General features: G+C 32.4%; 16 protein-coding genes across 20 annotated transcripts; 8 read left to right on the top strand and 8 right to left on the bottom strand.

The window, feature by feature from the left end:
• The first annotated feature begins 8,830 nt into the window (after window positions 1-8,830).
• LOC130805797 (glutaredoxin-C9-like) lies at window positions 8,831-9,301 on the top strand. Its single transcript, XM_057670582.1, has one exon. It carries the CDS (start codon window positions 8,831-8,833, stop codon window positions 9,299-9,301), a length of 471 nt encoding a protein of 156 aa, XP_057526565.1.
• A 4,385-nt stretch (window positions 9,302-13,686) lies between these two features.
• On the bottom strand, window positions 13,687-19,821 carry LOC130805918 (transcription initiation factor IIA subunit 2-like). The gene is made up of 4 exons (XM_057670757.1): window positions 19,615-19,821; window positions 19,267-19,405; window positions 19,140-19,190; window positions 13,687-14,143 (listed from the first exon to the last, which is right to left on the bottom strand). Exons 2-4 carry the CDS (start codon window positions 19,393-19,395, stop codon window positions 14,003-14,005), a joined length of 321 nt encoding a protein of 106 aa, XP_057526740.1. The 5' UTR covers window positions 19,396-19,405; window positions 19,615-19,821; the 3' UTR covers window positions 13,687-14,002.
• Window positions 19,822-20,858: 1,037 nt separating this feature from the next.
• LOC130805822 (uncharacterized) lies at window positions 20,859-26,587 on the top strand. 3 transcript variants are annotated; one of them, XM_057670607.1, is made up of 5 exons: window positions 20,859-21,164; window positions 22,278-22,412; window positions 24,732-24,818; window positions 26,017-26,209; window positions 26,383-26,587. In XM_057670607.1, exons 1-4 carry the CDS (start codon window positions 21,036-21,038, stop codon window positions 26,176-26,178), a joined length of 513 nt encoding a protein of 170 aa, XP_057526590.1. In that variant the 5' UTR covers window positions 20,859-21,035; the 3' UTR covers window positions 26,179-26,209; window positions 26,383-26,587. The 3 variants fall into 3 exon arrangements, with proteins under 3 accessions (XP_057526590.1, XP_057526592.1, XP_057526591.1); XM_057670609.1 differs by having other exon boundaries at window positions 26,386-26,587; XM_057670608.1 differs by having other exon boundaries at window positions 26,401-26,587.
• A 1,016-nt stretch (window positions 26,588-27,603) lies between these two features.
• On the bottom strand, window positions 27,604-32,204 carry LOC130805821 (uncharacterized). Its single transcript, XM_057670606.1, has 8 exons — window positions 31,794-32,204; window positions 31,259-31,326; window positions 29,992-30,058; window positions 29,739-29,887; window positions 29,567-29,637; window positions 28,916-28,984; window positions 28,713-28,813; window positions 27,604-28,079 (listed from the first exon to the last, which is right to left on the bottom strand). Exons 1-8 carry the CDS (start codon window positions 32,064-32,066, stop codon window positions 27,780-27,782), a joined length of 1,098 nt encoding a protein of 365 aa, XP_057526589.1. The 5' UTR covers window positions 32,067-32,204; the 3' UTR covers window positions 27,604-27,779.
• A 1,173-nt stretch (window positions 32,205-33,377) lies between these two features.
• On the bottom strand, window positions 33,378-40,619 carry LOC130805798 (uncharacterized). The gene is made up of 6 exons (XM_057670583.1): window positions 40,603-40,619; window positions 40,371-40,422; window positions 39,253-39,306; window positions 36,375-37,655; window positions 35,156-35,233; window positions 33,378-34,673 (listed from the first exon to the last, which is right to left on the bottom strand). Exons 1-6 carry the CDS (start codon window positions 40,617-40,619, stop codon window positions 33,612-33,614), a joined length of 2,544 nt encoding a protein of 847 aa, XP_057526566.1. The 3' UTR covers window positions 33,378-33,611.
• Window positions 40,620-41,248: 629 nt separating this feature from the next.
• LOC130805484 (polyubiquitin-like) lies at window positions 41,249-43,976 on the top strand. 2 transcript variants are annotated; one of them, XM_057670259.1, is made up of 2 exons: window positions 41,249-41,400; window positions 42,114-43,976. In XM_057670259.1, exon 2 carries the CDS (start codon window positions 42,123-42,125, stop codon window positions 43,722-43,724), a length of 1,602 nt encoding a protein of 533 aa, XP_057526242.1. In that variant the 5' UTR covers window positions 41,249-41,400; window positions 42,114-42,122; the 3' UTR covers window positions 43,725-43,976. The 2 variants fall into 2 exon arrangements, with proteins under 2 accessions (XP_057526242.1, XP_057526243.1); XM_057670260.1 differs by having other exon boundaries at window positions 41,311-41,400; window positions 42,079-43,976.
• A 721-nt stretch (window positions 43,977-44,697) lies between these two features.
• LOC130805485 (glucosidase 2 subunit beta) lies at window positions 44,698-48,065 on the bottom strand. Of its 2 annotated transcripts, none has more exons than XM_057670262.1 (5): window positions 47,900-48,065; window positions 47,673-47,786; window positions 46,117-46,212; window positions 45,773-45,824; window positions 44,698-45,204 (listed from the first exon to the last, which is right to left on the bottom strand). In XM_057670262.1, exons 1-5 carry the CDS (start codon window positions 47,994-47,996, stop codon window positions 45,129-45,131), a joined length of 435 nt encoding a protein of 144 aa, XP_057526245.1. In that variant the 5' UTR covers window positions 47,997-48,065; the 3' UTR covers window positions 44,698-45,128. The 2 variants fall into 2 exon arrangements, with proteins under 2 accessions (XP_057526245.1, XP_057526244.1); XM_057670261.1 differs by having other exon boundaries at window positions 44,700-45,204; window positions 45,773-45,940.
• A 1,596-nt stretch (window positions 48,066-49,661) lies between these two features.
• On the top strand, window positions 49,662-77,315 carry LOC130807041 (uncharacterized). The gene is made up of 19 exons (XM_057672320.1): window positions 49,662-50,116; window positions 51,223-51,297; window positions 53,532-53,682; window positions 57,223-57,291; window positions 57,398-57,570; window positions 58,484-58,621; window positions 59,146-59,271; window positions 61,212-61,310; window positions 62,730-62,850; window positions 66,682-66,745; window positions 68,326-68,380; window positions 68,458-68,582; window positions 70,519-70,592; window positions 70,984-71,033; window positions 71,956-72,042; window positions 75,468-75,518; window positions 75,598-75,681; window positions 76,419-76,469; window positions 76,768-77,315. Exons 1-19 carry the CDS (start codon window positions 49,778-49,780, stop codon window positions 76,849-76,851), a joined length of 2,016 nt encoding a protein of 671 aa, XP_057528303.1. The 5' UTR covers window positions 49,662-49,777; the 3' UTR covers window positions 76,852-77,315.
• An 878-nt stretch (window positions 77,316-78,193) lies between these two features.
• LOC130806767 (ras-related protein Rab11B-like) lies at window positions 78,194-81,144 on the top strand. The gene is made up of 2 exons (XM_057671969.1): window positions 78,194-78,680; window positions 80,360-81,144. Exons 1-2 carry the CDS (start codon window positions 78,463-78,465, stop codon window positions 80,784-80,786), a joined length of 645 nt encoding a protein of 214 aa, XP_057527952.1. The 5' UTR covers window positions 78,194-78,462; the 3' UTR covers window positions 80,787-81,144.
• Window positions 81,145-84,021: 2,877 nt separating this feature from the next.
• LOC130806765 (acyl-coenzyme A oxidase 3, peroxisomal-like) lies at window positions 84,022-94,353 on the top strand. Its single transcript, XM_057671967.1, has 13 exons — window positions 84,022-84,569; window positions 87,859-87,976; window positions 88,062-88,169; window positions 88,283-88,455; window positions 88,551-88,650; window positions 88,790-88,864; window positions 88,961-89,091; window positions 90,159-90,294; window positions 90,381-90,500; window positions 92,295-92,441; window positions 92,521-92,625; window positions 92,909-93,010; window positions 93,702-94,353. Exons 1-13 carry the CDS (start codon window positions 84,079-84,081, stop codon window positions 93,945-93,947), a joined length of 2,052 nt encoding a protein of 683 aa, XP_057527950.1. The 5' UTR covers window positions 84,022-84,078; the 3' UTR covers window positions 93,948-94,353.
• Window positions 94,354-94,977: 624 nt separating this feature from the next.
• Window positions 94,978-100,955, bottom strand: LOC130806766 (transcription factor VOZ1-like). The gene is made up of 5 exons (XM_057671968.1): window positions 100,770-100,955; window positions 99,160-99,441; window positions 98,916-99,074; window positions 97,629-98,349; window positions 94,978-95,810 (listed from the first exon to the last, which is right to left on the bottom strand). Exons 2-5 carry the CDS (start codon window positions 99,379-99,381, stop codon window positions 95,368-95,370), a joined length of 1,545 nt encoding a protein of 514 aa, XP_057527951.1. The 5' UTR covers window positions 99,382-99,441; window positions 100,770-100,955; the 3' UTR covers window positions 94,978-95,367.
• A 1,831-nt stretch (window positions 100,956-102,786) lies between these two features.
• Window positions 102,787-104,786, top strand: LOC130805910 (basic leucine zipper 34-like). The gene is made up of 4 exons (XM_057670747.1): window positions 102,787-103,383; window positions 103,931-104,021; window positions 104,198-104,324; window positions 104,426-104,786. The coding sequence occupies exons 1-4, from the start codon at window positions 102,830-102,832 to the stop codon at window positions 104,599-104,601; spliced, it is 948 nt and encodes a 315-aa protein (XP_057526730.1). The 5' UTR covers window positions 102,787-102,829; the 3' UTR covers window positions 104,602-104,786.
• Window positions 104,787-105,090: 304 nt separating this feature from the next.
• On the bottom strand, window positions 105,091-108,417 carry LOC130805909 (uncharacterized). The gene has a single exon (XM_057670746.1). The coding sequence runs from the start codon at window positions 108,204-108,206 to the stop codon at window positions 105,285-105,287; it is 2,922 nt and encodes a 973-aa protein (XP_057526729.1). The 5' UTR covers window positions 108,207-108,417; the 3' UTR covers window positions 105,091-105,284.
• A 2,689-nt stretch (window positions 108,418-111,106) lies between these two features.
• Window positions 111,107-116,349, top strand: LOC130806783 (PLASMODESMATA CALLOSE-BINDING PROTEIN 5). The gene is made up of 3 exons (XM_057671984.1): window positions 111,107-111,721; window positions 111,934-111,961; window positions 115,913-116,349. Exons 1-3 carry the CDS (start codon window positions 111,388-111,390, stop codon window positions 116,064-116,066), a joined length of 516 nt encoding a protein of 171 aa, XP_057527967.1. The 5' UTR covers window positions 111,107-111,387; the 3' UTR covers window positions 116,067-116,349.
• A 1,137-nt stretch (window positions 116,350-117,486) lies between these two features.
• LOC130806198 (E3 ubiquitin-protein ligase ATL41-like) lies at window positions 117,487-118,757 on the bottom strand. Its single transcript, XM_057671191.1, has one exon. It carries the CDS (start codon window positions 118,676-118,678, stop codon window positions 117,995-117,997), a length of 684 nt encoding a protein of 227 aa, XP_057527174.1. The 5' UTR covers window positions 118,679-118,757; the 3' UTR covers window positions 117,487-117,994.
• Window positions 118,758-125,612: 6,855 nt separating this feature from the next.
• Window positions 125,613-130,257, bottom strand: LOC130806266 (transcription factor TCP4-like). The gene is made up of 3 exons (XM_057671278.1): window positions 129,066-130,257; window positions 127,623-128,288; window positions 125,613-126,242 (listed from the first exon to the last, which is right to left on the bottom strand). Exons 1-2 carry the CDS (start codon window positions 129,376-129,378, stop codon window positions 127,627-127,629), a joined length of 975 nt encoding a protein of 324 aa, XP_057527261.1. The 5' UTR covers window positions 129,379-130,257; the 3' UTR covers window positions 125,613-126,242; window positions 127,623-127,626.
• Between the last annotated feature and the right edge of the window lie 12,584 nt (window positions 130,258-142,841).

A 142,841-nucleotide genomic window follows, 5' to 3' on the forward strand; every position in this document is an offset into this window, starting at 1 on the left:
TGATTACTCAACCATCTAATTATGTAAAAATTAGTTTAAATTGTCCAATTAATTATTGTCAGACACTCTTAAAAATTGCCAAAATAAGTTTATATCTACTTTTATTTTCCTTAAAATTTACCAATAAAAATAATATATTATAATTAAAAAATATCGCTTTAATTAGCAAACTCATTTATAATGAAAAATACTCCTAACGTGTTAGGCGATGGGTATAAGATGACAACAAAAGGACATGGGGTTGGATTTGCTTATACTCCTTATGTTCCTTTACTTATAATAATAATCCACTTTGACCCTCTAATTACATATTGGAGTATTCCCTCCGTTTTCTAATGTTCTTTTCATTTACTTTTTGCATAGTTTTTAAATTAATTTTTGAGCTTTAATATTTTTAAATACGCATTATAAAATATTATAAAAAATACTCCATATAATAATAAAGTATACATTAAAATGAATTTACTGAGATCTCTCATTGATATATTTTATCATCTATATATGTTTTAAAAATTTCAATCAAAGTTCTCTCCAAATTAAAATATTCTAAATGAGAATAACATTAGAAAACGTAGAGAGTATATATAAGAAAAAAGTAACCGTACCTGTGTTAATTTTGATGCCTATTTGTTTTTTAAAGACTGATTACTCTTTTACTCACATGAGGTAATATAAGTGGTCCAAAAAGTTTTAAACTTAAACCCTAATTAGGTTAAACAAAATGAAGTGGCCCCATTTTGTTATGATGTTTATGTGTACCGACTTGTTTGTTTTATTTTGCTATAATTGTTAATATAGCAAATTAAATGAGACGCGGTAATATTATATAATTATTTAGCTATCCTATCAATGATAGTTTTTGTTCATCAAATTTAAAACTTTAGGTCTTAAAAAACATGTATTTCAATGGTGACTAGATGTATGATCCAATCTTGGGATGGTCGAGTGATTTTTACAATGTTTTTTTGATGAACAAACCACAAGAAAAAAAAATTCTAATCCAATCATGAATTATAGAATTATAATAATAACAATAATAATAATTAGAATAATATAGTAAAATATAGCAAATTTTTTTAAATAAAAATTCTATTAGTACATATTCTTATTGAAATATTTAATCACAACTTTATAATAAATGGGAAAAAAGATTTTTTTTTTTTTTTTTTTTTTGTTATATAGGTTTAAAAAAACATAAATTTTTTTTTGAAATTTAGTGATTTCTTCCTGAAAAGAAAATTTTAATTTAGTGAATTTTTAATCAGATTGCTGGTGATTAGAGTACATCATTATCCCATAGGTAAAAGAAATGGCTGGCTAGTCCAATTTAACAGTGCTGGCTACTTTGGGCCTGTTAAGGAATGCTAACACAAGCTCAATGACATTTATTTTGGGCTGGAATTTGTTATAAGAATATCGAAAATTTGAAATGCTTAATCCAATTTATCAAAAAAATGAACAAAATAATATAACTTTCAACTTTATTCCAAAACTAAGTGTGAAATTTCAAACCTGAGGTTTGGGGCTGTTCGCAGTTAGTAACTGCGAACAGAATGCTCCACAAATACCAGCTATTTTGTCTTTTTTGACCTGTTCGCAATTAGTAACTGCGAACAGCTATTTTGTCTTTTGTGACCTGTTCGCAGTTAGTATTTCACGCTTAGTTTTGGAATAAAGTTGAAAGTTGTATTATATTGTTCATTTTTTTGAAAATTTGTTTTATCCTTTTCAAATTTTCTAAGAATATCTATATGTTTTTGTTAACTCAAATTGTTGCATGAGACGGTGTTAGCGAGAGACAATTTTCACAAAAATATCACTTTTTATAGGCATTTGGGCTGAGTTTTGTTATAAGGTTTTTTACATATTTAGCAACTTTTGTATGAGATTGTTTCATAATGAAATAAGTCTATTAAAGGAGCTCAAATTAAAAATTTGAGTAGTTTTTAATATCAAAAGTGTCAATTTTAACATCCAAAATGACATTAAATTTTAAAAATTAAAAGGTAGTACTCCCTCCGTTTTCATATGTTCTTCTCAAATAAAATTTACAAATTTTAGCATCAAACTTTGACTATGATTTCTTATCGATCTATATGAAAAAACATATTTTTGTGAGATCTTAATAGATTCGTCTCAATATATATTTTCTGAATACCAACTTTTTAGAATTATTAGAAACTCACAATTTAAATTGTTTGACTTTTAAATTTGCATTGGAATATGCGAAAAAAAAACTCCCTATTAGATTGCACCATTTATCTCAAATATGTGAGAGTCTCTTGAGTTAAATGGTGCTATCTCATAAGAACAAAGGGAGTAAATGAGAATAACAAATGAAAACAGAGAAAGTATTATGTAACAGACTCAAAATTCTTAATCTTAATCTTCTGATTAATTATTCTGAATTTTCAATTCAAATTTCTAATCCTTTTGGTTATTTATTTCAAACCATCTTAAATTCCTAGACTTTTTTCCATTTTGTAATTTCTTTCAAATATTAAACTTTAAAATATTATTTTGTTTAAAATCTTTTTGTAAGTACTAAAATATTATTTTATTATTTTATAGTACGAAAAGTAATATTTTATTATTATATTGTAAAACATTATGTTTTAACTATCTTCCTTAAACTAACATTACTACTTATTATTTTAACCTTATAATTTTGATTTAATTATTTTATACATAAAAATGAGTCGTATTTTTATTATTAACATTAAGTATAGTTTAAGAAAAATTTTCTAAATAAACTACATATTTTCATGATCAAATTTACCCATTATTTTAAAGTATATTCACTTGTACCTAGAACAAAAATTTGATGAACCAAAATCCTTTCTCTATAGTAACCCATGATGTTCATCACTTACACAAGCTATCAGCATTTTCTTATACAAGCTAACCTTCTTCTACACTCCAAACTCTTACACATTCACTTACACACTCTAAATCACTTACACAAGTTAACCTTCTTCTATACTCCTAACACTCTTTTTCATACAATCTAATGAACTACAAAGTTTCCCAAACCCATTATAAATACCCCATAGCCATGAGATCACTTACATCACCTTCATCAAATCTTTCTAACATACTTTCTTATATTTTCACTTCATTAAAATCTTACTATATTAATACCTTTATTATTAGTTGAAGAAATTCAAGAACATGGAGCTTAGAACACTCTTTATTTAACTTAAATCATCATCATTATTTTGGGAGTTTGGATTAATTATCTTTGGAGCATTATTATCTATCTTGGAGGGTCTTATTTCTTATTATTTTCCTAATTAGTACTTAGTACTAATTCTTGGTGTTAGTATGGTATAACTTCTTACCCTACTCTTTTTGTGGAATTTTACATTATATTTACTTTATGATATGCAAAGTATAAAATATGTTCATATGTTTTAGTGCAAGTTAGTTTAATGAAATTATGATCAAGATTATATTAAGTATGTGTATGCTAAAAGTATTTTTAGTATATTAGTTTAATAATCTTTGAACAAGTTTAGGAAGTTGGGTGCAAAATTATATTCTAGTGATATTAAGTATGATTTATGTTATAAACTAGTGCTAGTATGTTTATGAGTTATGTGTTATATTAGAAATGTTATTATATTTAAGAATTTGTTTTATGTTAGAATTTTTATTAATATGTTTATGTTAGCCTTCAAACTAGTTCATAAGGTAGTAAGTTATTTTATGAACGTAATTTACTAAGTATGATTATATTAAGAATATTGTTATTATACTTTTTTTTGAGATTTAAGTTTATCCTTAAAGTTATAGTAAATTTCTAAATTATTGCATAAAGTTTTTATTTTTTTTAGTGATTATGTTAATTATTTAAATCTAGGATTTACTATAATAAATTAAATGAAGTTGTTTTTTAGTGAAAAAAGCCCCAAAATACTCGTAGGCCATTGGACCATTATCATATTAAAAAGAAAAAGAGCTTGATTTACTTTTTTATATTATTATAAGCTATTTTGTGATAATATTAAAATACAATCTTAAAAGTTATTTTTGAGAAAGCTTTATAAGTTATTAAATATTGAAGTGATTTTCTTGAATATATGAGATTTCATAATTAAAAAATAACTTTTGTGACATTTAATTACTATTTAGTACAAAATATTTTATTTGCTAACTATTTGACCAAAATCTATATAAAAAGATGTAAAAGTATTTTTAGTAAACTTGCTCTTAAACTATGTGTAAAATATTGATTTTTGTAAAATTATAAGTTTTATTTGTTTTATAACTAGAATGTTGACTTATGCGAATCTAATAAGTTTACTTGTTTTTCCAAACTTGAAATAATTATTTTTGGTGAACTTGTTGAATTTTGGAAATTTATCCAAATGTTGCAGTTTAACTTGAATTTTAATTGGCATGTTTGATTTTGTGAAGAGAATAAAGTTTTATTTATTTTAAAGTTGGAAATTTTGATTTTGGGAACTTATTTCAAGAGAAATAGATTTTAGTAGCTATTTGTGGAAAATACTAATTTGGAGACTATTAATAGAATATTAAGTTATTAGTGTGAATTTAGTGAGCTATTAAAATAAAGTTATAAATAAAATTTAATGTGTAAAAATTAAGTAATGAACATATAAAGAAGTAAAGGTAAATTAAACGTTATGATTAAGAATTATATCAAATAGATGAAGTTACCACCTAGGTTGGTCAAAGTCAAATTCAAAGTCAACTTGTAGTAATAAAAATGTGATGTACTTATGTGAATGAGTATTGATTGAATGACCCTGATAGTAAGGTAATGTCGAACCATGAACCGGCATGTAAAATCCCGGCGTCCATGTTGGCCGGCACATAAAATGCAGTGTAAGATAGGGGGTTCGCTACCTATCTTATAGAGCTCGAGCATAAATATTGTATTGGAGGGGTGACGACTCCCACCACAATTAGGGTTTAGGAATACGGTCCTCACCTAACCAGACTCTTACATATATCAGGTGTCATATTGATGTGCTTGTTGATTAGTGATAAACTTGATTAGTGTTGATGCTATGATGCATGGTACGGTTATGAGTATTAACCAAATGAACTTACTTAAGTGTTAAGATTACCGAATTGTATAAGTGGCAGTAACGTACTTCTGTCATGATTGAAAATGGTATCTTAATGACTTAAAAGTATATAACAGAAAAAGAATATGGTAAAAGTATACGGTGGTGTCAATTAACTATAAGTTCGTACTTAAATTATTATTTTGTAAATGTAGCGTTTAATTTTCGTATTTTGAGCTGGATAGGAAGTTATGCTCGGCGTTAAGCGCTGACCGATTCAATCGGCTGTCATCCGTATCATGGATGGCAGCATTTTGCAGGATTTAGTTCAGGTTCCGATCCAGGCCACAACAATTACTATTTATCGAGAACTTAGTTGCTTTTTGTATCTTTATTGATGACTTAATGATGATGTATTTTTTTTTGAGTTATCAGATGTAATATTTTACTTTTGTTTTAAACAGTTTTAGTTTTTATGATTTATAGTTTTTAATAGTTCGGCATTTTAAGACTTCAGCAATATTTTTTGTATTAAACATTATTATTAAATGTTAATTATTATGTATCGAGATTGCTGCTCCAATTACATATTAAAGTACGAAAGTTGATGTTTTAGCTAACTTTAGGGGCCAGGCCCTATTTAGAACAATTTCTCAATGAAACAATCTTAAATGATATTTTTTTGTTGCATCATGTCATATACAAAAAAATCTGCTTTGTAAATCACCACAAAAAGACAACAAATACTAATAAAGTAAACAAAAAAGGTAAATTAAAATCTTAAAAGTCTTACCATATCAAATTCTTCCACATAAGAGTGATTTGCCAATATTACAAATCACTGTTATTTACTTAGACTACCTCAAGTTATTTACTTAATTTAGTTCAATAAGTGTCGCCACTCAATTTGTATCATTTGTCACTTTGGGTTGTCTCACTCATTTTACACCATTCTCATATTTGAAAATGCACTCTTATTTTTTTCTTTTACTATCATCCATATATTATAACTATCTTTTCATTTTATTAACGCCATTTAATCTCTATCTTTATTTACTATTAAATACTAATATTTTTGTTGACAATAACTCATTTTCTCTTTTATGCTAATTCATGGAAGCAAATTAGTGGGACAAGAAGAACACTTTTATTGCAGAGTGAAGATGGTATCCAATTCGAAGCAATACGTCAGGATGTACGCATTTATGTAAACCATACAATGGTTCTATACTACTAGATTGGTGACCCATCAATTCTTGCAAGTGATAGTGTCCTCCTCAATCTTCATTCAATTGCTATAATATACTCCCATTTTAAGGTGTTCATTCGGGTAATCGGGTGTATTTCGGATTATATGTTTTGGGTTGGTTAAAAATTGATTTTTGTGCCCACATTGATTTTAAATTAATTTTAAATCATTTTGAAGTCCGTCAAGTCAGGTTCGGTTACAGAGTCTAGTAAGTATTAGATCGTCGGGTCTGTTTTAAACACCTTTATTCCCTTCCTATCTTGCAAATTACATCATCTGCTTTTTGGGTAAAAATTAATAATACAGAAAATTGTATTTGAAAATAAGATAAAAAAATAGATGATAAAAATAATTAATTAAGATGAAGAGAAAGAATAAATTTATGAGTAAGATTAAAAAAGATTATGAGATGAAGAAAAGAGTGCAAAATTAATTGTGATGAATTAAAATGAAAAATAGCGGTAATAATTCTAATTATTATAGAATGGAAAAAGCTAACAAACATTTTTTGGGTGTTTGTTAATAAGAATTTTGAAAGAGTAAAATTAAGAAACAAAATAAAAGATAAAAATAATACTATAAAATCAAATAAGATCCCACATGACTATGTTTTAACTTGTAGATTAATAATAAATACAAATTAAGAGTAAGAGATGAATATTGTCTGAAAAGCAAATGAGACGTTAGTGTTAAATTGGAGGTAGTATAATTCAAGGTTTAAATATATTCTAACTTACTATTTAAAATTGATTTATATCTTTATTTACATGTCTCGGAGACGTTTATTAGCAAAATTTTTGTAGTTTCCCTTAACTCTCTTATACTCTTTACCTAGTTTTTATTAATTTATTTTCTTATTTATAAGTAATTTATTTATTTCTCTTTATTTGTGAAGGGTCAAGTTTGTATTGTATAATGCGGACTTATGGTTTTTCAGTCTCAGTCTTTTTTATTGTAAAAAATATCGTTTCTCGAGGAACTTTCTTGAGTTGAGGAATCTTTAGGCGCATTTTTTTTTATGAGTATGGATTGCTACTTTCGTTCCCTTTTCATATCCTAATCTTAATTTCTATAAATGACATACACTAAAAAAAATTCAAATATAAATATCTTTTAACTCTTGTAGTATCTTTTCGGAATTTATCCTTTTAAGTAATTCTTTCTCATCTTATACCTCATATAAGTTAAAAAAGAGCAAACCGATGGTGAAGTCATCATGTACGATGTAGTTGTGGTAATGCGTCACCATAGTCGTCATTTATGGCGGTTCTAAATAAACCTTGCTCACTTTGAGTCTTGAGATATATTTGGCAAACAACAAATAACTCGTTGGAATAATATGATTTGTTCATTAATTTTGATGGTGTTAGATAAATAATTAATAATTGATTATAGTGATTGATTTGAACAGTTAATTTAATTAATTGGTTTGACTAACTGAATTTAAACCCGTTACAAGGTAAATATGTTCAAAACAGTTTATTGATAGCAATATAAGCTGCTTCACTCAAACAATTTACCACACACTAGAATTAGATGATTTGACCAGCACGCAACCAAAATAAGCTAAAATTGTCAAATATATTTGCCTTATTTTTATTTTTGATCTTGACTCACATTTTTATATTATTTCTCATCCATACATTTAATTTATCATTACATTTAATTTTAACTTTTCATCTCATACAAATATTTTCCAATTTTTCATAAAATATACCCTATTTGTTCCATCAAAATTGCCCTATTTTCTTTTAAAATTTGTTCCACTAAATTTACCTTATTTTTATTTTTGGACACGACTCACATTTTTTCACTATTTCTCATCCACGTATTTAAGTTATATTTCATTTCATCCACATACTTCTCTGACTTTCCATAAAACACCACCTCACTCATTTTCTTAATCACTTTAGAGAAACTGACTAGTCGCACTATTCCGTTTATTTAGCATCATTTGCTATTTTAATTATATTTTGCACATTTAGTTTATTTATAATGACCCACCATCTGTACATTTAGTTGAAAACGTAACAATATCCGTATGCCAAAAAGATGTCATAATACGAGAACATGGTTTGTATATTACTAATAAAGGACGTCTCATAAACGTAATCCAATGGGTCACCCAATAAAATACTCCTCCAACTTGTTCATACTTTCAAGTTTCAACGCAACAACACATGACACATAAAAATGACGCAAAAAACACATCACCTTCTATAAAGTGACATAATCTAGTGCGTAATTACGCTTCATTTCAGTTGACACTTGACAATGACATTCCTTTTCTGCTATAAACCCGTCGACTTACCATGACACGAGTCCATGTAATTAGTCAATTTCTCTAATTAATCATTTTAAAATCGTATGTGATTACTTTAAAATTATAAGTTATAAATGTTCATTTTAACACGATAAGTATACATTGAGTCAGCTTAATAAAAATGATCTTACTAATTATCGCTAGACTGTATGAAAATTTTTAAAAGTATTATATATACTCTTTGCCTTCATTCTCAAACTTAAAACAACCCAATAGCAAAAAATGTACCAAGCACTTCCTTACAAGGCATGGGAAACAAAAAGTATTCAAAAATCATCACCATTGATTGTAAACCAAAATCTTACAATGTCATCTTCATCAAATCCGACGGTGGAGAAAAATCAAAACGACAACAACGATATCAAAAACTTGATTGATGAAAATGTTGTTATTATTTTTGGAAAATGTGGGTGTTGTATGAATCACGTGGTAAGGCGATTGCTAATTAGTTTAGGTGTTAACCCGGCTTTACATGAAGTGGACGAGCTCGATCAAGAGTTTGTTGTTGATCAACTCGAACGAGTCGGGCCCTTCAGAAACGATGCTGAAGGGCCCCACCCCGAACGTCGTATAAATTTTCCGACCTTGTTTATTGGTGGACGATGGTATGGTGATTTAGATTGGGTAATTGCTACTCATATTACCGGCGAATTGACTCCTATTCTTAAAGATGCAGGGGCCTTGTGGCTATAAATATAGGTCCATAACAGATATTTTTAATGTTTTTCTTTATTGTTTTTTTTTAATTATAAATTAAATAATAATTCAATGCTTGCATCATTAGAATGAATAAATGATTTTTACTTCGTTGTGCAGAAATATATTTACAAATTAAAGGTGTGCAACGGGTCGGGCTCATTGGACTTTAGGCCAGATTTTTTAATAGACGGATTTTTAATGGATTAGACTTAAATGGCTGGATTTTTGAAGGGTTAAGGATTTCAAATTATTTAATTTGATATTCGAAATCCAATTTTAAAAATAATAATATATTTATACAATTTTCAAAATAGGATATTTCATAACTAAATATCTGAATCTGAATATTTGCAAAACCAAATATCTAAATATTCGAAAATAATGTATAAAAATTGCAATTTGCATGTCTTGGTGAATGGTAATATGATTAAGAAATGGAAACGGACAACTAATTAAAGAGGAACTTAACTTTTTTTTTTTAGGGGAACATAACTTATCCACTTGCAACAAATATAAAGAAATTAAGTTTACTGCTAAAATTAATTGGTAGTATTATGACATACTCCTTAAACTTTGTAGTGAAGAGGATTTAGTGTATGTACTATAGATCAAACGATTAGCAAACTAACACTTATTTTTTCTCATTTCAAACGTTACGATATTGTCTTCTTTTTATTCACTTTTAATAACAACGAATAAAGTATTTTGACTTTTTTCGTCCAATTTTCTTATTCGCTGTTAGCAAAGTGAACAAATATCTAACTTTAATTTTGACATGAAAACGCTTGTTTTGGAAAAATTTTAAAATTTAAATTTCTCAAAAACTTATTTTGAGAACTCTTTTAAAATGTTATTTTTTTTTCAAATTTTCTAACAAATCCCACCGAAAACAATGTTTATAAAAAGTGTTAGCCCCCTTAAAAAAAAATTGAAACTAATAAGTATTTAAGAAAAAAAAAATGATCTTCGGGAGAACTTAATTTCAAAAATAAGGGTATTTATATCCGAGCCTAAGGTCAGATATATTTATAGTTACTAACAGTGAACAAAAAAATTAAATTGGTCAAAATTGTTTGTTCGCAGTTATTAATTGCGAATAAAAGAGAGACAATGTTATAACTGGGACAAACAATTTTGACTTTTTTTGACTAATTTTTTTGTTCGCTGTTAGTAACTGCGAACATACTTAACCTTAGGCTCAAACATGAAGACGCTTATTTTTGAAATTAAGTTTAACCGAAGCTTATTATTTTGTTTTTTTTTTTTTGTTAAAATTACCTATTTGTTTCGAATTTTCTTAAAAAAACATCTAGCCTTATAACAAAGGCCAGCCCAAAACAAATGTCATTGAGCTTATACTTGCAATCCTTAATAAGCCCAAAAAACATAAATTTTGAGGAAAATGTGAAACAAATAAGCAAAGTCAACAAAAAAAAAAATTTGAGATTGGGGTAAATTTAATTTTAAAAATAAGCGTTTTTATGTCCGAGTTTAAGGTTAGGTTAGTTCTCGGTTACTAACAGCAAACAAAAAAATTGGTAAAAAAAGTCAAAATTGTTTGTTCGCAGTTATTAACTGCGAACAGAAGGGAGACAATGTCATACCGTTAGAAAAAATGGAAGTTATGTTAGTAACTGCGGAATTAAGTTTACCTGAATCTCTTTTTTTTTTTTATTTTTATTTTGCTTATTTGTTTCACATTTTCAATTTTTTCAGCAAGTTGTGTATGAGACCGTCTTATTATGAGACAAGGTTATATAATTAGTTAATTTATCTAATTGTTTACTTTAAAATTGTAAGTGATGACTTTAAAGGTTATAAGTGATCTATCTTAAATTATAACAAGTAATCATTTTAAAATTGTAAGTTATCACTTTAAATAATACCCCCTCCGTTCTTTTTTGATCTTCCACTTTGGGTTTTTCACACATATTAAGGAAGATAGAATCTTTGGGTTGTAGTGGGTATTATTTTAATTAAATAGTAGTGTGAAGTAATGATTGTATTGGAAGTTTGAGGTTGTAGTGGGTATTATTTTAATTAAATAGTAGTGTGAAGTGATGATTGTATTGAAAATATGAGAGAGAAAATAATTATTAATAAAAAAAAGGGGTACATTAAAAGAAAAAGTGGGGTTTAAGGGGTAAAAGTGGGATAAAAACTTTCAAAAAATAGAAAGTATTCTAAAGTGGAAGAACTTTTAAAACTATCCGTTATAGTAACGTGGAAGATAAAAAAAAGAACAGAGGGAGTAAATGTATATTAATTCAACTTAATATAAATTATCTCATGAGACCGTATCTTTAACAATCTGTGAAACTTAAAAGCTCCTAACCAGAACTACACTTTTCTTTACTTTGACTGTCCTAACTGATTCTAGCTAGAATTCATTTGTAGTTCTTTCACCAATTTTAACAAAAAGGAATGACAAAGCCATATGGAACCACATATAAGGAATAAGCAAGCAAAAAGGCAAGGAAAAACGTTATAATTTAATACAAATAAAAGGAAAATGTTATCGAATAAAAAAATAAAGTATTTAATATGAACAGGCCAAAAAAAATAAAATGAAACACGTAAACACATCTTGAACTATTTATAGATGTATCAATCAAAATTGAAACACTAAAGATATAGTGCATTGATGATCTATTTTTTTTTTTAAAATTTTACAATAGAAATAAAAGGAATGTGGTAATCTTGAATTTTCGACTTTCTCTTGTGATAAACAAATATTTTTTAATCTACATGGTAACCTTGATTTTCCAATTTTTTACGTGGTAGACAAAATAGAAGTGTTTTTGTTAACTTTACGTTATCATTATCCAATGTAATGACATTTTTTTAAAAAAACAAACGCTATAATCAGCCTAATTGTCCACATATTTCGAAATTCAGTCGAAATAAATATTTAATTTAACGCAAAACTAAATATTTTGTTTACTACATTAAAAAGTTGAAAGCTCAAAGTCACCAAGCGGACTTATGAAAACATATGTGAAAAACCAAAAACAATAAATATTGAACATCAAAAACAAGTATCCAAAATAACACCCCTATCTTTCAAATCTATACAATCCATCTTAAGGAAGAAAAACACCTGGGTAATGGAAGGGAGAGCCAGATATGGAAACTGAATCTTGAGTTGGATAATAGATTGTTTGGATGTATGAATCCAAAGGATTCAGTAGAAATATAAGAGTGAATGTGAAAATGTTAAGTATTGTTGTAATTGGCACCATTTTTTTTGGATTATAAAATAAAACAAAAAAAAAAAGGTTTTTCTTAGGGATGGAATAAAGCTCTATCTTTGATGGTATTGTTGTCTTGTTGAGTGTGATTTCCATTCTTTTTGTTTGGATTATATTATAGAGTTATTAATAGAACTAAGCAAAGGATATATATTTTAAAATAATTCTAAGAATAATTGTTGCTTGCCTTTAAAGCTTTGTCTTCAAGCATGGAGTCATAATCATTTTGTACTGTGAATGGCAATATTTTCAAATGTGTAATTAGTATTTTTTTTTTAATTTAAATTAATGTTTAATTAGAAGATTTAATTCAAAACAATCTCTTTATTATTAAAAAGGGTAATATTGCATTCATCTAACCCTAAAAGTCACTCTAGATGGGGGCCATAAAGTAGCACTAGGGTCATTGTTTTTTGTATTTTATTGTAAGATTTGTTGTTATTAAATTGAATTGAACTTATACTCAATGCTGGCATATTTGAAAAACACGAGTTATATACACATATACAATTCATAAGCTGTCAAAGGGATACTAACTCAAAACTACATATCAATGGGAAGAAAGCCTCCAATAACTTATAAGTGTGTACATCATCTTTAGACTTCAATCCTTCAGTATGAGACAAACCATCCCAACACAACCCATTAAAATTAATTAATAAATTATTATTTTTTGTAAATGACCTTATATTAGTCTTATTTATTCCCACCTTTATTATTATTAATATTATTTCAGTTAGTTATAAATCTCAAATTTTAAATTATTCTCTCTTTGATCCAAATCTAATACACAAATTCTTATGAAATACAGTCTTTTTAAGAGACCAACTCTAATTGGGCCAGCCAATTATATATTTTTTAAATATTATAAGTAAATATTATGAATGATATAAATAGACATTTAAGATATTAAAAGTAGGCATTAAAGATAATGTAAATAGGCATTAAGAAAATAATAGGTAAGCATTAATCTTTAATGAACTGGACTTGAAATACGTCTCTCAAAGAGACGATCTCTTAAGAGACTAGCTGAATCTAATATCCTATAATCCTCAAGTTTAATTCAATGTATTTCTATCTTTAATCCAAGGCTTTTCTTACATCTTTTATTGATAAAAAATTTAATTAAATAGAAGTAATAGTTTATAATAAAATATGAAAAGAGCATTATGGATACAACAATGGAGTAGATAGAAAGAGCATTATGGATACATACAATAAATAAGAGTTTGATGCTTTAAGTTTCTTGGATGATAAAAAGAGTTCCACATGATATGAACGGGATACAATGGACATGATGATGATGATAAGTGTTTCATAAACCGATAGGATTTAGTATCCATGCACCTTTCTACGGTAATAAAGTGCTCGGGCGAGGTCTGGAGAACTAGACTAGAACAGAATAAATTTGTCACTAGATCAAAGCTTAACGTCCTGATACACATTACTGCGTTAGAAGCTTCGAGTCGCATGCAACTATTTTAACTCGGCTTACATTTTCTTGCAAATCCTCACACTTGAACGATGCATCTTGCAGAATGAAAGTCCATACATTGTCACAGAATCTGTAGGTGTGGAGATGGCCCTGCAAAACGATTAATGAATTAGATACGCATATGTATTTGAGTCGATTCCATCAAGATATCTATTAAATTCTGAGTTCGGAAGCACCAAAGTCAAGTCCTAGAATAAAATTGATAAACTAGTCTCATAGTTCAAGCTGTAAGGCGACTTTAAGTGGTTTCATACAGAACAAAGTCACTCGAAAGATCGATTCCAATACACCGAAAGATCACCCAACAAAATTTTGCATAATATGATATCTATGTGCTTTTGTCACGATCACCCTTAATGTGTCGTGGACCAACATCATTGAAAGTTTCATGCGAATCAAAGCTTCTGACGCAGTATCTATTACAGCGGTGCCTATATATTATAATCCGTCATTAGCCCTCCTATAACATAGAGTCTCAGAGACCAGGTATGTTCTCGTTAACTTAGATATACCAAGCATCAGTCAAATTCAACACTAATAAGTAATAACTACAGTTTACTTACGCACTAATAGGTTCAATTATATTCAGTTCAACAGTAATTCCTTCAGTTCAGTTAAGTTCAATACAGACAACTTTAAAATGTACCGAAGAGAACAGACCATTACTGTCGTCTTCAAATTGGTACTATTTTATGTGTCAAACTGCCAATGCAAGTTGCGTGAGCTTTTAGTCAAACAGTCCCAATAGCAATGTAGTCTCAAGATCTTTTCCTCAACTTCAATGCCTATGTTTCAACCCATCAATTTGCTTCAGCCTTTCAAGAATTGTGCTTACTTGTGTTACAAATTGGAGATAAATAACCGTTATCCCCACAAGTTCAATGCCTATGTTTCAACCCATCAATCTGCTTCAGCCTTTCAAGAATTGTGCTTACTTGTGTTACAAATTGGAGATAAATAACCGTTATCCCCACAACTCATTAATTTGTTTAAACATAATAGTTGCATGAGCCTTGTAAAACTCTCGACCAGACAGACTAAGAAAAATATGCAAATATTCAGCCTCCCTCGACGTCATACAACAAAAACCCATATAAAATTGTGGGCTCTTATTGCTGCATATGCCGTTTACATTGACAAAGGAAAAGAAATAAGAATACAAACATAATACACATGATCAACTTCATAAAAGCTTTAATTGTATTCAGTTTTTCTTCGAATTTTCTTTTTAATATTCCTCCCTTTTGATAGATGGTGAAAAGCAAGACACTATCCTAAACCAATATTCGACGAAATACTACAAACTCAGTAGGCCTGTTTACAACTACACACATCCTCCTAGACGGTAGAATTTAGAGCTCGACATCGCAAGCCCTTTCTCTCCAAAATTTGACTTTGACGCTTCCATGTACACGACCAAATAGCCTAAGGAACTAGCTTGTAATTTTCAGCAATTCACTTGCTTTCCAATCACAAAACAGAATCCGGAACCAGTCTATAAATCTGCAGATTGTAATCCACAACTTACTTTACAGACTTGAACCCATGTAATTCCAAAAAAATTGAATCGAGGATGACAAACAAGGCACTCAAGGACACTTCAACACACATGACTAAACTGATAACCAAAAACAACCTGTCTCCACTCATCACTCTTAATTACACGTATAATAAAGACTATTTTCTACTAAACACGAAATACACTAAATGTTCAGTCACCTAAATTGAGATAAACGTAAGCAGCTAACAGCTATATCAAAAAAGAATTCCTTGGTTCTTCATACTTAAATTTATGTTTCCTAGACTTGAAACAAGGTATTATTAAACCGTTAGTTATTGGAAACAACATCCTTGTTATTAGTAGTCTCTAGGAATTTTGTTGGGTGAAATAAAAAGTAATAAATTCATTTTGGTCTCTATCACATCTCTAGAGTTCTGAATCCTCTCATTGCATTCTAGAGCCTTGCTAAGCGTAGTTGTTGTCCTCTACATTACGGGTTGCAGAAAATTTAGTGTAAAGATCTACTTCTGTTTTCAAACAGTGGAAGACATAGAATATGATTGTAGTCTAGTAATAAATTTTGTTTAAGCGGAATTGTTAAGTCTTGTAGATCGTATAAGAAAATATCTAATAATAAATAGGAGTAAGATGATGTTTTCCTTTCAAAATAGAGAGGTATATATTGCGGTCATTAAAGGTACAACAAACAGCAAGTCAAGATCCAGCTAAACTTTTGAGAAGGAAATGAAAGCACAAATAAATTTTCTCATGCCAATCTCGAGTGCAATGGCAGAAGGGAACTTGACTGCAAGATCCACTCATCAAGCAAGGATGATAGTTTGCTCACCTTTCTAAAAATGTTTCATGCTTCAGTGTTATTGTTTATGCTAAAATTCGAAGCATAGAAATAGAAGGTACGGGACAAGAATAATTAGTGTCAGAAGACAAGTAGAAGATGACAGAAAGAGAGAGGAAGAGGGTTGTAGAATAAGTTCACACCCAAGGTAGTTACAAAACTATCAAGAAATTCGAGGGGTCTAGAAAACTCCCTAGGTAAAAACACAATTCATAGCATCTCCGAGTGTGTACTTTTTATTATATATCATCCCACTTACCCGCTTCCCACTAAAAACCAAAAAGCAACTGACTAAGATCTTCTAACTTTCAATTGGAGTTTCCTTCTTATTCTTCTTGCCTGTTACGCAAATGTAGAATTGATGGTGGTTAAGGCCAAAGTGTGACAATTACATGTTGTACATTTGTTGTTTGATTTTACTTTGGTAAAAACTTTAAAATAGCTCTGTTGAGAGTCTACCTTCTGTATGGTGATATTTATTGCTTTTAAACTCAGGCTAAAGAATACACTAAGGCAGGGGAGGGCAGCCTAGTGAAGGTACTTGAATCACTCTTCCCAAGTTTTAAACTGAGAACATGGACCACGCAGCAATTTCCCTTAAGTAAACTCGTTTCCAACCTTCTTGATTCATTATTTGCAATTTTAGTTTTCACATAAGTCAATGACAGGCATTTAAAAAGGGAGATGGATGTATGGGAACAGTTTGAGGGATCCAATTCAAATCCAATACAGATTTCAACCGAAAATAGGAGTGGCACATATGCAAGATAAGATAAGAAAGAACCAGTTGAGTAACTCTGGGCCCTGACGCTTGCAACAACAGATTGCAAAGGTTGAGGGGATTGGAGTAAGAAGTTAAAACTAGGACGAGAGAATAAGATATTCCACGCGACAGAGTCCACAAACTATGTCGACGGGGGGTTAAAATTTCTTCGAATATTTCCTTGAATTCTTTCGAGACGTGGCTAAAACTCAAATTAGTGAAGAGAAATGAAACAGCATGAAGCCGCGTATAGGGTGGAGAGAAAAAAAAAGGAAAAGGAAAAAAAGTAGAGAACTAGAGAAGACATCAAATGAAATAGTATTGGGGTGAAAATAGAAGAAAAAGAAGGAAACTAGAATCTGTGATGTGAAAGTTTCACAGCGATCCAAAATCGCCTAAGAGTAAAAGCTCCAATGTCTCATTTGTTTATAAGATGGATTTTACCTTCAAGTTATAGATTTTGAGTATCTCTCAAACCCTACAAGCTACAACAAAGCCAACAACGTCAAAGCTTTACTCCCAACATACGGTGTCAACTGTCAATTAGATAAATCAAAACAAATTAATGTGGGAGATTATCACTAACAAGTATCATACTTTTTTGGCCCAATTTAATAGTACTCTAAAATCATGAACATAAATTCTAATAATTATCTACTTAGATTAATTTTCTTCATTCAAACCTATCTTTTCATTTACTCTAGAAAATTTTAATTTGTCATGTAATTCTTCACTCATGTGATCGAAATAATCTTCGGCCTACATCTTCTTCAAAGCTCCATAATGTCTTCTTGCACAAGACCGAACTAGCATAAATATTTTTCTCCTTTTGTCTTCAATATTTGTAACTTCATAACTCTTTCCGTCTTTCGTATATCTTCACGTTGAATAACATCCTTATAGGTATATCCACTCATCCATTTAGCATATGCATCTCATCTAACATTATATTTCCACAATGTTTTCATCTCAAAACCCAAATTTTGGACTCAGATTATAATGAAAATCCGTTAGAATTGTTCCTTTAACCAAATTGGCACACCTCGAGGGCATAATGTTTAAATCTCAATTGTCTATTTGAGTCGCTCACACTAAATTAAATGCTTTACATCTTAATCAATATTCAATATCTATAAAAACTAGTCTAAGATACTTATACACTCACATATAACAAGCTCTTTCTTATCTAACCTAAGACCACCTATATATATTGTTAATTCGTGTCAAAATGACATTCCATATACTTTGTTTTACACCAACTAAGATTAATCCTTATGAATAGAATGTTTGCCTCCATGTTTCTAACTTTGTGTTAACTCAATCTCTAGTTTATCCACTAATATGATATTATTAGCGAACAATATGCACCATGAAACATCTTGTGTAGGTCTTGTTATTTCATTTAGGACCACCGTAAACAAGAAAGGACTCAAAGCAAAACCTTAACGTATACAAATCATGATTGGGAAAATCTTCACTTGCTCCTCCACATATCTTAACGTTGGTTTGCACTTCCTCATACATATCTTCAACTATATTGACATACTCTTACCCTTGATTCATGTCAAAGGAGTTGCATTTAACAGTTATGTGTAGCATTAGCAGCACAATAATTGTCTCTAATAGGAATATCTCTTTATGAATCCAGCAAATATTTTACCTTTAATTCTATCATCACCTTATAATTAAACAGCAGATGAGCTACCTTAATCAGATTCAAAAAAAATAAAAAATAAAAAATCGCACGAAGACAACTTAACACTAAATGTCAATTTATGAGGTCAAGTAAAAATGTTATCTTTTTTTTTAAATACAAGATAATCAAGCAGGGAAAGGGCCACATAAAGTTTACATTTCTAGCAAAATCAGCAAGATAAAACAATAATTATTTTATATGCAAGTATTTGGAAGTTCTTTGATTAACAAATAAAAAGCTAAACCATTCTAAGAACACTACGGAGAGTACCTTAATAGTGACCTTAGTCTTCACTTCAGTCTCAAGAGCTTCGGTCATCGACTGCACCACAAAAAAAATAGCTCTAAAATACGAAATAAAAACATCCATCAACATGATAAAATGCAAAATTGTTAACCTTGTCGAACTGAACAAGAACTTGGATAGCATAATCTGGATGGAGAGTACCATTTCCAACCATCTCATCTAATGTCTCAGTTAAGCACATACCAATCGTCGACCTTCGGTAAAGCTCAAATGTCGCCATAAATTAAGATCTGTTCAGTAGTTTTAACATCACGAAACAAAAAAATCTTAGTATAATCATACTTCAATACAGAAATCAGTAAAATCATCAACAAATTCGTGAAAAAATTAGAGAATTGCACATATAAATTGATAATCATATAAGTGAGATTTGAACATCAAAAAAGTAATCATGATTCAGAAAATTTGAGGGAAAATAGAAGGAATTGAAGGAAATTACAATCAATAGGAAGATAATCAAGATGGATTCCGGTTGAAGTCCCGTAGTTTGAATCAATGGTTCCAAATACGAATTGTTGGAAGAGCTTTTATATCCTTGTTTCTCAGTTATGCTCTCTCGTGCTTTTTGTACCCGCTTTCCGCTGGAATCGTTTACTTACTTTTTGTTTACGATACTACCCTTAACTCATTTGTAGGAGCATTGAATTTCATGTAAAACGGCCGCACATATATATGATCACATCACAGTTCAATCCATTTCGTAAATCAAGCTAATTAAATAAGTTGTCATTTAATACTTTGGACTTTGGAGTAGTTATTTTAGACCTTGGAATAAGCATTTTAAGTTTGAAAATAGAGAATTTAAAATTTTTGAAATAGGTAAATAAGTATTTATTTCGATCGGATTAATAAAAGAGTTATTCCATAAGGGTAGTCGTGAAGTTCGTTATTTTGATAAAATATTATGATAGGTAAAAACGACGTTAAATATCTTTTTTATTTACCTGCAGGAAAATAGGCGAATATGTACTTGTTTCAATCGAATTTTCAAAAGAGTTAACCTATAAAGATAATCGCGATGTTTATTTTTAGAAAAAATATCGTTATGATGTATAAAAACAACGTTAAAGTGCTAAAACACAAGGACGCCATTGGTAATTAGCAAATTCAAAGGTGATCAGGGATAATCAACAAAAGTCAAAGATGATTAATAATGGTCAAAAATCATTTAGGTTGGTCAAAGGTCATTTGAGTTAGTCAATGGTCACTTGGCTTTAATAGCATAGACTTTAATACTTTAAATGTTGTAATTCAAAAAAAAAATAACTTTGAAACTGTAATCTGTAAATTCTTAAAATTGAAGGTTGTAATTCATAGATTACTCTTTGTAATATGAGTTATATATACCTAATAATTATAAATATAGTTAATATTATGAAAAATTAAGTGATTAGACAATTCGATTCAACTTAGAAAATAATATTCTTTTTACACTATTGCCATATACAAAAATAAAATAGAAGCACAGATAATACTTTATTTATTTCATTTTATTGGTTATATTTGTTTTATCAAATTCTAAAATTGACAGTAATATAGTGAAATTATATCTATGATTTATGTATATTTAGTCTATTAGAATAATTACTTATAATTTTAAAATAATAAATTAAAAAAATAAAATTAAATTTTTTGGTCCTTCCCATGTTGAGACTGGCATATAACTTGCCAATGGTCGGCCACTTCCTTGAATTAGCCCACCAATTACGAGTGGCTACTCCTTTTCCAAGACCTCACTTTTGATTCCCTCTTCGACTCTTGCCATCTCCAGCTATAGTGCAGCAAATCCTTGCTTGATTATTCAAACATGGCGTAAATTTCCTTCTTCTTCTACAAGCATTCTCTTCTCATTCTTCTACAATGGTGTTTCCTCTTTTTAAACTTGGTACTTTAGCTTTGAAAACTGCTTGCAAACCTATTGCTAATCGTCTCAAGAAAGAGGCCAGTTTGCACCCTAGATTCCGTCAACGAATCATCAATTTTGCTCAGGTTTTTCTTTATTTATATCTTTTTTTGAAATTTCTATATTTTGATTATCCTTCGTTTTCTTTGGCGCTTGTTTGTTTTGCTAATGTCGTATTGATGCTCTATTCGCCGCAAATTTTTTTAATTTATATTCAACAGGTAAAATTATGTAATTTGTTATTTTTAGTTTTTTTTTTTGTTAATTCTTTATGATAGTTTTTGTTTGGGAGAATGAAATGATCAATGATGGTGATCGGTTACTTAGATAAATCTTTTCATTGTTAATTGTGTAAAATGGTTATTAGGGGTTACTGATTCTGCTTTTGTTTTTCTGTTAATTCTAAATGCTACTGGACAAAAGAGTTTTTTGCTTTGATTTCTTGGTTTCGCGATGATCGTATATTTCTGCTATCTTCAATTGGAATTATATTAGTGCTGAAAGATTGTACAACTTCAATCAATTTTCTAATACCCTAAATGCCATTAACTGGATAACTTGAATAAGAATAGAAAATTCTGAGTATATGTAATCATTTCGTATAGATGGACTGTATTGAGTATTGACACTTGTCTTCTGGATCAAAGCTCCATTTGACCTTTTCAATTTGCCAGTCTGCTTAGTATTCATGCTTGTCATGTTTGGTAGAAGCAGCCGGGTTTAAGATTATGCTTCTGTTTGAAGGTTTTGTTATTTCTGCATGATGTTGGATAGGTCGCAGTGCCATGTAACTGTTCACCATTACTTTCATTGCCATATGACTCCAATGCAATAAATAGGCGCCCAACAAAGCGAACATCAAAAGGATTGGAAGTACAAATTATCATTGCAACATAGAGTGTGTATTCATTGGATCCTTCATCTCAGTGTAATGACTGCTTGCTGCTTCAAAATAGATAAGAATTGCTTAAATGAACTAAATTGCAACTATCTCTATCAAGTATAGTTAGTCTCTTAACGTGTTTTCTTTCCTTTTGAGGACTGTGGAGGGTTCGGTATAACGTAGATATGTTATGGTGGACTTTGTAAATATTGTGATCTACTCTAAAATTTTTAACATGTGCGTTCTGTATTCTTTTTTTTTTTGTATGTGAGCATGTCTGATTTCTGGTGATAACAAATATGTTTGGATGAAACAGGTTAATCATCGATTGACAACACAGATACAACGGCGCATTTATGGTCACCGAACTGATGTTGAGATTCGCCCTTTAAATGAGGAAAAAGCTGTACAAGCTGCTGCTGATCTCATTGGAGAAGCCTTTGTGTTCACGGTACTTTTGACGAAGAACTATTTACAGTTTCTTAAATTTATGGAAAGCAGTTTGTGTTTTTACTTCTAATTTGGTTTATGCAAATGATTGTGCATAGTGTGGCTCTTTACAAAGGTTTCTGGAATGATAGGGTGACTCATAGAGTCATGTTGTCTTTTTGTTGTGATTTCTTTCTTTGGTCCTTTATTTTCTTTCAAATGTCTTCCTAGCTTGTTATTGTTAGAGTACCGATAAAAAGCACAACTATATTTGTGGTGCTATTGTATCACAGGCTCAGAGCTCGTCCTTGGAGATTCTTCAGCTCTTTTTTATTTGTGGAATTTATTTTATCATAGCTGTAGATGTTTTTATGAGCTTTGATTCATCTTTGCAATTGAGTATTTTCGGCAGGATCATGTCCTTCTGTTCTAGATTAACAATCATCCAGTGCTATGCACTTCATGTCTTATAGACCCTTCCTAATCGCAATGAGGCTATGGAATAGAGATGTTACCACCTGCCTTGAAAATCGCCTGCGTGGATAGATCTTCCTCCATATGTTGCATAATAGTGTATATAGCTTAATTTTCTGAAAACCATGTTTTGGGGTATCACTCTGTAGGATAAGTGTTCCTTTAAGGTGATGATTGAGGCCAATTTAGCTTCCCTATGATTTGTGAAGTATATCAAAGATGCCGTCTTAGTCTTGGAAGGGCCTGGTAGATGGGCTTGAAATTGTATAGGAGTAGTAACAAAAATGTTAGTTTTATAGAACTTATTTATGACTTACATCCATTATAAGTCCAGACAATATAAACTTCATCCAAAAAAAATAATGGCCGAGGAATTAAAAAGTACAACACCAACACAATAGGGTGTGGATTGTTTCTTCTTTTTCATGGTGTGGATTGGAACCTGAATTGCTATTTCATTTCTTCTACTAATGTATTATGGCTCATGTACTGTTTTTGGGTTTTCATGTTTAATGCATTCCATTAAAGGTGAGGTTTATAGACAGCAAGAGGGTGTCTACTTACTCTAATGGTCTATGACTTGGACTCTGAACTATACATCAATATTGTGCATCATATAGATGGTTGCAAGAGTTTCATATATATGTTGTGACCGTCTCTTCTTTTGCTTGCTGTTCTCTATACATATAGCTCAGGCCTCAGAACACGATTAGAGAAAATAAAAGGCATATATATATGCAACCACATATAATTATCCTTATTAACATGATATTTCTTTCCTTGAAGATAGTTTACCATCTGTTAAAATACTGTTATTTACACTTTGTGTGTGCTTATATATTTCAGAACTTTGTACAAATTCGTTAGATATTGTCCTGTACTCCTGTATTCTATCGTGAAGTTGTTTCAACGTGCTATGTATACGCGGGTCGCCTGATTGCCTCTACACCCATTTGAGATCATATTTGTATTTAATTTTAATTTGAGACAGCCATCCCATTAGCCGCATAAGCAATATCTTATAGCTTTGTTTGTGATTTGCACTTATATAGAGTGTGATGAATTTCAGTGGGTTTAATAAGAGTGCATCATGTTGGAACATGGTTCAAATTCATTATCTTACATGCAAAGGTAGCAATGCAAGGTAAAAGTTTACATGAGGAAGGATAAAGTTTTGGTTGGGATTGGTGAAGACATTAAACGACAATTTTGGAAGCAAAACAAACTATCCTAGCTCCTTTTAGGATTGAGTCATTAGAGTGGCAAGGATCATTTTTCTTACTGCGTTTTGTTCAATCTTTGTGCCAATTGATGCTTAAGTTACTATCTAGGAGTCAGACTTATTTGGTTTTAGGATGTTAGAAACCTATTACTTTTATTTCTTTCCTAATCCTTAATATGTCTAGTTAACGTACAACATAGACAAGTTTTAGGCTCTCAATAATTATAAAAAGGGGTTATTGTACACGTATTGATGATGGCTGAACCGTTGAAGAACTAATTGTTAAGCTTTAAAAAGCTTGTGTCGGCAAGGTTTTGTTGTTTTCTTTTCAATTTGTGTAAATGAAGCACCAATTTGAGGAAGTTCCGAGTGAGGTGGAGTGAGTGAAACTAATGTTAATTTGCGGAGTTTGAAATTTTGAATACTTGCGAAAATTCCAAGTTTTTTATGTTGACTTTGTGGAGATCAGGTGAGTATACCCTATTCAGCTATCTCATTGTCAAGGCGAGATTTTTCTTAGCAAGTTTGATTAGATTTCAAGTGCATATTTTTTGAATACATATCACGTCGTTTGAGAGTGGCTATTGCTGACTATTATCAATTTATTAGTGATGCCAAATATTTGACAAAGGTGAATATGTGTAGGTTGCTGGAGTTCTTGTTATTTTTGAGGTGCAAAGAAGTGCCAAGTCAGAAGCTCGGAAGGAAGAAGCACGTTCACAAGAGTTGCAGGTACATCTCGTTACTAGCAGAGTCAGTTTTGTATAAAATTACTGTGTTTCACTGTTTATAGTATGACAGTGTTGCCTTTGACATGTTGATATTAAGCTTGTATTGAGCTCATCGATTTCGCTCATGATGTTACTTGCAAGTTTTAATGCTGATGAAGAAAAAATGTAAATTATTTCTATTATATTTGATTATTTAAATTCTTGTGGACATAGCAATGGCTTTAGAATGAAGCTGCTGAATGCACTTCTACAAACTATCAAATTTAAGGGCTTTAGAATAAGTTAACTCATCTTAGCCAGTGGCCATGGTTCTTCGTAATCTACTTTTCCGGATGCTTAAGATTATAATGTCATATTTGATGTTAAGATTATAATGATGGCTTAAAAAGAGTGTCTCCATTGAAAACTAGAGAAATGATTGCCTTTTGTAAACTGGCATAATACTGATAACTATATTTCCTGGTTTGTACAGTTATAGACTTTTATTGTTGCTAGACCTTGGACATTTCTTACAATCACTCGATCCGATTTCTGAACTATCATACCATTTGAAGGATAGGGACTCTTTCCTTGTTTCATTCCTGACGTTCTTGAGTATACAAACTATTTGTGGCTTGCCTATTAACCTGTTATGTAACATCTACGCAGTTTTAAAATTAGAACATCGGAGCACTGATCCCTTACTTAAGAATTTTCCTACATTGTCCTTAACATTAGCATTGCATCTATTTGAATTCTCCACAAACCAAAAATGAACTGTGCATCAGGATGATTATGAAGGCTCTGTACCCGCTTATCAAGCAGTGCAATGTTAAAGGCCAGTTGTACAAACCTAAGCCACCTTAGGCCTCCACATAAAGGACCAAGACTTTCAATAGATGCCTCTATTAGAAGTAGAATTTCTCCACCGGAAATTGCTAATAAAACTCTCCACTTCTTTACATAAGGATATAGGAAGCTTAAAGCAACTCACAGGATAATTTATCATAGCTTCCCACCACATGATTGTCACACTCTTCAATATGACAATTACCTGATGAGAAAACTACGAAAACGCATGCTTTCCAACTACGAAAATCATGTGCATGTTGACAATTAGATGAGAAAACTTACAAGCTTACTGTATAATGTCTTCCTCTTTCTCTTTCGCAATCTACTTTTTTTCAGTACATTTACAAATTCAAATTCTGCTTCTTTAGGCAATAAAACAGCGAGATGAAGAATTGGCTGGAGAAGTCGAGGCTCTTAAAAGAAGGGTGGAAGAAGTAGAACAATTGATCAAAAAACAATTTAAAAGTAGTAGTATTTTCAACGTCCACAAATCGCCACCTAAAGCACAGGAACAAAAACAACCCGATTGACCATGCAGAAATTCATTTTAACAAATTCATGGTAAGAAATTAGTTTGTCATTTCTGTTCTTATACTATATTTTTTTGGTTGTAATTACGTCATATTCATGAATCTGAAACAATGTAAAATAACCTATATTTCTTGTTTTCTTGCTTGTTTTGCTTCTTCCCTTCATTGTGCTACTTGATTCTGATCTTGATCCTTTCCTGACAGAAGATTTGACCGATGCAGGAAGTACTTTTCCAATCTACGCTCTATACAGCTCGATTCCCCATAGAAAGACATGAGAACTTTTGATCGTAAATAATACGTTGTTCCTGCATACTTATTCACACTTTGAAAAGGTGTGTGTTTGTAAACAGTCATAAACAGCAGTTCATAATTCATGTCCATGAACATGATGGCATTTTGTTACCAATATTGTTCTTGTCAAGTTGTACGCTAAACGCTTGTCATGTTGTACTGGTGAAATCACATAGAAGTGTACTTCTATGGTTGTTGAAAATTTGAAGTAAATAAGTAAAATAACATTAAAAAATCTCAAAATAAGCAATGGAGAAACTTATTTTTCAAAATAAGCATTTTTAGCCTAATGCTGAGCTCTAGTATTTATTCGTACTTATTAACAGCGGCCCATTACTAAGTTGAGTCAATGGAAGTCAGCTCAGCAATCGGCCGCTGTTAGTAAGAGCGGTTATTGTTGAGCTGACTTTCTTTGAACTCAGTTTATTAATGGGCCGCTCTTATTAATAGCAGCCCATCAGCCCATTAATAAGCTGAGTCAAAGAAAGTCAACTCAACAATCGGCCGTTAGTGAGAGTAGTCGATTGCTGAGCTAACTTTCTTTGACTCAGCTTATTAATGGGCCACTATTAGTAAGTGCAAACAATACTTATTTTAGGAAATAAATTTCCCCATTGCTTATTTTGAGATTTTTTTATATTATTTTATTTATTTACTTCAAATTTTCATGCTTGTTTTTTACGGACATTTTAAAGGAATATCTTGGTTGACAATCAAGAAATGTTGTATTTGTTTGTTACATAATGTGAGGTTTAGAACTTATTTTGTGTCAAACTAAGGATATACATAAATTTTTGGTTATGATGGATTGTAAGAAGACAAGTTAAAATTGACTTAACCCTAAAACTTGGCTTGAAATCGATTTGAACCTGTAAACTTTAATACTTTGGTGGCGGTAATTCGCAAAAAATAAACATTGAGATTGTAATTTGCAAAAGTGCTAAACTTTAAGATTGTAATTCGCAAATTATTATTAAAAAGAAAAATTAGAGATATTTAGAATTCAAATAGTGTATCGGCAAGTGCGTAAAATCAAATGGTACATTTGATTAGAATAGGAAGAATGATGGTTAATGAGTTGCAATAAAATGGCTTCTTGTAAGAGACAAATCGCATCCGAAAAGAATGATGTCAAAAAAAAGAACCTTCTATTGCACAATATAGTGATATTGGAGTATGAGTTTACTCTTGTAAGTTACGACAAATTTAGAACATTTGAATAACAACAAAGAATGTGAACCAAGTGAAACCTACAAAATTTGGGAAGGTAAAAAATGATATGATACAACATACAAATTGCGATGAATCTAGAGACCATCCATGCGAGTAAACGACACTCCTTGACGCATCGAGACACGATATCCCAACAAAACAGACAAACAAAACGCAACCACAGAGAGTAATAGAGAGAACGCGACAGCAACATCCCAAGAGCTTCGTGCTGTGACCTTGGTTACAGCAAGTGCAGATCTTCCCGAGATTATATCCAATGGTAGCCAATCACAGCTGACTGTATAATGGCCAGATCCATGCCATGGGTTACCGTCCACTGGGTACCAAAATGCAGCAGAGAATTTGCTCGTTTCACCAATCTTGAATTGAGCATCCTGTCATCAAAAGAGGAGAAATTCAAGGCCGACTAAAGACGGGACATTTTGCTTGATGTGTTGCCTATTTACATAACATAGCTTATAAAGATTACAAGGACCTTGATGTTGAACTTGAAAGACAATGGGTGAAGTAGAGCATCATATTCTACAAAGATGCTAAAGATAAACTTCTTGTGAGAGACGGTCTCTCCGTAAGACACTCTTCATACATGGGCTAAATAGCCCAACTAATATAATTATTAGCATATAGACTCCTTATTTTAAGGTCATCTCATCGAAAGATGCAATAAGGTACGCCCTTAACGGAGCCTTATTTAACCAAAACTCTTTCAAAATTTTTGTTACAATAGGGAAAACTTCTAAGGGGCCGAGGGAGTTTTATACTAAAAAGTGAGTTCTACACATGGAATAAGAATTAAGGTCATTCCGTAAAAGGTTGCTTTAAGACGAATTTTGAACTTACCACTCTGCGACACCTCATTACGTAACATGTGGTTTAAAATTAGGGTACATATCTAGCCTAGCTAAACTCTCGAAATAAAAAGAAACAGCATCTGTAAATTTACGATCATGTGGAAAGTTCTAGACTTCTAGCCTAGCTAATCAATGGTAAATATAAGATCAAATTACCTGTTGAAATCGATCCATAGTCCTTAATGGTCTCGAAAATTCAAAATAATAGGTGCCTTTCTGACCGTTTGATGCATACGGGCTATCTTCGTCCACAAAACCTGTCGATGCGAGTACAAGCATTAAGACACTACAGTTTACACATCATCGAAAGAGGTTTATAGTTTACGAACGATAATTGAATGAAAGAAAGAACCAAAAACCTGAGTGAGTATTGAGGCTGCTGTGCCACCAAGCTCCCTTCCAATCATTCTGAGCCGTATTGTTGGTCCCTGAAGGAAAACGGAAACAATAAACTTTATATTCGACAAACGCTCAAAAAGCGAAACAGAACAGCAGAAGCAAAAAGGACGTGACAGGACAAACAGAAAAGCAGTTGCCTAGGCTATGGCCCGGGTTATCTGATTAACACTCTTATTAGTAACATATAACATAGAAGAGTGGCAGTCAAGTTGGTTCAACAACATGCATATGCGAGTGTTCGACTCACTTTAAACTGGTATAAGGGTTCAGTCTCCCCCCCAAACAAACACAAATTCTTTTATGAAACGGTCTCACCGTGAGACATGCCTCACACTTGGATTAAATAGCCCAATAATAGAAACTTTTAGCTTATGGGCTTCTTGTTTTGAAGTCGTCTCACTGTGAAGCGGTCTCATAAAAGACGGGCTGAACAAACACAAATTCACCCCTTGATTTTCAGTTTAGTTATCAACACAAAAAACTCTATAGCTTTGCGCACCATTCCACGAAGGCACGAATTTCCTAAGATAGAGATGGGAGGAACACAATTTCATATTTGAATGATGATAAAACCTGGAGTAGGTGCTTATCACAAGGAACTAAAGACAAACCTGAAGGTCCTAGTCCATCGAGAAACCGACAATGTGGGTTCCAGGCATACACATCAACCAAATGACCGAACCTAACCAAGAAATAATAGAAAAACATAGGTCAATATATTCTGGAACACATTACTCGGCTTAGCTACTCACAATGAACCTAAGGAAACATGAAACACAATACCTATCACCGCCTGTTCCAACATCTACCAAGTTTCCACCATATAGACGTCCAGGAATAGAAGTTCCGATTGAGAAATGCACAAGGTCAACTTCTGATCCACGGCAAGTCTTATTGGTGCAAGAATCCGGAGATGCCTTACAACCACCCATCTAAAAACACAATGCAAATTTTGTAGTCATTATCATATTACATACTAAAAAATTGGAAGACAAAAAGAAAAAAAAAAAAAAAAAAAGTTAATAGAGATGCTCACATTATGATAAGTAGCATTCTCACCAATCTGAAACATGAGAGCAACAGAAGGGCATTTGTTATTATTGCTGCATTAGCGTAAGGAAAAAGTCAGCGTATGTCGTCCACCTGATACTATTAGCAGCATAAAAGAGCATAGAACCCGGATACGGTGATAATTAAACCTTAATCTACTGTACAAATTTTTCAATGAAACTTGTTCCATCAGACAAAATATTCATCACTTTGCTTTATAGTGACTAATGGTACTTTCTCCGTTCGTTAATAAAGTTTTCATTTGTCATTTTGGGTATTTCATTTTTTGTTCCCATAAAAATCTTTCTATTTATATCACAAATTTTGGACAAAAATAACCTTGTTCATCCTTATTTTAATATTTTTATCATACTTATGGTCCCTACATATTTTCCATTAACTTCATTTTAACATTTTCATATTCCTTATGGTCCCCACATATTTTCCACTAACTTTATAAAAATATTTCTTTATAATGCTTAGTTAAATCAGAGCATGCCCCTAAACCGTTCATCGACAACTTCATGGCAATGGCATTGTGCATTAAACGAGTCACAAAGACTGGCATCTTATGATGCCAAAACTGCATCTAGAAATTGAATGGCATTACAAATTTCATGAGTGCATGAAACAGCCAAAACTATGCCTCTGCTAGAAAATTAAAGCAGCATAATCAAGTCCATAGTATACCGAACAAGCTCCTCAAGCAATTAATCTTAAGTTGAAAGCAAAATTACAACATACTTCCTCTGTTCTTATTTACTTGCGCTCAAACATTTTTTGCACATTCCAATACGATTGTCGAATTGTTTATATCTAAAGTTATGAATAATTGAAAATTATAAAAATTTGATATTATGAAAATATGCAATAAGATGAATAAAACAAGATCCCACATGACTATATTTTTTCCTCATATGATAGCCGCAATATGCAAAATACTTCAAATGATGAATAGTGCAAAACTTAATTTTGGTGCAGGTAAAAAAGAACGGAAGTATATCAACTTTCCTGACCACAAGAATCTCCAATCAACATTTCTATCAAGTATTGCACATGTGTACAAATGCACACATTTATTTCAGCAACAAACACTAATATGCCAACTTTCCTGTCCATTAACATCTCCAATTAACATTTCAATCAAGTATTGCATAAATGTAGACCTAGATTGCTATATGTACATGCTAATTTACTCTAGCAAGAACCCATGTTCTATAAATGATAGATAAAACAAATAAATTAAAATTTACCCTTTGGAGTAAGCATATTCTCCATCAACTTGCAATAAAAAGAACACATCTTTACCATCATGTAATGCCTGCAAAAAATTTAAGAATCACCAGATCAGTCAAAACATAGAGCAAACCAGATCAAAAGAAAAATTAAAATAAAAATTCCACATGATAACAGATTTAAGTCCAAAAAAAATAGACTCAACAAACCACAATGCACATATCAATGCATCAAAGCTTAGATCATATCATCATCATCGTACCCGGTATATCTCCCTCATTAGCAAACCTCAAATCATATACCATTGTCAAAAACAATGCAATAATCACATTCATAAAACAAACCCAATAAAGACAATTCAATAAACCATCAAAGATGGAAGCTTTATCACTCAAATCAGCATTAGTACTAAATATTTGGCAATAAAAACAATTCAAAAATCAAAAACTGCAAACAAATATACAAAAACAAGAACAACCCACAATTCATAAATCAACAAAGCTAAAATTAAAAAACCCAGAAACAGATTTGAAATTTTGAAATCAATAATACCTTAACAGTCATTTTTCCACCCTTATAAGCATCATCTTCATGTGGGTCAAGAGCAGGAAGAAGAGAGAAGTCAAACCCACCAATGTCTTTCCAATCATCAGGATGCCCATCAAGAGTAACAACACCGGGTCGAAACTGAGCCACGAGTTGAGTGCCCGAGTCAGAGGACTCACAGCTCCACTCGCCCGATTCATTGTGCGAGTTAACAAGTGCAACTAGAAGCGTCAGAAAAACAACAAGTACTGATACGAAGAGGGGTTGAAACATCCTCATTTGTTGGAGATTGATGGTAAAAAGATAACCCAACTGTTGAACATTTAATCAAGCAAGATTTCTTATAGGGAATTGTTGAGACTTGAGAATGGCGTAAGCACACTTTGGTTGACCAATGTCTGCCGTAATCCAACTTTTACTCTAAATTCGACTTCTCCAAAATTCTAAAATTATTAATTTTGAATTTTTTTTTGAATACAATAATTTTGATATTAAATTTTCCTAATTTTGTACTTTAGTTGTAAAAGTGTTGTTACTACATAATATTTAAAATGTAAATTTTAATATTATGTTATATTTTAATATTAATACAATTATTTTTAGCTATATAAAACAGTCATTTTAATTTGTTTCACTATGAACAATGGCATGTAAGAATTACTCTACGTATATGGATATATTTTGGAAAATTAGATAGATTCCTCTTTGATATTAAATTATTCTAATTTTGTTCTTTAAATAGTCCTGTTTTGTAAAATTGTTATTAGCTACAAAATATTTAAAATGTTAATTTAATATTATGTTAATACTTTAGATATTAGTACATTTATTTTAGCCGTATAAAATAGTTATTTTAATTTGTTTCACTATGAACAACGGCATGTAAGAATTACTCTACATATATGGATATATTTAAAAAAAATTAGGTAAATTTCTCTTTTTCCTAAAAGTGGAGGATGGCTAGATGATCTAATAGTAAGATTCGATTCTCTGAGCATATTAAGATTTTAAACTTAAAAGAAAATTCTAGTTTTTAAGGATAATTTTGAGTTTTTATAGAAGTACTAAGAATATGTTAATTAGAGTTTATATTGATTAAAACATTAATAATCAAATTATTTAAAATAAGGAGAAAAGAACTAATCTTGTGACAAATTGTTTCTCAATAAAAAGCTTATTTATCAATAACTTTTAATATTAGAGTATATAATCCATATATTAAGGTGTGTCTCGGGAAAAATAGTTCTAGTTAAGTGATTCTTAACATGCATGTAAGGTTTAGAGCCCAGGTGAGAAGATCATATACAACTAACCAAAGGGGGTGGCAAACGTTTGAGTATTCATTGGCTATATGGCTTACAATGGTGCTAAAGATATAGGGGTTTTTGGTTCTTAGCTTTTAGCTTAGTTTTTTATTTGGCTTTTGACTTATTAGTTGGTAAAACAATCAAAAATAGTGTTTGATAAATAGCTTTTAAAGCAGCTGAAAATCCAGCTTTTAAGCTGAAATGAAAAAGCTACTCCAGCTAACTTTTTTGGTTGGCTTTTGAATTGTTGACCTACTTTTTCTTTAATAAACAGTCAACAACTAATACTCAAATTTACCAAACATCTCCATGAATGTTTATGTGTGATTTCGTTTAAAATTAGTAAACATCTAATTGACAAAAGGAATGGTTGACTAAACTGATAATGTGCATACATAAGAAAATCAACTCAATTAAATGAAACAATACAGTTTGTGCCCTGATAACTACTTTCAACCTCAAAATTGGGCAAAGTTACATTGATAGTGGATTTTAAGAGCCAACATAACAAACTCAATCAGTTGGCCTGATGACGGCCTCTTCCACCGCCAAAACGACCACCTCTACGGTGAAATGGCGTCCTTCCTCGGCCTCTGCCATCTCTCCCTCCACCAGACGAGAAACCTTGATTGAACTGAGGAGGAACCGTTTCATTCCCTTGGAAACTAGGCGCTTGGAATGAATTGGACGGTATAGCGGGAGTGATCGGAAACTGAGAACTTGGACCTTGTAAACCAATGTACGGCTGCTGAAACAGCCCAGGGTTTGTCAATGGTATCTGTGGAAAGTGAAACTGTTGCTGCCATTGTGCAGGGGGCATACTGTTGATTTGAAAGCCACCTGGCATAGCCATATTCTGCTGTTGTAATATCCCGTTCACCAGAAACCCGGCTTGCTGGAGTTGCTGAGGAAATGGAGAAGGGCCTCGGGGGAAAAACGGGCCCATTGGGGGCGGACCCGGCTGATAACCCTGAGCTACAGACAGCACAGCAGGTCTTCCAAAGAGATCTGACCCAATTGAAGTGGCGCCAAATCGGTTGGCCTCACTAGATGATGGTGCACAGGGACCACCATGCGGCTGCATTTGACTAGTTTGTGTTGGTTGTTTAGTTGGAGAATTAGAGGTACAAGGTTGATCTTTTGTCCATGTTTTATTCTTGTTTCTGTTGTTCTTTCTCTTGTTCGAGGAAGGCCCCTGGTCTTGATTACTGTTACCTCGCTTGGACATCTGTAACATTCTCTTGAATGCGGCCTCCTTCTCGTCATCGGAGAATTCAAGCTCGTCCGTCACCTCTTCATCATTCGGACCTGAAGCATCGTATCCTTTCTTGCGAGCTTCGGACTGGAGTACATATTTCACAAACTCCGGAACAAACCCTATCAAAGTGCCACCTTGGATATCAGAAGGAATGTCACTTTCTGAATTATATCTCACAATATAGTACGGGTTTTCAACAGGCCCAAATATTTCATCCACTCGACCTAGTGGCAACCTAGTCTCGGTTATCCATAATATTGAACTCTCATCAAGAGGAGTATGCTTCTCTGACCCTTCAACAATGACTTGATTTCCTAAAACCTAATAAATGATAAACATAATCAGAATTCACAAATCCACCTAAAGGGAAACACAATCAAGTAAATGGTAGTGCTACAGTGCCTTAATCTGCCATCATGATTAGAGGTGTTTAACGAGACGACTCGACCCAACGGGTCATGAGTCGGATCACATTTCAACAGGTCATTAGGGGGTCGGGCCATTAACAGGTCTTGTTGTAGATGTCGGGCCGAGCCAGGTCAGATAGTTATAGGAATTGGTCGCGGAAAAAAACATTTTTTTATATTTTTATATGAATATACATAGGTGGGTTGACCCAACCGGCCTTCAAGTGAAATAAAAGACTATCATATGAACTTTTTAAAAACAGGTCAAAGTGGGTTGGATTTAAACGAGCTTTGACCTGACCCAACCCGTTGAACACTAACCCATGAACAAAAAGGAAACCAAAAGCATGAAACTGACAAACCAAAGTTACATTTGATAGGTTGATAGAAACTTACAGATGAGATAACTCCCACCGGAAATATTTCTTGGTGTGGTAGGAGAGTGACATTTACTTCATCCACTCTAGGAAGCACCTGGCATTAGAAAAATTTTGAGAATAGAATCTGTAACGAGCTAAAACAGAAAGGAGGGAAGAGCAAATCAATTGACCAATTTTACTAAGACCAGAGCAAATCAATTGACCAATTTTACTAAGACCAGAGCAAATCAATATATATTATATACATAAAAACAGCAAGAAATAGTATTCTTAATTCCTATTGAAATTCAAACTCATTTGTCAAAAACCTATGTCATGCCTTTGTATTGTCAAATTTCCAAGGTGTACTACACATGAATCTCTACCGTGAAAGTAGTAGCTAAAATTAACCAAGTAAAAAAAGTGCATTCAAAGCCCTCGAACTGTTAGCCACTTATTAAGCAATCGCAATAAGCGATATATCAAGCATCAAGAAATTTTAAAGCCATACAATGTCACAAACTATTGAACTATGCAGGTTTATGGCTCAATTCCAAAGCTTGATGGCTCAAAGAACCGCAAAGGAAGAAGCACTACGTAATAATTCCATGTTAACATTGGAGTTGCTTGGTAAAATAGCTTATTGGGCAATTTTAACTATTTTGTATAAATAGATGGTTAGGTGGTCAAACCATATAATGTTAGTGTTATCTAAATAAGCTACTTTTTATTTTTAAACACGTTGCTCTTATCAGGAGGTCAAACAAATGAATCAACCAGTCCAATCAACTATCAGATATTGCCAAACACCCTCATTATGGCATTCGCATAGTTTAGCCATGCGGCCCTATCCCTTTAATAGGAAATTGCATTCATGTTATTATGTCTTCAATTGAATTTAAGCCGCTAAATTGACAATGAAACCATGTTCAAGCTAGATGATATTGCACCATTTAAAAAGTAAAAACAGTCCATACTCCATCCACATATTCTCATTCCTTTGATAATTAATGATTGGTATTGTCGATGTCTTTCACCCTCAACAAAAAGAAAAATCAGAGAAAAAAAATTATAGCACATTCAAAAGTATGATATTAGGATCACTATATCCACAAGCTATGCAATAATCACCAAACTGGGGCTAAGCAACCATCCTTTACTAGAACCATTGGCAAAACATACAATAGTAGAGATAAAAAAAAAACTCATCGAGGTAACAAATGCAACATATTTGTAACAAAAGTGAAATTTATTACCGTGGTCTCGTTCTTTGACTTGATGGCTCCTTTCATCATATAGCTATCTCCATCGGCAACATCATCTTCAAATGAGAATTCTTCGCCGCTCTCCTCATATTTGTTATCGTTATCTTCCTCATCGTCGTTTTCAGACCAAGCAATCATATTATCTACATCAGAGTCCATTACTTGACGTTCTTCCATATCTTTCACCTCCTTCTCATCGTCATCATCACTTTCACTACTAGAAGACGATGATGATGATGATGACGACGATGATGACGACGATGTCGCAGACGATGATGATGCCGATTCACACTCATTATCGGATTTAGAATCACTGGCAGTCTCCTCACTGAGAACAGGAGTAATCTCTTTCTTTATGTCAATGTCAATAACTGCTAACTTGTGCCCGTCGCCCCCCAAAGTAACCTTCTGCAATTCCTCTTCAATCGAGCAATTCAAATTCTCAACTTCACAACAATCTTTTTCATCCAACAATCCAACACTTCCATCTCCAGGTGAAATCTTGGTCTCACTATGGTGACCATCAGAATTAATTTCAGCAGTTTCGGAACTACCCAACTCAGCTTTCGTTACAAAACCATCCGTGCCACATTCTCTCAATCCATCTGATTTATCCATACTACAATCCATATGCTCCGCAGTGCCAATGCATTCAACCTTCACCGACACAGACTGTTCTGATTGATTCATAACTTGAATAAGATTGTCCAAACTATTACCAACTAAGACATCCATCCCACTTCCAATCTCCGATTTGCTCAACTGTACATCCTCAGGGGCTTTCACATCGTTTATCCATTCATTGTCTCCAAGTGAAATCTTTGTCTCGCCCAGGTGACAATCATAATTAATTTCAGCAATTTCAGAACTACCCAACTCAGTTTTCTTTACAAAATCCTCCATGACATATCCGTCTGATTTATCCATACTACAATCTATATGCTCCGCAGATCCAATACATTCAACCTTTATCGACACAGACTTTTCTGATTGATTCATATCTTGAACAAGATTGTCCAAACTATTACCAATTAAGTTATCCATACTTCTAATCTCAGATTTGCTCAACTCTACATCCTCAGGGGCTTGCACGTCGTTAATCCATTCGTTGATGGGAGCGAAATCAAGATTCAGAAATGAATCGATCGAACTAAGTGAAAACTCCTCAAAATCAAGCCTGAAAGTCTCAGGATATTTTGAGATTTTAAATTTTTCTTGCTTAGGCCCAGATTCTTCCTCGTGTGGAATAGGTTCTTGGATAAACCCTACCATCTCCAACAACACAAAAAGAATTAGTCCTTAAGAACATTAAAAATTCAAGCATACACTAAAACCTAAGATAAACCCTACCAATTAAAGCTATGGTGGATCCAGAAAAAAATCAAGTGTTGTCAACAATTTAAATAAAGATACAAGTTATATTTATCATTGTATCCACGCCAAGTTTTCATATTTTGAAAATTACACATAATGTCTATCATTTGACAAATTTTGAAACAAATCACTTTTCAAACTAAGAAATTGAAAGAACTTTTAACAAATTCATTTGAAAAAAATTTAAGAAAACAAGCTAATTCAAAATTATGGAAACAAATAATTTACAACCGAAAACAAGCATACTCAACAAACGGATAGAAAACAAGAATAATCAAAAGTAAGAAAACAAATCAGGTCGGCTAAAGACTCGTTTGCAACTTTATTTTTGTAAACAAAGAATTTATGTTTTTGACCGGAGGCAAAAAAATCCTAAGAACAAATCTTCTGTTGTCCAAAAAAACTCCATCTAACACATTAGCCATTTTCACCATTTTAGACATACCTAATCAGCTATCAGTACTAAGCTAGCAAGTGTGCATTAAGTACCATAAGAAAATATAAAGAAAACCCCACTAAAATTATTCACTAATATCCCCACAATTAAGTACCATCATTAGCAAAGCATTCCTTCATTAAAAAAAATTACAGCATTCCTCCATTAGAGCATTCCTTAATTAAGTATTAAGAACCACTTTTCACTAAAATTATTCACTACAAGTCTAATATCACAACACATTGAAGCATTCCTCCATTAACGATTAGAAAAAATAAAGGCAAAATGATGAACAAAGATGAAACACACAACTGACAAAATGAAATACACAATCATTGTGGAAATAAGTAACTAATCCACCAATTCAAAATGTATAAACCCTAAAAATCAATTGTAGAATTCAATTGCTAATCAATTAAAACTTATAAATTCCAAGAAATAAAAAATAAAACCCTAAATTTATAAATTTACCACCAAGTAAAATAAAAACCTAAATTGATTAACAAAACCCTAAATTTAACTAATTGATTAAATTTGATGAACAAACAATGTTGAACAACTAACATTCAATTTTAGCAAAATCTATAACAACTGCACAAATTGAAATCTTTAATGGAAAGTAAGAAAAAGAAAAAAAAGCATCTACGGGGTTTGGTGGCTGGAGCGCGGCTGCGAACGTCGGTGAAGGATGAAAGTGGTCAGTGGTTGGCGGCTACGGGTGTATGAGGATGTACGGGTTTTGAAGGATATATTGTTTTGTAAAGTACAAAATACCCATTTAACAATTAACAAGAAAACCCATATGAACTTCATAAATACAAATTACACCCAGAAAATTTCTAAAAGTATATATGGTTTTGTAAAGTAGAAAATACCCATTAAACAATTAACAAGAAAACCCATATGAAATTTCTAAATACAAATTACACTCAGAAAATTTCTACAAGTATATATGGATTTGTAAACTAGAAAATACCCATTACACAATTAACAAGAGATTAATATGAGTAGCCATGACTGAATCTTGATAAGAGAATACAAAAAGAGAAAGAATTTTACCTGAACAGCAGCTGCTTCTTGCGGACTGCTAATGTGGAGCGACTGAAGAAAACCCTAAAACAAATTATAAAACTTAAGAATATGCATTTATAAATCACAAATTGCTAGTAGGAGAAAGTAGGCGCGTTCTGGGTACACACGATTTAATTTTAATTTGGTCTAATTTTAATACTAAAATCAGATCAAATTAAAATTTTAGAAATAAAAATCATTTTATACGTACCACAGTCTAGTTTAGTCTCATATATGATTTTTTGGTTTTAAACTCTTTCTAAATTAATAAATTCATTTATGTAAATATTTTGCATTTATAATAGTCAAATATAATAATTCATGATTAGTTACTTGCATCAACATAATTCGAGTTAATATTGTTGCAAAAAACTAAATCTTGAATTATCTAATCTAAGTAGCAACCTATTTAAAAATACTATATAAAAACTACGATTTTTGAAAATACGGTTTTACGGTCTGATTTAATCTAAAAATTAATAAATCGAGACCCGACCGAAAATGTATTTTAAAAAATCAAATCAGGTAATTTAATTGTATACCAAACCGAACACTAAAACTACAATTTCATTTAGTTTAATTTAATTTATAGTTTATGACTAACCTTTGTTCAATTCTAGGCACGTATAGTATAATGGACTTACACCTGACGCATACTCGGTGATGCAATTTTTTTAGTGACCATGGCAAAATCAAAAATTATACGAGTGGTTAAATATTTAAAAATTTTATTACATTAATTTTTTATTTCTAGATAAGAATATGTGGAGGTTAATGAATATTTATAAAATTTTCTTAAACAAACGGTTATGTGTTTGTATGATTATATGAATGGTGATTAAATCCATACTATTTATAATCTATATAATTAATTGATTTAATAAATATAAAAAAATATCTAAATAATATTTTTTATTACACGTGACAATATATTAAAATACTATACTAACATATTAATTTGTTACCTGAAATATAAAATAGACACCTACGAATACAAATAGAAGTTTGGACGATAAATAGCTTTTGCTAAATTTTAACTATAAATTATTAGTTTATATAATTATTTATAAATGATACAATACATCCTCTATGGATATTATGTTTACCTTCATAACATGCATAACAAGATCACCAATATTCCAAGACCTGCCCAATGTTCTAAGTAAAAGATTTTAAAATTAAAAATAATACTGAAAGGAGAAATAAAAGAAATACAACGATGAAATATCTGTTGAAATTAGTAGCATAAAGATGTTTGTAATATACACAATAAAATTTATTGGTTATCCCAATTAAATATTTACCACTCGATAGTCGATACCTACTCAAAGTATTTACATTAAGAACTTCAACATCTAATTATTAATTAATTGTAAATGCTTCTAAAATTATATTGATGAATACTTTGGTGATTTTTAGTGAATAAAATAAAATTAAAAATAAATACTTATAATACTTTAAATTGTAAGTTGTAAGTTATATGAAACACCAAATCAATACAAATTACCTTGCACAAACATCTATATACTAGTTTACAGTTTACTACACTTAATAACATTGAAATAATACTCCTATAATATTGTGATTGTTGTTGTTATTGTTATATATTTCATCCATATATTTTTTTATCCACTAGAGTATTTTCAGGGGAAAGTTCCATCATATTCTGATCAAATGTTTTATTTATTTTTAGCGTTATTTATTAATCACTCTTAATTTATATTTTGTTCTCAATATATAACCTAAATCCTAATTAAGTGAAATGTTATTTACTTTGTGTCAATGAAAATTTACAAATAATAATTTTTTTATGATTTTAACTAAATACAATTATAGATATTTAGATATATTTAGAATATAAATAAATTTGTAAAACTATATAAAATATTAGTTTTCTTTTATTTGAAATTTTCTGGAAAGCTCATCTAACAGCCCCAATGTATGACCAAAGAAATGAAGGTTGGCCCACGAGAAGATTTGTGTGGACTACAAAATTCCAGAACATTCTTTTCATCACTCGATACGTCAACAAATCCTTATAAATAGAAGCCCCATCCCTTCCTATCGTTCACGTCCAACACAAATTCATCATTAAGAATCTTCATCGCGTTCTTCAATCCAATCTATTTCCTTAAGGTAATCCATTCACTCCTTTACTAATTCTGCGTTTTCATCATCAATTTCTTGTCCAATTTATTGAATTTTTCGTGATTTTGTTGTTTTATATCGTTTCATATAAAATTGATTGTATTGTTTGATTTTTGATTGTCTTCTAATTAAGTTATTCGCTATCTGAAGAAATCGATTGAGTTTTTAATATATCTATCAAAAAAATTCATATTGGAATGATAATTTGTTCATAGATATTCTTTGTTGTGGATTCTGTTTCCATGTGCAGTAGAAATTGTTATTTGTAATTTTCATTTAGGTTATGTTGGTGGAGTAATCGATTCTCCTATGTTTGATGATTTATTCAGTAGGAGATCAATCTGTCAAAGTTTATATCTCATTAAATTGATCAAAATTCATCCATATCCAAATTATGTATGTCCTTGTAGAACTTTAGTTTTTTTGTTGGCGTCCACGTTCTGTACAAATTTGTTTTTCATTGAAATATTTCTTTGAATATTTTCGTTTTAGTTATGGGTTTGTAGAGTAATTGATTGATTATTGAATATTTTGATGAATCGGTGATTAGGGATTTTAATTTAATTTTCTGATTTATGATGAAAATTCAAGTATCTTCGATCTAGGTTATGGGCATGGAGTGTTTAGATCATTGATTATTGTTTTTTTGTGATTAATCTATGCCAGGGATCCTGATCTGTACTCTGTGATTGTTGTTTTAGATATATAAAATGCAAATCTTCGTCAAGACACTCACCGGCAAAACCATAACTCTCGAGGTCGAGAGTTCCGACACCATTGATAACGTCAAGTCTAAGATCCAAGACAAGGAAGGGATTCCCCCAGACCAACAGCGTTTGATCTTCGCTGGGAAACAGCTAGAGGATGGCCGCACCCTTGCCGACTACAATATCCAGAAAGAATCAACACTTCACCTTGTACTCCGTCTCAGAGGTGGAATGCAAATCTTTGTCAAGACCTTAACAGGCAAAACAATTACCCTCGAGGTCGAAAGCTCAGACACCATCGACAATGTCAAGACCAAAATTCAAGATAAAGAAGGCATTCCACCAGACCAACAAAGACTTATCTTCGCTGGGAAACAGCTTGAGGACGGCCGTACCCTTGCCGATTACAACATTCAAAAGGAATCAACTCTCCACCTTGTGCTTCGTCTCAGAGGAGGAATGCAGATCTTTGTCAAGACATTAACAGGCAAAACCATTACCCTTGAGGTCGAAAGCTCAGACACAATCGACAATGTCAAGACCAAAATTCAAGATAAAGAAGGCATTCCACCAGACCAACAAAGACTTATTTTCGCTGGGAAACAACTTGAGGACGGCCGTACCCTTGCCGATTACAATATCCAGAAGGAATCAACTCTCCACCTAGTCCTTCGTCTCAGAGGAGGAATGCAGATCTTTGTCAAGACCTTGACAGGCAAAACAATCACCCTCGAGGTCGAAAGCTCAGACACCATAGACAATGTCAAGACCAAAATTCAAGACAAAGAAGGCATCCCCCCTGACCAACAAAGACTCATCTTTGCTGGAAAACAACTCGAAGACGGTCGTACTCTGGCTGATTACAACATTCAGAAAGAGTCTACCCTTCATCTTGTTCTTCGTTTAAGGGGTGGGATGCAGATTTTCGTTAAGACCTTGACAGGGAAGACAATCACTTTGGAGGTTGAGAGCTCAGACACCATTGATAATGTAAAAACTAAGATTCAGGACAAAGAAGGCATTCCCCCTGACCAACAAAGACTCATCTTTGCCGGAAAACAACTCGAAGATGGTCGTACTCTTGCTGATTACAACATTCAGAAGGAGTCTACCCTTCATCTTGTTCTTCGTCTAAGGGGTGGGATGCAGATTTTTGTGAAGACCTTAACAGGGAAGACAATCACATTGGAAGTTGAGAGCTCAGACACCATTGATAATGTGAAAACTAAGATCCAGGATAAGGAGGGTATTCCCCCAGATCAGCAGAGACTTATCTTTGCCGGAAAACAACTCGAAGACGGTCGTACTCTTGCTGATTACAACATTCAGAAGGAGTCTACTCTTCATCTTGTTCTTCGTCTAAGGGGTGGGATGCAGATTTTCGTGAAGACCTTAACAGGGAAAACAATCACATTGGAGGTTGAGAGCTCAGACACCATAGATAATGTGAAAACTAAGATTCAGGACAAGGAGGGTATTCCACCAGATCAACAGAGACTTATCTTTGCTGGGAAACAGCTTGAAGATGGAAGGACACTTGCTGATTACAACATTCAGAAGGAGTCTACTCTTCATCTTGTCCTTCGTCTTCGTGGTGGATTTTAAGCCTGGGAATTTGTTCATGTTTTTGGAATTTGGATTATGATATAGAACCTTATGTTTTCTGTTTTTGCTGTTTGATAATGTGTTGATGACACATTGACAATTAATCATGCAAACTACTAAACTTGGTTTGTTATTTGATGATGTGTTGATGGCAATTAAACCATTTTATTGTTTTGATTAGAAAACAATGAAATCATATTAATGCCAAACAAAAAATTAAGTTTAACACTGAATATCATTTGCTTTACTTAATTTTTTCCATTCAATTTCTTTTAATTATTGAGCCTGAGTTCGACAACGGCAAGTTTGGCAATGTGCACATTACATGGTTCAAGTTTAAATAAGAACTTGTGGAAATTTTTGTTTTTATATTAACTTGGAGTAAAAAGGTTCAAACGAAAAAACAATAACTAAGGCCTGGTTTGATACAACAATGTACTTTTGATTTTTGAATTATTAATTTCTAATAAAGTTGTACATTATATGTTTTATAATGTACCTTTAGATTTTAATAGTTGCTACAGCTTTTGTAGTCAACTGATTTTATTTGGATATATTTCTCCATGTATAATGTAAAATAGTCAAGTGTGATCTTATTTGATTCGTCTTAATGTATATTTTCATAATATTATCTTTTTTAGAGTATTTTATCATATTAAAAATTTCTAATAAATTGTGTATTAGATAGCGTAAAAAACAGAAGTATAGCTAGTGTTAAAAATCAGAGGAAATATAAAATTGTAAACTAGTTAAATTTATTAGAAATATAGTGATTTTTGAAAATTATAAATTAAAAAATTGAAAATTTATGCTCTGCTTGTTATTATTGTGATTTTTTATGTTTTTCAAAGTCATATGTTATTATGATGTCATATAATTTGTAAAAAAAATAGTCAAATTTATTAAGAACAAGATTATTTTGAAAACAGATAACTAAAAATTTATATGTTCTATAATTAATAATTTAAAAAATTAGTCAAATTAATTAAAAAAAAAGAACATACCACAACATAAGAATCCAGTATGAAATACAGGGCAAACAAGTAACTATTTATAGTAGAATCAAATACAAGTAACACAAATGTCACTAGCTAATTGCTGCACTAGTGGAGCCTAAAATTTGCGTCAAATGTCCTTAAACTCTATATCTTCTCTTCCCTTTCTTTCTCACAATGGTAACAAATCTGCGATCATGAGTAGACTCCATAACTGCATTTACATTGTTATATGGAGTAATACTATCATAGATCAGCACAAATTACTAGTATGATTAGATCAATTGACAGATCCATACACAAGCAAGATATTGAGAAATCTGCTGATCAGAGAGCTACTTTTGATCACAAGTCCACAACCTTTGGAAAGAAAATCTTTGATTACAAAAGATATCGTCTCTTTCTAGACTTAGCACGACGATAGAAGAGCCATAAACCCCACAAAACAAGAATGATCAACTGGAGGACAGCTAATACCTTCAAATCTGCATCGATAAAACGAGCAGAAAATTAAGTGAATTGTAAAATTGTGCTTGGATTGCTTTTGTTGGAGGGAAAAGGGTTAGGAAGGGCGAAGGAGGAAGTAAGAATTGTATTCCCTTGATAAAATATTCAAACAGTAAAATGATTAATATTGTGTTTGGATAGAAAAAAATGAAAGGAAAGGAAGAGGAGAGATTTGAAAAGATGGAGGATGTTTTATTTGGATAACAAAAATGGAGGGGATATGGGAGGATTTGAAGGGGAGGAGTTTGGAGGGAAAACATTGATAAATTTTTGTTAAGAATACAGTCTCTACTGATGTGAAAAGATTTGGAGGGAAAACACTCATTTCCTTCATTTTCTCTTCCCTTTCCTTTCTAAACAAATAAGGTGCACTCTCTCTCCTTATCCCTCCCTTTCTTTCCCTTCTTTCCCTTTCTTTCCCTTCTTTCCCTTCCTCTTCCTTTCTTTTCTCTACTAATTTGTTATCCAAACATAGTGTAAGTTCTCCGAAAACTACATAAATTGACAAAATTGACAGTCATATAACTAGGGAATTTTAGAAGAGACCTTTTAGATTCTGGAGCATGTCCAATCTTCCATCCGATTTGCTTTTTGTTTCCTGGATAATGTCAAAAGTTTGGTGATACTCTGCCTTGTATTCAATACTACCTCCCATTATACAAGTATTAGGACAATAAAAGACACCATCAAATTCATCACTGCCATCACAACAATCTACAGAAGGAAAATTCATGGGTAAAGCCCTGGTGACGGATAAAAACTTAAAATATAATACATGTTAGCATCAAGAACACTGGGAGGCCAATGAGATCCACAGACCATACTGAATATACTAGTTGATGCACGGTAAGATGAGACAATAAAAATAAGTATCTTGTCAAATTTCTTACCACAAATATGGTCATTGACATGAGATGAAAACAAGAAGCGCGGCTGACTTCCCAGGTTCCTACAGTAAAACTTTCCCCTAGGACATGCCGAGGTACCTATAACAGAAGACCAAATCTTAAATGGGTAAGTTTGAAGTTAGCATGTTGCCGTAAATTAAACTGTACCCTATCCCTGTTCTACAACTAACATACTATTACTTGGAAAAAATTTGGAGGGAAACTTTGTGTTCTTTTGGGGAGGGTATAAGGCTTCAAATAGATGTCATCATACATCATATGGTCGGAGCTTAAGCCTAGAGACATGTCATTCCGTCAGTGCAGCAAGCACTAGATTTCCAATGAATTAGTATGCAAGTTTACATAATTATATCATCCAAGATGCTGGATTCTAGGCAACAAAATTGATCAATCTTCCTTGAAAATAGCAATACCATCTAATGGAAATCCAAACTTATTACTATAAAGGAAAAGCATATTAGTCTAATAGCCATAAAAGAAATTTAGTTTATATCGGATCCTCTAGTACAAAGTGTGTTGCACTGATACGATAACCTGTGTTATGAGCTAAAATTGTATAGTTCGATCAAGAACAGGCCATAAAACCTTCTTATATCATGTGTGGATGCTGTAAACACACAAACAAGTAAAAACTGATACTCAAATGGTTTTCAACTTTTGTCCTTGTTCCTATGCAGTTAGAATTTAATCAATGATCAGCAGTTCATACGCAATTAGACAGAACAAATGGTTATGGAACTCCGACAAAAGTGGCAATCTGAGAATACTCCCAAATAATTGAAGAATAAGAATAAACCTTCACCATTGAAAGGAAATACAAGACTACAGCCTAAACCAAAATGAAAGCAATTGTTTCTCTAAAAAAAAACCATTTCAAAAGCGCGTAAAGAAAACTTGCTCAAGAGAATACATGAAAGACGAGCAATGCATGACCACCATGTAATACAATTTTGACTATTTTGAGCACTTTGAATGATTAACCTGACCATGTAGTTTCAATATACTTCCTTATATATGGCCAAAAACAAGGAAAAACCCAAATTTCGACAATTCATAATGCTTCATCCATATGCATCCTTCACTGCCCTCCAAAAAAAAAAGTTTCATATCATAAATTGATTTGCAACCCATCAAGCCATCACTACTTTTGTTACCAACTCAATCAAGAATAACAGGCTTACTAATCATAATGTAACAAAGCAAACATAGAACCAAACAGTTCACAAAATAAAATTCTAAATAATACTATAAGTACTTTTTGAACTAAAATGGAAGTTGCAATAAGACCAGCAATCATAAATCTGGTAGAAAACAACATTCAATAACACTATATACCATCAAGTGGCTCCTACCTAAGCTAAACTTAATCCTTGTTATTGGAAACAAAAAGTTGTCACAACGTCATTTGCAACCTCACATTAATATTAATAATATGAATAATCTAGCACAGAAATGGTGCCATTAATGAATCTAACAATGAATGATTGAGAATTACATGATACAGTTTTTTTAAATAGCTTGAAGTCAAAGGATTAAACCTGGTTCATCAGTACCATCAACGCAATCGCAGAAATCATCATTGAAACGATCTTTGGTAAAAGAATTGGAACCATCCTTGCATTGCATCAACTCTGAATCGAAATAATTGATGTCTACAATAACAAATACACATTTTTTTTTTTTAAAATGTAGGGAAAACAATTAAACATATGCCGGAAGAATGAATCAAGGAATTTGAGGAAGAACGGGATGAAAAAGAGAGTACCGAGAGGATCAACACCGCGATGAGTAGATGAAGCAGAGGATTCCATGAAGAAGAGCAGGAAGAAAAAGCAGCGACATGACCAACGTGTTCTCCCCATTCACATTCCGGCGATGAGTGATGACTAAGAAGACTCGACCAAAGCAAGTCTTTAGTCTATTGCAAAGATGAAATTAGAAAAAAGATTGTGAAAAGTTATAAAAATAAAATTAAATAAATTTAATATAACCGATTAAAAATATTAACTTTTATAAATGGATGTTAAAGTGTATTTTTAAATTTCATTTTATGTGATTTTTATAGGTTTGAGTTGAAAATTTTCTTTTACCGTAATGACAAAAGAATTTGATTATTATTATTTTTGAAATTCACAATTATGGTTATTTTTGATTATATTAAATCATTAATTACACGATTTTTTATCTAAAATGTTTAAAATAATATTAAGGAGGTGTTTGATGTTAGTTGTTGGTTCCTTATGCAGCTTGTTTGATTGATTCTTATGCTCATTTTTTTATTATTATTAAGTCGGTTATATTAGTTAATAGAAAAACAACCTATTAGCTTTCTTTTAAGAATACGTTTGTTTGACTAAGCAACATAGAGGTACTCAATTAAAGTTTGGCCAAAATCTCATTTAACAAAGATTTCCTAATTCTCCGTAGATAATGCGTTCATCTTTTGGATTTTTGACTTAAGACATGAACCTTAAGTAATTTTGAACAACTCTTGTATAAGATGTTCTTGTGAGACAGATCCACGGAAAAACACAATTTTTTTTAAGAAAATACTTATTTTAATATCTAAAGTGTTAATTTAACACAGATATAGGGGTAGGATCAGGTTAAAACAACTAAAATGGTGAAAACTGAAAACCAGACTGAGATATACATATTGTTGCAAAAGGTGTACATATTATCTTATATGATGTACGTATTTTTGTGAAGGAAAAAAAGTTCACATTATTTACAAAAATGCCATCCGAATATGTACTTCTTTTAAACATGTATGTACACCTTATAGAAAATGTCTAATTATTTAAAAAATTACCACTAGAACATGTACACCATTTAACCTTTTTATGTACACTTGTTTTTAATTTTCACCACTTTAATTGGTTTTCACATTATCCAAATCATATATATATATATATATATATATATATTTATATTAAATATCAAACAATAAAAATTAATTATTTTAAGTATTCAAGTGAGTGTTAAAATTGTTTTAGTTGATATTTATTCCATTGACTACACGATGAACTTTGCTGAATGAGAATTTGTGAAAAATAAATTTTAAACACATTAGATGAAACTAGTGTTTAGAGTTCAGTTCAACCCAACAAATGAAATACTAATATAAAATCTGATAAACTTTAAACTAAACTCGTATAAAGCAATTTTATTCCTAGTTGTTAGTAACAATTTCAATATAAAATAAATGCATCTCAATTACACAAATTATGAAAATATAAATTTTATATGCCGAAGCGTTAAAAGAGACGTTCTATGCAAAGACTAGCTAAGTAATACTTAGTAACATGGGTGGAGCAAAAATTAACAAATTCTATGAAGCGCTGTGCAATTTTAAAATTTATGATATTTTTCTAATAATTTTATATCTTTAAACACCTAACATAAATGAGTAATTTAATATTAAGACCGCTAGTTTTTTAAAACCCTATACAATCGAATATGTTAAACATGGTCAGAACCTCTCTAAAAAAATGTACGACATCATACAAACTTTACGAACAACAAAGGGCTAAAATAGGGAATATAAGTAAGATCTAAAACCTTGATTGAAGGGTTTAAGATATTTCATCAATACAATTTCTTGAATTCTTCAATCCTCCATTTCTAAATCCAATACATAAAAATGGTGAGAGGGACTCTCCTTCGCACCTTACTCTCCACCGCCAGGAAAACCACCACCACCTCCACCAAGCCCTACTTTAATCCTCACATCTTCCCTCTCCCCCGGACATTTTCATCTTCGGCCGCCGCCGCCTCCGCCTCCGCCTCCGCCGCCGGGAACTACAACTCGTCATTAGATCCTTCACGGCTTCGAAACGTAGCAGTGATTGCGCACGTTGACCATGGAAAAACAACTCTTATGGATCGACTTCTTCGTCAGTGTGGTGCCGATATCCCTCATGAACGCGCCATGGATTCCATCTCCCTTGAACGTGAACGGGGAATTACTATCGCGTCTAAGGTTTTCTTTTTTAATTGGGGATCGATTTTTCAATTTTGGATTGGATATATTGATATTGGTATTCAAATTAAGGCTAATTATTGGTTATTGTTTTACTTTTACGGGATGGTGTATAGCTTGAATGGATTTGTTTTTATTTAATTTTATTGAGGCGATGAAAAGAAAATTTGTATAATCACCAAAAATGAAAATTCTAATTGAATTTTCTTTTGATATATACTTAATACTTTGTCACTTTTTGCTGCAAGCCTGAAACTTACCACTCGGGCACATACTTTAAGAAAGAGATTATATATGATAAATGATCAAATTGATCAAAATTAAACCATAATTACCTATCCCCTTCTGCTAATTGGTGATTAAGTTTTTCAGCTACTTTGTCTTGCATTCTCTATTTTCATCCTCCTCTTTTGCCATGAGGGTGAATTATTACAATTTGTAAAAAGGAATGGAGGAATACATTTGCTTTTAATAAGTGAAGTTGATTCCTTTGATCCAAACGCGGACTCTAAATAGTTGTGATTCGTTTTTTGAATGAGTATCGTTGTTTATCTAACTGACCTATTGTTTCACAACTAACAGTCGGCTATCTGGATTCTTCTGAATTTAAGCCGTGACAGTCTTATAGTTAAAACTTATAGTTAAACATTAACACTAATCTTTTGGATAAAATGGATTTTGCCTTTGAACCACATATGCCTTACTTTCGTGATTCATGAACTTTTAATTGAACATTGCCTAAAAACTTAATCCTTTACTGAAGCATACCTGTCATCTTGTCGTTTCTTCTACCCAAAAAATGGGATCAGTTGCATGAGCTTAAATCAATGTTTGCCAAGATCATGTGGTTTCCTAATCACTGACCATGCATTGAATTATGTATAGGACTAAAGTACGGTAGCCTTGCGATGCAAAATTGGTAGATGACTAAAGTATTTTGAAATATCTTTTGTACGTCTAAAGTAGATGCTTGCCTTGACTAGTTTGCTAAGTATTTCCTTAGTATGGTATAGGTGCTGAGAGTAGGCAATCACCACACTGAAGATATTTTTGTTTTGTTTTTCCAACAATGCTGTATTGTATAATTTGTTTTTTTGATGATGTAGGTTACATCTGTTTCATGGAAGGAGAATGAATTGAACATGGTTGATACTCCTGGACATGCAGACTTCGGTGGGGAGGTATGCTTACAATGACGAATGAGCGTAGTGTGTGAATGTTGTTTCCGTTCAATTGAGGCCAAGTTCACGTATTTGTAGCGTCAAATATTGACCAAAACCGTTATATATGTCTCTTAAACATGCCTAATGCACAAATTTCGCAGACCTTAACAATGCAATTAGTATTGGTTCTTTAGATATGGAAAACTTTATAGCTCGACCCGTACGCATCAAACTCATTTTTGAACTGTGTGTTAGTGCAATGTGTTTTGTAAATTGTGATGTGGGGTTATACTGATGAATATGTCAATTGTGTTTGTGCTTTTTATAAACCATGTGTTCAACAATCGGAGGATTTTTGTGGCCTTTTTTGGCAATTATGTTGATATCATTAAGCTTATCTAAAAGCTTTTCCAACTTATGGTCTGTCCATTTGTTTTAAATATTGTGTCACTGAGAGGTTTATTTTCCAATATTTGGGTGGGGTTGGGGTTGAGATAATTTAGATGGGCTAATGGTTTGATATAAACATGTCTTGAGTAAGAGAGATACATATCGAGGGTCTAGGGATATTTACAAGACAAAAGAGAACCTATTAATTCTTAATAGTTCATAAGACCAATGAAGACAAATTGCCATTAAATTGGAAGAACTTCCCAAAGCATTGTTAACAAGAGATATATTAGTAACCTTGCATACCATTTTTACAATTATTATTAATGGAGTTACTCATAATTTTCAAAAGTGACTTATTTAGCAATCCTCGCTAGGGCATAACATATTGTTTAGTCACATCACTTAGTTTGTAGTTAAAGCATGTTTAGTGGTAAAAGCATCCTGCTACCTTCACTTACATTGATGATGAAATAACGATGTTTTATTCTTCGCCTTTTTCCTTATTTTAGGATGTGGTGTTGATGATGGATATGAGATATAGATGTGGGTGGTGTTGTAGGATGTTGATTTGGGTAGGAGGGTAGATGATACGGCTATAACCTGCAAGCTTATAAGTGAGGGATGTTTGAGATGAAGGATTTTGGAAATAAGCCGTTATTCAGAATAGTGATGTGATTGAAGAATACTTATTCAAACTAAACTCTTAATGATTTAACATGTTCAAAGCTGTAGACACGAGTTTCAAAACTCTTAGAAGGTGCTCCTGCAAAAGGAGCTAGATCTTATTCTAAGTCTACTTTGTAGCCCCATAAACCTCCCTTGCCAAAGAACGCCTCAATACACAAAGAAAGCCCAACATTTGATCTTGTCTACCTAGCAGCTCTTATAGTTTTGGTGACTTCCTTTTGATGGAAGCACTAAATTGTAAAAGCACAACCATCAACTAGCATGTCACTCATCCGAGTTCCTCAAGTATCTCATATGCAATGCCATTGTTAGTATTATGGTGGAAGGTGTTGAAGATTGTTATACACAAAGACTTTCAAGAGACAATACCTAAATAACTCTCGTTCCAATTCATTCTGTGCATCATCCTTTCTACCTGCTTGTTTAACATCACTTTTCACTTCTACTAGCACGCTTCCTTCACTAAGGAGTTTGGGGCTTGGCGGCTTGCACCACTTTGACAAAAGGATTCAGTTGGTTCTAGATTTTATCTCTATCACCCAAATGCAGTGTGGATGTTGTAAATGGGTTGATTGGTAGTGTACTGTTGTGGGGAATTCATGGAATATGGTGACTATTTTGTGGTCCTTTATCCCTTTAAATTCCGAAAAAATAATGACCAACATTGGAGGCAAGGAGGATTTTTGTTCTCATTTATGCTATTCCATGTACAGGCAATAGATTCATTATGTTTCTGTTTGGGTATATTTTCCTTTGAAGTTGAAAGAATCTACTGTGGGAACTCTTAAATCATGTCTAACAATAGATATTATATGCTTTTAATAAACCTCATTTTTACTTCTTTAGCAATCTCTGTAGTTTTTTGTTAGGTTTCGATCTATGCGACCATAATAATGATTGAACCTCCTTTGCATTTGTCTTGGTAAGTTTGGATCTTGGAAGGGTGCTTTTACTATAATATGAAGTTTGTTATGTTTCTATGTCCGGGTTTATCATTATCTGTATGATTTAGTTGTTATGTAGCTAGACATTGCATGTGCTGTAAGCCTGTTAGTACACATGAAACACATTGCCTTTATCACTTGTTCGATCTGTGTTTTTGCTTCTAACTTTGTCTTCTATTCTGTAGTCAATCTTTGACTAGTACGAGTTCCCTTTTTTTTAATTGATAGGTTGAGCGAGTTGTTGGCATGGTTGAGGGTGCAATTTTAGTTGTAGATGCTGGTGAAGGTCCGCTTGCCCAAACAAAGTTTGTTTTGGCGAAGGCGTTGAAGTATGGGTTGCGTCCTATTCTACTCTTGAACAAGGTGGATAAACCTTCAGGTGAGTTTCATATCAGATTACTTGGATTAAATATTCTTGTATCCTAACGGTGTTGTATACAAATTACAGATGGGAATCCTAGTTATCATTGTGGATTGGCTAGGATGGGCCTTGACCCATCACATGAAACAAGATTAATTTTATTGCTTTGTTTTACTGAATATTGAGATGGTTGAAAACCTAGCCTCTAAGGAAGGTCCTGCAAATTTGAATTTGACTTCCATGTCCTTTGTTTTCATACCTATGCTCTGTTTTTGTTTGTATGGTTTATTTAGAGTTAATTATTAATACATTAGTCCTATTGACCCTTTTCTTTTTTCTTTTTAATGTGACCTAAGCTTCTTTTCTCATCCTTCTATTTCATTTCCATGAACTCTTAAGTGTGTTTGATTTTTGTTTATACTTTTATTTCAAAAGATGTGTGCTTTGAGAAGTACACTGTAGAAAAGATAAATGAGTTAATTCCATATCAAATAATTTGAATTTTTGGATCCGCTTCTTGTTATCTTCTTATAGTTTTACATTTTATGACTTCTAATTGTGTTTGGATTAAATTGATGTAACCTTATACAATGCCATTTCCACTTGTTTTCCCTCCTTGTTTGAGCAAGAAATGTTCTTATTGTGCGTCTAATTTAGGAAAGACTTATTGTTTTTGGGTTTTAGTGCCATTGTTCTTTTTGGGATGTCTATTGAGAATTTGTTATGCAAGCTGCAAAGTATATTGATTTGGAATTTTTAGTCATTAATAATTAGCTTCATGTAAAATCAAAAGTCACGAGTTTGCAAAATCTAAAACCTAGAATGGCAAACAAGCTTCCCAAATGGAGTGAATGCATTATTAGAATTCTGATGCGAATCACAGTTTTATGATAAAAAAAATTTCAATTCTTATCTTAGGTAGGATTTCAATGTTTGTAGAATTCTACCATCATATTTGAATAACAATTCGAATCAGTGAAACATAATTCTTAGCTAATTCGCCATTTGAATTCGTGATTCGCTCAAAATGGCCCCAAGATAGCTTAAAACCGGCCATGCCGTTTTTTTGATTTGCAATTCGTAAGATTAGTGAATCATGTGACATTATTTTGAATGGTAGGATCTTAATATGACAATCAATATCAATTTTATGTGTTATATTTAAAGAATATTATATACTTTTGCACATTTATGTTAAATTATTCAATCGTTACAACTATATTAAATAGTTCATATACTTGTAATGACTCATAAGTCATAATTCAAATATTTATCAGTTAGTGTATTTTCTTTTCACATCTTTGAAAATGAAGTTAAATAAAATTGATTAATTTGTTTAAACTCCACAATGAATGTTTATAACTTGTTACCATTGTTTATGACAAATTCAAAATATACCTTCTAATTGATCTTGCGTAGGATTTTTATCCTTACTCTCATGGAATAATTGGTGCCTGTGAACGAATTTTGAGCTTATCGTTCCACAAACCCCGTTAGTAACAATCATTATAAGGTGTTAATTTAACATATTAGCCATTATAATCATTTTTAAAAGTGTATTAGGTTCTAAAAGGTCTATTGTAAGCTTCAATTTAAATATATGTTCAAAGCATAAATTTCTATGATAAAATGAGATTTAAAAAGTTAACAATTCACATTACCTTATCCTAAAAGTGAGTCGTAACTCCTTGGGGTTTTGCATCCACAACATTGTGACTCTTACCGCAATCGCAACAATATTCATGATATTATTTCATGCTCACACTTACTTTATTGATTTTCATTGTGATTGAAATCAATCCATCGTTACATAGAAAATGATGTGAGTGTAAGTTGCCTCTTGGCATTTTTTAAAGAAAGTCTTGGCATTAACATTATGCATGTGTGAGTCTCGTTGTTAAATTTGTAGCTATTTGGAATCAGGAGCCTAGTTTCTTTGACATGGAATATTTACCTTATACGGAGTTTGATGTGATCGTATAGAAAGATAAACCCTATAGCTAATAGTCGATGGTTAAATTCTATCGAAGGAAGAGAAAGAAATTGGAGCTATTGATCTTTGACATTAGACGAGTTGGAAAAGGAAATTGTTTTGCTGTTCAATACGTAAATTGTTTTTGTTCTCTTTGGTTTTTTTCATTGCTTCCTTTTCATTTTTTGTATGGGAATGTGGGCTGACTTTTCTTTTTCTTTCTTACCTCTCATAATGGATTGAAATTTTTTTAATTTTTTTTTTTTCATTCTCATGGACATGGAAATTGACACAGTGGTTCTTTTGTCGATTTTCTTTGTTTTTCTTTATGTAACCTTTTAATATTTATTTGTGTCATTGGCTGCTAGGTTAAAATTTAAGATTGGGCTTGATTCTACACACTATAGGAAGAGGACAAGTAAATGGAAATACTTCAAGTATAATTATTTATAGGAGTTTCCACCTTTCCCACAATCTAACTTCATCTCATTTTTCTTATCAGAACCCTTTTTATACCTTAAGCCAAGTCTCCATGCTCGTGTTTCAAATTAGGATGATGTCTCATATGTTGAAATTTCAGCTTTGCCAAGCTTTGCACTCCACATATTCAAACTCTTATCCAAGTATGAGTGGAGTGGTGGATCATCAACTCTAAGTCTTCAACCCAAGCGACCTATGAGTAATGATATACGAATGGCCGTGTTGCTGGAATGAAAATCAATTGGGAATAATTATCTTTTGTGTTTTCCTAACCGTCAAGATCAATTCTCCAAGTATTGTATGTTTTTATGTTGGACTTTACATACTATTTTTAGATCTAGGGTTTATCTTTCTCTTTCTTCTCATGTGTCATAACCCCATGCCAATCACATATCTGATAAGGATTCCAGATCCTGATCAAGGTTACTTTGGTCTGACTTGGGTCTGAGGGCAAAATTTTTATGTCAAAGTAACTAAGCTCTCACACTCGAACTTAGTAGTACTATCTATTTTTCAATAAATGAAACTTTTAATGCCTTCAAGCCGAGTCTCCTTATCTGTGTCCCAAATTAGGACAAGATCTCTATGTCTTGAAATTTCAGCTTTGCCGAGGCAACAATCAATTATGTTCTCATATCTGACCATTTTGTACCCACAGGTGGCAGTAACATAGGTTGTGACTTGTGACTATATTTTTTGTTCACCTTAGATGGCGTGTCTCCAATAATTGATTGTAAGCATTGGGTATCCCCTTCATATGTTTGGTATTGGATGAAACATAAATGTCAAGTCTTGCATGAGGGAAGGAGGTTGGTCATGGGTGGAGAAAGTGGATGTTTCTGTTGATTTATGGTATAGTATAGATCGTTGGATCTTGGATGGAGGAGAGATTGCTATCTTCTTTATTCAATTGCTAGGGTAACTCCTTTAATGAACTTCTTTATTTGCCTTGTGATATCAATGTTGTCTATGAGTGTGTGCCATGAGTCATGGAACAATCAAATAGAAGTACATCTATGTGTGTGTAGGAGTGTTTTGTCCTTCATGCAAACTCAACATGCGTTCTTTTTTGTCTTAGCATTTTTCATGCAATGACTCACTTGCAGTGTCGGAAGAGAGATGTGATGAAGTGGAAAGCCTGGTGTTTGATCTTTTTGCGAATCTTGGTGCTACAGGTTTGTAATTTAAAAGAGAGCATTTGTTTGGTGACTGCTAATTCATCATCTATTATGTCGCCTCCTACATATTAACAGTATGATATGATCATATATATTATTTCAGAGGAACAATTGGATTTTCCAGTTCTTTATGCCTCTGCTAAAGAAGGATGGGCATCATCAGAATACACCAAGAGTCCACCTGAAGAAGCTAAGAATATGTCAGATTTGCTTGATACCATAGTCAGACATGTTCCTCAACCAGCAGCTAGCCTTGATTCTCCTTTCCAGATGTTGGTTAGTTTTTTTACTGTATAATTGTTCATTACTAGTGACTGTTTTGGATTGTGGCAGTGTTGCGCATTGAAGAAGCGATCAAGGTGGGTGGGAAAAGTATAGAAATGGAATAAGTATAGACAAGCTTGATGTTACTGATCCTTTCTGATTCATGAAAACCATCTATTGAATGGGAATAGAAACATGAAATGTGAAAGAACAAAATTGGAAATTCTTTAAAAATTAAAATATAAAAGTGGATAAAAGAGTTCGTAAAGTTCCTAGAATACTTGTTTAAGTTGGCCGTAACAAATTTGACTAATTAATTGCACCGAATCTATTTGTCAATGCCTTTCGGTCTCTACAAGATTGAGCGGTGGAAATCGAATGTTATACTCCCTTCTATTCTCCTATCCACTATTATTGCCCAATTTAGCTTTTTGATACTATTTATCGATCCTCTTAATTTATATTTTCTTCTTAAAATATAAGTTAAAGACATAGTCGAGTGAGTTATTGTTTGATTTGTCTCAAAGTAAATTATATTAATATCAACTTTTTGTAACTTTTAGTTATGCACAATAGATTTTAGTATTGCATATGTGCATTGAAAATCGTGAAAAAAAAAACCAAATGGAAGAATAATAGTGAATAAGAGGGAGTATCACTTAACTTGAGGACTAAGTTCATCAAGACATAGGATTCGAGGTAGAGATCAATAACCTGAAACAAATTTCCCCTATGTTTGATAAGTTTGTTTTGACTATACATTTCGGCAAGTGGGAAAGTGTTCACAACGTTTTTACTTTTATGCTACAAAATTTAAAGATTTGTCTTTCCTGATTGATAGTTTTTTGTAGTTATTTCATGCTCTTTGGTTTCTCTTTTTGCTATATTGTAAAACCTTGAAAAGATATTTGACAGTCCTTTTTAGGTCTCGATGATGGAAAAAGACTCCTTTATTGGGAGGATATTGACTGGCCGTATTTCTTCTGGTATAGTTCGTGTTGGCGACAAGGTGCATGGACTGCGTAGCACTGATACAGGAGTTCAAAAAATTGAAGAAGGAAAGGTTTGTCAGTAAATTTGTCATATCTTGAGTGTTTATTGTATTACATCCATATCTCGTCTTGTAATCCTTTCGGTGAAGATTAAATAATCAGCGAACGTAAACCATTTATCCTCTTGAAGCAAAGAGTATAGATTTGATTTTTGAAGTCTATTTAGTCTATAACCGATCAGGATGATTGCTTGGAGAAGGGAAGGGAGAAAGCTTAGGAATTGAGAATGAGGAGTCGAGGACCAAGACCCCACGAGTGAACTTATTGAACCACTAAGAGAAATATAGTAAAAGAAACGACATAGAAATGCTAGCAAGATATGATCCAAGACAAAAATCTCAAATATCCACTCCTACCTACAGCAGAGCAATGAATGAATTATAACTACAAAAGACTGTATTAAACTTGTTCAGAATTGGGGTACAACTGCACTTGTTGTATCCCCACTGAATGCGCGCTACATAATCTATTCCCCTTGGTGTCTTTTTGTTTATGTCATGTGCTTTTGCTTATTTAAAAAATGTTCTTTCTGTAGGTTGTTAAATTGATGAAAAAAAAGGGTACAGGCATGGTTTCTGTTGATTGTGCTGGTGCTGGTGACATCGTTTGTATTGCTGGATTGGCAAGTCCGTCAATAGGTCATACTGTTGCGAATACCCAGGTCAGATCACTTTTTGCTACTTCTTCCGAAGCTTGTTTATTCCATAAATTATGGCCTCATACATGTGTGTGTTTGAAACTAGAAATAGATTACTTGTGGTCATTAGTTACTGTTGATGGGTATCCACCTTAATTGGACACTTGTACTTGAGTACAATGACTCTGCTTTCACCATGGTACCTCTCTCACACCCACGTTTATTGCAAAAACAAACAATTTTTTCTTTTAGAACTCCTTTGCCACAAATTTTCTTCACATTCATGAACTGGTCTTAGGGTCATTCAAGAGGACTAATCAATACACTCGCTTGTGATGGCTTGTTTGTGCTCTAGAAAATGGGTATCGAGACAAGAGCTAGAGCACATGAATTATAATGTTAATTATGATTTGTGACATTTGAGGTAAGTTGATGTGTTTGCTAGTTGTCATTGGGGGACACATTTTCCTCTCGTAGTGTATACTTTTTGTATCAATAACATTCCATGTCTTCCTTGTACGCCATAAAGTGGTTCCAAAGTCCCACCATAGTGCAAAAGTTTCAGTTTCTGCTATGATTGTAGTAATGGTCAAAATGATGCATGCGGTGATGTGTTGTCGTAACTATGTAAATTGGCCTAAGCGTGGTATTTTTAAACCTTTACAATTTGGATAGTATTGTTTTTGTACTTGCTAGTTCGAATTCCTTTTCAAATCAGCTGGCCTTGTATTTGTAGTGTAGCTCCCATCTAGACAAGGTTTAAGAAGAGTCTAATGTACGCAACCTTCCTTTATATTAAATGATAGATTGTTACTAATTGATCTTTTATCGAAACATCATCAGTGAATACATCAATAGGAATTCCAAATAATTTAACGATTCATTTTCCTATAACCCATCGTAACTCAAATCCAAATTTTCTTCATTAGTAGATTTGTTTTTCGTTTTGACAATGATAGAGAAGCCAATTATTTCTTGCATTAAACCTTTGATCTTGCACTAAACCTATTTGGAAGACGCTTTATATGCTTTGAAGAAATTCACTTGGTGAGAATTATAAGATCCAGTGATTTATGTAGTTATCAAAGCTTTTATGGCTTTGTGTGCAGCTGGGAGTGGTGTGTTTCACTCCTCGGAGCATTTGTTCGCTTGTATCTATAAGACATACTCCCTTAATCCCTAAGATTTTGCAACAATATGCAATGACACAATTGTTAAGAAGGAGATAGATCCTATTAAATTGTATGGATAGGATTAAAAGTGATAGAAGATGAGAGAAGCTTTGTGGATAAGAATTTAATGAAGTGGTTGGACACTACTTAAAATAGAAATGTTGCAAAGTTAAAGGAACGAACAAAAATAGAAATTATGGCAATCTCTTGGGGACAAAGGGAGTAACATGCAATTTTGGCCTTTTGGACTCCAGTTTCCTGTATTAATGGACCTATTTTCTCTCAGCTTATAACTCTTTCATGTACAAATCACAAGGGTTCCCACCAAGGTGATGTATGTTTGGATGTACGTTGCCTTAACCTAAATTAAAGGGTTGTTTCTGCTGACCCTAGATATTGTCTTCCATCATTCTAGAGACAAGTGCGAAAATTATGCTGTATTATAATAGTTAGCTGAATTACTTGCTTTGCTTCTCCTGTTCTTTCGAAATTTTTAAAAATGAAATCTTTAACTGTGCATAACCCAATTCTGAGTCATTGAAGGGTTGATTGTTTGTCATGAGCTTGTAATTGAGAAGCACATTTTGTTAGCTGAAATGTTCGTTTACAGAAGATAGCAGTATAGAACTGCTTATAGTCCTTGTGATGGTTGAAGACTTCTTCCATTCTATTCAATATTCTCAATGTCTATTTTTTCGAATATAGATGTTCAATCAACCATAATAAGGATTTGGACTTTTGGAATTTGTGAATCATAAATTTCATTCTATTCTTTTTTGCATAATCTTTCAGGTCTTGAGTGCACTTCCGACTGTCGAGTTGGACCCTCCAACTATTTCAATGACTTTTAGTGTGAACGACTCTCCATTGGCCGGAAAAGATGGAATTCATGTGAGTATTTTGTTTTTCTTTGCTTAGTATACATGCAACGTTATTAGCATCAAGTACCTGACAAATTATTTATGCATCTGTGCTGCTGTTCGCTCATTTACCTATTTATTTCTCAAAATTGGATCTTGATTCTGGATATATCTGTAATCTTTCAATATAACAGGATAATGGTCATTTATCTGATTTTTCTAGGTTTCTTCTGCATATAAATTCTGCATGAGTGGATATCAGATGTCAGTCCCATGTTATTTCCCCCTTTTTCTTTCAAGTGGGATTTCTTTTAGATTTTGCTTGTGGGAAAAGAGGGGTGGGGGAGGATGGGTTAAAAGCTTACTTTTGGTTTTCCATAGTGAGGTTTAGATACAAGGTGTTTCTGGTCTTCATTTTCACAGAATTTTTGTTTTTGCTTTTGTTTTGGAGTAGATGAGACTAACATTTTAATTCGATAACAATTTAGGAGGGAAAGGAAGGGGAGCAAATAGGAGGGAAGTGGAGGGAAAGGGTGCGAATGGAGAGGAAGGGGGAGAGGAGCAAAAAACAAAATTAAGGATATGAAATAAGGCATGGAAGGAGAAGAAAAAAATTATCCCTCAATTGAATAGAAATTGAGTTGATGATGAAAGGAAGGGAGGGTATTTGAAAGGTTTAGAACATTACACTTGACTCCTGTAGGCATATAGCCTGTAACGTTCTTTAGAAAATATCAGATGTATTGTGTACGTCAGATTCATAATAGCCCTGTTTTTAATGTTTTATCACAAAGTTAAAGACATGCAAGTATGCAACAGAAGGTGATGCGAACTTCTGGGGAATAGGCACCTTGCTTTCAGGTTCTTGGTTGTTTCTTGATGACACAGTTGGTCGATTCTATGGCTTGAAGTTTACTTCAAAGTATTTTCAATGTCCATCTCTTCTTTGTATCTTGAGTCTTGTTGGTGGTGGGTTGTTGCCAGTTGCTTTCGCTTGCACTGGTATGTTGGTTATAAACTGGTAATGTTTTTTTCCTAATGTAGTTCTTTAAAGGTGCTTTTGCGATCTTCATTTACATGTTCAATAAGTACAATGGCGCAAACATTTGTAGCAAGTTGCAAATTTTGTCATCATGTGGACTTTTAGATTGAGGAATGTTGGGATTTAAAAGCTTTTTTCTGAGGTTCCTAGTGGAGTCGAATAAGTGTTGCTTATGGCCTATGGGACTTTTTATGTCCTCAGATGTCATTCGGGATTCATGAAGACTATTGAAGTTGGTGAATTTCTTTTCTCCTTCGTACTACTTGTTTGTGGAGTTTTTTCATCCTTTAATCATTCATTTGTTTTTGGTCATTTAAATATATTTATTGCATATAAATTTAATAGTTTTTGCTTGAAGATCAATTGATTGTTAGCTATTCCAAGTCATTTTAATTTTTTTTCTTGTAGTTGACTGGTGGAAAAATTGGTGAACGATTGATGGCGGAGGCAGAAACAAACCTTGCAATAAATGTTATTCCTGGTTTATCAGATTCGTTTGAAGTACAGGGAAGGGGAGAGCTCCAACTGGGTTAGTGTGTTTACTTTCCCTTTTGTAGTCGAATAGTGTTACTGAAGCCTGAATTGTTTCTGGACAATTTGAACATGTCTGTGATCTTCATCTTTGAGATCTTTTAGAATTTCATTCTTTTTTTATTGAAGCCTTTATAGAAGACTTTTAAAGTCAAAATTTTTAGTGTCTTGATGCATTTTTTTTGATAACCCAAAATTCCATTTATAGTTTCATGAGACGTGGTTGGAAATATTCAACAGTTGAAAGTGTTGAAGGGCGTTCTTGGGTCATATTAAGTACCTTAGCTGGTCTCATCTGAATAATTTTGCATATCATCTAACGTCAAAGTTTTCTCCAATAGAATTAACTCCTATCCCATCTTAGTTTAGCCAAATCTTTTGGAACGTAGTTTAAGAAGCTTTCATGAGTGGTTATTAATTGTTTTTTTTTTTCTACTGGGTGATCTGATTTGTGAACTAGTGGGAATCCGTTTATTGCAAAATGCCTTGATTGAGCAAGGAGGGCCCAAGAGAGAAAATAAAAATAAGGCAAGTTGACATTTAGTGGAGAGCCCTTGTTAATCGAATAAAAGGTGGGATCCATACCAATTACCATAAATAAGAAATGGGCAAGCTAATGTGGGATAAATGAAAGGAACATGATAAGGTAACTTGAGATAACAGACTCAGTAAATCTTACAAAGAAATCATCGCAATAAAAATTTAAATCAAAAGTTTGTTGTCTTACTGTGGTCCTAGATTTCAAAATAACTAGAAGAAAATTACTAATTTGTAAAGCTTAAAGTTTTTTTAATATATATCTTATCAGATGCTTTACTTCAGCCTATTTTTCCTAGTGTAAATGTATAATAAGATAGTTACCTCTAGTGAATAAATTTATCGGAGATATGAAGGAATTATCAAGAGAGGGTTAGTAGTTTGGAACAACACCAATACATTACTCCCTCTTATTCACCCTAAGTGTCCCATTTTCTTATTGAGTCAAGTCACCATAAATGTCTCATTTCTATTTTAGATATGCTACCTTTATCAATTTACCCTTACTAACTGTAATCTTTCCACACCTTTACGCTTACTAGTTCCACTTTACCCCTATCAAAACTTAAAACACTTTACTTTTTCTTTCACATGTGGTTCCATTTGACCACCTAAAAAATAGTGAAAAGTCAAATGGGACACATTGAGTGAATAGGAGGGAGTAATTAATTTTCAGACATTTTCTTTTTTAGGCAATAGTCACAAATTTTTATTGGTTTTCTTTCGTTGAATATGCTAGTTCTAACAGCTTATCATGATGTGTCAACTGACAACTCATTAGGAAACTTTCCCCGCGTTTGTTGGCGCTTGAAGCCTTGAACTTTGAATATTGTTTTTGTAGAAGATTTTCAACAACTCCTCGTTGCACTCTTATTGGCCTCTTAAGAGGAAAGTTTCTAGTGAAACGTAGTTTGATTTTTAATTTTGAGTTTTCAATTTTGAGAAAGGGTAATGTGTTGGGTCCTTTACACTATATGATAAATTTGTTAGTAGTGTGGAGAAAGAATCTTTGCCTTGAAATGTATTTGAGTACCGAGTATAGTTGTTACTCATTAGTGATGGGATGATACACCTGGTAATTGTTTTACCCAAAACTTCCCATTCTTGAAATTTGTTTTATTTCCCGGTGAAAATGTTCATTAAGACTGTTAGTAGTTGAGGGTGGTAGCTGTAGTTAATACGTTGATGAGAGCAGTTTAGTAGAAGATATGTACAAGGTAGTGGGCAGGAATTTAGGAGCGAGTTGATTTGTGAGCAATAGAGAAGATGTAGATGCTGCACTTATAGTCATCAACATTTAAATAGAAAAAATGTATTGATATGAATTCATTACAAACCTTAATCAAGAATCCAATTACAAACCCAATTACCAGATTTTGAGCTAGATTGATCAACAAAGATGCTACCTTTGTGCAAATTGAGCATCCAATACTGTTTTATGGCACTTGATGAAGCAGAATATACACATTTCTTGTGTTCTGACATAAATTTGTGGTTGATCCAGATGATTTTCTATGATATTTTGTATTCCAATAATTAGTGTAATGAAAAAATGACTAGAAAGAGGGACTTTTGCTGTTCTATGTTTTAACATGTAGAATTCAGGGTAATTAAATTTGAAAGCTATAAAGTCGAATCTTAGTTCAATGAGTTTCTGGGGAATGAAGTGTCATGTATTTCAGAATTATATGATTAATGAATTTTCAGTTGATTATTGTGATTTCAGTTATACCCCTGTTTCAGGTATGGATTTGGGTGGGTCATAGCTCTTCTTGTAGCTGAAAGAGGAGAGGAAAGAGAATGGGGTGATTATTGTTGAGTGGAGCACGTTGCTGTATTGGGTTAATTTGGAGTATATTGCCAAGTCTACAAAACTTAGATTTGATATTTGAATGAGCATTTAGAATCAACGGATTTCTTTATGAAAATAGTTCTTTAATTGACTATCCAATTTTTTTGAAACCTCAGAGAAGTAATTGGGTACTCGGCTATTTAAGCAAAGTATCATGGAGCAAACAACAATGATGGCATAACCCTAATTCGAATAATAGAGTAAGAGAGGAAAGAGGAAAAAAAAACTTCACAAATTTGGTAATAGGTCAACTGAGTCTAATATGAAAAGTGATCCCTTATTGTTGATTTAAATCTAAGTTAATCAATAGTTTGGTTTAACATGAGTGGATGAGCAATAGGGTAAATTAAAATACCAATATTTTCCTCGCAATAAATGTAGCAGTTATTTGATTTTGAACGTGAATAGATTAAATTACTTTGTAGGCAATGGAATTAATTTTTATTTCTAGTGCTATTAATTTTGGTGATAGAAGATATAGAGTTTTATTTTGCATGCATGTTGCATCTTAGAAACCCTTAATGCGAGCCATAAAGCTTAGTATATCCAGTTATTCTTATTATGACCGTCTGACCAACTAGTATTGACTGATAAGTCAATTTAAGTCAACTAATGTTTGGTAAAACTTAGTTGTTGGCTGTTTATTTGAAAAAAAGTGTGTCAAAGCCAATTAGAAAGCTACTCAAGGTAGTTTTTCGTTTTGGCTTAAAAGCCAACTTTTTAGCCCGGCTTAAAAGCCATTTATCATACACCTTTTTGGCTGTTTGACCACTTTAAAAACCAAAAGCCAAAAAGCGATTGAAAAGTTAATCGAAAAGTTATTTACCAAAATCCCTTGGTTAAGATGTGGTTTCAATAAGGCCATCTTAGTTGCCACTTTCGCTATCTTTGTTGTGTCAAGGAGAAGGGGTGACATGTGGCTTGTGCTTGATTTAGTGAAAATCTAGACTGAAAATGAATGAAGTTATTATATTGAGGTAGTTGTACTCTTGTTAATTACTCCCTCTGTTCCATGAGTTGCCAACATTTCTTGGTCATACCCTTTTACTTTGCAACATTTATGTTTTGGGTAATGTCCCTACTACTTTATTTCTTATCTACCCATCTTCTCTCACTTAACCTTATCCACACAATTTATTTGTCCCCACTATTTTCATTTTTCTTGTGCAATCATGAGCCCTTGCATTCTCAAGTGGACAAAGGGAGTACTTTGTAGTGATGACTGTTAGATGATGAATTTTTTATTGATGATTGTTGAGTGTTGATGAATTAGCTTCCTTTTGAAATTAGTTTTCCGTACTCATGTGTAACGTGTTAGTCACAGGATATTTAGGTAGTTCTGTAAGATGTAACATGCAGTTATAGAACTTAGATATATTGATTTGACTTCAATGCTCTTCTTGATTTTTACCTACTTCTGTACCTGCTTTCTGACTACAGGTATCTTAATTGAGAATATGAGGCGTGAAGGTTTTGAGTTATCCGTCTCACCACCTCGAGTCATGTGATTTCCTTACCTTGGTCTTTTTATATTTCTGTTTTTTTTTTTTTTTTATGATAATAATTTAAGTCTTGAAATTTGGCTTTTATGTATTTGCGATTTACGAATATTGATCTTATATTTACACTTGCGTCATAGAACATTATTAAAGCAACAACTGTCAAACCCTACTAACCCTAGTATTATAAATTGACATATCTGTTGAAAAGGATTATGTAAACTACTCTGTTTTCTACAAATTTTTATCATTTTTTTGATATGATTAAATTTAGGTATATTCTTACTTAAATTTATGTATACTAGAGCAGCCAATTTTCTCATTCTTGCACATGTGAAGTCACAGACAACTACTATCTAAATAATACTTCAGCTAAGTCTACTTGTAATGATGTTTGTAATGTTGTTTTTTATGTAATGATGTTTGTTTACGTTCTTTGTCCCACAACTTACCCCGTTGTCTGCAACTATTATCTTTTAAATACTCCTCTTATCCTAAAACAAATCTCTGGAATTGATGAGGCCAAAAGTTACTTTTCCCATATTTATAATTATAATATCTTCGTTATTATAATTGTTCTGCAGTAACAACTAACAAGTAACAACTTGTCTTATTATAAGTTGAAAAGATAATAAAGCAGTATTATGATTATATTTGGGCTGATGATTATTTTATAAAATGATTTCTTTGTAATTTAGATTTCTTCACATTTATTGAAGCAGTGTTTTTTAGTGACAAGAAAAGAGTAGGACTGGGGGGAAAGTTTGAGAAGTATTTAAAAGGTTGCGAGAGAGTGTGGAAGAAACACAATACCGAAAGAACGATAAAGTAATGACGAGAATTTTTAGGAACTTACCAAAATAGAAAGGGTAAAGAACTTTAAAGAAACGGAGGGAAGTACTTTAGGGTCCAAGAAGTTGCATTTATGTGACATTTCATTTTTTTTAAAAAAAGTTTGTTCTCTTTTGGATGACTTTGATTAGAAGTAATAGAAATAAGAATTGGATGCTTTGCTTTCCTCAACCTTAAAAGACTTACAAGTATTAAGTGAATGTAAGCTATTATTACTTGAAATTAATTTTAATGAAGATAAATTAAGCTACAATTGGTAAAACTCTTTTAATCAGGAAACTCTACAGCTTAAAAAAAAGAAAAAAAGGGAAAAATCAGATTCATTCTGTAAACTTCACTTGAATTTAGTAAATATTTTTTCTATTGTATTTTTTGATTTGTGAAAATAATTTGTGTTCAGAGAACGGGCCAAGAAGCCTTTATGCTGATTTAATTGCAACACCTATTCCTTTTTTTGGGAATCACCAAATTTTGGGTAGAGTCTATGTCCAAAATCCAAAAGACTCCCAGTTTGGAATTTTTGAGAAAAACCATAGCCAAATTATCAAAGCAGATGAGTGGATTTAATGAATTGAAACTTATTTCTTCATTGCCTTAATTTTTAAGTTTTATTTCCTTTCATATTGGAATTTGAAATATTCTCTCTATTCTTTTACACCTATGACGTAATATTATGTATTTCTTTTTGTACTGCACATTCAGGTTTCAGAATTTGTCTTTTCTTTTCGATCAGGTATAAAAGTGAAAATGGACAAAAACTTGAACCCTTGGAAGAAGTAACCATCGAGGTAATAATTATGGTTGGCTTGAGGACACTGGTCCTCGTTTGGACATTGAAGTTTCAATGCTAATATATTGTTTTTAGGTCAATGAAGAGCATGTGGGTTCTGTCATGGAAGCCTTGTCTCACAGGCGAGGTGAAATTGTAGACATGGGACCTGTGCCTGGTCATGCTGGGAGGACAAGATTGTTAATGACATGTCCATCAAGGTTGGTAACACTTGATATGCATGTTGATTATCTGCTGCAATAGTAAATACTTTTTTCTGTTTTTTTTTTTTTTTTTTTTTTTTTGCTTTTTTTTTTTTTTTTACGGATTTTATATGGTAATCAGTGATATTTAAAGGGTTAAAAGTCGTTAAGCTATTGCCTAAAGAAGCCAAATCTCATTGTGATGTAGAATAACATATTTCTAGTTTTTCTTTTCTGGTATCATAATGGAATGGGATGCTCTGATCTGGATCTTCTGGCTTAGAAAATTTTGTTTATGCAATCTAAGCTCCGTTAAAATCCTCTCAGCTGTTATAGTACCTTGCCTAGAAAGTAGAAACCCACGACTTGAATGAAGTGGTTGCAAACTAGGTTGACCTTCTCTGCTTCAAAGGACATACTTAAAGAATCCCAAGGAAAATTTTTTTGAGAAGAGGTTTTCTTGACAAGCATATTTGTACTTCCATATACCTTAGCATTCGGAATATAGTTGCCATTTTCGACTTTGCATAATGATTCTTTTTTCTTTTGCTTGTGACTTTGGAGTATACAACATACCACTTATTAAAGGGCTCAAGCCTATGTGATTTGGATGGGTAAAATGTACACAATACTCTTGTAATAACAATGAGGATTTTTCCGATTGACCCTTGATTGCACAAATCATAGGCAAATTCACATTCATAAGCTCACATGATGAAATGAGCCTTGTTAGGTATGACTCATAGAAAGATTCTAATCTTTCTATTTTAAAATATTGTTGATTATTGATAGGAGGCAGCCTTTCTTTTATGACTGTATTGACCTACAGTGTCACATCTGTCTTGAGTGAGATCCTCTTATGCGGTGTTTGGTTAGTGCAAAAACGTTCTTCTGGAGAACTGGTTTCCACGCTTTCTTTTGTCCTGTTTGACAAGGGAATTTAAATGGAAAACTTGGGTGGTAAAGAGTTTTTCATCACTTGGTAAACATTTTCCTCCAAATTGAAAGGAAACCAATTTTCCTCCTTTCTTCCATCACCAAAGTCTTCGTTTCTCATAATAGTTTTCCATCAAAAAAAACAAAAGAAATTAATTATCATTTGCACTTACCTTTGGAAAGATAATTTCCAAGCAAAATGTTTCCTGAAACCAAGCTTATATGAGATTAATGAGAACTATGAGAACCAATCTGCTTGACTAAAAAGTTTATTTTTTACAAAAAAAAAATGTGCTACTTTTTAGCAAAGTGTTACATTCACAAAAAAAAAAATAATTTTAAAAATAAATATAAAGTAACATTTTTTTGTCCAAAAGTAATTTTTTTGTCTAATTGACACCTTTTTATGTAAAAGTCATTCTCCCTCTGTTTCTTTTTGTTTGTCCACTTTACCCTTTCACCTATTTTAAAGCAAATTTGAGCCTCGATATCTCATAATACGCATAAAAAATTGTAGAATTATACATTAAAATTCTTTGCATCAAGACAAATCTAACATGATCCCACATGAATATATTTTGTCTTGAATATATACTTCAAAAATCAAAGTTAAATTTCTCTCGTAAAGTGGAAAAATATAAAGTGGACTAACAAAAGGAACGAAGGGAGTGTTTATCTTTACTTTATCAATTTTTTCTTGTTTGTTAATCATTGAAAAGTAACACATTTTTTCCGAAAAATAGCACCTTTTTATGTAAAAAGCAACACCTTTTGTCAGTTTTATTCAGTATTTTTTTTCTGAATTTAACACTTTTTTGTCGAAAAGTACCACATTTATTTTTAAAAAAAGTTACACATTTTTGCCTAAAATAACACCTTTTTAGTAAAAAAGTAACATTTTTTGAACTTCCTATATATGTATATATATGTATAAAGTATCTTATTTTTGGAAACCTGTTTGTGCTTGATATTTCACTTATTGATTGCAAATGAATTTTTCATTTTGATCATTTTTCAGGGGATTGGTTGGTTATAGAAGTGTATTCTTTAGTGTCACACGAGGAACTGGATTCATGCACAGGGCGTTTCAGGGTACACATTCTTGTTTATTTTCTCTTGATTACATTGCTTAATTATTGGTCATAGTGCTATTTATTCCATTGCAGTTAACATATTAGTAATTAATAACACCAGGCAAAATGCCTTTTGTTTCTTGTTGAAAAAGATGCTCATAAAAAAGTATGATTGTGCCTTTGGTTCGCATAAGAGACATGACATGACTGTAATGCACATAGTCTGATAATATTACTTGTCTATTCGCACATGTTACTGCTTTTGTACGTATCTTTTGTCTTTTTCTCCCTTCCTCCCCATACCTGTGGGGTGTTGGAGCTTGGTTTTCTCTGCTGTCTGCCTGTTTCTTGTTGATATTGCCGAGTTACTAGATCCTTGTGATGTGTAATGGCCTTTTTGTTTTTGCCAGCATATGGAAAGCACCGAGGTCCGTTGGGGAATGTTAGGAAAGGAGTACTGGTAAATTTTCTTATATTCCTTGGCTTCGAATATTTCATGTTCTTCAATGGATCTCAATTTTCTTGGCATTTTACAAGTTGCACTAGAAATAAGAAATCAGCTGCTACTAAAAGTACTGGTGAAATATTAGCTGAAGTGCTGAACTATATGAAGGACTTAGGACTCGCTTCAAGAGATATTTCATGGTTTTGGGACGATATGATGTTTGCTTCACCTTTATTGCCTCATCTTTTTCAGTGTGTATGTAAAGTAAAAACTATAATTATAACTTCTGACTAGACATATAATCACAAAAACTGGATTAAATACTACTTATCACCCTCATCACCGCATCAACCAACATAACTTAGAAACGTGTCTTTCAAATTTGGGTATGAATTTGATAACTGAATGGCAATTCCACCCAGATAATCATTTTTAGGTCAGTTTTGGCAGTTTAACTGAATGGCTGTAAAACTATAATTTAAAAAACCGGATCAAAGCTAATAACTTTTTTTGGACTAAATTCTGTGTCTTTTGTACACAGTTGTCCTTTACAAACTACATAGTAATTATAATGAAGCTTTGTGCTTCAGTTTATCTATCCACAAAATAACATATTTAATCCCCTCCCCACCCCCCCTAGGCGGGAAAATGTCATTTAGGTTCAATTTCGTTGCCTTGAGCGATCTAGTTCACTTATGATTGAATAAGTGCTACCCTAGTTTAGCACATTCTCAAGTAATTCAGCTCAGTGAAAAGGTGAATAGATGAAAAGAATACATCCCATGTAGTCACCCTCTTGTTGAGATATGGGAAATTTTATTCCTCACCTAAAAGAGAGTGCTTGTGCTTGTTGAGATATGGGAAATTTTATTCCTCACCTAAAAAAATACATCCCATGTAGTCGCCCTAGTTTAACTTCATTATGTTCATTGTACAGGTTTCCATGGGATTTGGAACTATAACAGCTCATGCTTTGATGAGTCTAGAAGCACGTGGGATCCTCTTTGTAACTCCTGGGATGGAGGTTTGGAATTGTTACACACTCTGTTTATCTCTTTGATATAATGATTTATGCTTATGTATTAGTGTATGGCTCTTTTTGCTGTGAATGATAAATTGAAGTGTTTGCTTTACTTCTTGAAGTAAAGCTACCCTTTTAGATACTAATGGTTTAAGTCTTTAGGCTCTTTAGTTACAAGATCAATAAAAAGCCTTATCTGGCCTGCTATTTTCATTTTTGTATAGCATCTAATATTATTGAACCACTTAGTGGTGTTGGTTTAATGTAGAATGTTAATGTCTACTATCATTGGACTTCTCTTTGACCTTGATTAGTAATACTAATGTTACTTGCTCGCGAGAAAATGAATCAGTTCTGAGTGGGGATCTGACTGTTCTTGAAATAAAAAATAATTATTCATATTAGGACTTCGGTGAGATACAAATCATTTATTCCCTTTTGTTCTCGTAAAAGAAGTGAGCACATCCAACCACTCCAATATGGCTATTTTATGAAAAGAAATCCAAGATTTTCAGCCATGTTGAAGTGTCCAAGTGTCTTACTCATGAACGAGTGTCAGGGATCCGAGGCAAGTATATACCCAATCTGCAAAGTCTATAAACCTTAAGCTTGATATAATGACTAATTTATACTCCCTGTGTCTCTCAATTTGCACCACTTTCTATTTTAGTTTGTCCGATTCATTTTGCATCCTTTTCTTTTTTAGAAATGGTCTCACTCTCTTTCTTTTTATCTCATTCACAAACTTATTATCTCTCTCCATCTTAACCACTCATTTCTATCATCCACTTGTTTTATATCTTATTCTTCAACCTAATTCCCCTTTCTACTAAATTTGCCGAAGTATTGGGTGCATACTGAGTGAGAGATAGTTGGAGTAATGGTTCTAGAGAAACACATAGATCATCTATCAATTTTTTTTAATAAAATTTAAATACAAAAATATCATGAAACATGGTTATAAAATTTTGATTTGCATGTCTCAAGCAACCTTAAAGAAATTTGATTCAGATTAACCCAAGGAAATCATTTTTTTCGCTGGTCAACTTATCACACAAACCTAGTTATTGTAAAATGTAATTGGTGGTTAAATTGGAGCTCTAAGCGGGTTACTATTTTCTCTTGCCGTTGGTGTGTATATCTAGTGATTGAAGTTATTTACAGGGAAAATTATAGTGGAAACAAATCTGAATTTTTCTAAACAAGACAAAGAGATGGGAACTGGGAAGTTTGCACGTGCATTTTTTAGCTTTCACTGCGCAATAGCTAAACAGAACATGTAACAACTACTTATGTTGGGAAGGTTGATGTTTACTCTTTAAAAGGGGATTGAGTGCCTTGATTTAAATTTTTCTTTATTGTGTTCCTGAGGGTTTGTTTGGGGAGTCTTATGGCATACTTCGAGAGGATTTACAATTCATAAAAATGTATCTTTTGTGAGGATAAAAAACATGACAGATTTTGGGCCGGAGAACCATATAGCATTAAATATGAATGGATGGAAAAGGAATATTGTTACAAGTGATCTTAAGTTGATTTGTTTTGCTACAAGTAGGCAATAAATTGATCTCATAACTTTGTATTAAGGCTTTGGAGTGTAGTTGTCGAAAGGATAGAAGGAAGGTACATACAACAATGGGTTTTTATATATGGTTGAAAATTGTGTTGGACAAGCATGTTGATCTCATAACTTGGTATTAAGGCTTTGGAGTTGTAGTTTTTGAAAGGATAGAGGGGAGGGAGATACAAAAATGGAGTTTAGGGATTATTGAATATGGTGTTGGACAAGCATGTTGATCTCGTAACTTGGTATCAAGGCTTTGGAGTTGTTTTTAAAAGGATAGAAGGGAGGGAGATACGAAATTGGATTTTTAGAGCTGATTGATAATCATGTTGGACATGCATGTTGCCTTTTAGCCTTTAGGAGCTAAGTCTAGTAATTGAGGTTAGTCCGTGCCAAAGACTGCACATGTGGAGCAGTTTGTGGCTTGTTTAGCCTAGTGCTGAACGTTAAACCACCACCAGGCTAGTACATGTACTTATTGTTGCACAAGTTAGGTGCTGCTGCATATTTAGTGCTCAACTGCCTTAGCTGATGGTAATGCAAGAGTGGTTCCGTGCTTCTTGTTAACTTGCCCATGATTTCATGGCTATAAATGATTTCTCTGTGGGTCTTCATCAATGTTAGTGATTCTTTTCAAGGGATGCAGAGTGCAGACTATGCTTGACCATACACTTGACAGTAGCAGTGTAACATGATTTGCTAGCTAATTCGCTTTTTGAATTCGCGATTCGCTTAAATTTGCCTAAGAATAGCCCAAAGCCGACCATAATTCTTTCTATTCACAATTTGCTAGGGAATTAGCAAATTATTTGACAATGGACAATAGACAGCCTTACAGTTTAACATTTCTCTTGATGCTTGAGCAGCAGTTGAACACTTCTGAACTGGAAGCTGATAATTGCTTAGGACCTTTTTTTTGGTTCTCTGTACTGATTGTTAATTGAAATCCGCTTATATCCCTATATATTTGTCACCAGTGAGATTTCCTCAAGTAACCAATCCGAATAATAAGAAACCAGGAATAAATTATAGCACAGAATGGTAGTCAATTTGAACCGTGATTCCATCACGGCAGGAGACAAGGTCGACACTCGACAATGAGAACCTTGACTGCCAAGACGTATAAACCAATCTCTAGTCCCTGAAGCAATAAAATGCAAGTGCATCTAAATCTCACTGTATTTACCCATAACATAACTATCTATTCGCTAAAAGCAACACCTAAACCTTTGCCACTTCACATAAACATTTTAATTATTGCCATTGCCATTGCCATTTGATATAAGTATGAAGTATCTACTACAAGAAGTAATTCACACGATGATGAACCACGTTGAAGTAATGCTGTTGCTATGTTGATGCAGATGAGCTAATAAACTCTGATAAACTTACCATTTAAAACAAGAGCTACTTAAAACTTTTCATCAGACTCAACTCCCTGGTAGTTGCAACAATTGATTACAAGAAGCCCGAGGTCTGACTTTGTGTGTAATATCAGCCTATCTAATACAATTTGCTATAGTCTGTTAGATGAGCCAAACTCCAAAAGTTTAAAAGGCTACTTTGATAGTTGATTATGCATTAAATTACTGCCACACATTAATTTCAGATATGATCAACTATAGTAAATTATCATCTTTATTGTGAGTCATGACACATAGATTGTTGATATGAAAGTTAGAATTACTGGGAATAACATTGAAAGGAAATGCTTAATCTTTTTGAATAAAAATCTTATATTTCTGTTCCCAACTCAAAGTCTCGACAATGAAAGTATTTTCTTTTTTTCGCTGTTGAGCTCTTTTCCAGCCTCTTCATAAGAGTTCCTGTTGACCTTTTTTCTTTTCTGAACTGTGCTATGCAGACATATGATGGCATGATCGTTGGAGAACATTCTCGTGACTGTGATCTTGATGTATGGAAATTTTTTTTCTTTTATTTAAATTAATAAATTTTTATATTAGTGGTAACTTATGTGGGATCCTTTATCATAGATAAATCCTGTTCGAAGTAAGGAGCTCACTAATGTGCGGGCTGCTTCCAAAGATGAAAATGTGAAGCTGTCTCCTCCTCGCATTGTATGTAATCTTTGAACTGGTCTTGTATTCTATATCTTTTCCATTTGTATTCAAGCCTCTAATTTCTGTAACAGAAAATTACGGTCTATCTTATCAACCAATAATTTCTGATATAGTGCAATCCAAACTAGGCTAGCTGGCTAAACTGTACATAAGGGGAATAAGCAGACTTCCCACTCCCACCCCACCCCCCAAAAAAAAATAGGCATTGGACCGGAATTCCTGGTATATGGAATTCTTGGTTTTACATCCTTAGTTCCTCACTCAACCCGTGGAAAAAATGAAAAACCAAGTAAAACTAGAATAAGAGAGCAGAAGAGTTATGCAATTCATCGCAGAAGCAGTTCAAATGTTAAGCAATTTTACGATGGTTGCTACAAGGTCATATAAATCTAAATACAACTATTGTGAGAGACCGTCTCTCAAAGAGACGACTTCAAAACAAAAAGCCCACATCCTTATTTTTCTCTTTAATTTGTATTAATTGGGCTAGTTAGCCCATATATCTAATGCGTCTCTCGGAAAGACCGTCTCTCATAACAATTTGTGATCTAAATATTTGTTTGATTTAAAACATGTGTGGGTTGCACCAGGGGGTGGGGACTGTGGGAAGGGTGGAAACCTGATGTGAGAAAGATGCAGTTGCAAGTATGATTTGAAATTTGCCATAGTTTGTGTTCTTGCTCTATGATTATGTTGGAATTTGAAGTGTGAATGACTCTATGGTTTGCTTTCAGATATCTCTTGAAGAAGCGATTGGTTATGTGCAGTCTGATGAATTGATTGAGGTGAGCTGCGCATCTTTGGTTTGAGATGCTTTTTTACCGGAATACATTTTTTTCAAATGTTTAAATTTGTTGAAATTTCCCTTATTCTTTTGTGAATAAATATGGAAGTTTTACAATTGGATTCCATGGAAGTTTGCATTAAATTTGCTCTCTCAAAATTTCAATCGATCTTTTTTTGCACAATTGGACCTTTTGATCACTATATAGCTCATATATTATTCACCTTAAAAAGCAAGATTAAGATTACGTTGGATTAGATTGTACGAGATTTTTGACTGATGCTATCTTGCTTATGCAGGTTACCCCTAAAACTATCCGATTAAGGAAAAGATATCTTGACGTAAACAAACGCAAAGCAATGAGCAAAAAGCCGAAAGAATAATGGAAAATTGTCAAGTGTCAATACATGATTATCAGGGATACGAGACTTTGAGCCTTGGGATAAATTATCTCACTTATTTTACTTTGAGTGGGCAAGACGCCTCGCCTCGGATGGCCAATCAACAGAGGTGAAGGAGAGCAACCGGTATAAGCCCATTGACAGAAGCTTTTGATACTTCATGTAATATTTCGTGCATAGCACGTCTAATTTTGATGATACATTTATTTTAGATTTCGATTCATATCAGAAAAATGTTCACCTCTTGTATCAAATCATATAATTTTTGGAAATAGATATACTATTGGAAGATATGTATACGTATAAAACCCATATAAAAGGTGCAAAAATGTTTTTAGAATCGTGGACATTACTCTAACAACAATATGGTAAGATGTAGTGGAATGGCGGTATGATGCATGACCCATTTGAACTTATTTTGAAGGCATCATCTTTTTCTGATTTAATTGTTCTTCTTATCTTCCCAAAATTTTTGGGCGCATATAGAGGAAACATGGTTATTGGAGGTTCATATATATATAGTCCGTATTAAATGTTAGGAATAGCATTGAAAAGTTAGCGTAATCTTGATATGAAAATCTGTTGATAATTTTAATGGCTATGCTTTTATTTCTACAACCATTTGTTTTTTACAAAATTTATTTTAATGCATTACCATTTAAAAAGGTAGTATTAGGTGGCAATGGAGAAGTATGAAAAAAAAAAACTTTTCTTGTTTAAGTTTCATTAGTATGGTATGATATGATACATTTCATGAAAATTTATACTGTATGTCATTCTTTTTACCATTTTTTAGTACAAACAACCTAACAAATTATTAGAGTATAAAAGGAAAAATTAATCTTACTGTAAATAGTGAAATTAAACCCGATAAAATAATATCATCAATCACTAAACCAAGTCATAATTTTATTTGTCGTCAACAATTTAATTATTTTTTTGAGTATAAGGTAGGTCATCAAAGGAGGAAACGGAGGAGGAATTAGAAGCGAGAGTCGAACCCATAAACTTATTTGAAAAAGATGGTACATACTTCAATCGAGATAAAACTCAATTGTGCTGTGAAAAAAATTATCTTTTTAACTATAGGCCAGATCAAGTCGTAAGGGTATTCACTTCAACGGAGACAAGACCTAATTTACATGTTGTGAAGACGTGTGTCACTGACTTTTCTTTTTGCAATAACTTGTTTTCTTAGAGACAGAGACTTTTTGAATACATGCTTTTCTCAATCTCCGAATCTTGTCTTGTGCGGAATAATGAATTGCTGACTTTGAGTTTGACTTTGAAGACTTTATTAGACCGTTTGATAATTGAATGCGCTGCTCTCCCTCCCTTTAAAACCTTCCATAATTGTCCACAATACTCCTCAATCCTCTCTCCCATCTTTCTAGTTATGGAGATTTGTATCAAATTTTCTGATCCAACCAACCACTCACTCTCACTATACTCTTGACTCTTCTCAACTCTCTGCATTCTCTTCCAATCAACCGTCTACTTTCTCTAGATCCATTGTTAATTCAACTTCAAGCTTGTTGTTATTTCTTTTCTTCATAGTTGTGTAAAATCCGATTCAAAATCTCAATTTAAAAAATGGGTTATAGAGCAGATGATGATTACGATTACTTGTTCAAAGTAGTTTTGATAGGAGATTCTGGAGTTGGTAAATCAAATTTGCTATCCAGATTCACACGTAATGAGTTTAGTCTTGAATCTAAATCCACTATTGGCGTTGAATTCGCTACTCGGAGTATTAGGGTTGATGATAAAGTCGTTAAAGCTCAAATTTGGGATACTGCTGGCCAAGAAAGGTATCTCTTTGCTGCTAGATTTTGCTTTTCTTTTCTCAATTTTGTACTTTTTTGATTTGGTAGCCTATTTTTTTTTATTGGATCTGATGCAAATGTGTTCATTTGTTACATGAGTTTGACTACATTTGTCATTATCATCGCTATTAGTTTGTTTTAATCTGATGGACTTTGGATCTTGGATGTGTAATTTTCCATTTTCAGTTGGGATTTTTGCAAGGTTTTTTTTTTTTTTTTACTGTGATATGAAGAAATTGAGAGAGTGAATTAGGATAAAATCATGAGCGTTTTCGTAATCATTGTCGCATTTGTTGCTAGATGAACCCACATTTTGGTTTTGTGTGATTCAATATAACTAGATGAACAGACCTAATTTTTTTTTTTTTTGTGATTCAATGGAAATAGATAAATAGACTCAAATTTGGATTTTGGGTGATTTAAGGTAAATGCACAGATTTGATTGATACGCAATTACCTGCTGCTTATATGCACATTATAATCTGAGAAGAAAAATCAAATTGTATTTTTCTCAACTTGAATTGTTGGTGAAAATGCTATAAATATAGATTGTTTTTGTTTAATTCAAGTATATTTTTAAATATTGGCAATCTACGATTATGCTATGTTATTCTAAAGTGTTCTCTAGTAAATGGAAAGTTGTTTTCTTAAGCTCAATAGATTGTTGGTGCTAGCAGTTGCAGAATTTCTAAGCTGTGGTATGAATAGTTGATTAACAACAACCATGTAAATGCCAAAGGCTTTATCCCAACATAAAGGGTTGGATACACGAAGCAACACCGAACAACGTAAGAGATTGTCTTTCTCACGTTGATTTGTGTTGGTTCATGTAGCCATTGGGATTTATGTTACTTGGACTCGGGTATTGATGTCAGATACTGGTACGTGTCTAAGTGTTAGATACATTTAATATTCAATTTCACGCCTAAAATGAAGTGTCTAAGTGTCATACTAATGTTTGAGCATCAAGGATCAAACACGTGTACGTGAAGTAAAATGAAGAGTCCCAGTAACATAGATTGGGATTAAGGCTTTGGCATTTTAGTGGTTGTTGATAAACCTTCCAATTGTGAATGAGTAATTCTTGTATGTTGGTACTAACTTGGTAAATAGAAGTATGAATATGCACCTAATGAAGCATCCAAATCGATTGAAAATCTTGCTGTATATGGAAATTTTGCATCTCTACTCTTAATATTGTTGGAAGCTTTGGCATTGTTGTATCTTGTTGACTAATGCCATTGACCAACGGCTTTCCTATATTTCCATGCTTCCTTAGTTTGTGGCTCTGTTCACACTTTACATTGGAAAACCGGATTATCGGAGCCCTTTTTACTTTCATTTTACTTTTGCTCAAGTAAGAGGAATGGCGAATCAGACCATCTCAAACATTATTACTAGTACTGCTTCGATATAACTAGTTGATCTAGGCAAGAGCACAACCCACTTGGCAGTTGGGATTTGCATCTAACTGTTGTTCATCATTTGTCATGTAACTGCGCAGAACCTAAATATTCAACACACAACACAACCCTAAGACCTTAATATCAACAATATGGGATCAGCTACAACAAAAACAAAGTCTAATTATCAAACGTTCTAGTACATTTTTTTTTCCCTTCTAGACTCATACCCATCTTGTTTGTGTATGTTGTTTTCCCTAGGTACCGCGCAATCACTAGTGCTTATTATCGAGGTGCAGTTGGGGCGTTACTCGTTTATGATGTCACTCGTCATGTTACATTTGAGAATGTTGAGAGATGGTTGAAAGAGCTCCGAGATCATACAGATTCTAACATTGTGATCATGCTTGTGGGAAATAAGGCAGATTTAAGGCATTTGCGGGCTGTTTCCACCGAAGATGCACAAACATTTGCTGAGAAAGAGAAAACATACTTCATGGAAACTTCTGCTCTAGAATCATTGAACGTCGAGGATGCATTTACCGAGGTGCTTACACAAATACACAAAGTTGTCAGCAAAAAAGCTTTGGAGGCTGGCGACGATCCTGCAGCAGTGCCCAAGGGACAAACCATTAATGTGAAAGATGATGTATCTGCAATGAAAAAAGTCGGATGCTGTTCAACATAGTCTGAAGAGTCAATTGAGCCGAGGCTTGTAAAACTGTGTGATATGAAACCGAGTTCAGCTTGAGGATGCTACTTGAAGCATCGATCCCACACCAGAGCTTATATCAGCTCGATTTATATAACAGTATGTATTACCCTGCTCATCTCGTGCTAACATTGCTCATCTCATGCTCCAAGATTCATTATATGCATTGATCCAACGAAATACAAACTTTGTTGTAGTTAATTTGTATTTTGTATGTTCTATATTTCTACTTAATTTACTATCGGAAGATTTGGAGCATTAAACCATTCGAGAATGTTACTAAAGTTTTATTGATGTTATTTATATGAAGTACTTGAAGTCGATTTGGAACCGAGATATTTGTTGTAGATACAATTTCTTTGTGTGATGCTTCAAGATCGCCTTGTTTTGTAGAGCATGTTATTCGATGAAATCTATGCAATTTGCTGAACGACGAAGGAGAAATGAACAGATGAATAAGTATCTGCAGGAAATGTGTTTGTAGTAGTTGATCGTTCTCCTAGCGAGCCCATTTTGAGAGGTTTTTCAATAGTATAGAGAATGGGGATTGCCATGGTTGCAAGCTCGCTTTGCCAACACAAGAATAATGCCAAGGCAAAAATCGTAATAATATGGGGTCCGACTATATGAAGCAAAACAAATCAATGTGAGATTTGTCACAAGCAAATATGCATTATACTTTATTGAACTCACAACTAATAAAATTAATTTCAATGACAATCTGAAATCAAATTTCACCCCTTTTATTTATGAATCTTTTCTCAATATAATGCTTATACCAAAATTATTTTCCAATGTACATGATAGGGAAAATATTTCCCCGAGTACCGTTCACGTAGGATAGGTGGGAGAAAATTTGTTTTTCTTTTTTTTAATATAACCGCTACCTCACTTAGCGATTTGCTTAGGAATTTTAAGAAAACCGTTAGATGAAATAGCGGTTTGCATTAATGTTATTTTAAAAAAAATTAAATTAATATAGAGCAAACCACCATCTCAAGTGGCGGTTTTGTACCTGTACAAAACACAAGCAGTTGATGTTTTTTCACTTCATCTCATTTGTCCCTCCTGTTTTTGCTGTCGGTTTTCTCTAAAAAAAAATTTCTACACTCCTCATTTACTTCATATTCACAATTCCTCTCCTTCAACTAAATTAATCAATTACATTGCCATCTTCTCCTTCTTTATTTGTTCATTTTCATCCTCATTCAAGGTATTAATATAACCCTAATTTTTTTCAATTTGCAAATTGATTTTTTGTTTATTATTGTTGTCATTTGAAGTTATAAATACATTGATTGTTTGTTACATTCTCTTGATTTCATGATTTAAGCTTACATTTTACACATTTTTAGTTGAATTTTAAAATGTTGCACAGGCATAGAGCAAACCGCCACATGAGATGGTGGTTTACCAGGAAAAAACCGCCACATGAGATGGCGGTTTGCCCTAACCAAACCGCTTCTTCATGTGGCGGTTTACTAGTTAATGCAAACCGTCATCTCATTTAGGGGTTTTGTTTGGAAACTTTAAAAAAAGATAAATTGCCACGTGGACGGTATTTTAGGAAATACTTTTCCATTTTATACAAAGTGGAAATAAATTATAAAACTTGTAATATTGAGGGAAAAAATTCTTTATTTATCCATATCTATTTTCTTATGCTATTAGAAATTAAGGTCCCAAACTTTCACCTTTGTAGTTGGTACATTTCTCAATCTTCTTTGCATATGATTAAATCGAATTAAGTGACTTTCTCTCATTTTATCTTCATTAAATAATAATTGAACTAAGTTTGATTTTTTTTAGTGTTAGAAACAAAATTAGAAATAGAATCTTTTAAAAGGTGAATACATTATTTTTCTAAATAATAAATTTGATGGAGGACAAATGAGAATCATAATCATAAATATTACAAAAATATTAAAATTAAGATAGCGGAAAAAATATGAGAACCACAATTATTAAAAAAAGCAAGCCTTGTATGAGACCGTTTAACTATGAAATAAGCACATACAAGCAGCTCAAATCATTTACACAACAGATAACTAAGTAAAAACTTTTTTTTTCCAAAATTTTTTAAGAAAACAAAATTGGGACACTGGGTTATCTCATATTAAGCCGTATTACGATGAGACGGTCTTAAAAAAAATTTGTCTTAAAAAAATGTTTTAATAAAGTCAGTGGAATATATGATAAGGAATATAAAAATGTTACAATAAAGTTAACAAAATATATGTAAAGACCATAATAAGATAAATAGAAACATTGTTGATGAGAAACAACAAATGAAATACACTAATTCTTTATTGACACTGTCTCTCCTTTAAGATAACTTCAATTAGGTTAGCTCGAACTATTAATAAACACAAATTCTTGTGAGAGACGATCTCTTTGAGAGACCATCTTTAATTGAGTTGGCTCATAAAAGTAATTGTAGAGTAAGAGTAGACAATAAGCTTTAATAGATGGGGCCAGAGAGACGTCTCCCAAGAAAGACGATCTCTCAGGAGACTCGTCGATTAAAAAAACATAACTGCTTCCTCTATACAAGTGGAAATTTATTTTTATAGGCATTTTTTTTTATATTTTTTCACTTATAGGCCTTTTATACTCATTTTATGGTGAACGGTCTCTAGAAGACGGGTTGAAAATAAACCAACATGAGAAATGAAAACAAGAAACAATCTTTATAGAATAGTGCGACTATATATAATACTCTCTCCGTTTCCTAATGTTCTTCCTGTCTAGAATATTTTATTTTAGTGAGAAATTTGATTAAGATTTTAAAGACATATATAAATAATAAAATGTATCCATGTGAGATTTCATTATATTCATCTTAATGCGTACTTTTTTATTATATATTTTTTATATTTTTTTATGATGTATATTTAGAGATATCAAGGTTTAAAATTTACTTTGAAAATTGTGTAAAAAATAAATGGAAAGAATATTTGAAAAGGGAGGGAGTAATCAATTCAAAGAATACATTTACGAATGATCACGTGGTCGCCATGCATCCAAACTTTAATAAATCTCTTAATTTCCGTGTATTACTTTTCCTTCCATTAATATACTTACTGTCCGCTGACCGCTGCTACTGGCTTCTTCGAAGTTGTGGTTTGTGTTACGCCGAGCACCCCAATTGATAATATATATATATATATATATATATATATATATATATATATATATATATATATATTCCCCCTATTTTTTTCTTCCATTTTCATCCCTCCTTTGAAAAATCTTCCATCCTCCATTAATGGCGTCCTCCCAAGAAAATCAAATTACCTTCAGAACCCGAATCCTCAATAGACATCTCAACCCAAACCCAATCCTTTCTCATCATCTTCTCTCAAATTCTATCTCTTTCAAACCATGTATCGCATACTCTTCTCCCGATCTCACCGAACCTTCTCCCATTTTCGATACCAAAGAAATGCGATCCATCTTAGACTCCCACAATATCGGTGATCGTGATTGGCTATTTAACTTGATGATTCAAAGCAATTTATTCAACCCTAGTTTTCGTGGCGATCGGATTTTTGTCGCCCCTGATTATAATCATTCAATGGAGCAGCAAAGAGAGATTACTGTGAAAAGAATTGAGTATTTGCGTGATCGTGGAGTTTTTAAACGTTGGCTTACTGGTGATTCCGAAGAAGATGAACTTCGTAAGATGGCGTTGAATGAAGTTTTAGCTATCTACGATCATTCCCTTGTGATTAAGCTTGGTGTCCATTTCTTCCTCTGGTACATCTTATTTTCGATTCAATTATTGAATTTTGATTGGGAACTGAGGATTTTTGTTCTTGTTTATTCTATTTTTGTAGTCAATTTTCAAGCATGAATTGCTAGTTTTTTTTTTTTTTGTTTTTTTTTAATTTTTTTTTATATATTTTGCCAAAATTATCAGTGGATTAGAACCTTGAGCTAGAAGGAAATATAATTACTTTTATCTATGATAGGATGTTTACTTTTTCCTATGTGAAATTAATTTGGTGGGTAATTAGTATTCTAAAATAATCATGTTTAGGTTATGGATATTTGACCTCCAACCACTAGATGATGTAAGAATATACTACATGTTTGAGATCATATTTATGATCACTCTTTTGGAGGATGGATTTTAGAGAGAGGAGCTGCAATTGAGCTTAGGAGGATGGCTTTGAATGAGGTTGTTCATATTTATGATCACTCCCTTGCTGTTATGCTGGGGGCTCATCACTTTTTATGGTATGCTCTTTTATTGTTTCTTTAGTTCTCTTAAATGAATCAAAGTAGTACCTATTTGAATGTATGAATAATCGAGACCGTGATGGATCCTTCTTTTTGACGCTTTTGTGTGAAAAATTACAATACTTATCAAGTTCTCCCTTTGCAATTTGGCATGGTTATGTCTTATGTTCTCCTTTTCTAGCTGTGCCATTTGATTTTTTTAATTTGATGTCGAAGTGCAAAAACAAGGCCAACAATGTATGACTGAGAATCAAAGGTTTTCAAATCTATTAAATCGATTCTTCCCGCATCATGAAGGTGTAAACAACCTGCAATTTGTACTGGTTTAAGGGATATCTCATGGTTTTGACTGATATGTTAGGTCACAATAACCGCGTCTCCTATGTTACGTGACACTCACAATAACCGTGGCCTTAACAATATTTGCACTATGTTCGATGTCTTGTTGATTTTTGGCTCATGTGTTCTAGGTCCTCTATAAGGAATGGAGAATGCTTTATGTGAATTTAAGTTCATATGTTTAGATTTTTTGATGAAACATGATACAATTGCCTTAATAATTTTTATATTTCTAGATATCTTGTCGAAGATGTAGACTTTATATTCTTTAGTTATGGGTGTTATTCTCTCTGAGCATTGTAATGCTTTTCTTGGTGTAAACGAATTTGGTACAATGGGATCTTTTTCTAGTGGGTCAAAACCTTTCCCAGGTACACCACATTGATTCGCACCCACTAATTTATTGCTAGATATGCTTTCTCCTCCTCACATGTTCTCTAATGAACTAACTAGTTAACTACATCCATTATTTCTTGCCTTTGTATAGGATGGGAAGTGAAAACTTAATTTGGATTGAGAATAGCTTTCAGTTAGGAGATCTTAGACTTTTTTTTCATTTGAGGGCTCACCATTGTTTTAAGCCTTTTGGTGTGTTTTTAAGCGTGGATGGGGACATCCACCAAGATGTGACTCATAGAATTAAGTGTGAGTGGCACAAATGGAGAGTGGCTATTGGAATATTATGTATTCGAGGTGTTCTCTTAAAGTTTTTATCGAATGACCATTAGACTAGTGCTACTATATGGATTAGAATGTTGGGCTTTTAGAAAGGGTCATAGTAGAAAGATGGGAGTAGCGGAAATGCGAATGCTTCGATGGATGAGTGAGCATACCTTGAAGGATGGAATTCGAAGCAAAAATATAATAAAGGGTTTAAGAGTTCTAAATATTGATGAAAAGATGAAAGAAAATCGTTTAAGATATATTGGACTTGTGCAAAGATAGGCTATTAGCGAACCGATAAGGACAATAGAAAGTTGGAGCTTGAGAGACTTAAAAGAGGGCGAGGAAGACTGTTCATGACTTGGGGAACAAGAGTGGAAAATATGTGAATGACCTAGAATTATAAATTGAGATGGTAGAAAATTGAAATGAATGAAGAAGATGAACCCATGTGGACGATCATTGGAACCAATATATTGCTTTATGTAGTTGATCTTAATCTTTTGGGATTAGGGCTCTGACATTGTTGCTGTATTTGTTTTTTTTTAGAATCTTGATGTCACTGGTATAAGAATTGATTCTCTTTTCAGGTCTCAATTTTTAGGTCTTTGTAAATGTGAGTATAAATATTTTATAGATCAATTTCCCATTTCTACTATCATTCTGAACTCCACTGTAATGAGAAAATGTTGTTTTTTTTTATCTCCTATTCATTATTGTGAAATTGGAGAAGGGATATTGGGCGGCTGGGCCACTCAGTCTTGGGCTCAGGACTTTAATTTCTTTCATTTTGCAACTTCATTTAAAAAATATTATAGAGCAAGTTCTTTTAAAGAACCTCTTGGCAAAAGTTTTTTCTACTAAGGGCCTCTGTGTATTTTATATAGTTCCTTTCATTTGTTTCTCTGCTGTTATGTCACTTAAACTACACTGTCCGTTGTCGTTTAATTTTTCCGTTGAAATGTGTTGGGGGTCTTTTTGAATTAAATGTAACATAATTTTGACGTCTCATATATGTTCATATATTTATGTCATGATTCGATAAAGTTTGATTTGATTGAGAGCTTATCTTTTTTTTAATGAAGAAGTGCACTTAGGTATTCCTAATTTCATACCATATAGTCAAGCTAGCAAGTTAGCATGAACATCGTTTGACATTTGAACTAACATCCATCTGTACATGCTCAGGCTTGTCTTTAAAGTTCTACCTGAGCTTTCAAAACTTCGCCTTATTTGTTGGACGGATGTAAATGTACAAACCTTGAAATTCCAAATCGATATATTTCTCAGTTACTTTTAACTACACCACTACGACTTTGGCACTATACCAATACTAAGTTTGACCATCTTTTTTTTCTAGAGCAAAATTTTTTTTATACTTCTATCATACAAGTTATTTTTTAATTTTTATTAAGATATATCTTCATATGGTTGAAGATATTAATGTCAAAATATGTTGGAGAGTGTAAAAGTCAAAGTGGTGCAATCAAAAGGAGAAATGGGAAAGTATGTGACTTTCATTTAATCTGATAGCCTGCTAAGATCTGTATTCCCCTTCTACGCCTGTTACTCTAATCCTCGTTCAAATACATATTCTGTCACGTGTTTCTTTGTTCTCCCCCCTCTTCACTTTCTTCCATGGCAAGAGAAAAAGCTGAGTAAAAGCTATACACTTCGTGAATGCAAAGTGATAGAGCAGTAATCCTGTTGTGCTTCTCTTTTATTTATGTATTGTTATGTTTGAGCTCTGTTGCTACTTGCGGAAGTTGAAAAGTTCATCATGAGATTCTGTTGATTTCAGGGGTGGTGCAGTCCAGTTTTTTGGTACAAAACATCATCATGACAAATGGCTGAAAGTTACCGAGGATTATGGCATGAAGGGTTGCTTTGCTATGACTGAGCTGGGGCATGGAAGTAATGTGAGCAAAGTGTTGTTTATGGATTAGTTTGAGATTATTGTCCTGTATGTTAACTATTTAATTCTCTTACTGCTGATGTTTTTAGGTCAGAGGAATTGAAACAGTCACCACTTATGATCCAAATACCGAAGAGTTTATCATCAACACTCCTTGTGAATCTGCTCAGAAATACTGGATCGGAGGAGCAGCTAAAGTATGATATTTTGTTTCTTTATCTCTTCTCTTGTCTCCTGTTTTTTTGTCTTAGATTATGTATATTCCTTATCACTATATACTGATTCTTTCTTTTTTGTAATTTTATATTAGCATGCAACGCACACTGTTGTTTTCTCACAACTCAAAATTAATGGAAACGACGAAGGAGTTCATGCATTTACTGTACAAATCAGGGATGATGATGGAAACATCTGTCCAAATATACGCATTGCTGATTGTGGTCATAAGATTGGCCTGAATGGTGTCGACAATGGTCGTATCTGGTAATTGAAGATGATATTTTCCTCTTTGATGCCAGGCATTTTTTCTTTATTGCATAATTGAAACATCAAACCCAAGTTGCATTTTTGTTCTCTAGGTTTGACAATGTCCGCATCCCTCGAGAGAATTTATTGAATTCAGTTGCTGATGTTTCCCCTGATGGCCAATATCTTAGTGCTATAAAAGATCCTGTTCAGGTTATTGGTTTAGTTTGCTTCTGATGCCTACTGAGCTTGTATTTCCCTTTTTGTTTTCTAGCATTTTTTGTAATAAAAAAGAATGTACTTTTAATTAAATCTGCAGATATTTTAACTTTTTTGCTTGGATTCTGTGCAGAGGTTTGCTGTGTTTCTTGCTCCGTTGACATCAGGTCGTGTCAATATTGCAGTCAGTTCTATTTACATAGCAAAGGTGACTGACGACAGATAATGTGACATATTAGCGTGTGATACGTATTTTCGTAAGTGTTCTTGTTAAGTAATTTGTGTCTTTCCCCTATTTAATTAGATTGGTTTAGCAACTGCAATAAGGTACTCTTTATCAAGACGAGCCTTTTCCTTGGCACCAAGTGAACCTGAAGTATTATTGCTCGACTATCCAAGTCACCAACGCCGGCTTTTGCCTCTTCTTGCCAAGACGTAAGACGTCTATCTACTGATTTTTCTGTAGAACATCATGAATTATCTAGGTCCCTCTTTGGTATAGTCTCTCATTTACTTATATCCTGGAATTATATATATGACAACTTTTTCTGGAATTGATTTTAAATGATTAAGACTCAACAAACGTAATGTACAAATTTAGGATGAAAACTATCTTGGTCTTAGAAGACATTAGGTGTAAATGGGGCGCAAGTCAAGGTGATTTGCAACTTTGCGCAATAGACACTTTTTATTTATGTGAATTTGCACACAGTATTTGCTACTAAGGGTTAATCAGAATCAACCACTTTTTAGTGTTATCATTAACAAGGGTAAGGTTGCGTATATCCGACTCCCCAATTCCCACCCTAGGTAATGGGAGCAAAGATTTATATACTCTATTGTTTATTTGATTCATTTTCAATGGGAGCAAAGATTTATAGTTCTTTGTTTCAGATAATAAAGGACTAGTAGAATGACTTATTAAAACATACGTATATGTGAAGTTGTAGAAGATGTTTACTATCAAAGGTCAATTGGAAATAACATCTTTAATGTCACAACTCACAAGGGTAAGGTTGTGTTCATGCGACCTTATAAACTACGTCTGGGTTAGAACCTAAGTGGGAGCCACTTAATGGCGTAGCCGCGTAGGGACAATGGAATTTTGGGGAATGTTGTATTTTAGGTTGTTTGTTGGAGTGTATTGATTAAATTCCGATATCTGTAACCCTCATGCTTAATTGATATCTTTGCCTTGATGAAATGGGAAGATCTTGTATTTTTTTTGTAGCTCAGTGAATAGTGAGGTTTACTTTTTTTTTTTACGACTATTTTTATCCAAGTTCATGACTGCAGTGGCTTCCTCATTGGTGCTTTTCATTTGAAATGTGTTTGGTTCTTTTGCTCATATTTGAGATTTAATTGTTTATGTTCAGAATTTAAAATTTTAAGTCAAGAATTAGTTGATAATATAACAGGTTCCAGTTGTCTGCCTAATTATGTGACTTATGGCTTCTTAGACTCTTAGTGTTTATATGAATAAATGGTTGTTTCTACTGCAGATATGCAATGAGTTTTGCTGGAAACTATTTAAAATCGATTTATGTGAAACGGTCACCTGAAACAAATAAGATTATCCATGTTGTTTCAAGTGCCCTAAAGGCTACTTTAACTTGGCATAACATGCGGACTCTTCAGGTAAAACCTTGTCGATGGTGAGATCGAAGTTCAAGTCCTGCATCTCATATCGTCTGATTTGATCTTCTGATTTTTACTTTGTCTAGGAGTGTCGTGAAGCCTGTGGGGGACAAGGTCTAAAGACTGAAAATCGTGTAGGTCACTTGAAAGGCGAATACGATGTGCAACTAACTTTTGAAGGGGACAATAATGTTCTCATGCAGCAGGTAGTATCTCGTACATCTAGATTTTCTTGGTCATTCATATTACCGTTGTATGCATGATAATGCTTAATGTGATTGTGGTTGGCTATTGAACTAGTAAATGAAAAGAAATCAGTTTTTGGCCAAACACACTTTCACATCTTTTTACCTGCTAAGTCTTTGGATTGGTAAGGGCTAGGCAACCAATTAGTTGTTAACCTTGTCTCCTCTTTAAATTTATTTTTCTTCTGTTAGGTTAGCTCAGGGGAAGGGATCCCAACCTGCTGGAAATCTGTAACTAATGCTTGAATATAGTGGGAGGGAAGAAAATATGGCTCAAAATGACTGCATTAAAGAATGACAAACTAAAGAAGTGAAGTTCTAAAAAATTAAATGGAATTTATAACAAAGAGCCAACTTGGGGATACCAAATTTTTTGTGGGGACTACAATTAACCTATCATTGGATACAAAAGTATGATTAACAACACATTGTGGAAACAGAAAAAGAAATTACCAACAAAAGTGGAACTAAAAACATTTTATGTTAAATCCATGCTTATGCACAAAACATGCCTTGCGTACAACACTTTTATTTTAATCGACTTTCAGAACTAGTATGTATCCTGAAGTTTTTTCTGAGTGAATGAAGGTACAACTGTAGTCCATGTACCCTCACTAGATCCACCCTTGATTGTCACAAAAGTACATGATTGTGGTTTTGAGTTCGGAAAGTCCTGCATATTGTTTATTATTTTTTCTTTCTCAAAATGCTTTACTGTTTGAAGTTTGACTCATAATTCACAACGAATCTGCTGTCAGCATACACCAGTTTGGAATGATTGACGTGAAGTGCATGATATTTAATTTGGGAACAAAAGAAAGTGAAATGAGGAACGTGTGGCTACATAAAGCTTACAAATGTTATTAATGAATATAATATAATAGATAAATGCAGTATTGTAAAATCAAATGCTGAATTAACTCCCAATTGCGAATAAAGCAGGAATTTGCGGATTTAGAAATTCAGCCCAACTTCTGAAAATGTGTTGGACTTGGAAGAGAAAATAGGAGCTACAAGCTATCACAAGCAAATGGTCCATGCTGCACATTGATCACTTAGCCAACTCTTGCAGTATCCAAATGGACTTCCTTGAATATTAGTTTCACTTTCTATATAAGATGGAAGACATTTAATATAATAGATAGAAGTTCGACTTTGTTATTAGTCAAGGCATAGAAGATTTGGATGTCAGTAGCTTGAATATACTGTGAGCCATGTGCAAACCGGGTCACTATTCACAAATATTAATTGGACTAGAACTACTGCTCTCATGTGCAGTCCTACTGCATGATTTCAACTGCAAGCCATATTTGATAGTTAAACTTTTAAAAGGACAGATTTAAGCTTGTGAAGTCCATATGTTATACTTCTGATTATATCTAAAAGATGAGTTGTTTTTCTCTTGTGATTTTGTTGGAATGGGATATTTCTCAACATCTATGTTATGATTTGATTTTTTTTGTCACCTTTTGAAACTTTCGTATCTTTAATCTTTTTGGTTAATTTGGCTGCGCGTTTAATTTCTACTTAAGCAAATACTGCTTATTGGATTGACTGCAAGTTTTACCAAGGCTAAAATGCTCATTTCATTATGTTATTGTTGATGGTGCTTGGAGTTGTGCAGCTTTTCAAGCTATTTACTCTTTTTACATTGCACTTTGGCTTCTTTTTTTCTAAGTTAAATCAGTGATTGGTTTTTGCTACTCTTTGATATCGGGTGTAGCCATTTAAATTTTACCTGTTGTACTGGTCCAGGTGAGTAAGGCATTGTTTGGAGAATATCTGGCTAGTAAGAAACAAAATAGACCGTTCAAAGGATTGTGGTTGGAGCACATGAATGGCCCTAGCCCAGTCATCCCCGCTCAACTTACAAGCTCTGTTCTCAGAAGCAGCCACATGCAGGTATCAATTTTAGTGTGACCTTGACTAGTTAAATCTTTAGTCCTTTCTGAAACAGACTAATCTTGATTTTATGATCCAGACTGATATTTTCCGCCTGAGGGAGAGAGATCTATTAAATCGTTTTGTAGCAGAAGTTTCAGCACATCAAAAGCAAGGACGACATAAAGAATATGCCTTTACTCTGGTGATGATGCTCTTCTTTTAATTTTCCTCCCTCTTTATACGTGAAATTGCTCTCATGGACATGTGAATTAATTGTCCCTTTAAGATAACATATTTATCAAGTTAGAAGTTGGACTTCTTCGAATTCATACAACTTAATTTTTTTTAAAGACATGCTGACTGTTACTAGAATTTTGTAAACAAATTTATTGATGAAAATTGGAGCTTTTTTGCATGACATCCAATATGATACTTCATACTCATTTATCATATGTTAATGCAAGGTTGTTTCTTTTTTGCTCCAGGCTTATCAGCTTGCGGAAGATTTAGGCAGAGCTTTTGCAGACAAGTTGATTTTGCTTACTTCCATTGAGGCTGAAGCTAGTGTTCCTGCTGGGCCTTTGAAGGTAAAGGATTCCTTATGCACATTTTTAATAGATTCGTTACTTCCTTTAGCTTCCGGAAAACATAGGTTTTACACAACACACGATGTGGCTGTTGTCATTATTGATTATTTAGAAGCCCTTCAAGAAGTTAGTAAGTTGCAAAATTTATTGGCCCGCTGACTTAGGAGCCTGTGCCCTGTAGGATATGCTGTTGTATAAAGCCTCAAATTGAGTGTGTTTTGTGACTTTCGTTATCATTCCTGAGCTGTACCGTTTCTAGTTAGAAGAGTTGATGCCCTAGCCTACACATCTGTTCATTTTGCCCCACTTGTTTTTTGATATCCTTTGCATGTGGGTGGGAGAGATAAAAAAGTGGGAATAGTTACTGAAGGAAATGGAGGAAATACTTTAACAAATAATCGAGAAGGATTTGATGAAAGAAACCATAGAGTTGCTGCATTTATAAAGTTGAAATTGTTCCAATGATGACTCCTTCAACTTTGTTGTACTCGATAGTTCTCATTTAAATTCTCTTACCCTTGTCGATTTTGACTTACATATGATGATGTTTTATGATTTGACTAAACAATCATCCCGAGATGGATGGATATAGGTTGCGATCAATGTACAACCGAGGGAGTATTGATGCGCTGCTTGTTTCTGCGTCTGTCCCCTTTCAACATATCACTGAAATGATTCTCAAAATGTGCAGGATGTGTTAGCTTTGTTGCGAACATTGTATGCTTTAATAGTATTGGAAGATGTTTCATTCCTCCGCTATGGTTACTTGTCTGTTGAGAATGCTGCTGCGGTTAGACAAGAAGTGATCAGGCTTTGCAGTGAACTGCGTCCCCATGCATTGGCGTTGGTGAGTTCTTTTGGCATTCCGGATGCATTTCTCAGCCCTATAGCATTTGATTGGATTGACGCTAATTCGTGGTCTTCTGTTCAACAATGATTCAACAACTCGAGAATTCAAGAACCCAGCATAGTAGATTAACTTGTAAAAATATATCTCTTTAAATAAAGTGTTGTGCTAAATGAACCCCCAAAAAAAAACGATACATACACCAACATAAGGTCGACCTCCGCCTATGGGCTATGGAGACATTGGTTGAGAAAGTCGACCTTTGTTGGGCTAACGTTTACGACCAACAAAGAATGCAGATTGTTGTCAAGATGTATTCGTGTAAAATAATTTGTATTAATGTTATAACGGATCTCAATTAAACATAATAAGAGATTGTCCTAGTTCTTTGAATGTTCGTCAATGTATATTATTTATTGAATTATGTTCCATTGGCTATGATTTTCCGCTGTAAGTAATACCTTTCACATTATATTTTATCATTATGTACTTTTTTTAATTTTAGTTATTAAATTAATATTTATCTTATTGCTAATATTACTTTTGGAAATGCAACCATCTTTATGGGTTAATATAGCCTTTAGCGGTTTCTTTAGTAGTTTAATAATTTATAGTAAAGAATAGATTTTTTTTATATGGAACTATGAGTTTAATTTTCATCGAACTCTCATTTTTTCGGTCTTACCTTATAATAATAGAAAAGCAATGACTTAGAAATCGATATCATGTGTTTAACTACTTAAATATCTAAAAAAAATTTTGCTTGTGATACAATGACGAAGATTCTCATTACCGTTACAAGGATGATACATCCAGGAACATTGGTTTCACTTGAATACTTGTTTGGGATTACTCTTAATACACAGAATTGTAATTATTGACATGTTTTATAATTGCCTTTAAAAGAAGTGGAAATGATGAATAATAAACCAATCTATTGGTTATAATTGCCAATGTAAATTCACTTATTGTTTATCACCTTCTATGCAAGTCGCGAAAACGATTAAACAATAGATGAGTTTATTTTCAACAATTATGCACAATATATCAATTTATTTATTATTAACAATCTCCCCTTAAGAGAATATGGTTATAGGTTATTATAAGAAATAAACAAATGGCAAAAGATTTGATGACGCACCAAACAGGAAGTATTTTTAGCTTCAATAATTTATTTATTTTTTGTCAATAATAAGCACTACCAAAAACATGTAAAGAACAAGAACATAGACAATGGATTAAAATATATCACATAATAAGAAGCCAACTGATGTGCCAAATAACTGAGATCAAAGCAATGTACAGAATGCTTCAAAAAAGAAAGCCCCTGTGCTTCCAACTATTACTATTACTAATAAAGATTTACGCTTTACGATATACTTGGTTATTAGTTGGTCAATATGTAGGCAATAGGTGTATCCAATCAACAGTCCTTCCTATTGTCAGCATCGAGTCGACTTCCACATCCAGCAACATTGGTTTCACTTAAATTACTTGGAGCTAAAAGACCTCAATGGTCGGATTTCTCATCGAACTTAGCTTTGCCCTTACCGGAACGCTTGTTCTCGGCTGAAACTTCAGCTGTGAGCCTACCCATCCGCTTTTGCAGATCGACAAGGGGATCAGTTGTCACTTTTGTTTTTGGACTCCGCTTCCTTTCCTCAGCAACCTTGAGTTCTAATCGGTACAGTGCACAAACATTACAGCTATCCATCTCATACTCGAACAAATGCCATTCTAAGTCCTTATGTGGTTGAGGATCAGCATAGTAAGATCTCTTTTGGCCACCATATTCTTTCATAATCTGTTTTCTTGACTCATGCCAACCACGTCCCTCATGGTCCGGCAATGACCTTTGTTTTCTGTTTCCAGTTTCAAATGCTCTGCGAGGTTTATCAAAGAAGAGCCATTCTCTAACCTTTTCACCTTCCAAAATGGAAATATTGAATAGCTCTGCAATCCAAATGAAAAACTGTATCAAGAGACAATAATAATAAAAGGAAATTTCACACAATGCTCAATTTCAAAATTACCCAACTAAATTTTGGGAATTTGTGGGATAGTACATTTTGAAAGGACAATAACAATTTGATGGAAATTGGAAAATTTAACCACAAGTCAGAATTCTAGACACCTAATTCATTAATCCAACATTGAATTTTTCCTCCCTTTCTGATCTTTTTCTTTGGTCATTTTGAGCCCTTCCCTCTCTTTTTATTCATTCCTTAATTTATATGGAGGAAGGTAGGGTTTCACGTGATGTTTGTTGCCGTTCCCTCATAAAATTTAAATTAAAAAAAAAAAAAAGCTTGGCCTCAGGAAGCCTCTTTAATAGCTAATCATCTGGTGTAGACTGGTTTAATTATGAATTCAAGGTCAGTAAATTCACTGCTCAGTTTTTGAAGCTTTGATGCTTGTCCTTGAGCAATATTCATTTAAGTCAGTTGCTTCTATTTGCTTTCGAATTTAAAATAATACCATACCACAAAACACCAACCCCTCTCAATTCTGATGACTCTCAAATTGGTAATAAACATCATTTTCAAACAAATCTACGCAAAGTTTTAGCAACTTCAACAACCATGATCTAAAAGTTTGTCTCTGAGCTCGTAAATGCAATGTCAATCTTAGCTTCCATCACTTCTCTTTACATGTTTTCTATTGAGTCTCAAGCGCCCAAGTTTAGAGACTCATGACTGGATCCCCCAAAAATTTGAAAATAAGAATGAATTTAACTAACCATTTTTTTACAAAAAAAGAGAAATTTGTGTAATATCAAATTGTAATAACCAAATGAACTCACCTAACCTTTTCGTTTTATGATCATGTAAGGGATTCTAGGATGCTAATTATGTGGTAGAGGGCTACACAGGCATTTAGCTAATGTGAAATAGCATGTGAACTGCGGTAGAGCTGATAATAAGTGGTCACCACAACCGTTTTTTTCAAGGCACTTCCCAATATGGCCCCAAGAAAGGCTCTCTGAAATTTAGTTCTAGAGCTTAGAAAGTTTTATGATGTACGCGAGGCCATTTGAAAGGCTGATCACTTACAAATCCTCGAGAAAGTTTTGTGGTATCTCAGTAAATGATAGAAGATTAAATGCGGATGTCATCAGTTTCTTGTATACTTAAAGCTACCACATAATCTGTGAAGCTAATAGCATCGGTGTATGGTCTAATCATTGTTAAATGTTAACTGAAAAGGCAAAGACTCAGCTGAAAACGCTGCATTATAATCCCAACTATGTAACTTGAGGAATGCATGTGTTCAAGATAATATCTGAATAGATCGTGTCAGGTGGAATCTTTCTATGATTTCAAAAAATACTTAATATTGCATTCAACAAATCTCTGAACTTGTTGATGAAAAAGGGTAAAAATGGGTGAGGAAAATAAGTAACGAGAAAGGAAAACAAGTATTACTAATAACGAATCACGACCAAAATGAAAGGAAGATAAGAAACGTAAAAGGAAATCAAAGAAATGACAGATACAAAGATATGAAAAATACAAAGATACAAATATCAAAGGTAAACACATTATCAATGCCAGATTCTAAATTCAGCTGAACAGATTCCTAACCATTATGGTATAGAAGTTTCCCCCAAAGTATCTTATAGAATTTCCCCATTGAATGTAGTTAAAAGGTGATTCCACATATAATTCTCTTCCACACAGACAGCCTCACAAATCTAACTAAGTAAATGATATCAATGCATAATTTGAGCAAGGAATGGCGTAACAAATCATGAGATTAAACCATGCTTACCAGGAGTATTCCAGGGAGATTTAGAAGTAGCAGCACCAATACATTCTGGGATGCCCACATCTTTTCCCTCTAGCTTTGACTTGAGAGCCGCAAAAATTGGACCGTCCTTCAAACCTATACCTCCTGGCCTCAAAATAGGAGAAGTTCCTGGAGGGCATTCCTTCACTGCTAAATCAGCATGATAGCCACTGCAGTAGTTTTCACAGAACTCGGATCTCTGAGCAGGTCTTGCACAATCCCACAGGGCACATTTTGGTCCTAAGAAAGCAGCTGGTGGAGGGTTAACATTTGGAAACATGTTCGAGAAATCAGAAATGTCATCCAATCCCCAATGCTCAATACCACTAGCATTGATAAAAACCTCACTGTCAAGGTTCTCGTGTTTATCCAAATGAAGAAAATCTAATTGAGTAGTCATCTCAAAATTATTAAGCAGCATATTGTGTAGACCTGGAGCTTCAAAATTATTGATCAATCTACCTTGCATAGAATTAACAGCACCATTACAATCCTCAAAACCTTGATAATCTTGCGGCTGTAGGATGTGATTCTGAAAACCATGATTGTCAAAACCTGGAAACTTCTGTTGTGATATATGACTATCAAAAACCGGGAAACCATGTTGCTGAGATACATGGAGCTCAGGACCTATAAATTCATGTTGCTGTGGAGTATAACCTTGAGAACTTTGTTGCTGAGTCACATGATTTAAGTAGCGGACCTGTAAAAAATCAAGAATATTTAATTACAGTAAATGCCAAATGGAGGTTAATTATACAGGACGTAGAGTCTACAAAAATCGCTAATGAGCATCAAGTTATTCAGATCTACCTGAAGGAAATCTAATTACTACTATTTTCAGAAAATGATGGAAGTCCATTCCAGTCTGAGTGATTTCAAATTCAACATACCCCTAAGAAGAGATTTGGAAGAATCATATATATAAAATAGAAAGGAAAATAAGATTATATAATCAATACAAAGACTTTGTATGAAATCTTATACATCAAGAAGATTAGGTAACTAGGGTGAAATGGATGCTCTTGCCTCTCAGTGCCTTAAAGTGGAAGAAGAAGCAAAGATTCCTCTCGAGTTCTTTAATTTCTAGGAAAAAACATGAATAAGATCAGGTAACTTGGGTGAAATGTAACGACATGTGTAACACTTTTTGGCCATCCATTCGTCCTCTCAATCTTTAAAAACCATACATAGGATGATTGGATTCCACATTATTTTCACAACTAGGCTGGCAAAAAAGGAATAATATGCAAGGAAGAAAAAAGTGACCTCTTCATCTCGTAAAGAGCCTGACACTGCAGGTGCATGGATGCTATCACCATTCCTAGCGCTTGATGGTGCTGTTAAAGGACTTGTTGCGTCATCTTCTACTTCAAATTGCTGCAACAGCTGACCAAGCTCTTTAGAAAATGATCCAAAACTGTCTTCCTGCATGCCACATAAATTATTGAACTCAATTTGAAGAAAAGCAAATGTTCAACAGTGCAACACTCATAAAAGATTGAGCTCACACGAGCAATGATGAAGCTGGAGTAGGTTCGTTGAGCTCGGCTTTCCATTCGTTAAGTATTTGGTTCACTTGCTCCTCCAATGTAGCAACATCACCAGCCCGACTGTCCTTTCTGGCAACCTGAAGTTCATTGAGCATCGACTGAATATCTTCAACACGATTTTTTGCTCGACACTTCAAGAGCTGGTGAGAAGGTTGCTTACAGCTCTTTGAATCTTTACCCATCTTCTCTCTCCGTCTTACAATCCTCAAATGTTGAATTTTACATGCTAAAGTTTGACCAACCTAAATCCAACAGCAAAAAAAATGTACACATATTACATGCTCTCAAAGACAATGAAAGAAATATGCTCTAAATTCAACAGCAAAAGAAAAATGAGTACATATTACATTCTCTGAAATTCAACGGCAGCAACATGCTCTAATAGAGGATAATATTGGGTTTAAAATTACAGATGAAAGCAATGCCGAATACAGAAAAATGACTAGTACATTATCAGTATCATGGCAGAGGGGGACAATCATACTTGCCAGTTTCCTTAAAATAAGATTGTTTAATGATTTCTTTTGAATGTCAATGGTGAGTCTGATGACTGATGAGAGTTAAAACAGTAAAGAAAAGCCAAATTCAAAACATGACACACAAATTTAAGCAGATGAGGGGGTTCTCTGAAGTCTAAACCATCCCTTATTTTCCCAACCCTACCATCAATCAGACAACAGCTACCAATATCCCCATTTTCACAAATGTACTGTATACTCCAATACTCCTACTTTTACCATGCCTCCCTTGTTGGATCGCCAACATGACACAGGGACACAGGACACCCAAAAACTAGCCTAAAAATACTGCATTACAGAGTATCGGATCTTCCAATAGTCAGATCCTTATTGATGTCCGCCACGACCCATGCGAGTATGAGTAACATAGGTCAAATCATCAATAGGTGGTAATTTGAAGAGCAAAGCGTGTAAAACAATATACAACTTAATTTCTACCTTCAGCTTCTTTTTTCCATGTAAACTAAGAGCAGCAAAAACACTGAAAGACAAAAATGTTCATTATAGAAAAATCAAACCTCCTCAAGTAAATAGTTCCTTTCATCATCAAGCAGATAAAAACCCCAAACAATAAATATAAAAAAAGTATTAAACTCCTATCAAAAAATCTGAAACACAGACAAACACATAAGCATTAAACAACAAAAAAGTATTTCCCAAATTCACTAAATTTCATACCCCAATTTCAACTTGAAAAAGTTGAAACCGTGTATAAATGTCAACTCAGACAAAAGAATCGGCTGACAGAATTTTGACACACTCCAAGTCCACAATATTCTAGGGTTACTTTTCTATAAATTTTTGGAATGTCTGTGTAGAAATTAATTTGGTTTTAGCATTATATATATATATATGAAATGAAATATGAAATACAGCTAAATACACTTAGCATGGAATCAAAACATCTCAAAAACCCTAAACAAAAAAAGGAAATTCGTAGAAACCCTAAAAATCAAAAATTTCCAAAATTAGAATCATAAAAATGAAAAAGAAGGAAATAATTGATACTAGAAAGTAATTCCATGACCGTCATAAACTTGATCAGTGATTACCTGATATGTGTCGATGATTGGTGATCGGAAAACAAAAATCTAAATGGAGAATATACCGCCGCTGTAGCACCGTCGGGCGGTGGCCGCCAAAAGGGGATTCACACGATCACTAATTCAGTAAATCCTTTGCTATGCCTTGTTGTCTTGTTGACCTTACCGACTAAAATGCATTTGCCACGTCATTACTCCTCCATCTTACTCATTTGAAAATAAATAATACTCTATTCTCCTCATGTATCCCATTTATTTTTAAGACATTATTTATTTATCACTTTTAAATTGTATTTTATTATTAATTTATAAGTTTAATTATAACCATGTGGGATTTCATTTGATTCGTTTTAATGTAAAGTTTATTGATATCAACTTTTTATAATTTTTAATTATGCATAATTAAATATATTAAGAATTGAATAAGTGCATTAAATAAAGTGTATATAATAAATGGGACACTAAGATTAATAAAAGAAAGTAATACTTTTACAAGTAGTAAATTTTTTTCCTTTACAATGTTCTACATATTTTATGATTATTAATAATTATTTTTAATTGGTAAAAATAATTGTTGTTAGTGTTCTTGTTTTGTGGTGGCTGTGTTGGTGGTTGTGAAATATTGTAGTTGTTATTGTTGTTGTTGGCGGTGGTGCTGTTGGTGAACTAAGCATTTCTCTTATTAGTCTTGTTATTATTGTTAATGTGTTATTATTGTTAAGTTTGTTTAAAATCAGATATTAAAATCGATCTGAATATTTAATTTTTCAAAATTAGAATCTTATTCGATATGAATAACCTTCAATCTTGACATCTAAATTTTTAATTTCAAATTTGAAAAATTAACTAATCAAGTAAATTATTTATTAATGTTAGCAATTGGCATTACTCATATTCAAAGATACACCCTCGTGAACGCTTAAAAATCTATTACTAGAGCTTTAAGCTTAATGACTACGGCTTTAAGCTTAATGAAGCTATTAACATTAATTGAAACTTCTTTAGAAAATTGAAACAATAATAAAATTTCACAAATTTTTGTGAGAAACGATTATACCGTAAAAGTGTTAGACGCTTTGTACATAGGTTGAATAGCCCAACTAACATATCATTAACATATGGACTAGCTCTTTATTTTGAGATTGTAGCACCGAGAGATTCTCTCATAAGAGCAATTCATAAAATTTAGACTTGCAAATCAATTAGAATCTTTGGCCATAACAAAATCCACCGAATCAACCGTTTTTAAGCTCTATTTTATCCCTCGTCTTTTTTGAAAGTATGAGATAGGGTCGTGAAGAGAAGGTATAGGTAAGAGGACAATGGGAATCGAACTCAAAACCTTATCTAAAAAAGTGGTAGTGCTCCAACCTTAATTTGATTATGAGATAAACCGTGTCTAGTTATAGATGTTTATGAGCGAATATTCAAAGATACTTAATTTTAGAATATATTTATACAATATGGTGTTAATTATTTTTATAGTTGATGTAATTTTCTTTAACTATTGGCAAAATACATAAAAGCCCCATTTTAAAATAAATTAAAAAAAATTTAAACTTTATAATCTTTGCTCTACCCCTAGGTTTATGATTCTCATTTTAGTCCTTATATTGAGTACAAAATTAAGCCATGACTACGGTCAATTATAGAGATTAGAGATTAGCCACATGGGGAGATTAAAGATTCTAATCTTCTTCTTTAATTTAAAAATATATATTTCTTAAATTAAATAAAATAAAACAATGAGCGAATTTCTAGTTACACCATCAAACTTCCTGCAATATTTTCATGTTGCTGTATCTTATCTGTCCTTGATTCTCTCTTCCCTTCTCCTCCTTTCTTCCATTCTTTCATTCTTTTCAAACATAAACAAAAAACAAAAAAAAAAAAGAAAAAAACAAAAAACCAAAGGGGAGGGAAAAAAACCCACAAAATAAATACTTTTTTGAAAATATATTGACAAAAAAGTTGATATATATATTATAATAACTCTCCCCCTTAAATATAAATAAATTTTCCAACTATTTTTTGGATTTTAACCAGTATAAGATTGCGTAAATCTGATAATGGCACAATTACCTCCAAAAGTGCCTAATGTTATGCACAATGACTACCATAATCAACAATGGGAAGGTTTTCTACAACAGGCTCAGAACCCACCAACACCATGGGTGGACGAGTTCATGGAGTTCTCGGCAGTCCGACGAGGGACTCATCGGAGGACCATGAGTGATTCCTCCGTGACATTTCTAGAGGCTGGGCCACCTGTGCCGTGTGTAAGCGGGTGCGGGTCATTCCGCTTGCCGGAGGTTAATGATGGATGTAAAATAAATAATGACGATCAATATGATAGGTTTGATGATGAGCAATTGATCATGTCTATGTTTGGCTCAGAATTAGGAAGGTATCATTCTAACCCGTCTTCGACTTCGGACCATAACAGTACAAATGAGGTACTGATAACAACGACAACGAAAGAGGATGAGAAGGAAGAGGAGGCCGAGAGCCCAAGTAAGTCGAAGAATGCGAAAGGGAAAGGGCAAGGACAAGGTGTGGGTGAAGGGAGTCATAACAAAGGTGGTAATGTAGCTGCTGAAGTTGACCCAAAAAGGGTTAAGAGGTAACCATTCAAAGGTCTTAAACTGATTCTACCAACTGCATACAACTTGTAGTTTCTATGATATTAATTAATACACCGAGAAAAGAATAGAGTCTTGTCTCAGTGGAGTATGTACCATTGTCTTTAGTAAGGAACTGAGAACGATTATCGTTGCCCTCTCCCCTAGGCCTAACATGTGCTCAGAAAAAACAAAAGAAATAAATCATCTTAGCTAAGAGAGCTCGGTAAAAATTGAACCATAACCTTACCTAAGAAAGTACGGAGTATTTACTCTCCAGCTAAGATAAGACCCGATTCAGAACAAAATAGAATAAAAATTAAATAACAATAGTATCGTAGTGTAGCAATCTCAAGTAAAAATCAATGAAGAACGATCATTAGAACTGATTTATTAATATATATATATATATATATATATATATATATAGCTAATTCTAAAAGATTAGGCTTCCACATAGTTGTCGTAACAAAGCAAACAACTATCTGACGTAAAATTTGTTTAAATTTTGCGTTGTTTTTCCAATATCAACATTCATGAAAAACACAGGATATTGGCAAACCGGCAATCAGCACAACGGTCAAGGGTGAGGAAGCTACAATACATTTCCGAGCTCGAACGTAGTGTTACTGCTTTACAAGTTAGTCTCTCACTTTTGTCTACTCCCTCTGTCCTAAAGATGTGTTTCTGGGTAATTAAAACGATAGAGTCGTAATAAAAACGTGGAACATATTTTTGGGACGGAGAAAGTATACATTTTCAATTTCGGCATTCAAGTTAGACGGTTATTAATATAGTCTCACCTGGGTATAAAAGAGTGAAGTTTCAGCATTATCACCACGGGTAGCATTCCTGGATCATCAACGTATGATTCTAAATGGCGATAACAGCACTCTTAAAGCTAAAATTGCAGCTCTTGCCCAGGATAAGATCTTCAAAGACGGTAAGTTCTATAAACAAACACAAAGATTAGATCTTATTAAAGGATTACGAAATGAGTACCTAGAACTGTTACTGAAACGCTTCGATGGTTGTCGTTGGCAGCTCATCAAGAAGCGATGAAGAGAGAAATCGAGAGGCTGAGACAAGTATATTATCAACAGAACATAAGCAAAACGGAAAACATCATACGGCCACCTTCATCGTCATCATTACAGCAAATCAATCCGTCACAACAAACTGACAACACGGTGCATGAGAACAAGCAACTAAATGGTTAACAAAAGAACAACTTACAGCCTTCTGGTGGATTATTGTACTTTATAACTTTCCCATGGTGGGAAAGAGATTTTTGTGTCAGAAGCATTCTTTGTACATTATATTGTAGAGATAATTCTTTGGTTTCTCCTTGTAACACAGATATGATTCTCAAACCCCATTCCCACCCACATAACTTAGTACGAACTAGGGGAAGTTAATGAGTAATCTATATGAAAGCTAAACAACGTAGGAGATCAGTGGGATTATAGGCCTTCAGCTGGAGATAATCGACCTTAAAATCTGAGGTAAACCGGGACTGAACAAACTTTGCCTTAGTTTTAAAATAATAGGATGGCTCAAAATCTTACAAAGTAACTGAAATGCACAAGATTCAATCATCTATACACAGGCACACATCAGAATTCAAAAGAGCAAGAGATCATAGACGAAGCAAAACTTCGATAATGGTTCAAACATGCTATTTCCAGCAAAAAATCAGCACTGAATAATTAACATAGATGCCAATGAAGCAATATCTGAGAAAGCTTGATGAGGTAAAAGTACATACATCTATAATAGGTAGTAGCAGCCATCATCAGCAATAGGCATTTACATATTCTTTATACTAGCAGTAATTTTAGAGAAACTGAAACAATGAACTAAGAGCATAGAACCTTTACTAAATCACCTTAAAAAGCTCCCATCATACCGAAGCAGCTTCTGGTTCATCCTCAACATTTACTGTTGTATCAACATGGATGGGTGCCTCGACATTGGCCGGTGCTTCAACATTTGCGGGTGCCTCAATATTTGCTGGAGTTTCAACATTGGCTGGTGCCTCAACATCTGCTTGAGCATCGACTTCGACTGGTGGGTCAACATCTCCTTGTGTCTCAACATCGGCTGGCCTCTCCACATTTCCTTGTGTCTCAACATCGGCTGGGGTCTCAACGTTTCCTTGTTTCTCAACATCGGCTGGCATCTCAACGTCTCCTCGAGTCTCAACATCGGGTGACATCTCAACATCTCCTTGTGTCTCAACATTAGCAGGCATCTCAATGTTTCCTCGAGTCTCATAAATGGGCGACATCTCAACATCTTCTTGTGTCTCAAGATTTGAGGGTGTCTTACGCTTAATAAGATGATCCTTAAGTTGTTCCACTTCCTTTATACCATCCATAAGCCTGCTATTATGAGACTCGATCTTTGCCAATACCTCGCCATCCCATTTCATCTCACAATCATTTAGAATACTCCTAAAAGCTCCATGAATAATAGAGCATGCTTTCTTGTTTTCTAGTTCTTTCTGGAACTGCTCTCTCTCCAATTCTGCAACACTTTTAACAACACCACCAAGGGCAGCATCTCTATATACAGGTTCATCGGGTACTTGAGTACGCTTTCGGAATTCAGAAAATGTCTTCTGGGTTTGTTTTAATGCCATCCTATAACCATCAATAACACTAACCATCAGGTTTAGCTCCCTGTTAAGACGAGATACTTCTGCTTGTCTAGACCTCTGTAGACTGTCAAGCTTGTATTTCAACTCTTCAATCTCGCTGCTCTTTTCCACTAACTGCTGCTCCATGATGTGTTGAGACATATTCAATTGTTGATAAGCCTGGTCCATACCAGCAAAATGAGACATTTTAGTTTTCTCGACACATTGCAGTAAGTTCTCTATGCACATGACAAAGTCAGGAACTTTATTATCCCAATTGCCATCAACTCGCATCCTCTTGTGACGATCATTTTGCGCTTGGTGAGAAATGTCGTGCCCATGGTCAATCTCTCCATTCCCACCATGATTAAACATTGAAGGGCCGCCCAGCATCACATTATTATCAGGCCTTGATGTCATGAGCTCTAAAGAAGACTGACCACCAAGCCCGGTTGGTGAAAAAGGCAGTTGACCTGTTTCAAAAGCCTGCATAAGATTTGCAGAAGTCATGGCATCCATGGAAGTTTTCGACATGATTTTAAAACCTTCCACATGTCCATCCTCTTCGACTTCGTCATCTTCCACATCTTCACCAACATCCTCAAGTCTTGTGTCCTCAGAAGCATTCACGTCAACCGTAATACAACGCTGCAAAAAATGCTGCTCTCCAATATGACCATCCAAAAACCACTGCCCCTGTCCCGGTCCCTGTCCCAATCCTTTTACCTGTCCTTGCTCCTCCTCCTTGTATTCCCCATAGTCCATCATATCCACATCTTGATTCTCCTCCGGATTCCCGTCATCCTCAACTTTGTCAGCAACTTCAACAGTTTTGATTCCATCCTCTTCTTTCTTCTCATCAACATCAATAGTTTCCACCTTGTTACCGACATCACTATTCTCATAATTCACATCATCATCCTCCTCTTTCATGGCATTAGAATCATCAATCTTCTCGGTTTCATCAGCATGGCAATAACTAACATTTTCAACCTTGTCAGCATTAGCACCATCTTCAACGTTATCAGCATTAGCAATGTTTTCCATTCGATCATCATCAGTAGTATTCTCCACATTGGCATCAACATCTTGACCTAGCTTCAGCTCAACATTTTGCTCCTCCAACTTTTGTTCTAAACTATCTGACTCCTTGGTGTCCACCATCTTCGTATCACCACCACCATCATCATCATCTTCCACAGCAACCGTCTCCTTGACGGTAACACCCCCATCAAGGCCAGGCCTGTCATGGAACCACTCCTCCTTTTGCACCTTGATCAATTGCTGCAAATGCGAGGCATAATAACAGTCCTTCAAGTCCACCCGTCTAGTCAACTCCTTCTCCGTCATATACCAAATCAATCCAGACCAATCAACTTTATGAGGATTCCCCTCTTTTATCATCTTAATCCAGTTAACAATCTCATCCGGTGTACACAAGAAATCTTCATGTAACAACATCCAATTGGACACAAATTCATCAAGAAATGACAAAAAATTCCCAGGAAAAACCTCCAAATCACATTCAACTTTTTTAGGCAACTTCAATGCCCGACCCAAATCAGCCCTACTAACCCCAATCTTAAAACCATTAACATAACTACCTCGATTTTTAACATTATAAGTAACAATCAATTGCCCAATTAAATCAACCCTTATATTCCTATCAAATTGAACATGAGCAAAATCCCACAAACCCAATTTCTTCAAAAGCTCTTCATGCTTAGCAAAATCTAGAATTTTCGCAGGAATAAAAGGAATAGGGTTGAAACCAAGTGATAACTTTTGCATATTTCTCTCAGAAGCAGCCTTATTAACATACTTTTTACTACCCTTTTTACGTTTTGTAGAACGACGTACCGAAGAAATATGAGGTTTGTTACCCTTATTTTCGTGAGGATCAATATTAATAACAGTATCAGCAGACATACCTTCTTCTAATTCTGGGTTATCGGGTTCTGGGTCATCTTGATCTTCAACTGAAATAGTCCCATGCGGTTCTTCATGGGGCTGATTAATGACAGCTTCAGAGGTTGAAGGAAGATGATTCTGAGAAGGATCTTCGGAATCGGATGTAGGATTAAGGTTAGGGTTAGGGTTTTGGAAATCGGATTCTTGTGAATCCTTTGGCTCCGGTGGTTGTGGTGGCGGTGGGGAGGGTGTTTCTGGCGGTGTATCTGGCATTTTACAGTGAATTCTGATGAATTATTCGACGAGATAGATCAAAGAGGGCAATTCTTTTCAATCAATTAGAAGTAAACCAGTGCAAAAATTAATTGCGCCAGTAAAGTTTCGAATTCACCGAACTGAGAATACAAAGTCTATGGTCAACGAGATGCAAACTTCTAGAGTATTAAAGGGTGATAATAGAAAAAACAGAAATTCCATAAGAAAGGTCTATACAGAAGGTCTATAACTAAAAAAAACAATAGCTCGTTTTATATGATATTGACTTATTATGAGACGGGCCCATTTCTTAATTGATTACTTTAAGATCGCAAGTGATTATTTTAACATTATGAGTGATCACTCTAATACTATAAAAAATAATTATTTTAAAATTATAAGTGATCACTTTAACGTTATAAGTAATTACTTTAAGACAAAAAATATGTATTGAACCAGCACAATAAAAATGGTTTCACCATGAGATCATCTCATTTAAGAATTAATGAAAAAAATAAAATTTGAATTTACACTTGTATAAGAAAGAAGTTTTTTTTAGGGAAAATTGTTAGAAACTATTTCGAAAAACCTAACTTTTGTAAAAAAAACTATATAGAATAAATTTTTTTGTCAAAAACTACTTAGAAAATTTTATTTTTTGGCCAAGGCATACCTACTAATACAACTGTCAATCTATGCGTTAGTATTTCCAAATTTAACAAAAAAAAAAACAAAAGTTAGAATACATCGCGTGTCTTTCTTCCCAAAACTCATGTTCCCCAATCTCAAACACAGAAATGTTGGTATTAGAAATATTATTTATGAATTGATTTATTATTTGGATATTATGTGCATTATATATGTATGAACTTAGTTATATTATGGATTTTAATAATTTTTAGACCAAAAAAGATTATAATCAAATGAATTTAATGTACTTGTATGGGCATGAGTTGATGTTGACGTTGATTTTCTTTGTATTAATGTAGAAATTGGCTTCATTTCGCGTGACTATAGTATGTTTTTGGAATTGTTGTATTCGAGAAAGTAGTGGCAAAGTTTATTATGTTGGGGGAAGACGTAAGTTGTTTGCTTGCAATTCGAAGATGGATTTGAACCACTTTAAACGTTTTATATGTTCTAAGATTGATTTGGACCCTACTAGAAGTACCGTAAATATAAGCTTTAAATATGACATGAGTGGAGAATTGCTTGCCTTTCCTGTTGAGAATAATGAGGCTATAGATGCTATATGAGAGCATTCAAAGTCCACCCAAATTCCCTCTTTGGAGTTATACGTAGAAGAAGTACCATTAGGGAATGTAGTTGCTTCTAATCCTACTCCTACCCCTATGCCTATATTAACTCAGTAAACTGTAAATCCCTTCATTTCTTTCGCATTTTGTAATTTTTCTCAACCCCCTACGAATCAAGTTCCAATTGATTCAATGGTTAACTTAGGAGAAGCCTACGCATCTTGTAATTTTTAGTTTTTGTAGGACCCATACCCAGCGGAAGCCTACGCAGCTGTACCCGAGCACTCGGGGATTCATTCAAGGGCGTGGAGGGCTTCTGTGCCACTCATATGCTTCGACATTATCGAAGTACATCTACCAGAGTGCGTAATGCGCCAATATGGGTTGGTACAGGGCATTCCACAGCCTTGTGACACTAAACCCCAGCTGCACCTAATCTCGCGTAAAAATCAGGCTGGGGCAAACTGAATGGAGATCAACTGGCGTCACATCGCTTGTTAGGATGGTAGACTTGAGCTGCTGGCACAAGGTGCGCCGATCGATGTTCATGGCGCACCTACTACACCAAACTACATGCCGTGGTTCCTCTCCATTATGCGTCGATGGATGACACCACGTGCCATCTTCGCAGCAGCACATTACGCACCTGCTGCGCCTACGATGACCCAATTTGTAAGTCTTCATTTGCATTTATTTGATTAAGTTGCCAATTAAATAATATAATGTTACATTAACTAAATATTAATTGCAGGCACAAGGTGCGGGAGACGTGATGCGGTACAACCACGAGGAGCCGGTGAAGGAGATTGCGCATGGCATGCTCGTCGCCTTGCAGTTCTAGCACTTCATACCGGAAGTCGCTGCAGAGTCCTCATCGACTACCGCCCATACGCACGTCTCATCTCCTGCTTATGATTACCATTTGGAGAAGATGGACCATTCATACCCCGTTGACGCTGCGGGGACCTCGCAAGCTGGGCCATCACAGTACTAGCCCCCTCCACTACCAAAGCGACACCCTAACGCCTCTTACTATCGTAGGAGACCAACTCAGTTGGATAGGGTAGATGAGGGTCGTGAGAGTTAACGTTTAACTTTTGTGTATTTGGATAGACTATGTATTGTGTACATATATATATATATATATATATATATATATATATATATATATATATATATATATATATATATATATATTAATTGAGTTGAATATTTCAAACATTTGTATATATTTTGTTGTATATATATGGTTAATTACTTTATCATAGTCTCCAAGCTTTGACTTATGAATGATCGGAGTTTTGCAATGAATCATGCCGCCTTAAAGATACATCGACTTGTAATTACCTATTCTAATGTCTCTAGGGCAAATACAACAAATAACAACTCAAAAATAAAGGAAAAAAAATTATTTAGCTGTTCGTAGTTAGTAACTGCGAACAGCCATAAAAGATAAAAGAGCTGTTCGCAGTTAGTAACTGCGAACAGCTTCAAACCAAATATTTGAAATTTTCACACTTATTTTTAAAAATAGTTTAATTCTTAGCTTATTTATTTAATTTTTTTTTAGCTTCGATATTTCAAAAAATCTAGTTTGAGAGCAACTGAGATAATAAAATACGATACAATACAACACGAAACCATATTATCTCAGATCTATTAATGTACACGATTGCCCATAACGCGACCCACTACCGCAGCTGTTACCCACACTCAAACAGTAACTATAACTTTCCTGTCCAAAAAGAGGAAAGTAATCTAATTACCCATGAAATTTGTTTCAGAAATCAATGTTTTTTTATCTCTCTGTTGATTAACTTCTCTACCCAACGGTCATTTTTCCTACTCCTGCCATTCCCATAATCAACAGAGCTTTTCACGTTTCACTTCAAACCCTCAAAACCCATTTCCATTTCTTCTCAAATCTGAAGCTTTTATCAACAATGGTGAACTTTTTCACTTTCCTAATCTTATTCTCTCTTCTTCTCTTGAAACCCATTAAAGCCCAGGAAGGAAAAGCAGTGATTCAACAACAGCAGTTATGGTGTGTGGCAAAGAACAATGCAGAAGATTCTGCCCTTCAACAAGCTTTGGATTGGGCTTGTGGAGCTGGTGGGGCTAATTGTGGGTCCATCCAAAATGGTGGGCCATGTTATGACCCAAATGATTTGATTGATATGGCTTCCTATGCTTTCAATGATTATTGCCTTAAACATGGGATGACTGATGAAACTTGTAATTTTAGTAACACTGCTGCTCTCACTGCTCTTGATCCAAGTAATATTTCTTTCTTTTTCTGTGGTTTAGTTTCGATTTTGAAGGATAAGAATTTAGATTTAAGGGTTCAGATGGTAGAAAATCGGAATGAATGAGTCGGGAAATTCATACAATTTTTGGAATTAAGGCATTGACATCGTTGTGGTTGAGTTTTGATTTCTAAAAGCCCTTATCTTGTTGGTCTTTTAATTCAATTTGCTTGGAACTTGCAGGTCATGGCAAGTGCAAATACGCATCAAGGTAAATCCTCTAATTTTCTGTTTGTTTTGCTTGTTGTATTAGTCAAATTTCTTTGAATGTATTGTCAAACTAACGAACTCAACCAAAAGGAAGCTAATGATTGACGCCCCAAGATATCTTATATACTCTAATATGCTCGTTTACACGAAAGCCCTTTAGTGGCTAGAAGTGTGGATGCATCACAGCCTCTCATACCTGACGCTAAATATTCTACTTTAAATGAGGGGTGAGGGGTGATTGAGATTCGAACTCGTCATACCATGTCAATGAACCAATTCAACTAAAAGCATAAACTAATGGTTGAGGCCCCAATATATGTTATATACTCTAACATGTATGGAGTTGAAGAATTCATGTGGATGATCATTGCATTGATCTTTTGGTTCATAACCGACCTCGACCTTTTGGCATTGTTGTTTTTTGTACTGTGGTAATGTTAATTGACTATCAATTAAACTGTTGTCTATGATGCATATCTGGTGATCAGTGACACAGTAGGAGAATTTGCTTGCAATGTTCATGAAAGAAATGTTCTTTTCCAGCATTGTAATGACAGATGATATATTTATGGTTCAAATGGTAGTCTATGTAAATGTATAATTTTGCCTACTCTTTAGTCTTTAGGTGTTTTGGAATTTGGATGATCATCAATTCATAACCTTTTTAAAAAAGCGACGTTTAGGCTTCGTTTTGCTTCTATGCAGCTTAGCTGAACTCATTTTTCCTTAAGTGAACTTATTTCAACTTATCGACTCTTATTTGAACTTATAGTGGTGAAGTAAGGGAAATATGTGAAAGAGATTTACCTTATTAACTCTTATTGACCCTTATACATACTTGTGTTTCTTAAAATAACTTATTTAGAACATACCCTTATTAGCTAGTATAAGTTACTCAGCTTTTATTGAAGTGTTATATCCCTTATAAGACTATAGGAGTAGTATGTTACTATGTGAGATTCATCTTAGTAGAGATAGGATTAGTGAGGAGATGTATATCTGAGATGTTGATTTTTGACCATGTTTCTCCTACTCGGACCTACTCATGATGAGGGTATCAGTCTGCTTTCTTTTCCACCCTCCTCAATACCTGCCTTGAGCGGAACTCATTGGGATAATGGATGATGATGATGATGATGATGATTTCTCCTGCTTCATTGTCTTTTTTTCTTTTCGGCTTTGCTTGGAAGCTTTTGTTTTTGTTTTGGCAGTGTAGAGGACATGGGTTTTCGTGTGATTGGGGTCAATATAAGGTGATTCCTTTTATGTAGGATATTTCGTTCATTTGCTAAGAGAGGTTGATAGAATGAAATGAACAAACGCTTGCACCTTCTATTTTTCTCTCGAATTACTTTCATTCTTTTCTCACAATGCTTGAATTTTCATGGTATCACGTATGAAGCTGTAAAAACCCTCACCTTCCTATTGAAGCTTTGACTGGTGTCTTTTTATCTTTGATGGAGAAGATGAATCTATAAAATCCTTTATATCCGCATAGATCGTGGTCAAATACAGAAAATCTCATAGGTATAAGTACATAAGAGGGGAGAAGGTCAATGAAAATACTCCTTGCTTCAAAAAGAAATTTGGGTTTTTTCAATAGAATAGTGGTGAATACCATATATAGTGCAAAATATTAGTCGCATAGGGGTTTTAGAGATTATGGTGACCACATTGTAAGTGTTTTGAGATTGCTGCCACTATATAAATCGCAATAATCGCAAAACCGTCCCCATTGACTGCGAAAGTGGTATTCCGACCATTAGCACAACTACAATTGAATTTTTGCAATATGGTGGTGAATGAAAAAGCTATTCTACTTGGGAGTTTGAATGTTAAGTAAATGAACACACCAAAGAGAGATGTTGGATAATCATTGGATATCCGAAATGGAATGATTTGTAGTGTAAATGGGAATGATTTGTAGTGTAAATTTTCATGATATGTATAATGCCATTCCCATGGTAATGAAAGTTTGATCATAAAAAAGTTTTTTTCACACAATTATACATTACCACCTTATACCACATGTTCAAATGGTAATGCATTGGAATGAATTTTGTGAATAAAATGAGATTGTTGAAGGAGAATAAGTGTGGCCATTAAATTTGTCAAGAGATATTACAACCAAAATTACATTAACTTTCCATTACGATTCCAATCATTTAGTACAATTTACCAAAGTGCCGTAAAATCCTTTGGATGACTAGCCTTGCTTAATCTTTGTGTGATATCTAATAGACTTCTCAACCGTAGGGGTATGTTATGCACGGAATCAGGCCCCCATACATCTACACTTAGATTATTCCACCAGGGAAACTTAGTAAATCAAAGCAAAAAGAAGAGCATGGAAGTTAAAAGAATATTTTCTCATATAGTTTGTTTTGGCAAGGAATAAATTCTATCAGCATAATGTATATATAAGTTCAAGGGGAGGGGAGTTTTATTCATGCTTGGAGATATAACATAATGTTTACACATTTGTGAGTTTGAGGCATACTCGTAAGTCGAAATGCTCTCTACGTTTTTCCTCATTTCACCAAATGATAAATTCTAGTGTCTAAATTGGCACTGACAAAGGAGTACCTCTCCCAATCTTTATTGCCCATTAGAAAGCTCTTGGAAAACTAATTTACTCGACAATCATACAACCAGATACACAGTGCACCTCCCAAGTCTGTTTATGCACTAAGCAACTGTTGTTCATATATTAATAGCTCAAAGAATCTAAAAGCCCTTTAATGTTCTCCCACTTAAGGAATTCTCTTGGCATTAGCTTCTCCAACAACCTTAACTATGTGACAGCAATCTTTTACAACAAGGTCAACCACTAATTATTGCCAGCGGCGGATCCAGGAAAAAAAGAAGTGATGTCAATAATTTATACAATCAGACATTGACTAAATCAAGGCAAAGCACGCTTCATGGGTTTATCCTATTCACTCATGTGGAAGAAAATTCAGTAACCAAGTCATCTAGGGTATATTTACATATATTACTTGATTTTATTTGAATTTAAGTGATATGAACTAACCTCAATGACTACACATCACATCCACCCATGCTTATAGCACCTTGCTTGATCAATCCCTTGTATCACGGAAATCAAATAACTAGTATCATGACCTTCCACACGGAGTATAGATAAATGAACCTCACACATGTGAATTACTGGGGCCGAGTCAATTACCGAGAAAGCTAGGCTTATAAGTTATTGGACCAACTTATGTCAAATGTGATGACAAAGCGGCCGTATACATTTATTATGATCAAGCAAAACATGTTGGACTAATTAGATGATGTGTTATTTGGGGAGGTTCAGTACAAGGTGATTCCTTTATGCAGGAATTGTGCTCCTTTTTCTAAGGCAGATTGATGGAATGAAATGAAGTAAACGCTTAAACCCTCACCTTATCTCTTTAATAATTGTTCATGGTCATGGTCATCAGCTCACTATCACGTATGAAGTCAGGGTCCGGGGGAGAGGTAGTGGACAAATCATATCCGTAAACCCTCGAGGGAAAGGGCAGGAGAAATGGGCGTAATCAAGAAAACCCTTAGGTAGATGAATGTTGCAACCACTTCTAAGCGGCTCCTAGAGTCTTTGGTATATATTTGCATAATTTGGCCTGCTTCTTTAGGACATGTTTCGTTATGGTCATTGCAATAGTATATTATATGTCCAGGCTCTTATTGATCAGGAATCAGAGATTATATATTCTTGTTCATAGTTGAGAGGATGCGCCTTTTTGTCTTGAAGCGTGAGAGGAAAAATTTAATCCAAAAGATTGGAATCAGCTACGTAGGATCATTTAACGTCTTGATTAACAATGGTTGTGGTGTTCGTAAAAAATCTATGTGGTGTCATTGTTTCCGTTCGTTCTCTTGGTTTGCTCAAAAATCGTCATGAAATTACGACATTTCTGAATCATAATCTTCCTTGTTTCTGCAGTACATTCTCGGCTGCAAATTCGACCACGCCTTCAACTGCAGGAATAATCCCTGGTAGTGAAGATTTGAACAGTGGCACTCGGTTTTCTACCATACAGGTTCGGATATTAGCCTTCCTGAATCTGCTGCTCGCAGTTGTTACATTTTGCCTATGATGAAAAAATCGGTGGGATCATTCGACATAATTTAACGTTTGATTTTCATTTTTCCGATATCATTCCTTGTGAAATTTTGATCTTTGTACTCTTGATGAACAGAATTAATTATCTGGTTTACTAGCTATTGGTATTATTTTGATATATGTATAGTGTATGTTCGGTTATCTTAGTTCTTGTGACTTCTAGTAGCACATGTATGGTTTGTGGGCTCATGGCATTAAGGGGCTTTCACCTAAACGTTTATTTTAGCGTGTTTAAGAGGTCGGAAGTTTGCGACCTTGCTCTTTTGATAAAGTGTATCCGGTGATTCTCGATAGCAAATATCTTGTGCAAGTCTGTAATTAGGGATGGTAAATTGGGCGGGTAAATGTGGTATGTCCTATTTATAAATTCATCCCCAACTCCTATAGTCAACTGGATATACTCATCATGGTTTATCCAATTGGGTATAAGTCCGTGTTACACCATAAATCTTTACAAATTTAATTGTATATCTAATTTTGTTTAAACCATAGAATGCAATAAAATTAAATTAAATTCATCATCATACTTAGTGTATCCCGCTCATAGAATGCAATAAAATAAAATAAAATAAAATTAATATACTTAATTTTTTGTCAATAATAATTTTTTAAAAATATGCAAAATTGATATAAAGTAGTATAACGTACAGCTATGGGGCAGGGTGGGTGAGTATGGAGCTGGGTGGGTGGGTATGGGACGGGTAAGACCTTATACTCACCACCTATTTATTACCCAACAGAATTTTTCATATCTACGTCCACTCACTAACCACCAAATTCATACCCATATTTACCCTAATTAGAGTGGATATTTTGCAAAATCTGTATAATTTTACGCGCTTGTCATTCCTATCGGCAACTTCAAATAAATAAAACGTGTTATACCCTAACCAGTGACTATTAATAATATCATACTTCATTATTATCTGATATCAAAGAACTTTAAATTTTTGTCCCGTTGACATGTAAATGCAATTACAGCTACAACGAGTTCATTGGTCCAAGAAATGAAATTGACAAATAAAACATCATTATCAACTCAATTAAGGTGTTTTGAGATTGTGATTACAAGATAATTTTAAATTAGTTCACCTAATTAGAGATGTGGTAGTCAAGATTCAAGACAAATAAGCCCAATTCAACGCCATTAATTGTGAGTACATGTAATGTTTCCCAACATTATACTCAACCAAACAACCGTGTTGAAAATTTTCTTCATTCTTCCTATTTGTCCGACCCGTGAACTCTGGTCACGCTGATTTTTAAATCATGTCTATACTTAACCTGATGGTTGAGGTTATATAATATATTATATACTTTAACATAACTATCTTACGTGTAGAATATTTTCCTTAACTTGAAATAATTTTTTTTTATTTTTCTAGTTAGTATATTTTGTGTTGAGAATATATCTATATTATGTTGGTGAAACAATATCTCTTGTATTTACTTAGTTTTTTATTGAATATTTCTAAAGTCAAAAGATTTAAAGGGAAAATATATTTTCTTTCTTTTCTCTTTCCTTCCCTTCTAAACAAACATGATGTACTCTCCCTTCTTATCTCATCCCTTCCTTTCCTTTTACTTAATTTTTTTTAATTTCTTTTCTAATTTGCTATCCAACTTTAGTATTACAGTGGATTTAGGGGCGGATGTACACAACATTATCCTTCAATAACAAAAGTTTGTTTCGGATTGACTTTTAACAACAAATATCATCCGCAATTTTGCAAAAAAAAGACATATAATTTAATGACTCATTTTAATATATTATTCCTGTTATAATTCAAAATTGAAAAATTATAAATTTAAAGAAAGAAGAAAATCTTCAAAAGACTATATAGTATATACAAAATTATAACGATAATATAACTATCTATATGGGACTACAATTGCTAGAGATTATGATGCCTGACCCTGCATCTGAAAATCAACTTCCCCACAAACTTGTATTCTACTAGAAGATGGTGATCTATCTCTTCCAATAATAATCTTCCTAAAAGAACTTAATCTAAAACTTGACGAAGATGATGATCCACTTCCATTATTATTATTCTTGATCAAGTTATTATGATCATATTCACATCCTTGTGAATTAACAATCACAACTTCGGTCAGTTCACTGTGCACCGGCGCCTCTCGATCAAGCAAGGATAGCCTGGGCGCAGCATCTGACCGACAAATAGGGCATGTTGATTGCCCACTAAGCCACTTATCAACACAATCTAAGTGAAAAAAGTGGTTGCAATTTGGTAAACATCTAACTAATTCATCTTCCTCCAATAAGGCTAAACAGATAGCACATTCAACTTGATCATGACCATCCATTTCTTTGAAGAGAAATGATGGTAATAGGTTTATGATTGTTGGATCAAGGCCAAGTTTCATGGGTATGGAGTCAGGTTGTGGGGTCGAGTGCCAGGCACGGTTGACACGAGGGGGCCTAAGCATGCATCTTGCATAAATGTGTAGGAGAAAGACAAGGAGGATGACAAATGATAGGCAAAGTATAGAGGTTATCATGATTTTGTTGTTAAGATTATACTTGTTTGTTGTATGGTTTTCATGTGTAGTGTTGATATCCATAGAACATGTTTGGTTTTTTCTATATGGGTTTGAAGAAGGAAGGTAAGTTAGGGAGTTGAGAGAAGTAAAGACTAAAGAGGTTGTTGGTGAAGTTGAAAGGTTTGAGTATTTGGGTTGAGTAATAAGAGGAGAATTGGGTGATTTTCTGATTCGTCACATATTCTTTTTTAAGATAGTCTTATTATAAGATAATTTTAAATTAATCTTAATAGTTCAAATTAATTAAAACATTAATTTTGAAAACAAAAACACACATTATTTAATTTTGAGTTTATTATATGAATCTATCTCATAATAAAATGGTTTCAGAAATGATTTGTTCTAATCTTGTTTCTTTGAAAAATATTGACATATTGTATAGAGGAGTCAACTTATTAGTATAAGTAGTTTAGAAAATTGATAATTGACCATTAAATGGTGGGGGGACCTTAAAATAAGGCCAAATATTTGTTTGTGTATCTAAGTTATAAGTTATAATTTGGGTTATTGAGTAAAAAGCTTATTAATATTGACTTGTATGACATTATAATAGTACATATGAATGACAATCGAGTTTGTTGATCAATATATGTAAACGAAATATGAGAATTTAGACAAATTTATAGTCTATACTAATATGTTAGATTCGCCTTCGGCAATAAACCCACAATTTCACTACAGGACTACATAAATTTTAATAACCACAATACCTTGCTTGGATCACATATATTAAAATAGTGCATTAAATTGGGTGAAAACACGAAATAGAGCAACTAATTCAACGTAACTAAAGGAAATAGTTACATATCTTTTTAAGAGCTTTCATAAAAGATGAAGAGGTCTAACTATTTAATACTCTTATTTCTTTTATCCTTTTAAATCAGCTATATAATACAAATTAAAGTAAACTTTTAAAAATTTTGTATTGTTAATAAACTCAAATTATTTAATAGATTATAATAATTTTTTTATAATTATATTATCATGTTAGTGCTTTACAAGAGGGAATGGTTGGTCAAATAGACCAAGATTAAATTACTTAGCGATTAGCATACGGAGTAGCATTTATTTGTTTCTTTGAACATTTCAGCCTAGTACTAAAGAAATAAATATTAAGGAGGAGGAAGATATAAAAAGTTAGACAATTGACTATTGAATGTTGATATAGACTTCTAATAAGCTATTTATATAGATTTCAGTTTGACTTTATTTTTTTTCGGTCGACTTTATTTTGATTATTTATTTGGTTTATTGAATTGTAAAAGTCTTGTATGAATTTAATTTACATTATTTTAATTTGTATTAATTTAAAATTTTTAAATATTTCTTAAAAATTGTATTTGATTGTACTTGTTTATTAGAAAAGCATATTATTTCTGTATATTTAAAAATTGGTGCATACTGAAGCATGTATTGCTATTTAATGTATTTTTAAAATTTGCACAAAAATATTTTAATTTATAACAAAAAAGCATGGAGTAGTTAGATAGAAAAAGATTGTCATTTTCAACGCAAAAAAGCGTCAAAAAATATTTTTTCGACGATTTAAAGAGCATCTAAAAACTAGAGTTCAAGCATAGCTAAAGTAAAGTTTAAGTATAGCTTAAGTATACAAATCTTAGTATGTAAAAATGGTCTATTTTGACAAAGCTATGTAAAGTTGATCGATCAAGAAGTTTTAGCATGAACAAGTTATTTATTAATCTTAATTCATAGAAAATCTATTCCATCAAGAAGTTTAATTTGTAAGCAAAGTATTTGTGTTTAATAATAAAGATTAATTTTAACTTAATAAGGTTTACATATTTACTTAATAAGGTTAAATTTTAAATTTTTTTAATGTAATAAGATTAAATTATTTGAAACACTAAAATAAACTATTTTATATAAATATAAGCAAGTGTTGGTAAATAAAAATAAAACAACTGTCCATAAATGTAGAATAATGACTTAGTGTAAGAGGTTTAAGCCAATTTCAGAGAGTTTTCACGATCAATCTTGTATGAGAAGGTCTCACTATGAGAAGATTTCCTATATTTAATTAATTTCTCTAATCGATTATTTTAAGATTATATTGATCACTTAAAGGTTATAAGTGATCACTTTAAAATTATAAGTGATTATTAATCACTTCAAAACAGTAAATATACATTAAACCAGACTTAAAAATTGGGCAGAAGCATGCAAAAAATTAAACGGACTCAGACAAGCTGGGCTCTTTAGTAATATCATCAAGAATCTCGCATATATATATATATATATATATATATATATATATATATATATATATATATATATATATATATATATATAACACACTCTTGCATTGGTGATACAAGTTATGGTATAAAGTAATAATATAAATTGTGGCCATTTGGTCTAGTGGTATGATTCTCGCTTTGGGTGCGAAGGTCTCGAATTTAATTCTCCAAATGCCCCTTATAAATAGAAAAGACTTAAATTTTTTTAAGTGAATTATATTCAAACAATTATCATAACCGTTAATTTCACCGAACGGCTAATTAAAAATATAAAATATTTGATAATTACAATTATACAGCTACAATTATATATTTTCAGAAAATAGCTACATGAACGATTAACTACTACCCCACATCTATTTTGGGCCTAACACATCCCAAATGTAAAGAAATGAATTTTACATAATGCTAAGAACTAAGGAACGAAGCTCTTAAGAAATAGACAACCCACGGATTTTTCGATTTTTTTTTTTTTTTTTTTATGATTTCAAAAGTCCAATTTTTAGTTGATGGTGATTGTAATGAGGTTTTTGGAAAGAAAGAAAAGAAAGAAAAAAAAAAAAGAAAACAGAAGGAAATAAATTACCAGTAATTTTTCTTTCAGATCTTTTGAATTTATGGAGGATATTTTTGTTTAAAATGTAAAGGAGTTCCTCCTTTTTATTCCCATCCCTTCATTTCCCTTCCTTAATGTGTTGAAAAATTTAAAAATGTACAAATTAAGCTTCAAATATAACGGGTCGAGAGAAAATCAAACAATTTAAAATGTTAATCTTTAAGTAAAAATACCAAATGTGATTATTGGTTGACTTAGTCGTTGGAGATCATCATTATTATTATCATCCCCAATGTACCCCGCTCATAGAAAGTTAGAGATACTAAATATTATATTTAAAAAGATTGTCCTTAGCCAGTTAGAGATCCTAAATTGAAAAAGGTTACTGACTCGAATCTTACCACCTCTCAAATATGAGTGAAATTTTTAACACAGTGTATGAGCAAAGTTTGTCGCTGCATCCATACTTTTAACCAAAAGACGTATTAGTATTATGTGAGGATGAGGCGCGGGTGTTAGTGTATTATTCTCTATGTCGCCGCATCAAAGAGAAAATTGTTGTTTTTTAACAAAAATGTGGATAATAGTAATAAATGAAAAGAGAGAATAAATTATGTGGATAAAATTAAAGAAAGTTAAAAAGTTTACATGAGATTAAAAAAAAATAGTGAGTCATAGTCCAAAATAGAAATGACGCAAATTACATGAAGTGGACCGAAATAAAAAATATTGCAAATTAAATAAAACAGAAAAAATATATATTTATATCATATCATAGAAACTCAACTATCAACTTACCCATATTATTAAGTTGGTCTCTTTGAAAAAAATTAAAAAACATTAAATTAAACAACTCTTAATCGATGCCTTTAAAATAAAATATAGGACGTGCTTTTTGATGTCGGTAGAAAATCTCTATTAACTTATTTTAGATTAAGCAAATAAGTTAATCATGCAAGTGTTAATCCAGCCAACAAAAACAATATTAGCTTTATTTTAATACAAGAGCAGTTACTCCAAGACCCCAAGTATACTAAATGATCACAACAAATATTTATTTATGTAGCAATTTGCAGAAAAATTGCGGCTGTTATCAATATTTTATTTCACGTGAAGCAGAAGAAATTCGACCTTTACTGGATGCAGGTATTAATCGAGAGGTTTCTTGACTACGCGCATCTCTCTTTACTCCCTTATTGAGAAAACGGGTATAATTTGTTCGCATCTTTTAGGAAAAGAAAATCTCCACCCGGACCCTATATTGTGCGGGATACTGAGAGTATCCTTTTTTCATTTCCCATCTGTGTAACAGAGGTGGTTATGGACAGAGGTGGTTATGGACTTATGTAAGTCATAGCGTCAAATGAAAAATTACATTAGCTTATACCTTTTCCGTTCTGGAATACTCGTTAAATTACGGTTTATTGATATCGTTCAAGCTTAATTTAAATATTGCAGCTAAGATGTAAGAAAAAATATATTTAAGTGTCTTTGAATCGTCTAGTTGCATACTTTTATGATATTAATTTTTAGATATGTATAGTTTGATATATAAATAATAAAAAAAAACCCATTTTATTACGTAAAAAGTCAAATATAGCAAGTATAGTGAAACAGAGAAAGTAATGTTTTTGTTTTTATTTTAATTACCTATTTTTTAGGCCTTAAATTTTTAAAAATGCAAAATAATGTAAGTTTTCTAATAGTTGTTAGAGTATACTCGTCTGTCCTGATAGAATTGCATCAAAGAGAACGAAGGAGATGTTTAAGAAAAAAGTGAAAATTGGTAATAAATGAAGTTGAGATAATGAATTGTATGGATGAAATGAAAAGAGAGTTAAAATAAAAATGACGCAAATTAAGTGTGACGAACCAAAATAACAAATGATGCTAATTGAGTGCGACGGAAGGAGTATAATATATTATGGGATCTTAACGATTTAACTATTAACTTAAATTTTTTATTGAGTTGGTTTCTTGATATGGTATTAGAAGCCAGCAATAGTATAATAAAGTGTATGAGGAGGACCCAAGAGCTTTTATGTAAATAGGTGTGTTAGAATATATAACATATATAACCATAAGGGTTAACCTGATTTATCCCACAATATATTTACAACCCCTTTATGTCACCATCTAAATTGGGTGTAAAAAAAGAATTTGTACTTTAATGTCCAAAACTCAAAGTTACAGCAGGATAATTTTATAAAATTTGTAATAAAAAATTTAATTATTGAAGACAGCTAAAAATAAGCACCAATTGCTTTTGGTTATGGTATCTTGAGACACTCCCAGTATAATGGAGACAACATAGTAGGGATACCCATTAAAATACCTTATCCAATTCATTAATTAACTGTAAAGATGATACTTAATCATAAAACCCAACCTAAACCCTTCTTCTGCCTTTTTAACACTTCATGCAATGAAACGTATTCAATAATTATGTCAGAGCCTTAATTACAGAAAAAAATGTGTCGATTATATAAACTAATTTATCATTTTTAATGGTCCTCACTCCTCCACATCGATTATTTTTCTCCATTCATTTCCAGTTCCTATTATTACCATCTTAATTTGTAAGTCTAGATCATTCATATCTTTTTCCGTACGTGTCTTCCAAATAATCTTCGGTTTTCCACTCTATTTTTAAGTCTTTCGAGCTCCAACTTTTTATCTTCCTTACCGTTTCGCTAATACTTCGTCTTTGCACATGCATAAACAATCTTAAACGGTTCACTTTCATCTTTTCCTCAATAATTGCAAAACAAAATCCTTAATCATATCTTCGTTTTGAATTCTATTGCTCAATGTATGTCCACTCATCAATTAAAACATTTGCATTTTCACTATTTTCATCTTTCTACTAAGATCTTTTCTAAAAGCTTAAAATCATGATTTATATAGTAACGTAATTGATCTAATAGTCATTCGATAAAACTTACCTTTTAACTTTAAGGATACACCTCAATCACATATGACATAATATTCTTGTTGGATTTCTCACTCTGAATATAAATTCGAGATATTTAAAACATCCACTTGATGGTGAATCCTTTCTTTCTAATTTTATAGTGTTTCTTGTTATATTGTCTGTACTAAAATTACACTTTATATACTCTATATTTGAAGCATTCGAATTGCCTTTTATATATATATATATATATATATATATATATATATATATATATATATATATATATATATATATATATATATATATATATATATATATAATTTGAATCTTAACTATTTCAACACTATCGTCAAGTCATAATGTTGATCATACGTAATAAAATCAAGAACAAGCTAGAACCTTCGATAACATGATCCCCAATTTGAGGAGCTTCTAGAAAATGGATCATTTAATGTGTGCCATATTCAACAATTCCCCCTAAAATCAAAAATCCTTGTAAGAGACGGTCTTTTTAAAGACCATTTCTAATCAGGTCAATCTATTATATATTTTTAAAATATTGTAAGTAAACATTAAGAATGATATAAGTAGACATTTAAGATATTAAAAGTAGACATTAAATATACGGTAAGTAAGCATTAAGGATAATGTAAGTAGACATTAAAAATATGATAAGTAGGTATTAATTTTTAATGGATTAAGCTTAAAGTACGTCGTTTAAAGAAACGGTTTCTTAGGAGACTAACTGTAAACCAAATTATAAAATATTAATGGGAAAAATTGATTCCAAAGAGAATTATGTAGATACAACATTTAGCAAAACCCATTTGTAACATAGCTTTATGCAACACTTTGTCTTAGTTTATGATCATCCATGTAGATTATAGATATTATTACTGCCATATAACTAAAATAGTCTTAATTTTCTTTTTAGTATATACTATTAAATTTGTCTTTTTTTTTATTTTGAACTTGACTCCACACTTCTTCTTTAATTCTCATTTATACGTTTACCATACCTTTTTATCTTATTCATACATTTTTTTTTGACTTTTTCGTAAAATATATATTTTATCACTTTTACTAATTACTTTTTGATTCTTGCATTTACTCACTTTCACAAATTTATCATCATCTATATGCTCCATATCCTAACACATTCCAGTTTTAACCATAAACATTAATTACAACAACATACTATCATAAACTAGTTTGCAAAAGTAAAAGAACTATAACCCATTGTTGAAATAATTAATGACAAGTACTAATAGTACATCAAAAGAACTAATGTGAGATGGTATGATGGTATCCATGACTTGGGATCACATTCTAATCTGCTCTGTCTCTCTGAGTTTGTTTTCTTTAACTATTATTTACGTGAACTATTTTAGTTAAATGGTGCAAACTCAAAAAGACAAAAAGAGTTCTCTGCAGAGTTTGTCTTCTTTAACTCTTTTTAGGAGAACTTTTATAGTTAAATGGGACAAACTCAAAGGGATAGCAACTGTCTCTTTGAGTTTGTCTTCTTTAACTATTTTTACGAAATTTTTTTTAATTAAATAGGGCAAACTCAAAATCACAAGAAAAGCATATTAGATATCTCACTACCAAAAATAAACTAGTACTTGAAATGGCAAAAAAACATGCTAACATTTGGGAATAGAATTGTTAGAGCTAGTAGTAGATATACCCAACCAAGAAGGGGCACCCAATCCCCATAAGCGAATCGAATCTTGTATTAAAGTGGGTTTTCCATGATTGCATCACAAATGGATATTCGATATCTTTTCCCATCCAAGACATTTGACCTGTTAGGAATCTTTCTCTTTTAGCATCCAATAATGTATTCATCTGTCATAACATGCACAAAACTAAACAGCATTAGAGTGTGTAAAATATATTGTTGCAATAATTATTATTAATCTATCGGGACTAGTTTCTTGACGTAATATCAGAATTCAAATAATAATGTTATTTCAATATAAGTTTCTTTGTTAACTTAACGCTGATAATTCCATTAAAAAAAAGATGAATAAAACTCAAACTCGTAACTTAATTACGTATCTGATATTATATCAAAAACTCAATTAACTGCAAAATTAAACTTAAGGTTGTAAACCCAACATCATTAATGGACCTTTAAAGGTTCTAAAAGTATCCCACAATAAATCATCAATTTATATTGATTTTCTTAAGAAAAATTATTAAAAGAATAGATTACGTCAAATATGATATGGCCGACCCTCCACGTTTATAGTTTCTGTTTAATTATTATAATAAGTTTCAAGGACTCTAAACAAATGTTATATCTGTATACTCTACAAAACTGGCTCTATCGCATGAGCAACGACTCAGAGCTCCGTTATTTTAATGGCCACAAAAAATTAATATAATTAATTAATATAATATTTTAAAAATACATGTAAATTTTCATATAATATGTCAATAATTTTTTGTTATTAATGACAATTTATTTGTTTTATAGGAGTAATGATTACTCTTGTTTAGTAATTATTGATTTTGGATTTCTAGCTAGTAGGTATGGTTTAATTTATTTTTTTTTCATTGATAATTTTTCAACCTAGGTAACTAAGTAGTGTAATATCAATAAAAAAGTAATGTTATTATTTTATTGTATTTTCTTCTTTGATTAAATTAATTGAACCAATCAATATATTATTTAATATATAAAAATAAAATAGTACTTCCTCGAGTACAAATACTCGCAACATTGGAGATTCTTGCACTATTCACTCATCTTCCTTAATTTGTGATTAATTTTTTTTATCTATAAGATAAAACATAATCAAGTGGAATCTTATTTGATTCGCCTCGATGCAAAGATTATTAAAATTAAATTTTAATAATTTTTTATTATACATAATTAGAGATATTAAAGATTAAATTAGTGTATTAGATGGTGCGAAAAATCAAACTTCGCAAGTATTTTAGAACGAAGGAAATAATTTAATATTGTCAATTTACTCAAAAAATTCTTATTTAACTTTCGCTCAGTGCCTTTAAAAGTTCAGAACCGGTCCTGAAACTCTACCAACAACATTTAGTACAATGATATTAATTAAGATATTTGGGGTCTAATCAACCATATTCCTCCTTCCCTCTCTTAAGACGGATTCAAGTATGATTTGTATGCCATCTAGCCCGTGATATGATATATATTAATTAAGATCCACATAAATAAAAAGAGAATGCAAAGCAAGTAAATCATACCTAATTAATGTTGGCTTGAGTTAGGAGACAAAGATGATGAAGAAGCCTTATTAGACAAAGAATAGGGCCCACCATGAATTTGGTTTGGTACATAAAAACCCATTAACCCATCTTGTCCATGCCCAATACCAGAAATCTCCTGATGATTATTATGGTGTTGATCACCAAAAACCCTTACTAAATGTGCATAATTATTGGACTGAAGGGTGCCCCTTTGACTATATGATGAACTTAAACCTGTATTATGACCTTGTTGTTGGCCCAATAACAACCCAGATTCTTGGGTCAATGTTGGGTTATTAAACATGACCCCACCTCTTTCTTCCCCAGTTCCACCCCAGCCCAATAGCCTTGTAAACCGGCCCATATCACCATCAAAACCAAGAGATGACCCGGACCCATGTAACATTGATGGATCATGATTAGAATCATGGGTATGATCATGATGTGAATTGGGATTACCATTTCCTGGATCTTGAAGTGTATGAAGAGATAAACAAAGATCTTGATGAGGGTAGTTTTGGAAATTGATTGAGTTTTCTTGAGAAGTGTTTGTAGGAAAAAAACACTTCATATTATCTCCTATTGATTGTGAATCATCCACACATTGTGGAACATAAAATGATGATGATCCAGTGTGGTCACCCACATCATAATCTGTAGATCCTGCATTAACATCAACACTATTAGAAATAGAATCACTTCCTAGGGACCGAGCACAAATACACAATTAATTTTTAGGTTCTGTTTATAATATCTCCGGTTTTTAATAGTTATGTTTTCGTAACTGTAGTTGTCACTGTTCATTAATTGATCTTATTTGATATATATTTCTCTATTTTTTATGTAAAACATAGTAAAATAAAATCTTGTTTGATTCAATTCTAATGCATATTTTCATAATATTAATTTTTTAGAATGTATGATCATATGAAATTAACGATCGAAGTTGTGCATTAAATAGCGTGAAAAACAAAAGTGTAGCAACTATTAAAAAGTAGAGGAAATATTACGTTTTTTTCAATCTTGAGGCAAAAAAACATGTTAAGGAAATTATTGACCATTTTTAATCGCTTTTAAGCTAGGCAGATACATCAAATGTATAGGAGATGTTTAATAAAATCAGACTGTTTATCAGATAAATAATTAACCTGCAAACAAAAATCATCAAAAAAATCTTTAAATTGTAAAGGAGTTATTTACCAAACACTTTTGAGTTACTCTGAAAAACCGCCTCTCAGTAAAACAATCACAAACAAGGAGCACATTAAATCATAATATATATTAGATGAACTTTTTAAACCAACTATTTTATGAACATTCTTTTCTTTTTAACGACTAATAAACCAAAAGTCAAAAGAAACCAAAAAGTCCAACTACCGAATAACCCATTAAACTAAATTAGCAACAACAATGTAAACTCAAGCCAGTAAAACCGCATACCTTGCACATGCTCGGAACCACCTCTACCAGTAGCAAGTGGGTCCCAAGGTGGTAATTCAGCAAGCTTATCAATAGAAGCTTTAGCCTTTTTAATGAGCCAATCAACAGCTTTACTAGGCCTATCATAGCCTAACCTATCTTGAACATCATAGAATTGAATTGCAGTATGCGCCGATAAACGAACCCTCCGATCACGAGGACCCTTAGCAGTAAACACCTTACTATGCCGATCCTTAAGCCCGGTGGCCCGGATTATATGACCACCTTGTACTTGTACAATTTCCCCCCTTGTAGAATCACTCTTTACCCCCATTTTTCCCCTTTGTTTTGTTCTTGGGAAAATACTATTATTTGTGTCAATTACATGGGTAATTTCTTGTTGATTTGGGTTTTGTTGATGGGATTTTTGATCTCTAAAACCCTGAAAATCCAGTTTAGAGTATTTTCTAAAAACCCCACAAATTTTTTTATAAAAAAATGGGTTTATGCCCTTTATTTGTGGTTTATAAAAGCTAAAACCCACAAATTTAGAGTGTTTTCTAAAACCCAAAAATTTAGTAAGGCTGAAAATCCAGTTTAGAGTATTTTCTAAAAAAACCCACAAATTTTTTTATGAAAAAAATAGGTTTATGCCCTTTATTTGTGGTTCATATAAGCTAAAACCCACAAATTTAGAGTAATTTCTAAAAACCCACAAATTTAGAAAAGCTGAAAATCCAGTTTAGAGTATTTTCTAAAAAACCCACAAATTTTTTATGAAAAAAATGGGCTTATGCTCTTTATTTGTGGTTCAGAAAAGCTAAAACTGTAGAAACTGGTATTATCTGTAGATGATGCAGATCCCAAGGAAAGAACGGTATTATACTGTTTCAGGATTACACACTGCCCAAATCAAGAAATTGTAGAAAGGGAAATAAAGGAGCTAGTAAACTTTATTATGGAATTATATCAAATATAGGTAGATAAAACAAAAATAAAGTGAAGGAATTTGTATATATTTGGGGTGTTTAAGAGAGGAAAGATGATTTTATGTGTAAGTTTTATGAAGGAGAAAAGATAGTGATGGGGCGGAAGCTACAATGGAAGGGTGTTGGAGGAGAGGAGATAGTAAGGGTTTTTGGAGATAAGTAGAGTTAGCTAAGTAGAAGTGTATGAAGAATTGTTATGGTTTTAGTCTTTTCGAGGGTTTTAACTTTAAATATATGGGATGGGTTATGGAAAAGAGGTCTAGATTTTATTAACCGAGATAAGACTTAATTTCCGAGGAGGATAGTAAATTTAATTAGTTGAGACCTAGGGTTTTAAATGGATTGATAATATAATATAGAGCTAAGTTTATTGTTAGGTGTTTAATAATAATTATTATTTTAGAAAAATATTATCATTTGGCACAGTAGCAATTTAAGTAGTGTTTAGTGGTGCATAAAATTTCTAACTTTACAACTTGAGGGATAATAAAATTCAAACGAAGATATAATGAAGGGTTAGGAGTGTTAAATATATCATTTAAAATGGTTCAGACATGTGCAAAGACGGGATATTAGCTAACTGATAAGGAAAATAGAAAGTTGAAAATTGAGTGATTTTAACAGAGATGAAAAGACCGAAGATGACTTGAAGGATAGTAATAAAAAAGGATATGAATGACTAGACTTACAAACTAAGGTCATAGTAAAATCGAAATAAATGCAGAAGAAGAATTAATTTGGACGATCATTGGAATTAATATATTGGTTAATGTAACAGGCTTCAATCTTTTGGGATTAAGACTCTGGCATTGTTATTGTTGGCTTAGTATAACTTATTGTGTTCCAATATCAAAAGTAATTGTTTAAGTTTTTTTTTTCTGCAGTTTGCTCATAAAATTATATTGAAATAGTTATCATAACTGCTATTTCTAACGAATAATATTGACTTACGCAACTAGTTAATTAGATGGTTAATATCTGGCAACTACCAACTATTAAGACAGCTAATTGTTACCCCACAACAACCTTTCATCGGGCAGGTGGATACGTTATAAGAGAGTATTTAGATTGAGGGCAAATAACATAAGAAATATGTGGATAAGATTAAGGGAAAAATTGGAGTTTGTGAATAAAATTAAGAGAGTATAGGGCACCACCCAAAATAAAATGGAGTAATTTATTTAGGCTTTATTTAATAACAAATAGTTAGTAACTGATTACATAATTATTGGCTAATTAATCGTTGAATTTTATTATTATATATTATCATCATAAATAATAATGATAGGTTCGAATTTTTTTATTATAAATAATAATGATTGATTTTAAATTGTTTGTATCAAGTATTGTTAAAATTTATAGTTGAATAATCAAGTTTTGTCTCAGTTAGACAAATAATTATTAATTTTTAAGAGAAATTTAGGTTTGATTTTCACTAGCTCCTTCCTTCCCTGAGCATATCGTAATCCAAAAATATTTTTATAGTTGGTAATCAATATATATAAAATGATAATCAAAGGCATAACACTATATATTCTATGTCTTCAGTTGTGAAATTAAAAATAGTAATTTTTGATGAACTTTGAAAAACAAAAAACAATTGCAATTAATTAGACTTAGAGTTCAACTAATTCATAAGAAAAAGATTATCAATGAATAGATGATTCAATAAACAATATGAATTGGAATATCTGGACAAATATAATAGAAAAAATAAATGAATTTTTATTACTATATTATAATCAATCAACACAAAAATACCTAAATGGATCATCAATAGAATAGAATATTACATAACAATGCCAAAAATAATAATTATTTTTTATATATTTTTTTGAATGTAGTCGTGTACTAGATTACCTATTGAAAATTATTTCAATAATATTTTCTTGTTTTAATTTATTATGACAATCAATATATGTTCTTATTATTTATAAATGATATGTCAATAAATATAATTTTTTAACTAAATGATAGATGTCGTCATTATCATCATCATCACGACAAGTATTATAGATTGCTTCTTTATTAATTAGTATCGTATAAACAGATTTGGAATACCTTCTTTTTTGCTTAAATATAATTTCTCTGTTTCAAATTATACAATTTTAAGAAATTATGTTCTGATTTCAAACATTTTAACTTAAACTTAAGGGGAAGCACATCTTTGGAATTTTCCCTAAATGATGTAAAAAGCCAAATAGTAATGCTAAAATGCATATAAATTCCCATAATACTCATAAATACCATCGACCTAGGCTTGTTACCACCATTTTATTATCCAAACAAAGAATCTTGTCGTTTTTTGAATCTCCGTCATTTCTTTTTATCAGATTATATTGCAATTAATATGTAAGAAAATATATAGTAAAGTGAAATTTTATTTAAATTGTTTAATCACATACTCTCATAATATTAACTTTTTATAATTTTTAATAATGCTAATTCAATATATAAATAATCATTATCAGTAACAAATAATTTTTTTTCATTTGACTTATAGTTACATACATTATGTGCAATTTCACATGAATTAGAATTACACATAATTTAACATAAAAGTATTTTTTTGATTCAGAATCCTTAGAGCATAGGCGGAGCTAGGACCCCATAAATATAATTAAAAAAATTTTCTTTCATGATAATAGCTATATATACGGAATTTTATTAACTTTGTCACACGAATAATTATATTTAATATTTTGATTCATCCTCACCTTAAGTTCTGACTTCACCAGTGTTTGTACAAAGAGTGTTGGGTATGATTAAAGGAAGGGAGCATGGTCCATAAGTATTGAGTAGTAGTCCTAGTGAAGAAAAGGGGAATGGATATGTGATGTACAATTTGAAGAAGATGGAGCTTTACCTTTCAAAACAGCACAATACAGTCATAGACCCACACTCTATTTGCAGGCTTTGATAGTGATCTCTAACAGCTTTTCTCTTTACTACCCTTCTTTCCTTTTTTTTATGTACTATTTAATCAATAACAACAAAGATCTTTTCGGATACTCATAACAAACCACTTACTTATGGTTTTACTCATTTAATTTGTCCTTCCTAAATGAGTAAATTCTTATGTTTGTCAAATAAAAGTATAATTATATATTGAAAATAGAAAAACTTGTTAAAGATAATTCAGTTTTTCACTCATTCTCTGCGTCTTGTTCTATCTTTAGAATATCATCTAATAATTTAACCGTTGCTATGTATGTGTTTCTAATATATCTAGTGATCTTACCGTATATGCTGGGAGCAAATATATATCAAAGATATCATTTATTCGACAATTTTTCTTTGATAAGTTTCTTCGATTTTAACCACTTTTAATGGTTTTTATTAGATCATTTCCTATTATATAACTACAATTGCTAATCTACTATGCTTTTAGAGTGAAGGGTATTTTGATAAATATTAATAAATTAATCTCTTGTGCTTTAAATATGAGGACAATTGGGTGTTTCCTAATCATGAGGACTTGTATTATTGATAAAGATGGATGAAAGCACGCTACCCTTTCCACCATAGATATAGGACATACATTGGTTCTATCTCTTAATCTTATTTGTTTATGAAGGCTTTCACCCTTCCCTTCTCTTGATCATGTGGACACTTTTGATTTGCAGAAAGTGTTTTTAAAAATATGACACATGGCACATGACACATGACATTGATGTGGCCAAATGATGAATATGCCCCTCTCTAAATATATTCATGATTGTCACAATGATAGGTAATTAGGTATATATTATGTTGGAAGTTTTCGAATTCGAATTGCACTTACCTCTCTTTTTAAATGAAGTATTTAGTGTCGGGTATGAGAAAATATTATAGCATTCTTTGAACCTAAAGAGTTCTCGAGTGAAAGAAAATGGTATTAGTATATCAAATATTCCGAGTCTAATCATTACTTTAAACTTTTAGTTGAGTTGGTTTCTTAATAGACAATATGGTTATACATCTATTGTGAGAAACATGATTAGTTTGCATTTACTTTACTCGATTATTCTTTTTTCCCATTTGAATAGTATTTTCTCCGTTTCATTAAGTTAATTATGTTTAGAATAATCCATTTAAGAAGACCAAAACTTATATATATTTTTTCCGTGAAATGTATATATCAATATTGAGATTCAAATGATGCTATGAAAATTATGCAAAAACAAAATTAACTAACTTAACGAATTAAACAAAGTAATTATTATGGAATATTCTTTGTATTATACATGTAATTTTAACTTTAAACAAATTTCAATATACTCCGTTAAAAGAACACTTGAAAAAAAATATTGCAAAATTTAAATGAAATAAATCTTCTACATACATACTATCTTTTGTTTTCAACTAATATAATGTTGAATGCAATGAGGTGGCAATAATTAGAATGTAAAGCTAAGCACTTATAGCAAATATGATACTGAAATTATATCTGAGCTAACCAATAATAGAGGAAATACCTACCAAAAAAGTTAATTCCTCTACTCACCCAATGCTTTGCCAACATCTAATTAACTATCTTTTTGGAGCCAATTAATGAACAAACATACTACTTGCTTTTGCACTCAATACACAAATCCAATTTAATACTCCCTCCTATTCACCTTAGGAGTCTCATTTGACTTTTCACGGATTTTAAGGAGAGTCAAAAGTGGGACCCTAAGGGTAAGAAAAAGAGTGGTATTATGGGTTTTTAATGTAAGGGAGGAAAATTAATATGGGTAATGAAGAGTATAATTGAAAATAAGATAAAGCTACTAAGGGCATTAAAGTCAAAAACCCATATCAAAAATAAAAATAGAACAATTAAGGTGACTTAACCATAAAAGAAAATGAGACACATAAGCTAAATAGGAGGGAGTATAATTTTAAGTTTATTGCTTCTTTTGGTTCAAATTAACTAAGAATACTTCCAAACTACATGGAGTTAACTAGAGCCGTTGATAGTGAATTTTTTTATATCAGATAGACTAAAGAAAAGAAGAAATCCAACTCAGTTTCTTATTTAAAGAAAGTGGTATGCTTCAGCTTAGTTAACCACGTGGAATCTTGTTGATATAATCTCAATTTGTAATTTTGAGTGATATTATTAATATTTTGATGGAGAATATAACATATTATGAAGTTTTAAATATTAATTTAAAATTTTGGTTGAATTTTTTTTTTTTACATAGTATTAGAACCTAATTTAATGTTAGGTCTTTGTAATTGGACATTTAATCAAATCATTGATTATAGCACCTTTAATTGGATGTTCATTCCTAATGAAATTTGTATTTCTTATGGTGGATATATTAAAAGTTCTAAAAACAGTCACATGTAACAGAAGTGTTAAAGTGTCCATTATTATCACATGTGAGTTTTCTATCATTGAAAAAAGAAAATAAAGAAACTACGCTACTTTATAAGTACTTGAGGAAAAGTAAAAACTCCTACTACTAGTTGATTATATAATTGAATCCTTTTTTCCTCTTTGTTTTTGGTTTTTCAAATCCATTTTTTTAAATTCTCTCATAGTAATAGAAGTCAAAGTGATATAAGGGTTACTGATTCAAATCTCATTAATCCCTCATTTCAAGTGGAATATATAGTTAGCACCATGTATAATTAAGTTACATGTTGCATTTATACTTCTAACGTAACAAAATATATATTAGTTGTTGGCGACTACAATGATCAAATAGTATATATATATATATATATATATATATATATATATATATATATATATATATATATATATATATATATATATATATATATATATATATATATATATCCACACCTTACGTACTACTATACTCCTATTTAATATGCATTGGGCATTTAAATGAGTATAAATAAGATGATATTGGATAGTGACATTAGATTGCATTAATAGATTTGGTGATTGAACAAGTGAGTGAGGATAAACATGGGATTGACACTAAAGATAAGTTGGAAGGACAAATTAATTTCGAAATAAATCAAAAATACTTTTTATATGTCCCTTTGAAATCGATATAAATAGTGATATGTTAAACTGATAGTGACATATTATAAAAAAAATATTATTATCAGTAATAATTTTAAAGTGATAAATTTATATGAGAGTATAAATGAGGTTTGTAGTGTAATAGTCACGCTTGAGAATTGACATGTTAACGCGTAAGAAACAAATAAGAGAAGACATTGTTTTATTAGACAAGTGGAAAGGCAATAAGACGAATAATATTTACAAGATGTTGTATAATGTGTTATGTATAGGCCCTTTGTTGGACTTATTACTCCTACTCAGATACGGCAAACTGATGTTTACAATTGGTACTATAAAGTTTCAAAAACGACCTCCACTTATGAGCACTTAATATATCTGTTTGGCAAGTAGTTATTGGCTAGTTTTGTCAATAAGATATATTAACTGATTTACTAATTATTTAATTTTCTGTTAAAATTAAGTGTACTCTAGATATTTTGTCAGAATTAGTAATTGGTTGTTGTTGTTGACTATTTATGAGAGAAAATTAATATAGGTCAAAAAAAAAAACAATAAAAAAGTTATTTACATTGCAAGTTTTTCGGCTTGCTCAAAAATCTTTTACTTAAAAACTCAAAAGCCAATTAATATGATATTTGTAAACTACTCCTATATACTTTGAGTCTGATGTATATTACTCTCTCCAATTCACTTTATATATCTCATTTGGGTTTGGCATAATTATCAATGTATGTTTTCAATCTTAAATATCTCTAATTGTACTTATGTAAAAATTATAAAAAGTTGATATTAATAAAATTTACAATAAGACGAATCATGCAATATCTCGTTTGACTATGTTTTAACTTATAGATTAAAAACAAATCACATAATAAGAGTGATTGTGAATAGTGTTCAAAACCTAATGCATATTTACAGTGAATAGTTGGGAGTATTATATATATCGCTCTCTACAATAATGTTTATTATATTTGAAATGATTTTTTTGTAAGTTTGATTAAGAGTATACATAAGAAAAGACAAAAAAAATTGATAAATTTAAAAAATAGGAGTATGTGCATGACATTTGAAAATCAATTTGAGTGGCACTCGATTTCACTTCTCCATCTTAAAATCATATAGCAAACAATTCTTTTTAGTTGTCTCATAGATTTTGTTACATTTTTTTAATTTATAATTACATATTTCTCTTGTAATTTCATATATAAATTTAATTATCTTTTTTATTTAATTTGAATATTTCTTTTTTTTTTTTGTTTTAAAGTCTCATTCCCTCGTTACAACTAATTTATGCTTTATCAATGAAATAAAACATACAACAAATAAAAGAAAGCAACTTATAAGAATCATGGGTTGACTTGATAGTTAAAGATTTCTTCTTTACTCTTTTAACGTTGAAATAATTCTCACTGCATATAAAAAGACTTATTTACCTCTCTCTTTATTTGAGACAGTAGAGATTTTTAAGTCTATTGTCTCCAAATATAGGTTGTGCAACGAAAGGAAAACTATTAGGATACTCCCACTCCAAGCTACTCCTTTTATTTCCTAATATTCTTCCCATTTATAATATTCTATCTTAGAGAGAGAAATTTGATTAAGATTTTTAAGACATATATAGATAATAAAATATATTCATGTGAGATTTCGTTAGATTTGTCTTTATGTATAGTTTTTGTTATATATTTTTTATAATTTTTTATGATATCAAAGCTTAAAATTTACTTTGAAAACTGTGGAAAAATCAGGAAAAAAAAAAAACGGTGACGAGCACTAAGTGGTGGTGTAAAAACATGTTACTTAAGTTAGGACATAGGAGTGGTTGTTATCTGGGGTCAGGAAATGATTGGAATTTGTAGGTGATGCCCACAAATATATCAGAATTCAGATCTACAGATGCTCATACTTATCAATAAAGAACACAAATTTTACAACTTTACATTTACAATCATATAATTAATTAGGAAAATTTATAAAGAAACACCTTATAAAATCAGTCTTTTGTAAAAAAAACACCTTTTAAAATTTATTTTGTAAAAAAATATCTTTTAAGAGACTTTTTATTAAAAAAACACCTTAAATCAGTTTTCGGTGACTTTTGTCAACTTTCAGGCGTTGACTATGCCATTAGAACTCAAAAGTCAACGCCTGAAAGTTGACAAATGGCATAGTCAACGCCTGAAAGTTGACAAAAGTCATCGGAAATTGACTTAAGGTGTTTTTTTTTAATAAAAAGTCTCTTAAAAGGTGTTTTTTTACAAAAAAAAATCTTAAAAGATGCTTTTTTACAAAAAAAATTGGTTTTATAAGATGTTTCTTTGCAAATTACTCAATTAATTATAACAATTAGTTATTCAATTATACTTTCTAAGTCTAAGTATTTTGAAAAATTATGAGTTAACTTTGTAGTTTAAGGTTTTTCGTTTTACGTACTCGATTCTCATCACCAACAATAACGATAAATGGCTCATTCGGTCTTGCATGTAAGGGATTCGTTCAACCTTAAATTTGATATAGGAAAAAAGTAGAAGTATATCTCTTTGGTTGAAAAAAATTATAAATACAATAAAATGTATAAAAAAATAGCAAATGCCACTATAAAACATTAAAATTTTAACACAAACTAATAATTTATAATTCTAAAACTTATGCATTAAAGTTTAATAACTTTGTAATTTATTGATTGGTTTTTGATTAATTTATAATCATGAAATATAATTGGTCATCATAAATTTGTCCCTCACCTTTCTCCCTTATCTAAGTTAGGAATTGATAATTGTTATTATTATTAAATTTAAGATTTTGACATCTTTATTATTGTCCAATTATTATAGTGGTTGCATAGATTTGGATATTGCCTTGAGGAGAATAGAAGAAGGCAGAGATAAATATCAGAACTCGATTAATGCTACTTTTTATTTTAATTTATTCTATTAATTTGGGTCTTTTTCTTTAATAATGTCTCAATTTTTTAAAAATTTAATCAATAAATTTAATTTTTTTCTCTTTATCTTAACCGCCTATTTTATAATCCACTTATTTTTTGGCGCTAATTAACATTGATAGATAGAGTATTTGTTGGTACTCCCAATCTATCTTCATCCCTTTCTTTCACTCTCATTTACACATTCTAATTCTTTTTTTAATATTTTTTGCATAATTTAAATGACCTTAAAAATTTTGAGGAAATTTCACGTGGTGTCTAAAGTTTTTGGCTTTTTTATAAATTTTTTTTTTAAATCCAAGTAATGATCTTGAACTTCCAACTTTTTTATGTGGTAGACAAAATGTTAAGTTTTTGGTTAAATTAAGAATTTGTTCGACTGAATTTCAAAATATATGTTTAATTTGGATGGTCACGATGTTTGTTTTTTGAAAAAAATATCATTATGTTGGGCAAATATAGTGTAAAGTTAACAAAAAGAATCTTTCTTTTTGGCTTCCACGTGAAAAAAATTGAAAGATCAAGGTCACCATATAGATAAAAAAAAATTGTCAACCACGTAAAAAAGCCGAAAATTTAGAGTTACCACATTAAATTTTTAATATTTATACAATATACAATTTTGAGGGTGTTTGGCAAATGACTGATTTGACCAGCTGATTTTGAACCCGCTGGTATAAGCAGCTTATTCAAAAATAATTTGTTCGTATCAATAAGCTGTTTCAACCAGCTAATTCACCAAATACTAGCATTAGCCGGTTTGACCATCTAACCCTCTATTTATATCAAAATAGGCTAAAATTATTCAACAAGCTAATTTACGAAACACCCTTTTATAACTATTTTTTGGGGCGAGCGAGTAGTGTCATTTTCAGTACTTTGCGGTATGATTGTCGCACATCGCACGCACCGCCCATCGCTGCTCCTTCACATGTCCCTTTACGCAACCTTTCTTATTTTTAAAGAATAATGTGTTTGCCTTTTATTTTAAAAAAATAATTTTCATCACAAAATACTATAATTAATTTATGATTAACATTGTGAAATTCATCTGGTTAAAATTATTAGTTTCTTTTTTTTATTTTCAGACCATTTAATAGTAGTATATTATTTGAATTTTTAGAATAGTAAGTCTTGTATGAAAACATTCATTATGAGAGGAGCTTCATATAATCAGTTCATTTCTCCGATTGATCATTTTAAAATTGTAAATGGCATTTCAAAATTATAAGTAATAACTCTAATTCATCACTCCGAGACCGTCTCATTTGAAAATTTGTATTTTTAATATTTGTAGTTTTAGATTATTAAAAATTATATAGTTATATTATGAAAATATATTTTTGAGATGAATCAAATAAAATTTCACTTGTATTATTTTATTAATCAAAAGATATTAATTGATAACTAAGAATTTAAAGAAATTATTTGAAAGAGATACTAACTAGATGTTTAATTGTGATGTCCCTTAAACTTTTTCAAGATAACTCTCATTGGTCCAAAAATCTATCAAATTAATTTTAGATTTGATTCTAATTTTACACAATTCTTGTATGAGAGAGTCTCACCATAAGAAAATTATTTTACCGAGAAATAATTTCTCCCAAAAGCAGCTCATTAGAGTAAGACTTATTAGGACTCATAAAATATGCTAGACCCGTTAGATTTGGATCCAAAAGTTTCATACCTTAGGAATGCAAGTCCAAGTTTGCGTCATTACAAAATGGGCCTGAGTTTAATTGTAGGCGTAGATCCATTCAAAATTTAGATCTTGATACATCAATTCGAATTTAAAGGACATTGGAGGATTTGGACTTTGGCCCAAAAATGTAAACTATCAATCTCTAAAAGTTAAAGTCAGTCAAATCATCCAAGTTTTCAACTTGATATGTATTTAATCCAAAACTTTTACACAAATTATTATCGGGAATAAACAAAATTATCTGATGATTCGAAAATTTAATGATTTGATTTAATATACGATCTGAATATTAGGATATCCGATTTAAAACTTTAATTTGGATCTGATATCCAATTCGAAAATTCGAATATCAGATACAAATTCGGAGACCAATTTTGTAGATTCGGATATCCGCATATTATAAGTGAATTCGAATATCCGATATTCATAAAAATAAAGTTGTATCTTGAAAAAAATCGTTTTGGCTAAACTCGCGTATAAGATATCTCAGTTTTCAGATATTCGATCCGACTGCATGTTTCAGATCGGATTGGATATCTGATTACACTAACTCCTAATTATTGTTTGAGACGATCTAAAAGTGAGACACGCCCCATATACGGATTAACAATCCCATATAATACATATTATATGGATAATTTAAACTCTTTATTTTAATGTTGTCTATCAAGAAATAATTTTTGACAAGAATAACTCATTTCTTTATTCATAATAATGTAGAGTTTAAAGTTTGAAATTTGGATCGGATATTTATTGTTTCGGAAAAAAATATTAAAATTTCAAACTATGGAGTACTCTATTTGTTAAAAGTTTCCTATAGCTATATTTTTACATTTGTCTATGTTCTCAAATATTTCCCCTACTCTCATTTATAAATTTAATTTTTCTCTTTATTTTTCAACCAATAGAATATTTAATGTTTTAAAAAAAAAAATTAGCAAATTAGTTGGACAAGTACGATCAAATACATCATCATTCCATTTTAGACCTTTCTTAGAAGAAAGTATTTTTATTCATGATCTGATGCCATGCCAACCATCTTAGCATCTTCAAACTTTCTACCATATTCTAGTTAGGAGCGAAATCAGAAAAAAAAAGTAATGTAGATAATTAAGATAAGAAATACAATTAAGATGTACTATATTTATAGATGATCTTAGAATTTCTAAGATCATTCTATGAATGTAGCACATTTTGGGATAGTATGTCCCACGTTAATGATTTAACTAAAGTTGTGCTGTACTCTTTATAAGTCATTAGAACTCTTCTTTCAATTGTCGTATGATTTGGGAAGACATATTCTTGCCTTATTAAGTGTATTCACCTCATATTTTTCCGATTATATACTAACATTCGCCCTGAAACTACCAACATAAAATCTGAGGTTCAATCAAAAACTGAATGGTGGATGCAATAAGTATAACATTCCTATCCTAATTGGTTACTAAAAACCAATAACTACCCACAACACAAAGTTTTGACAACTCAAAGCACTCTTGGAAGAAATTAAGAAAATTTGGCTTAACTTGATCAATAGATTTGCTAGTAAAATATCATTAAAGGCATCATCTCAGTTAAAAGATGGTTGTAGCCCCATCAATAACATGTTATATACTCTATTATGTCTCTTTTTACGAGAATCTTATTAAACTAGACATGCACATAGAAGTAGATAGATCTCCTTATAACAAACCCTTTATATAGTATATCTAAAAAGAGAAGCAAATGAGATTCAAATTTATGACTTAAACATCTGATACAAATTTAAAAAATCACCTTAAAATAAAAGATTAAGCTAATAATCTGAATCTCTCCTTTTAACTAGATGAACCGCACACAAATACATATTTCTTTTAGGGACATTTTGGTCTCACATTTTTTTATAATATTTAAATTGAAAAAAGACTTTTAAATTTGTCCTTATAAATTAAAAATATGAATAATAAATAAGAACAAAAGGAGTATGTAATTTATAATATACAAAAATATGCTTTTATTTCCTTTCTTTATAATAATTATACACATATAAAAAATAATGTTTTAATTTAGTTTAAGTAAATCACATTGTGAATTATTCTCTTTTTCTTTTGACGTTGGTTTTATTCTCCTCCACCCTTAAAAGAAATATACCTTTCTATTTATATATATGTTGATTAGCTGGTCAACCTAATTAAAAGACTGAGGACTT

This window comes from Amaranthus tricolor, chromosome 2 (genome assembly GCF_026212465.1).
Source record: "Amaranthus tricolor cultivar Red isolate AtriRed21 chromosome 2, ASM2621246v1, whole genome shotgun sequence".
Classification (NCBI taxonomy): domain Eukaryota; kingdom Viridiplantae; phylum Streptophyta; class Magnoliopsida; order Caryophyllales; family Amaranthaceae; genus Amaranthus; species Amaranthus tricolor.

What these genes read in the sequence shown, in the direction of transcription:
- LOC130806783 (XM_057671984.1), top strand. Translation starts at nt 111,388, where the DNA reads ATGGTGAACTTTTTCACTTTCCTAATCTTATTCTCTCTTCTTCTCTTG. An exon ending in TCTCACTGCTCTTGATCCAA is followed by an intron (nt 111,722 to 111,933) that starts GTAATATTTCTT and finishes TGGAACTTGCAG; the next exon opens with GTCATGGCAAGTGCAAATAC. An exon ending in AAGTGCAAATACGCATCAAG is followed by an intron (nt 111,962 to 115,912) that starts GTAAATCCTCTA and finishes TTGTTTCTGCAG; the next exon opens with TACATTCTCGGCTGCAAATT.
- LOC130805798 (XM_057670583.1), bottom strand. An exon ending in AAGAAGCAGCTGCTGTTCAG is followed by an intron (nt 37,656 to 39,252) that starts GTAAAATTCTTT and finishes GTGTTGTTGGAG; the next exon opens with ATGGTAGGGTTTATCCAAGA. An exon ending in AGTCAAAGAACGAGACCACG is followed by an intron (nt 35,234 to 36,374) that starts GTAATAAATTTC and finishes TTCTAATGCCAG; the next exon opens with GTGCTTCCTAGAGTGGATGA.
- LOC130805909 (XM_057670746.1), bottom strand. Translation starts at nt 108,206, where the DNA reads ATGCCAGATACACCGCCAGAAACACCCTCCCCACCGCCACCACAACCA.
- LOC130807041 (XM_057672320.1), top strand. Translation starts at nt 49,778, where the DNA reads ATGGTGAGAGGGACTCTCCTTCGCACCTTACTCTCCACCGCCAGGAAA. An exon ending in ATGCAGACTTCGGTGGGGAG is followed by an intron (nt 51,298 to 53,531) that starts GTATGCTTACAA and finishes TTTAATTGATAG; the next exon opens with GTTGAGCGAGTTGTTGGCAT. An exon ending in GTCTCACCACCTCGAGTCAT is followed by an intron (nt 66,746 to 68,325) that starts GTGATTTCCTTA and finishes CTTTTCGATCAG; the next exon opens with GTATAAAAGTGAAAATGGAC.
- LOC130806198 (XM_057671191.1), bottom strand. Translation starts at nt 118,678, where the DNA reads ATGGATATCAACACTACACATGAAAACCATACAACAAACAAGTATAAT.
- LOC130805918 (XM_057670757.1), bottom strand. Translation starts at nt 19,395, where the DNA reads ATGGCGACATTTGAGCTTTACCGAAGGTCGACGATTGGTATGTGCTTA. An exon ending in TTCTTGTTCAGTTCGACAAG is followed by an intron (nt 19,191 to 19,266) that starts GTTAACAATTTT and finishes TTTGTGGTGCAG; the next exon opens with TCGATGACCGAAGCTCTTGA. An exon ending in AGACTAAGGTCACTATTAAG is followed by an intron (nt 14,144 to 19,139) that starts GTACTCTCCGTA and finishes ATCGTTTTGCAG; the next exon opens with GGCCATCTCCACACCTACAG.
- LOC130805797 (XM_057670582.1), top strand. Translation starts at nt 8,831, where the DNA reads ATGTACCAAGCACTTCCTTACAAGGCATGGGAAACAAAAAGTATTCAA.
- LOC130805910 (XM_057670747.1), top strand. Translation starts at nt 102,830, where the DNA reads ATGGCACAATTACCTCCAAAAGTGCCTAATGTTATGCACAATGACTAC. An exon ending in GTAGTGTTACTGCTTTACAA is followed by an intron (nt 104,022 to 104,197) that starts GTTAGTCTCTCA and finishes TGGGTATAAAAG; the next exon opens with AGTGAAGTTTCAGCATTATC. An exon ending in GGATAAGATCTTCAAAGACG is followed by an intron (nt 104,325 to 104,425) that starts GTAAGTTCTATA and finishes TGTCGTTGGCAG; the next exon opens with CTCATCAAGAAGCGATGAAG.
- LOC130806266 (XM_057671278.1), bottom strand. Translation starts at nt 129,378, where the DNA reads ATGGGGGTAAAGAGTGATTCTACAAGGGGGGAAATTGTACAAGTACAA. An exon ending in TGGTTCCGAGCATGTGCAAG is followed by an intron (nt 128,289 to 129,065) that starts GTATGCGGTTTT and finishes ATGTTAATGCAG; the next exon opens with GATCTACAGATTATGATGTG.
- LOC130806765 (XM_057671967.1), top strand. Translation starts at nt 84,079, where the DNA reads ATGGCGTCCTCCCAAGAAAATCAAATTACCTTCAGAACCCGAATCCTC. An exon ending in CTATAAAAGATCCTGTTCAG is followed by an intron (nt 88,651 to 88,789) that starts GTTATTGGTTTA and finishes GATTCTGTGCAG; the next exon opens with AGGTTTGCTGTGTTTCTTGC. An exon ending in ATAATGTTCTCATGCAGCAG is followed by an intron (nt 90,501 to 92,294) that starts GTAGTATCTCGT and finishes GTACTGGTCCAG; the next exon opens with GTGAGTAAGGCATTGTTTGG.
- LOC130805484 (XM_057670259.1), top strand. Translation starts at nt 42,123, where the DNA reads ATGCAAATCTTCGTCAAGACACTCACCGGCAAAACCATAACTCTCGAG.
- LOC130805822 (XM_057670607.1), top strand. Translation starts at nt 21,036, where the DNA reads ATGGTGTTTCCTCTTTTTAAACTTGGTACTTTAGCTTTGAAAACTGCT. An exon ending in GAGAAGCCTTTGTGTTCACG is followed by an intron (nt 22,413 to 24,731) that starts GTACTTTTGACG and finishes GAATATGTGTAG; the next exon opens with GTTGCTGGAGTTCTTGTTAT. An exon ending in CACGTTCACAAGAGTTGCAG is followed by an intron (nt 24,819 to 26,016) that starts GTACATCTCGTT and finishes CTGCTTCTTTAG; the next exon opens with GCAATAAAACAGCGAGATGA.
- LOC130806766 (XM_057671968.1), bottom strand. Translation starts at nt 99,381, where the DNA reads ATGGGTAAAGATTCAAAGAGCTGTAAGCAACCTTCTCACCAGCTCTTG. An exon ending in GCTCTTTACGAGATGAAGAG is followed by an intron (nt 98,350 to 98,915) that starts GTCACTTTTTTC and finishes GATTTTTTACAG; the next exon opens with GTCCGCTACTTAAATCATGT. An exon ending in ATCTCCCTGGAATACTCCTG is followed by an intron (nt 95,811 to 97,628) that starts GTAAGCATGGTT and finishes TTTGGATTGCAG; the next exon opens with AGCTATTCAATATTTCCATT.
- LOC130805821 (XM_057670606.1), bottom strand. Translation starts at nt 32,066, where the DNA reads ATGAGGATGTTTCAACCCCTCTTCGTATCAGTACTTGTTGTTTTTCTG. An exon ending in CAGCCTCAATACTCACTCAG is followed by an intron (nt 28,814 to 28,915) that starts GTTTTTGGTTCT and finishes TCGCATCGACAG; the next exon opens with GTTTTGTGGACGAAGATAGC. An exon ending in CTATGGATCGATTTCAACAG is followed by an intron (nt 28,080 to 28,712) that starts GTAATTTGATCT and finishes TTTTGATGACAG; the next exon opens with GATGCTCAATTCAAGATTGG.
- LOC130805485 (XM_057670261.1), bottom strand. Translation starts at nt 47,996, where the DNA reads ATGGGGAGAACACGTTGGTCATGTCGCTGCTTTTTCTTCCTGCTCTTC. An exon ending in TGATGGTACTGATGAACCAG is followed by an intron (nt 46,213 to 47,672) that starts GTTTAATCCTTT and finishes CTTCTGTTATAG; the next exon opens with GTACCTCGGCATGTCCTAGG. An exon ending in CATGCTCCAGAATCTAAAAG is followed by an intron (nt 45,205 to 45,772) that starts GTCTCTTCTAAA and finishes TTATCGATGCAG; the next exon opens with ATTTGAAGGTATTAGCTGTC.
- LOC130806767 (XM_057671969.1), top strand. Translation starts at nt 78,463, where the DNA reads ATGGGTTATAGAGCAGATGATGATTACGATTACTTGTTCAAAGTAGTT. An exon ending in GATACTGCTGGCCAAGAAAG is followed by an intron (nt 78,681 to 80,359) that starts GTATCTCTTTGC and finishes TGTTTTCCCTAG; the next exon opens with GTACCGCGCAATCACTAGTG.